This window comes from Equus caballus, chromosome 4, assembly GCF_041296265.1.
Source record: "Equus caballus isolate H_3958 breed thoroughbred chromosome 4, TB-T2T, whole genome shotgun sequence".
Taxonomy (NCBI): Eukaryota; Metazoa; Chordata; class Mammalia; order Perissodactyla; family Equidae; genus Equus; species Equus caballus.
In genome coordinates, this window is record NC_091687.1 from 53835579 (window position 1) to 53979757 (window position 144179).

At 36.4% G+C, this 144179-nt stretch overlaps 1 protein-coding gene across 1 annotated transcript; it reads left to right on the forward strand.

Moving 5' to 3' along the window:
• The first annotated feature begins 57149 nt into the window (after positions 1-57149).
• Positions 57150-104408, forward strand: AHR (aryl hydrocarbon receptor). Its single transcript, XM_023639324.2, has 11 exons — positions 57150-57285; positions 68842-69029; positions 84140-84243; positions 88508-88597; positions 90741-90864; positions 91557-91687; positions 93131-93333; positions 94363-94472; positions 95131-95272; positions 98585-99818; positions 101809-104408. The coding sequence occupies exons 1-11, from the start codon at positions 57221-57223 to the stop codon at positions 101944-101946; spliced, it is 2529 nt and encodes an 842-aa protein (XP_023495092.1). The 5' UTR covers positions 57150-57220; the 3' UTR covers positions 101947-104408.
• The last annotated feature ends 39771 nt before the right edge of the window (positions 104409-144179 follow it).

Consider the following 144179-nt stretch of genomic DNA (forward strand, 5'->3'; position numbering starts at 1 on the left):
GAATGCCTTGTAGAAGAGAACTAAGGCACAGATACTCAATGTCTATTTAATGTATCACTAACATTTTCTAGTGATGCATTTATTTTAAACAAATTTTCCTCTAACTGTAATCATAAGGTTTGCAAAATGGAAAAGATTTCAACAAAAAGTTACAAACAGCTTAATGTATACTAGATACTGTGCAAAGTGCTGGAAAGACAAAGATTAAAAAAATAATTATATAGATCTGGCTCCCAAGAATTATGCAGTATAATAGAAGAAAAATTACACACACACATGAACAAATAGTTAACATATCGTATTGCAAATGTAATATTATAAATATGAACAAAGCCAGAGGTCCCGCATAAGAATTGCTTTTGACAGGCAGTTGAATCAGGAAAGGCTCAGCAGAGTAGGTGATATTCGAAGTAAGTATTGAGAATAAATAGGAGTCAACTACATAGGAAGAGAATGAAGACATTCCAGGCCTAGCGAGGTCCATGTGCCAAGTCCCAGAGGTGTGGAGCAATAATAGGAGTTGGGAGCTATAAGGAGCTCTGGATTGCCTAAGCACAAAGGGGTGTGAGATGAGGCCTTAAAGGACTTTGAATCCTATGAAAAGGAGCTTGGATTTTATTCTGTAAGAATAGGAAACATGATAGATTTTAAGGTGGGAAGGGATGATATGATCAGGTTTGCATTTTCACTGTTTATTATAGGAATCACTGTTTATTACAAGTAATACTTAACATTCACTTAATAAATTTAAATTTATAACCTCATTCGATCATGATACCCCTTCAAAGAGCAGAAGGGCTCTAATGTTATATAACTTTAAGCATAAAAACTTATTAGGCATCTCATACTTCTTAGACAGGGCTCATGTAAGAATAGCTGGTAGCTTCTCTCTTGTCTTATGGAAACGTAAAGAGAAAATGTGTCCATCTTAAAAGAGGAAACTTCCTTTCTTTACAAATTTTCCCAAAGAATCAAAGCCAAATGAAAAAAATATTAGTCCTGGAATGCTTTCAATTTTCTTGTCCTACCAGGCCTTCTGAGTGGATGGGAGATCCCGCCCTCTGTAAGCACAGAGTGTGCTTTCTGTGCTGTTAACTTATGTCCTATATATGTCTTCCTATCCATAAAGGCAGCCTTCATTCCCTATTTCCAGATAAGAATTTAACTCAAAGCACATATTAAAGGACAAAATTTAGATTATATATGTAATGGAAGCATATATCCATGACTGGTTTTCTTTTATGAATATTTGACTCTGTTGATATTTTTATGTTGTTTGATAAAGATGATTGCCAGGGAAAGATCAACACACTGTGGCTACAAGAGTGAAGATGTGCGGGAACCACTCATGGTGGTCAACCTACCTCCCTCTTCTTGTCTCATGTCCTTTTCTTAATGACCCAGAGAAGCTGGCAGAATGACTGTGGGTTCTAGCCCTGGCTGAAGTTAACACAGATTTCACAGGCCATGGCTATTACTGCAAAAGCGCATTGGTCCAATGGTGTGGATTTTATGGAGAAAAATACAGCTTCTGTTTGCATCTTGTGTTCTTTGTAGAAAATGCTCTGTATGAGGAAAGCAGCGGAACAAAAGCAGTTGATAGATAAATAGAATAACAACGTGGCATCTCAGTGTCTCATGGATATGACCTTCACAGATAAAATTTAAATCTCTTTTGTGTAACTGACATTTAGTCTGTTAGACATTTTTAATAAGAGTACAGAAGTTACTCTCCTGTGGCTTTTGCTGGTACTTTTTATAGCCATAGTGTGGTAGGAAGTAGGCCCCAAGTTCCCTTGGCAACAAGTAGAGTAGAAGCGATACACAGAAATCTGAATCATCAGTGAATCATCTGAGGATTTCTGTTTCCAATCCTTGGAAATAACTTACTGATTGTTTTTCATCTGTGCAATGTTTTCTGACTCCAAGTGAACACACAGAGAGCATAAGAGTTTACTTTGGTCAATCATTTAAGAAACATTCTGAATGCTCCAAGTGAACCTTAATATTGATATCCAAAAGGCACTGTGTTTTCTTTATTAAGACAACACTCACATTTGAGGGGAACAGATCCAGATCGGCACATCAAAGCAAAGAACTGGGAAGTTCTCCTTCTAAGGAACTTGATGTCCCCAGCAAGATGTTTCAGGACATTACCACATTTAAACTAAAATTTTCTTAGCCTCAGGGAAAGCTCATCTGTATACAGTTTAATGTTAGTCACAGAGAAAATTTTCAGATAACTAAAAAGAGAACTGATATGGCTCACACCTGAAACACACACATATACTGCCCCCACCACCTCATCTGAGACTTCTGGACATCAGTTACTCAGTTTCTCCTACTATTTTTTTCCACTAATACATCTCTTGTATAATCCCTTTATCTCCATTCTTCTTGCTGCTACCTTCTTTTAAGATTCACCACTCTGTCTTCTTGACTCAAATTATCCTTTGCTCCATTGTTGGTGCAGAGAGAAAAATAACCTCCCCTAAAAATGCTTTTTCTTTTGTCAGCATCCCAGTCAAAACTCATTAATGGTTCAATGGTTTCTTGAGGACCATGACTTACTTATTGTGTTTGCAGCACACATCATGGTGACCGACCCATAGAATATGTTCAATAAATGCTTATTGGATGGTTTATAATAATTGTGATATTTTTGCTTATCTGCCTCCCGCACTAGACCTAAATCTACTTGTGAGCAGAAGTCTAATCTCATAAATCTTTGTAGCCCTAGCTCCTAACATGGTTTCTGGTATATTGTACATGTTCAACAAATACTTATTGAAACAGTGAATGAAATGCAAATTCTGGACTTGCACATGTTTATTGTAGTCTCCCCTACCTAGACGACCTCATTTCCTACCGCTTCCTTCCTTCCTGTGAGGGGAGCCTCTGTACCAGTCAAGCTTCATGTAATCACACCGTTTCCCTCAGATGAATTACCACCACCATTTCCACCATCCACTTAAGAACTGTCCTCCTTCAAGGCTTAGCTTAAGTCTCATTCTATTCACAAAAGGGGAGACTTCCTCATTCCTGCAGCCGTCACAGATCTTCACGTTCTTCAAACTCATAGTGTCTACAGCCTTTATTCAAATTTTGTCCCTAACACATTCTTCTATTTTTTCCCTTCTTTTTTGACTCCTGGGTGATGTCACCTATTTCCTAATCCTTGACATTTCCCACGTGTTGATGACACCAAGTTCCTTCATCTCTAGCCCTAAGGTCTCCTCAGAGCATCAAAACTAGATGTTTTGATGTTTTATAAGCTCCTCAGGCTCAAAAATGTTCAAACGTTAGTTAATATTGCTAAATTTTGTAGGTATGTTAACTGCATTTTTTTTTATAATGAGTCCTTTTGCCTTTAGAGATATATGTTAAAATACTTATGGATGAATGACATGCAGTCTCAAATTTGTTTTAAAATAATATTTAGGGGGACAAAAGGAAGGAGTTATGCTGTTCTATGCACTATGGGTTTGAAATTTTTCACAATATAAACTTTTTAAAACTTTAATTCATCATTTTCCCCTATTATCACCTACAACCACTTCAAACCTGCTCCTACTTCACTCAAGTGCATCATTCTCCCAACCCACCCCCATCACAACCTTCTGGGACATTCTCTAGCAGGGAGCAGAGATTGACATGTGAAACTGAGACAGTTTAGCTTTCTGAGATCTGTGCCCAAGTAGAAGATCCTGATGTCAAGCCAAGTAATTACAAAATGTTTTTGAAAGCAAAAGGAGAGACGAGCTATATTCTGAAAGAAAAATGGGAGAATTAAGAGTTACCCCTCCACCCCACCACGTCCTCAGTTTTGTGATTTTCTAAAAACGTGACAAGAGAAACATCCAAAATCCATGGTCATGTGTGTTTTGCTTGAACTATCTGTTTCTTTTCCTCTTATCCACTTAGAAACTGTCTATTTCAGCTTCATTTGAGGCTCTGCTCAACTATTCCTTTCATTTTGCAGCACTGCCTGGACCTTCTCTGTCTCTCATAGAATTAAATGCTTCCTCATCAATATTCATGCAGGACATTATACCTACTTCCTTTTTTACTACATCTCTGTGGAGTATAGTTATTAGTTTGTGTGTGTTCTTCTGGCATTGTGCTACTGTGGAGAGAGAATTAACTTACACCGTCTTCCCCAAACTCTAAGCTCTGAGTTCGGGAACTGTCTTCCTCTCCTTGATTCCCCAGTTAGCACAATGACTTGAAAAGAGTAGATGTTCAATGAATGTCTGCAACTGAATCAGATAGAACCTAATTTCTTTGCATACGCTGCTCCTGTTTTCTGCTAACATCCATGTATTGAAAGTCTTCTTTCCTAATCTCCCCCACCCAAAAGTGCTTCCTCCTCCTCTGAATTCACAGAGCTTTTTTTTTTTCCTCTCACAGAGCATATCATGACCCGCTTTGGTTTTGGTGTCCTATCTCCTTTGTGGTCCAAGATTTGTGAGAACAATGACCATAGCTTTTCCTCCCATTACTCTCTGCGGAGCTGTTCAGTATTTGGTTCCCGACCACACTTGAAAAATTTGTTGAATTGAATATTTGAATGTAAAAGACTTGGGAAGAATCTTGATTTCCTGCTTTAGATCAGCAATACCGAATATTTGATGTCCATTATTTCCTTAAATAATTTCATGAGCTTCATTATTTATAGAGGGAATAAACAGGTCTGTAAACAGGCAGCCACAATGCATGGAGAAAGTACTCACAAAATTTTTTAAGGTTTCCAGAATTATGCAGCACATGTTACCCATTTAATCAGTGAATGCTCACAAAAACACAACAATGGAGGATTTGTATCTCCATTTTAAAGCTAAGGAAACAAGCTACAGGAAACTGAACCTACTGTTTGTAGCAGGTTCAGGAACAGAACTAAGATTTTTATCCTAAGACTGCTGAATCCAATTCCAATGTCCTTCACACCTACACCACAGGTGCCACGTGTAAATAACAGACTTAGCTCATCTAAGACTTCTCATCTGTTACAGATATTTTGGAGAAGCATTAGAGCAGACAGAGTTAGAAGAAAACCTCTGCTGACAGATTGTGCTCAGATCCTGGCTCTGCCAAGCTGCATGACCCTGGACCAGTCAACAATCGCTTTGGAGAGGAGAAACAATTACTTTGTAAACTGAAGCAGCGCACTTAATGAAGGAAGCAGAGAAGCTGCTGTGGAGGCTTTTTGCTATCTAATGTGCTCACGCGGTGCCCCAGTTTCTGCATCAGTAAATTAAGATGATAATAACCCCTAGGGTTGTGCAGAAGATTAGATGAGTTAATATACAGAAAGCATTTAAACAGTGCCTGGCGCATCGTAAGCGCAATGTATAATGGTTTGTTTTCATCACTACTTTGATCATTTATTTTAAAATAAAATGTGCAATACATTTTGTATAGTAAGAAAGGCAGAAATAGTGAATTTTGGGATCAATTTTTGAGACTAGTTCTGAGATATTCATGGCCTTAGCATCTAAAATCTCTTTTACATTCTCCACAAGCTTTCTGAACATACTTAGTTTGTAAAATCAGATTGGACATTTTACAGGAATAGCTTTTCTCATGGAATTTCAGTACTTTCAGTTCCATTCTAGCTGGAGTCTAAAATACTGTTGCATGCGGATTTTAAAATTATGTGAAAACAACATGATCCAAACTTATTTTTTATTCATTTTCAGGAAAAGTATTGTTGGTTCACGTGTGGAATAAAAGCAAAGCTAATAGTTATTTGATATCACTGGAGTATGAATCAATCACCCCCAAAACAGGGCAACATACAGTGAGCTATTCCGATGGCTGGTTGTGAAAAAAAAAAACCTAGCAAAGCTGTAAAAATGATATATTATTTATTTAATCAGTGAGTCTATAAATCTCAGTTGAGTACTCCCCTATGCCAGGCAATATTCTAGAAAAAGGACACACAGCTCATGTCCTCCCCATGGAGCTTACCTACAGGTGTAAGGAGACAGAAAATAAACAATAAAACAAACAAAATTTTTACAGATTTTATGGTGAGAGTTATGGAAGAAATGTACAGGATGATATGACCTACTAGATACGTGGAAAGGTGGAGGAATGATATTAGATAGGATCATTTGGGAAGGTTTAAGTAGAAACCTGAAAGACCAGAAGAAGACACAGAATTTGATGACACTATATTATGAAAAACAGAATACAGAAACATTAAGCATAGAGAGGTAAATTACCAAAGTCCTTTTTTTTCTTTGCTCATCTTACATATATTTTTTGTTCCTATCGGTAAAGTTGATTTGATTCAAATGTCATTAAAATAGCTTGGACAAAGGTCAAACATTATCCAAGATTCATGTCTCTTTCTTTCTTTTCAGTATAAAAGTAATACTCATTACAAAAAAATTTGGAAAATACAAATTTTAAATGAAATAAAATTTACTCACAATCCAAAAACTTAAATGTAAATGTTCCTAATATGTTGGTCAAGGCCTAAAGCAGATTTTGTTTTTAAAGTTCTGTTTGTGGTTATCTAACCTTTATGAAATGAGGTTAAACAAAGTAGGTAGCCAACCCAGCTTAGAAAAAAGAGAAGCAGAAGCAGAGGTCATGCCAATATTCAGAGTTTACACAGTAATAAGCATGTTTTGGATTAAAAGTTACAATTGATTAGAAGCAAACGTTGTAGTAGTTACAACAATACAGCCAGAGAAATGTTTGATTTCAAATATTGCCAAATCTTATCTCCCTAATCAATTGTGCCCACAAGAGATACAGTCCTATTCCACTTTGAAAGTAATAACCTTGAGGGAGAGTGACTATCAAGAAATTAGCCTTGTTCTGATGGACAGAAGCTGGGGTGGATGGTGACAGTGGTGGCAATGGAGTTGGTGGTAATGCTTCTGGCCCTGGCCCCAGCTGAGCCCCAGTGGATGACAAGGCTACAGCAGTGAATACCTTGCTCATTCTCATCATTTGAGATTCAGCTTTTTCGTTAACTGTCAGCATCGTAATTTCCTCCTCTTCCTGATCCTTCTCCTCCCTCTCCAACTCTCAGACTGAGGAGCTTACAGGTTACAACCTGCCTTTTGAGGCAATACTGAACTCACAGACCTCAGCACCACCTTCTGTTGGACGGAGTGAGGCTCATGCTTCAGGGGTTCAGAGCGCACACATCTTCTTCACTTCAATCCTAAGAATAAGAAAAGACATGGAAAATAAAGGCCCAGTAGCAGCCAAGTCTTTGAACAAGAGCAGCCCATCCATATCTACTCCAAGAAGAGTATACTGATTTAAAGAATCTCCCCCTGGGAGCTGAAGATGGGAAATTAGAGGGAGAGGCAATTGGGCTATTGTTAATTGTTCTCTTATTTTTCACTTTACACAATAAAGAGACTTTTGCTTTTGCCGTGCTTAGGGTCAAAGAACCAAATTAGGCTGAGGCATTGACATAGCAAAAATTAAAGTATACTATTTTGTCTCAGGAGTCCCTTGGCAATTGTTTCTTCCCTTTCAAGTATAGGTAGATAGTAAGCAGGTAAGTAGACACACAGAGATATTTATACATATGTATGTATATATGCTTGTGTGTGCATTCATTATCGTAATTACAATTCTGTATCTTGTCTTTTTCACTAAACGTAAGCATCATCCCATGTAAATGAATTCACCTTCAAAAATATCTTCTTGAATGAATAATAGTGTGTCATACAGATGTATTATAGTTTATTTAACCAGCAGTCTCTATTGCTGGACTTTTAGTTTGCCTCTGATAAATGATGCTGTAATGAACATCCTAGGATATTTTCATCTTTTTCCAGTTGCTATTTTTTTAGGATAAATCCCCAGACATATATCCACTAAGATCAATCATTTGAATATTTATCAAGGTTCTTGGCCCACATTGTTAAATTGCTCTCCCAATAGCAATGTTTAAGAAGACTCTTCTGACTAAACCCAGAAGTATTACCTATCTTTTAAAAAGTCTTTACTGGCATTCATTTTAATAAAATTTAAGGTCTGAGTCAGAGTCACTTATTTTTCCTTATTTCTATCTTTTTAGGGAGTGGAGAGGTCAAAGTAGGCTTCCTGGTAGAGCTAAAATATGCTCCCAATGATCTGCCAGTTAGAAAAGGAGAAAGAGCATGTAGTTCTAAAAATGTGCACAAGATTGGTCTATGTGTTTATTTTCAGGAAGATTATTTTCTTAGGGCCATTTCAGTGACCTTGGGTTCATACTGCTTTTGAATCCTGTATGGTCAACACTGGCTATTTTTGAGCAGAGAAATTCCTAGAACTTATTTAGGCACTAAAATACTTAAAATGAACCATGGATTAATATTATGCATTTAAGCTTCAAAGAAGAACATTTGGATAAAGTTTGCCTTGGGCGATATCACAGAAATAGCATGGTTTAAATATTTTGATTTGCAGTATAAATTATGCTTATTTCATTTAACTATTTCTAAATGAAATAACTTATCCTTTGAAATATTTTGATAGTATTTCATTTTACTAAAACATAGAATAGATTAAAACTGCTTGATTCTGTGGGATTTAATTGAATTGGTAAAACAAGCTCATTCTTTCCCATAGTTGTCAAACCACACAGCTGTTTTATTTCTAATAACATTTTATCTTTTTCATGTTTGTCATTTCCTTTGTGGCAATTGTAAAATACATTAATCAGGTTTTCCCCACAATGTTTATTTACCTCACTATCTACCTACCTATAATTTATCCAGTTTTTTAAACTTTTTTTCACAACTATAGGTACTGATACTTTTTTTTCTTCTCCTTTTTTTTGGTGAGGAAGACCCATATATTTTTATATATTCTTCTTATTTAAAATTTAAATATTATATACAAGGCCAATGTACCTTTGACAATAACCCTAAATTCTAGTCCCCCTCTACACAGCCAACCATTGCCATTAGATATCAGGTTAATTTGGGTACTTTAGATTGTTTTCTATGCATTTGTAAAAATCAATAATTACAGAGAAAACATATAGTGTTGTTTTCATCTTTCTCTTTTATAGAAATTATATCATAATATAACTATCATGATACCAAAAACCTGATGTTTTCCTTATCAATGCCTCTTTCCTTTAAACTGTTGCATTATATTCTATACCACAGATTATGAGTCCTTGTATACATAGACATTGAGTTCACTTCTTTGCTGTGGGAAATTTTTTATTAAGAACACATTCTTGATCCCATTATCAAAAAGAAATTATACTATAATTTAGTGTAATACTTTTATAGTATTCTATTTATGCTTAGATTATAACCAACTGAAATTTGTCTCGATGAATATGAGATATGAACAAACTATATCTTTTTAAATAAGTAAATGATTCTCCTAAGAACTTGTATTAAAAAATGTATGTAGGAGCTGGCCCCATGACTGAGTGGTTAAGTTCACGTGCTCTGCTTTGGTGGCCCAAGGGTCGTCGGTTTGGATCCTGGGCATGGACCTACACACCACTCATCAGGCCATGCTGTGGTGGCATCCCACATACAAGAACTAGAATGACCTACAATTAGGGTACACAACCCTGCACTGGGGCTTTGGGGAGAAAAAAAAAGGAGGAAGATTGGCAACAGATGATAGCTCAGGGCCAATCTTCCTAAAAGAAAAGTAGATATTAAAAAAAAAGTACACTTTACCCCTTTGTTTAAAATGCCACTTTTATCATATTAAATAAGTATATATGCTTTCATCTATTTTTACACTCCTATTCCATTGATCTAGTTTCGATTCCTGTCTAACTTCTACACTATTTTTACTACTATGAATCTATAATATGTTTGATATGTAGTAGGCAAGGCTATTCTTTCTTGGTTTTCTTTTATAGATTTATCTTCGTTATTTTTACAGATTCTCTCTTCTTTATGGATTTTAGGACAGGCTTTAAATTTCCATAAAACATTGTTTTATTTTTTTATTAGTATTATACTAAATTTCATGTACAGATTATTTTGGAGAGAACAGACATCTTTAAAATACTGAACCTTCTCATTGATGAACAAAGTATTTTTTTCCTATTATTTAGGTTTTCTTTTAGGCCCTCCAGTGAAGTCTTGTTAGGATTAATCCTAAGTATTTGATGTGATTATTTCTGTTACAAATAGACCTCTTGTTCTATTTTTATTTTCCAATTAGCTTCCTGATGAGACTAAAAGGTATAGATTATTATCTGGTGAGCTTATATTTGGCCATCTTGATTAAATTCCCTTACTGGTTTTAAAATTTGTTCCATTGTGGTTTTCAGATAAATCCTTTTGTTATCTGAAAACTGTAACAGTTTTGTAACTTCCTTTCTAATATTTGAGCTGTTTCCCTTGTTTTATGACTATGGCTGGGAACTTAAGGCAAAGGTTGGACAATTGTCTTCTTGTCGATGTGGACCTGCTTCTAATATCTCATCATTAAGGACAATGCCTTGGTAAATTCTTTTATAAAGTCAAGGAAATTATTTTATATTTTTTTATTTTACAAAAAACTTTTTAAAAATTGTTATAAACATTTGGAACTCTTTTAGAATACTTTTTCAAAGTCAAGTGAGATGATCAAATACTTTTTCCTTCTTTAATATATGAATATAGTGCATTCCACTGAAAGATGTCTAATGTTGCGCCATTTTTACATTCCCAAGATAAATCCTTACTTGGTCACACTGTATTATTTTTACAGTAAATTACTGGATTCAGTGTGTTACCATTTATTACTTTGTATCCATAATCAGTCTGTTTAAGACAGACATTTCCTGTTTCAAGGGTTTGTTAATCCTTACTCAGAATATCATCTGGACTTGGAGTCTTTGGTGAGGGCTGGAGGGCAAGTCATTATTTCATTACCATTTCAAAGTCTGTTACTAGTTTTTGTGTTTTTTAGATTTTCCAGGTCTTCTTTTGCCAATTTTAGTAATTTTTTAATCTTCTGCAGATATAGCCTTATTTTTTAATCTGTGCCTTATTTTTTCTAAATCATAATTTTCAGAGGTTGACCCATTTCATGCTCTTTCACTGAATTAGTTTTTATTTTTTGAATCATCAATTCATCAACTATTTCAATTTGCTTTATTCATTAATTATAACAATTTGTCTTAATTCCTTTTTTGGATTTATTTTTGTTCTCCTATTACATGGTTGGATTGATTGCTTACTTTTATTTTAAATCTTTCTAGTTTTCTAACAGATACATTTAAGATGACAAATTTTCCTTTGAGTAGAGCTTTCATTACACAGCACAGGTTTTGATATATAATCTTCTTATTTTGAATCAATTCTAAACGTACTTTTTCAGTCTTTGCTAATGTTACAACTTTCATTTTCTTAAATTATATAACAAGCCACAGATTAGTTACCCTTTTATTCCCTGGATACTCAGGGGAGAGAGAATATTTATTCCCTGGAAATAGAAAACCTTGTAGACTAGAACAATCACACGAGATGACTACAGATTAAATAGTGCTTGATATTTCATTCCTATGAATGTGGATCCTTAACCTGCTATCTAAAGTGAGCATTATACATTTAATGGTCTCTATTGTTCCAAAAAGACTTGACACTCCTTTGAGAAAGAGAAGTACAAAAGTCACTCAAGATCAGAATTGAATTCAAATGTGTGCCACTAAGCAGGCTCACGTCGTTATTATTTTTATGTCTAGGCTTAATAAAAAAGCTGTTTCTAATTATTCTCAAAGTCCAGTACCATTTCACAGTCCAGTATCATTTCAGTGATTTTTTTTCTTTTAGGATTAACGTTTCCTTCCCGTAGTCCTGGTCAAATACACAGCCCTAAATTGGTAAAGACGTCTGTTGGACTGATAGGAACTATTTCTGAGTGCCTGGGAAAGGAAAAATTGGTTAGATGGTGTGAAATTCAACCGTGGGACTCATATCTCTGGGAGGTTATGCTGTTTCTAACAAAAATATTTGTGCACACTCATATCCTCTCTTATACCACCTTAACACAGAATTCTGCTAATGTATAAGGTAAGTGTTTCACACAAAACCCAATTTTGCAGACAGTTTATTTTTTGATGTTTCGATTATTACCTTTCAGCCCCCAGGGTTTTAGAGAGCTAAAACTCTATTTTTGCAGTGCACAGACTTTCTGTTTCTCTTACTTTTCATACACATTTTTGAAGATGATTAGCTATGAATCTAATCTTGTTAGCACCATGACCTTTTCACCACTGAGTTTTAAGAACTACCTGTTAGACCACTGAATAATGCCATTATTAGGAAGTAGAAAGCTTGGGATATATGAAGTTATCAGGCAGAACAGTATTTGTTCCCTATTGATATATATCTAACAAAACATTACATAAAATTCTTTCTGCCTGCTTTAAAAGACTTCGATTAATTCTCCTTTTCATTCTAAGATAAATAATATTTACACGTCAATTAAAATTTAACTAAATTTTGCAAGCTGCAGGGAGTTCAAAAGTTTGTGAAAGTCCAGAAACTTTCATATTTTATTTGAATTAGATACTCACTTTTTTAACCTTAGCTATAAAGCCACATTGGTCTGGTTATTTCCCACTTAGAACTCACTAATCATTGTACATCATTAAAAAATTTATAAAGTAAATGCAACACAGGCATTGTTGATGTGACACTGTCCCTAAATGAAGAAAGAGAATATTTTTGCAAGTAATTCACCATGCCTGTAAAGAATTTTTGGGGTCCTGAGTGACCCCAAAATAAGTAGATTGCGACTATATTTACTGATTTTAACGAGACAATTGCTCAACTCTCTACTTAACCCTTTCCTGTATGGTTTTGGGCTATCTTGTAAGAATTATGCACAAGTATCTGGTTTCATTTGTAACCTTTAATGGTCATTAAAAACAAAAACAAAACAAAAGACAAATTTACTCTTCATTGTAAGAGTAAATTTTGGATGAGAGGTAATAGCTATCAGCTGGCAAATAATAAAGCTCTAACAATGAAATCCAAAGAGATCTGTAAGAATTGTTATTAAAAATTGTATACTTATATCTATTTTTATTCTTTGCTCACTTAAACTTTAGTCAAGACGATGACTGAAGATCAAAATCCAGGGGCCGGCTGAGTGGCATAGTGGTTAAGTTCACATGCTCCGCTTTGGTGGCCCGACATGGGGTTTGTGGGTTCAGATCCCAGGCGTGGACCTACACACCACTCGTCCAGCCCTGCTGTGGCGGCATCCCAGGTACAAAATAGAGGAAAATAGGCACAGACGTTAGCTTGGAGACAATCTCCCTCACCAAAAAAAGCCAACAACAAAACATTCCAAGTACAGTTTCTGGTCTCACTTGGTCCAAGTCAGAGAATATGATCTTCTCTATCTTCGGGGGAATTTTCAGTGTGAAAGCAAATTATCTTAGGCACAATCACCTCCTCTTATCATGGTTAAATTAACCTTGTTTTGAGGAGAAAGGTTGCTGTGGTATCTCAGGAAACTTGTAAGTGTGGATTAAAAAGTCTCAACTTCCTTATTTTAACACTTCCTCATATTTTTCTATTGTCAACTTACCAATAGAGTTTTTCTTTTCAAAAAAACAACTTTATAATTAAAATAAAATCTTGGCCTATCTACTCTTCCCCCCAATTTGATAGTTTCATAGTATATTTTAAAAACCCACCACAAAAAATAAAATGTGAAAAAGCCTATATTCCTTCCCCTGACGTAATGAAATTGGGTTTACATAGGTGAAGCAGTTCAATTATTTTGGTTAAAAAATGTTTAGGTCTCTCCATGAAGGTAGTGCTGTGTCAGTTGAGAACGTGGTACTGTGGATGATGGCTTTCATCTATATGCGTAGATGTCGCAGGAAAGACTAACATGGTCATAACAGTCCTTTCTGAGCGCTTTATGCATGTAGAATGTCCTTTGATTGTTGTTGTGGCTGTTGTTCATGGGGCCTGTAGCTACTTGTAACCCAGTCCTGTAAATGCTCAGTGGCCTCAGTCTTTTCTCTTTTCCTGTGGACGTCCGCCAGCTGGTATGTAGCTTGCAGTGGTTTCTCAGCTATCTACATTTCTCTTACAAGCTCACCCCAGAGCATCAAAAAAAACTGTATCTTTTTTCTACCTACATACTTATGGCTATTCCTCTTTGGGTCACTAAACAACCATCTGGATATCCTGTTGGTATGCATTTAGTGCATATAGCCACTCCATCAAAAGTGGTGAAATCTTGAGCATCCTTTCAATGACAAATCTGTCTTATTTATAGCAAGCAAATCAAGGGATAGACCATCAGTTAATGACAAGCCATTCACATACTCTGGTAACATTAAAATCATTTGGTTAACATTTATGTTCTATGCTCTTATTGGATTTAAGGTACTATCTGTGGGAAATTCTCTGAGTTATCAAACTCGCTTAGAATTGCTAGAATCCAGGCAAATTTATGCTGTATTTTTCTTCCCTCATTTTTTTTTTCTTATTTTAGTTTTTGAGTATATTGTAAATAATTTGTCTTCCATTTTATTTTTCTTTTAAAGATTTGCCCTGAGATAACATCTGTTGCCAATCTTTTTTTTTTTTGCTTCTTCCCAAAGCCCGCCAGTATATAGTTGTATATTCTAGTTGTAGATCCTTCTAGTTCTGCTGTGTGGGACACTGCCCCAGCATGGCTTGATAAGCAGTGCTAGGTCTGCACCCTGGATCTTAACTAGCGAAACCCTGGGCTGCCAAAGCTGAGCACACAAACTTAACCACTCGGCCATGGGGTTGGCCCCCTGATTGTGTTCCATTTAAAGGGTTTACATCTATGTTTTTAGAAACACACCACCACCAGTCATAAAAGAGGAGCTAATATTAATTCCACGTACTAACTGCTTCACATGCGCTATTTCCTGGCAACTCTGTGAGGAATAAATACTATTATTAAGACTCCTCTTTTGCAAATAGGCATGGAGAGGTTACTTGAACTACCCAAGGTAGTATGAGTACTAAACAGTGAAACCACGCTTAGTCTAACTCCAAACTAACTCCAGAGCCTTGCTCTCTCTTTGTCTCTTTCTCTCTTTCTTTCTCTGTCTCTAATCAACTTACTATGTGCCAGCAACTCTTCTAATGCTCCATATGTATTAATTCACTTAATATTCATAATAACCTTTAACGCACAAATATGTGTTCTGTGTAGATAAGAAAACAGGCATAGAGAGGTGAACTTGCTCGTGTTAGCACAAGTGGTAGGTAGACAAACTGGGAACCCAAGTAGTTTAGTTCCAGAATCTGTGCTCTTAACCACTATGTTATATTCTCTTTCATCTGTAAAAGTTGCTCATAGTAAAAATATGCCATTTCTAGTAATAAAAAATCTATCTAGATGAAGATATACTTGCAGAAATAGAATGTTATTTTTGTTCAAATGTATCTTTATTTTCCACCTCTACTGCCAGTCTTTTTAATTGGCAATTTCCCAGAAGTGGCAAAACCTGCGAACATTTGTATTGCATGAATTCCACATATGTTTCAGGTTCATTCTTGTTAATCATCATTAATGTTTTTCTAGTCCTCACATTTACGTTTGGCTTGTTTATTCCAAACAGCAATCAAATAAAAAGAGAAGAGCTATTTGGAGACTAAGAAAGGAGTTAAGATAGATGGCAACTTCAATTTGGAGAAGATAAAGAAACCTCAGTTAGAAACATAAAGATGAGTTAAAACACCCAGGGCCCATCCACACCCAGGGTCGGATTCACAGTATGAGGGGCTAATTGATAGCAAACATGCCATTGATGGCAACAGAGTAATTCCAAACATAGTCTGCATAATACTATGATTAATAATGCTTCATAATACTGGGATCAATAATGAACTTGTTGTTGTTATTATGCACTGGAGAGAAACATCATAGTTTCACCCAGTGTGACTATTTGATTTATGCTTGTCATCTCCTCCATTCTATAAGTTCCATATTATCAGATACTAGGGCTGTTTTAAATCACTAGTATACCCAGTGTCAGTATGTGCTCAGTGTGGAGCACAGAAAAGGATCTCAATAAATATTGAAGGAGTGAATGAATGAATGCAGATATAACAGTGGCTGAAGTTCAAGTGCACGTAGCCTGAATTCAATCCCTTGTATGCCAAATATGAAGCATATGGCACCAGTTTAAGACAATCTCACCAGATTATGAGCCAATGCTGCTACTGTAACTCCTACCTTGGTGGAATGGCTGAGTCATGACTAGCAAGACAACTGTGACCAGAGCTTGTAGAGTCTGGGGACATTTGTCCCTCTTAACTCCTTGATTCAAAATAAAATAATCACTCCCCATCAGCACCTTTGACCCAGTGGATCTCTCCTTCCCCCTTGACTCGATTTCTTTACTTGGCTTCCAGGACACCACACTCTCCCGGGTTCTCTTATTGCATTAGCCAATGTTTATAGACTCATTTGATGGTTTGTCCTCTTCTTTTCAACTTCTTGTATTTCCATTTTTTAAATAGTGTCTGTCTTCAGAAGAGCAGGCTTTTAAAATTTTGATAAAGTCCAGTTTACCAATCATTTTCTTTTATGGAGTATGCTTTTGGTGTTTCATCTAAGAAATCTTTGCCTAATGCAAAATGACACAGACTTTGTCCAATGTTGTCTTCAAGACATTTTATAGTTTTCAATTTAGCATTTAGGTCTATGATATATTTTGAGTTAACTTTTGTGTGGGGGGTAAAATGAGAATTAAAGTTCATTTTTTTGCATGTGGATATCCATTTATTCCAAGACTATTTTTTGAAAAGATTATCCTTTCTCCACTACATTGCCTTTGAATCTTTTGCAAAAATCAGTTTTCTCAGAGAATGAAAAGATAAGCTACCACCTGAAAGAAACTGTTTTGGAAATCACATATTTGACAAGGAACTTGCACTGGAATAAAAAAGGAACTCTCAAAATACCACAAAAAGACAACAACTCAACTAAAACAAGGTAAAAAAATTAAAAAACTATCAGACCCTTCAGCAAAGAGGACATTCAGAAAACAAACACATGAAAAGATGTTCAACATCATTAGCCATTGGGGAAATGCAAATCAAAAGCACGATGAGTTATCACTACACACTGTTAACAGGGCTAAATTAAAAATTACTAACAATATTGCATGCTGGTGAGGATGTGCAACAGCCCATACACTGCAGATGAGAACACATTAAAATAAGAGCATTGAGACTATGATAAAATTTCCATGGCTTAATTTCTTATGACAATGAAAATATATTATTTTTCAAAACAACTTCAACTTTATAGTATGTACTTGTTCCATTTGCAGTATTGTTAAAGAAGTACTCTAAAATGGAAAGATATAGCACGTATCAAGATCCATATAAAAAACTAAGGCCGTATTTTGGATGTGATGTAAAATATAATAATGTGAGGAGAGAGATTTAGAAAAAATGAGATCGATGATTTTTTCCTTGCGCCTTACTTACTGGAATTATTTGAGGATAAATAGTTCTTTAGAACCAGCAGGACAAACAAGATTCTCCTCACTGCCAAATCAGTGAATTTCTCAAGTTCAAAAGGACTCTTCAGCTACTGCCTAGAGCCATTTCCTCATTTTTGATGACAGCAATAGTGGTTCATTTTCTCTTTTACAGTGTTATGCCCTTTAGCTAATTCTGAATAAAACTGCTACACTTGTTTGGTGAGAATTTTTCCAACATTCCATGCTGAACATATCCACTGTTTATAACCAGACCACAGAAGTTCAGAGCCTAAAGACAGCTTTCAAAACACAAATGCAAAATAAATAAAATGAAAATATAACGATGTGAGATTTTCACATTAATTTGCCAGTGATCTGTCTTGAGTTGTTTATAAATCTGATCTTACCTTTCCAGTGCCAGCTCAGGCTGTGTAATGAGACATTTAGGGGTAAGATTTGAACAATTTATTCAGCTTCACAGGCCAAAGGTCAACTCATGGTTTAAAACTTTCACTTAACACTTTACAGAATTAAGTGATGCTTTCCACAGGTCAAAACATCTACTGCTATGCTGTTCACTTCCTGGAAAACATTGCCTAATATATGGAAAAAAAACATACAAAACACAAAATAGTCATGACAAATGTTCAACACTGTCACATCAGTAGTCAACAATCACCATTTCTCCTGGCTGTCTTTGGTACTATTCCTGTTCAGCAAAATACTTCCCAAACATAAAGCTCTGCTACTTAAAATTCAGGCATAAAAATCTTTTCCTGGGACTGATTTATATCTAAAATTTCTACCAATGTCTATGTGTCAGCACCCAACCATGACTTCAGTTTATTGTCAACACACAGATAGACAAAGCTCATGCATAGACCATATTTATTGAATTATTTCCTATCATAGTCTCATTGAAATGCAAAATGCTTAGTGCTTAGAAAAACATATAAATCAATTATCCTAATCTGGAGCTTGCAGGCAGAATGTCAAATGAAATTTGAAGGTCTTATTTTATCTGCATATGAAATTCATAGCTGAGAAATATGAGTTTATTAAGGACATTTTTGGTTTGTTAATTGTACAAACTGCACGCTCAAGACAAAAATTTTCATATTAGTTATAAAAAACTTTATACTTTATACTTTAGCTCATTTATAGTAATTCCTAATTCCCATCTTAGAGTGTGAGGTAGGAAAGAAGATGTGGGAAAAGAGAAGAGTAGTTCATATTTAAATAGTTTGAATGTGAGGTGCTTGTGAGACTTCCAACTGGAGATGCCCAGGAAGCACTTGAATGTGTGGACGTGGTGGTACAAGGGAAAAACCTGGGCTAAAGATGCAGATTTGTGTCAAACGCACATTGGTACTAGAAGAAGCTATGTGAGTGAGAAGGAAAAACTCACTACGTGGAAGAGTAAAGATAGATGAGGAAAGAAACATTGAGTACACCAACATTTATGGGATAGGTAGAAGAGAACTCCACGAACGGAAGGGAAAATAAAGGACAAAAGCAGAGCATGGTGTCAAAGAAGCCAAGGGAGGAGAGAGTTCAAGAAGGAAAGATTTGCCCACAGGACCATCAGATGATGCCAAGACATCAGGTAAGATAAGCCTCCCAAAGTCTCCATTTACTTTAGAAATTAACAGATCACAGGTGACGTGGACTGGTAGATTTCAACAGCATGTTGGGACTAGGCAAGGAGCAACCAGAGGCAGTCTTTCCAGTTACCCTGACTTTGTAGAAAAACAAAGAAATGGCATAATTGCAAGGGGCAAAATGCAGGGTGGAGGATGATTTTTTTTTTTTCGTAAAAGAACAGAGAACCCTAAGCTTATTTCCTTAGAGAGAGTCAAAGGTAAGGGAACAATGATATTCCACGTTCCTACCTCAGGATCAAACAATAATACCTTCTGTCCAGGGAAACAACTCAGGTTTCCCTTGATGAAGCTTCTATAAATAATTCAGGAGGAGTCAGACTAACGGAAGGCGTAAAAGACCAATCCACAATCTCTTCCTAAGAAACTGGTGTGGCCTTATAGGAAAAGGAAAATTTTGGTAGAAGCCTAATTTGGAAAGGCAAAGGTAGGCTAAGGTCCAGCTCAGAAGTATTCCACTTAGGTCCTCTCTGCCAGTGTAGAACAATGCAGAACAGCATCCATGTGCAAGGGCCCTGGAAAGCCCAAGAATAAGCAGAAATCTACAAAGTAAAATTTATCAACCGCAGAGCTTCTCCTGATACTTTCTTCCCCAATTTTCACTGCCATGACCACCAATGACAAAACTCTCATCTATTCTTACATTTCTTTTTATTTTGAGACAGTTTTCAATTGGACTTATGCTCAAGATACCATCCTCCCAAAGTTCTAAAAAGACATTTAAAATTAGCTTTAAAGTATATACACGTTTAAAACAAATATTCATGACTCAGGTAATTTGTGTACCTGTAATATGCCACATGTTTGATAATATTCATGTTGTAAATAAAAATAACTCACAAAAATAATTTTGCCTTGGAACAGTTTTAATATAAACATAATGTTTAAAGGCCTGTATAGCATTTTATCTTATTATATGTCCTCAGTTTCTTGAATTACTGATAGATATCTTCTAAATTAGTTATTTCTCCAGATGCCCAGCTACATTTTTAAATGCCCAAATTTATAGCATGTTTCCTTAGAGTAATTGTAGTCCAATAACCATAACCCAACAGAAATAGTAGTCAGTAAGATAATATATGTAACATATCTACCGCATAAATACTTGTTTTGGCTTTTGTTTTTAAAAGCAAAAAGAGTTTTGTTTTCCGCCTCAGAAGTGGCACATATTCAGAATCATTTTCTATAGTTAAAAGGCTTTGCAAGAAATGTTCTTTCTTAAAAGACTATCATTCAGGTGTTTTCACACTGGCAAAGATACAGTGGGTTAGGATGTGCTGATCTATTTTGCTCATGAGCACGGTTTTAAAACTGGAGGCCCCAGTAAATGGAAGGCTTAACTCTCTTAACAGAAGTTGACTTTCCCCAGTGAGCTAACCCTCATCACAAAGATACTGTGTTTCTGCTGGTAGATCAATTTCACAGATTTTTCTGCACTTGGAATGACCTGGAGCTGTAAATATAACCATGAAGATGATATGTTTACAGCACAATAAAGACATTTACTCTAGTGTTTTCTCATGATGGTGGGAATGTTTATTCAGTGCACCTTAGTGGGGCAACTTATCTCTGATGATTTGGATAGGATTTTTTTTTAATTTTTAAAAAAATTATCATAAAATATGCATAACATAAAATTTGCCATTTCAACCACTTTAAAAATGGTAGAAATTGTACACTTAAAGTGCGCAATTCATTGGCATTAAATACATTCATATTATTGTACAAGCATCATCATTATGCATCTCTAGAACTTTTTCATCTTCCCAAGATGAAACTTGGTACCCATTAAACAAAAACTCCCCTTCTTCTCTCCTCCCAGCCTTCTACTCTGTTTCTATGAATTTAACTACTCTAGGTACCTCATATAAGTGGAATTAGACAATATTTGTCCTTTTGTGATTGGCTTATTTCATTTAGCATAATGTCCTCAAGGTTCATCCATGTTGTAGTATGTGCAGGATTTCCTTCCTTTTTAAGGCTGAATAATATTCTCTATATATGTATGCTAGGGATAAGAATTCTGAATGTGTACTTTGTAACCTAACCAAATGGACACATTGTCTAAAAACATTATTAAAAACTGAAAATTGAATTGTTGAATTATGTGAAACAATTTGAAGGTATGGAGTCCTAAAATACAGACTACTTTCGTTTCTGACAAATAAATTTGTTCTTTCTCTACCACGGGCCAATTATCATTGGTAAAGATAGAATGATAGAGTTTAAATTGTATATGATCATTCAGATAATTTTAATCTTTTAAAATGCTATAATAGTTTTGAAAAAAGAAAGAGAGGTGATGGTTGCACAACATTGTGAATGCACTAAGTGCCACCAAATGGTACAATTTTAAACGTTAAATTATATGTTAATTTTACCTCAATGAAGAAAAATGCTATAATGATGGAAATTTTCTTTGACTTTGTGCTGGGATTGTATTTTACTACAAACACACATATGTTGGTAAGCAATGTTGATACGTTTGTATTACAGTTAAAAGGATTAATTTAATATTACAGTTAATTTTTATTCATAAAAGGAAAGAGGCAGGAAATAAACTCTGTAGAAATGCCTTTGCACATATGATTCTCTCTGCTCGGAATATTTCCCGATGTCTGCCCATCTGCAGAGTCCAACTCACTGGCCATTTTCTTATAGAAGCCTTCCCCGCTGCCTAAAAATAAAATTTTCCCCATTTGTGTACCTCTATGTAGTCTTAGTTTCTGCCTAGCTCCCCCTGCTAAACTGAAAGTTCCTTGAGGACTGGAACTTTCATGCTTTTTTCCTCTTTGTATTTATCAATAATATAGTACGTGCCCAGTCAATGCTGGTTCTGTTGAAACTCATTGATTTGAATTCATTAAAACTGATTTTCAGTGGGCTTTGCAAGCTGTTGTTTCATTGTAATTTTTTTCTCAAATATGACATCCATTTGGAAGAAAGAAAGTAGACACAGAAACTTAAAATTGGACCTGGCTACTTCATGAGGTCATATAACACTGGAGTGGTTGGACAGATATTTCTTTATTTGTCCATTATCTTTCTTTAAGAAACATGCATTTCTTTTTGTTGTTGTTGTTGCTGTTTTTGGTTTTTTTTTTTTTTTTTTTTTTGCTTTTCTGCTAAAATTTTATTCTAAAATAGAAAAGGTGAAACAAAAAAAATGCAAATTAAAACATTCAGCCACCGTTTTTGTTTATGAGTGAGTCAAGTTTTAATATTGTGTTTTCTTTTGGTTTGGTTTTTATTTTACTTATTTATTTATTTATTTTTTAATTTTTATTTTTTTCGGATGTACATCATATTTCAAATTCTGGATACATTACATCATGTTCACCACCCGAACACTAATTATAGTGCATCCCCTCACATGTGAGCCTAATCACCTCTTTTGCCCTCCCCCCTCCCCCCTTCCCCAATGGTAACCACCAGTCCAATCTCCAATGCTATGTGTTTTGGGTTTTTTTTGTCGTTTTTATCTTCTACTTATGAGTGAGATCATATGGTGTTTGACTTTCTCCCTCTGACTTATTTCACTCAGCATAATACCCTCAAGGTCCATCCATGTTGTCACAAATGGCTGGATTTCGTCATTTCTTATGGCTGAGTAGTAGTCCATCTTGTATAAATACCACATCAAAACTACAATGAGGTATCACCTCACTCCGGTCAGAATGGCTATAATTAACAAGACAGGAAACAACAAATGTTGGAGAGGGTGTGGAGAGAAGGGAACCCTTGTACACTGCTGGTGGCAGTGCAAACTGGTGCAGCCACTATGGAAAGCAGTTTGGAGTATCCTCAGAAAATTAAGGATAGATCTACCATATGATCCAGCTATTCAATTGCTGAGTATTTATCCAAAGAACTTGAAAACACAAAGGCATAAAGATACTTGCACCCCTATGTTCATTGTGGCATTATACACAATAACCAAGACTTGGAAGCAACCTAGGCGCCCATCAAGGGACGAATGGATAAAGAAACATGCATTTCTTATGGTTTTACTTTGAAATTAGTTGCTAGCCATTTGCTTTTGTTTCTTTTTGTTGTAAAAACAAAAATATTTTCTTGACTTCTCTCATATGTCTCCTTGGTCTACTCATCATGACCAAAGAAGTTCAACTTTCTAACAAATACCTATGGTATACAAAGCATTGTGCAATGTCCTGACAGCTGACGGCTGCTAGATATAGTCAATATAGATCAATTTTATACACGTAAACTCCTTTAAGGACAATGGTAAAACAAGTATCCAATGCAAAATTATGGGCAACAGAATAAATCACTCATAATACAACTATTTATAAAATAGTTTCTTCCATGCTATATATCAAATTATTTCCCATGAATCAAAACATCAGGCAGAATGAATCAATATGTGGTGCCAAAATTAAGCCTTGAGAAGTAGCTGAGTTTAAATATCTGTGGATAAAGAGACATCCTAGATAGATAGGATAAGACAAAAGAGGTAAGTATCATGGGAGATAAGGAAAGAGAGAGACTCTTATTTGGAAAATGGGCAAAGATAACCTGGGTCTCCAGGAAAAGATTAGAAATCTCTGAAAAAGTAAATAATGACAAGATGTACATAATGGAGTTGCAAATTTACTCACATCCTCACTCAGACTGGAAAAGAAAATGTAACTTCTTTATTTCTCTGCAATAATCAGATCATCTACATGATATGCACCTACAAGGGAGGAAAAAAAAGAAAAATTTAAAATTTGGTCCCATCGAAAACCAAATCCACTATAATATTAATCTCTGGTAAAATGAGCTGTATCTTCTTCACCCTTTTCCAAAATAGTTTTTGCCAATTTAAAGTGTGCCACTTTTTTGACATTGTACAGGCTGTGGGAAGGGATTGCCTCTGGAGCCTCTCTGGCCTCTGTTGTGAAGTGGCTGGCCTGGTCTGCTGCCGGAGCCAAGTGGCAATGGAAGGACTCCTGGAGCATCTGAGTAGTGTTCAGGCATCTGCTGTGGAAGCATGAGCTGGTGGAAGGGGGTCTGGACACCCTGGACTTGATTAGAGCACAGTCATCTTCCTGCTGACTCAGCCCCATCATAAGCTCCACAGGCACTTGACTACACAGCTACTGAGCCTTGCTTTCTGAGCTCCCTGAAGCAGCCCCCAGCCTAACTTTCAGCTGACTTCCACACATCCCCCTCGGGTCACACAGGCACTTGTAGGTCCTATCTGTGACACACAGGAAGCAGATGGAGGAGGAAACCAAACTCAGGTCTTCTCTCTGCCTAATCAGTCTCCACCACCAATTTAATCTGCTATGTCGGGCCAGATTGACATGAGAGCCTTTGAGGGCACCTCATCTCATGTCACACATCTTTCCCCATTGGGCCTGCAGCCTGGAAAGGGGAGATCTGGAATAAGTGTGTCTCTGTCTTCCTCTACCTGCCCCTCCCTTTCTCTTTTCAGCAACCCTTGAGACCAAAGGGTAAGATTTTCCTTCTTCCTCTTTCTTTCTGACTAGAAACTTTTTTCAAAAAACTGTATGATCAGTCTTGCTAGGCCAGCTTCTAGAAGTTTTAAAGGGAGAAATAAAGGAATTTAGAAAATCCTCGCAAAGTCCGGCTTTCAAGACTATTGTCTGTCTGCATATTGCCTTTGAGAATGTCTTCTTCTTTGCCTTTCTACTGCGACTCTCTGAATCTCCCCCAAATTCCCCAATTTGTCTAAGGAAATGACCATTCACAAGGAAATGCAAAAACATAAGCTCATTACATTTCTCAAAGTAGTATATCTATTATATTTAGTCTCATATGACGCTAGTCTTTCTCTAACAGGTTATACTTCTGTGCTCTGTGAAACTCTCCTTAAGAGAAAATTGAAGTTTGTTTGATTTCCAAACTTCTAATGCCCTGTTTTTTTTAAAGACTTTATATTTTTAGAGCAGTTTCAGGTTTACAAAAAAATTGCAAAGAGGTACAGAGATTTCCCGTATAACCCTGACCCCACACATGCATAGCTTCCCCCTTTATCAACATCACCCACCAGAAGGTTACAGTTTTTACCAAGGATAAACCTACGTTGACATATCATAATCACCCAAAGTCCAAAGTTTATCTCAGGGTTTACTTTTGGGGTTGTACATTCTATGGGTTTGGACAGAAGTATAATGACATAAACCGTCACTATAATATCAGAATATTTCCACTGTCCTAAAAAGGTCTTTGTTTTCATTATTTTTTCCATGTTTCTATATTTTTCTTTCTGGGTAAATAATGATACATTCCACGGTTTTCTGACGGTCTTAAAAACAGTGTTTACTTTTACTTAAGTTGTTCATATTAATTTCTACATCTTAAACATAAAACCTAATTGAGTTTGTGGAAGTTTCAAACCAAATGTACTAGATTTAAATGTCCCTTTAAGATGCATTGTGTTTATTTTCTTTATGGCACTTCAGTTCACAATAGTGATTTTAATCCAAATATTTGCCTTTCAAGGTACTTGTTCCACCATTTGCAATTGATATCCTACCTCTTCGCAGAACACTGCTTCCTGTTGTCTGCAGACTTAAGGAGGATGCCTTTCATTTTCCTGATGGTGTTTGATTATATTTACCTATTGAGTTTTTGAGTGTGAGACTAGCTCCGTGAAGATTTATAGCAATGAATGTTTCATTTTTTCTGAACTCCTTTTAGGAGACTTGGTGGTTCTACTCTAGTTGTTTTTAAACTCTTGAACTATAGATACATTTTTGGCAAAGGAAAAAATTTAAATTTGAGGTTATACCCTGCAAGCTTCAGAGTAAGTGAACCAAAACTTCAACTGTGTGATTTAATCATTTAAAAAGTGGTAGCCACTGTTTTGACTACAAGTGCAAGTCATATCAGTGGGAAAGGATGTTTGAACTAGAAGGTGTAGACATAATCTCACTTTAATTTCTGTGCATCTTCCTTGACTGTTTTATCAGATTACCATGTATAGCAACTTGCCATTCTGTGGTTACTCACTTCTAAGGTTGTAAATGTCGAGAAATGCCAGACTATCACCTTGGACTCCAGAGTGTGATTGTTTTGTGTGTATGTGGTTTCATACCGAAGTGAGTCATTCTGCCAAAAACCTTGAGAATTTCAGTCTAGTCTAGACATTTCAATCTTAATGACTGATACACCAGCCTTTGCATAAGAATTATGTATCGTTAGGAAGAGGATGTAGGTATAAAATGGTTCTGTGCAAATACAAATATTATATACTTAAACCCACAAAATCTTGACTAGTCATTTCCTCTGCTAAACCTTTCCATTCCCGCCATTTTTTGTTACTATATCAGCAATTGCTCATCAGTAAACCTCATATCTTTATAAGAATCTCTGCCTGTCCTATTTGTGTTTCCAGTATATACTGTGATACCTGCCTTAGCAGCTTCAGTAAAAATCTATTGAATGAATACTGACTTCCAGGGACTACAGGAAAGTCATCTTATTTGTGCCTCAATACTTTTAGCCTGCTCTTCTTTTCCTCAATCTTTTCCCTAAGTGTTTCTTACAGCTTTTAGGAATTTGTCACTGATTCTCACAATGTTATCCTATTTTATCAACCAGCAGATATGATGATAGCTATTAATGAACATATAAATGTTACTGTTATCAGATTTTTTGTTTTGTAAGAAGATCAAGCTTAGTTGCAAGATATTATTTAACCTTGAGGGAGTCTCTTTGGGAATATCAGTCAGTTTAGCATGAATAAATCTGCTGGAGATGGTCATAGCAATTAAAATAGAAGTTGGGAAAATTTGATATTAATTTTACCCCATGCTACTGCTTCAAGCTACAATCTTTAGAAGATTTAAAAAGCTTGGAATCAACAGGTAAATGCATCATGAGTTCAATACCCCTCTCATGAAATATTTTGATGAACATGATATAGAAGGAGGTAAACCAAAGGCATAACCTGCTGAAAATTGCGTATGTTTTTTCTCTTTACTGAGAAAAGGGCTAATTCTTCATGGGATAAGAACAGAAAATTCTTTTAGAAACACAAGAGTAGAATCCTTTAGAAGGGTAAATATAGACTGAGAAGCTGCTATTTGCCTAGGGGAGGAGTACGAAAGTACCTTTTGGGTTTTGAGAATTGAAAAGAAAAACCTGCCCACTGCTTTGTTTATGACAAAATCAGGGCTGCTATTCAGCTGATATGCCCATATCAGTTGTTAGATTATAAATATTTCTGTACTGATTGGTATATAGCTGCTTCCTGCTTTGATTGTCTTGTTCCTTTTCCTGGAAGCAGTAATCTCGTCGCAATCAAGCCACCTACTGGTGGAGGCCCAGGGGCTTCCAGGATCCTTCTCCAGTGCTAGGGCTAGCTTCAGTTCTGATTCATCTGGGTGCATATAGTATCACCTCAGATGGGACATTTTGAGTTCAGGCCTGCCAAGCATGACGAGGTAGAATCCCCTTCATGGCAAACTCGAATAGGTGTTCAGGCCAGCACTCAAGATAACAGGCAGAACAGAGGACCCAGCCCTGACCACCACACCAAGGTCCAAGTCTGAGGTACAGCTTCAGCCCTCACAACTCTAGTGCTCCACAAGGGTATTCTCCTGCTGCCCAGTTACTCAGACATAACTGCCATCATGTTTTGGAGCTGTCCCCAGAAGGCAGCGCCTGTGTCCATGGCATTGGTCTACCACATACAAATCCCCACAGCTTCAGATCTAGACTTCACACCCGTGAACAACAGGGAGTGGAAAGATCTCCAACCTAAATGGTGGAGGTGACTTTGGGAAACATTCCACCACACATAATGTTGGAGAGCAACGTGCCCCACCCAAGAACAAGTAATGCTGATAACTTGGCCCACAACTTGCCAAGGCCAGCCTTTACTCACCCAACAGAGCATCTCTTTAGCAGACAGGCATGGAGACAGGAACAAGCCAGTCTGGACTGCCCTATCTCACACACAAAAGCACCAGCAAGCTGTGGACAATTAAGGCACATTTTTCCTTCTCGAACCGTAGTTTTAAAAAATACTGAAAAATAAACAAACATGCTCTCATTTGGGAGAAAATATTTTGCCCTCTTCTCTTTTCTTAACATTTATCAACTTTCCTCTTGACTTAGAGTCTCAAGAAACTGTTGCCTTTTTTTTTTTTTGGTCCAGTTTTTCACTATAACTTATGTCTTATAATCTATGTCTTCCTGATTCTTGGCTCCGTATCCTTAACCAACCATAGTACACAGAACAAGAGCCTCCAAAGGATGTCCTTTTTCTAGTTCTTGGAACCTATGAACATATTATGTTACATGGCAGATGGGAATTAAGGTTGCAGATGGAATTAAGGTCTGTTCTCAGCTGACTTCAAAGTAGATTACTTTGGATCACTTAGGTAGGCCCAGTCTAATTCCAGTCCTTAGCAGAGAACCTTTCCTGGCTGTGGTCAGAAAGAGAGATGTGGTGATGAAGAAGATCCAGAAAGACACAATTTATAAAGGATTTGACTCACCGTTGCTGGTTTTAATGATGGAGGAAGGGGGCAGAAACCAAAGAATGTGAGCATCCTCTAGAAGCTGGAAAAGGCAAGGAAATAAGTCCTCCCCTAAACCCTCCAGAAAGGAATGCAGCCCTGCTGACACCTTGATTTTTAGCCCAGGAAACTTGTGTTGGACTTCCAACCTGGAGAACAATAAGAAATTTGCGTTGTCTAAGCCATTAAGGTTGTGGCAATTGGCTACAGCAGCAATAGAAAACGAGTACACCGACACTTCCCCAAAGAACAAAACTAAACAAAAGGAGTTTATGATACTTAATGACACAGCTCTCTGGGGCCACCTTCTCTAGAGTCAAGAAAGGAGAAAATTCTCCCCCTCAATTCCCTTTCAGTTTGAGAAACTTTTGCTTGTTCGTTGGTCTCAGTCTGGGTTTTCGCTTACAAAGTTTTCTGAAGTGACTGAGAAAACTGTCAGGGTGAGGCACGCTTCAGCACACGACAAACAAATATGACTCTATAAGTCATAGGGTGAAAGCCAAACTTCTCGAAAGAAAGAGAAATTTACACTTTCTGCCCCAGTTCCCATTCTTAACATGTGGCAGTTTGAATTTGCCCCATGGCTAGTGAAACTCATCTGAGGCCTTCCTGAGAAGGCCGGGTGAGCTGTCTCTGCGGGGGAGTCTGAACCTGACGGATATCTGAGCATGGCTATGTTTAGAAGCAACAGTATAAATTATACATTTTTCTCTCCCATTATTTCTGAGCCTTCTTGTTCAACATTACAGTCCAGGCTCAGGTATAGAGAATCAGGAAAAGGCCTGTCTGGCCATCTTGACAGAGAGGCAAAAGAATACCATTCAAAATTATTAATCAGCTAGTGACAGACACTAGCTGAGAACAGCTGTGACCAGTAAAGTATAATTTCACTGTCAAAGAGGCCAAGGTGAGAGAAGATGAAGGATCTCTCTCTTTTTTTTTTTCAGGAAAGATTCGCCCTGAGCTAACATCTGTTGTCAATCTTCCTCTTTTTTTTTTTCCTCCCCCAAGCGCAGTACATAGTTGTATATTCTAGTTTTAGGTCCTTCCAATTCTTCCATGTGAGCTGCTGCCACAGCATGGCTACTTACAGATGAGTGGCATAGTTTCATGCCCAGGAACTGAACCTGGGCCACTAAGGCAGAGAGCACTGAACTTTAACTGCTAGGCCATCAGGGCTGGCTCAAGGATCTCTTTTTTAGTACATACAAATGCACCCTTAGGAGGGGAGGGCTAATTATGAGTAGGGTATCCGGGTGGGGGTGCTAATTTCTTTCATTCAGCCAATGGAGATTTAAGTAATTCTAATTCAGGTATTTAAGGAAAATCTATATTTGGTGGTTCACAATCTAGTCAGCTATGGATATTGGTTATAGTGTGGGAGACACAATGGGGTTATTATGTGTAGTGCAATGTACATTCTTATTACAAACTCTTGAATGGAACTAAGTGGTATTTGAGATGTACTGACAGAGATAGAGGGCATCAAATGGATGTGGACTCTCAAATATCACTTCTTTGAAGGAACCAGTAAGCTGGATGAAATTGAAATTAAAGAAATCAAACAAACAGGCTAATTTCATATCCTGACCTGGTATAGGGAGAGTTTTGGAAAATTGTCAGGAAGAAAAAATTAGGAATGCAGTCTCACTAAAGCTTGTTGAATGAGTTGACTACTTGAAATTATCAGGTAGATTCTATGAATATAAAGTGATCTTTAAGTCCCCTACCTTGCAGAGTAAATTTTTGGAAAGATTAAATGTTTCTTTTAGAGACTGGAGGTGAGTATTATGACATGTGGCCTGAATCTAGGCCTGACAGCATCCCTATATACCCAAAGCTGGACTTGCCTCCTGACAGAGAAACTATGTCTAAAGTCATCCCCCTGCCTTCCAATCCCACTGCCTCTATACTGGTCACAGCTCTCCTAGTCCCCCTCCCAGAACAAGTAGTAAGAGCTATACCCTGGGTTCCATTCTCTTATTCCTCTCACCAGCCTACCTCCAGCTGTCAGGCTCTTCTCTTAAAACACAGATCTGACCCTGTCTTTCCCCAACTCAAAATCCTGCAATTAGCTCCTGATCCATAAGTAATAACACTTAACCTCCTATGGTTGAGATTTAAACTTCTCTAATAAGTGGTTCTACCTTGCTTTCTAGTATTGTCTCCTGCAATAATGCCCCCAACCCCCAACTTCACACCCACTATACCTACTCTAACTACAAGTGTCCAAACATTTCCTGCATCCTGCTGCTACCATATAGGGTGGTGGAAAGGGCTTGATATTTTGAATGAAAAGACTCAGGTTTCAGTCCCTCATTCACTAACTTCAACTTAGCCTAGGTCACTTTCCCTCTCTTTTCCTTGATTTCATCATCTGTAAAATAGGAAACTAAGATGTATGTATACCTACCTTACAGGGTAGCTGTCAAGGTCAAATGAGGATGATAGTGAAAGCACATTTTAAGTTGTAAATTAGCCTTTGGATGATATTTATTACAAATGTGATCATTTCCCTCCCACATTAGATATTTATGTAGATATATAGATATTATATAGATGCAATATATTAGATATTATTAGGTAGCTACCCTGACTCCACTCTGTCTCCAAAATCTCACAATAATAGGCCTTCAACAATGTTTGCTGAATTGAATTGAAACCTTCCATATTTTAGCCTCCAACATTTACAATACGCACCATTAAAAGTTTGTACAATATAGGATATGGAAGGCAGTAGAATTCTCACACTCTTCCAAGTAAATCTGAAAGTCAGAAGCCTACAGATGAGAAAATCTATTTCAATAATATACATTCCGATTTCAAAATGTAATTAGGTCAAAGAAATTAACATTGTGATGGTAAGTTTCATTATTACTATTCTTCTGATATTGTGGCTGATAATAATACTATTTACAAGAATCCTAGGAGCTACGTGATAGATAAAATATATGAAAAGTCAATGACTGCTTTGTAGAAACTTTCATACTTTTTAGCGTTGATTAGATACTATAATACATGAAGTTTTCAAGATGCAGTTTTTAAAGCAAAGTGGGCAAAATGAAGGAAAATGGAAAGAGAAAGAGAAAACAAAGAGTGAAGTTTCCTCTCTTCATTCTTAATTACATCATTGCATTTTATCTTATGGACTCCCTACCTTTCTTTACAGGTGATGGTGTCTGAGAAGGAAAAGAATCAGAGAACATAAATTTTGAAAGCTAGAAGTTTTCTTATAAATCATCAACTCTAAGCTCCTTTTGTAAAAGAAACTAAGACATAAAGATGATACAGGAGTGGCTCAGTGGTTTAAAACCTGATAATGGCAAATTAACTTTTTGCTAAAGGATTTGACAGTTACCTTCAAATATATCTTCCTTCTAGAAAAGCTGACACTGCTGCTTCTGTTTCTGATAATGGTATCTTTATTTCCTCGGGAGTCTCTCCAGTGTGACAGGAAGTGCTTTTCCTAAAGCTATGAATAATAGCCTCTATGCTTTGTCAGGCGCTGCAACTACAATGCGTGGAACAATACCCTAGTGCCCCCGCGGAGTTAATGAGCCTCCCAAGGCTACTAATTTACTATGAGGGAGTAGCTTAGAATTCAGGAAGATTAGATTCTTCTTTATTATATCAGTGCCTTTTTATTTTGTTAGCCTAATGCCCCTAACATTTCCCGCCATTATACTTCTTTCCTTCCTTTTATGCCCAAAGTCCATAAATGACTAGTGCATGCTTACCACCTCCCTTTACTTTACCTCTCACCTCTTAATTTGCTTTTTGGCTGCTTTCCATAAACCGGTATTCTGTGTATCAGGAACTTTCCTTCTAGACAAATTCAAGTGCCTTTTCTTCATCTTCTCCTTGATTTCTTTGTAATATTAAACAAGTTTGACTGTTGCCCTTCTTGAAATTCTTTTAATATTTGAATTTTACAATACTAAACAGCAAATTTCCTGACCACCTCTCTGAGTACACTTCATCCTCTTGTCCCTTTTCTGTGGGCATTCCTAAGACTCACTGGTTTTGTCACTCTTCTCTCTTGACAAATTTCTCTATGTTGATGTCCTTAATGACCATGTCCGTGTTGATGATCCCCAAATCTTGGGCTCCAGTCTTGATATCTAATGAGCATTCTTATCTTGTAATTCCAGCTATTCTCTTAGATCTCTTGCCATATTCTGACTTAACATATCTAAGACCAAACTCATCATTCCACTGACTAAACTGTGCCCCTTTTCAATACATCATTTTTTAAAAATAAAGCTACAAATTTCTGAGTTTTTACACTTCAAACATAGTCATTTTTGCTCCTGCTTTAAAAGTATATTTGAAAAATTATGAAATTGTTTTGATTTTTTTTTTTTTTGCTTGTGGGGGCAGCTCCCCTACTGACTTTCTTCATGCTCATAGGTCATTCCTTTACTTGGCAAGGAAGATTGGCCCTGAGCTAACATCTGTTGCCAATCTTTCTCTTTTTTTTTTCTTCTCCCCAAAGCTCCAGGACATAGGTGTGTATTCTGGTTGCAAGTCATTCTGGTTCCTCCATGTGGGATGCCGCCAGAGTATGGCTTGATGAGTGGTGCATAGATCCATGCCTGGGATCCAAACTAGCAAACCCTAGGCCACTAAAGCAGAGCGTGTGAATTTAACCACTCGGCCATGGGGTTGGCCCCCAGTTTTGATTATTTATTCTGTGTTCTCTTAGTGAATGCATTCACTTTTATGCCTGCTTTCATCACTTGAATCCATCCACCCATCCATCCATCCATCCATCCACCATCATCCCCTCCTTAATCTTATTCCAGACAAACCTACTGATAAATGGTCTGTGCAAGAAAACCTCAGTGCCAGTTTTCACTTGATTAAGCATATTAACTGTTCTTGAGTATATTAAGTAGTTCCACTTGATGGAACTGCTAGTCCTCACCTGCCTTTAGCCTGACTTCATTCTAAATTAAACACCATCCTCCCAGCTTCTCTGTTACAAAAGAGTGGTGTCACTACAGCTGAAACCAGCCTATCCTTTGTTTGTTCTTATTTGGGTTGGGAGCAACTCCCCCAGGAACAAAGAGGGTGGAGAACAACATCTCCTTGCAATGACAGTTTATCTAACGAGGTCGTGATGCCAAGGTTATCCTCACTCATAACAACTATTAATTCATAATCTCCAGTTGTCATTTCTAGGTTTTGCCTAAGAGTCACACTTCCTTTGACACAGCACAGCTTCCAACAACATAGCACTTGGCTGCTCTACCGAGAGAGGCTAGCTTCTGTGCCAAATACACGTCTCATTCTATGGACTTTATAGCTGCCATCTTTTTTAAAAGCCAAGTGTGGGCAATCATCTCAGGGAACAGGCATCTGTATTGTAACCCTTGAAGAATGTTAGTAATCTATTATTTTTCTCTATAATTTTTAAGTCCTGTTGTTTCATAAGTTTACTGATTCTTCAACTTAGGCATCCAATCATTTGACAAATATTGTGGAGCAACTACTGCTGGATGCCAGGTACTTTGGTTCTGAGAATAAAATGTTAAATATGATAGAGACAGAGTCTGCCTTCATAGACTGGGGAAGACAGATACTAAACAAGCAAATACAAAGAAGTTTGAGGAGTGTTAAGATAAGGGAAGTACAGAGTTCTGTGGAAGCACATGGTATTAATATTACCATCTCAGTTCCACTACCTGTTGGCAGTGAGACCATAATAACATTGCTTAACTTCTCAAAGGCTCATTTCCTCATATGTAAAATTGTGGCCAATAATAATACTTGCTTCATAGATTTGTTATGAGGATTAAATTTTTTAAAAGAACATAGTACAGTATTTGGCACATGGTAAGCACTCAATAAACATTAACTGCAATAATAAAATAACATTAATTTTATGTTACAACACCATTTGACTGTGTTCATTTTCATTTCTACAACTTAAAATCCCTCTTTTTCTTAATTCTCAGCAGCTGTATTTTTCACTTCTGACTCAGTGCTATAAAGCTCCTAAACGTTTGTCCCTTTATTAAATTCCTCAGGCATTCTTTTATTCAACAAATATTTATTGGGTGCCCACTCTAAACCAGACCATGTGTCAGACACTGATAATAAAGTACTGAGCACAACAAATAGGATCCTTGCCCTGAGGGAGCTCCCAGTCTCCTCAGAGAGATGGGCATTAACTGAATCATCCCATGAAGAAGTACGATGACCAACCATCTCTGCATGTGCATAAATACATTTAGAGTTAAAACGATAATGGTCTAACAGTCTTTCCTCAGAGCAAAGGCAAAGGAGATTCAAGCTAAGAATCTGAAACAAACTAGTCCCAATATCACGGAAATGTTCTGATTCCTTCTAGAGCCCCAGCTCCTAAAACAAGCAGAGTAAAGATTAACCTTAAAACCCAGAATATTGTGTTGCCAATAACTTTGTACTTCCTTGCTCTGTGAAGTAGCTGACAAAAATACTATTTATTACAATTTTGAAAAGGGCTATATTATACAAATAATGGCAGTTTGAATATGGTCATATTCTTTAGAATGTTACTTTTGCGAATCACTCTGTGTTAGCATTGAAAATGCACTGTTATAGTTCAGTCTAACAACGCAATCTGTAGCACACACGTTCATTTGTTTTGCCAGCGAAGAAGAGTAGGCACGTGAAGGAATACACTGATGCATTATTTAATTTGTTTCCCGGCCCTAGTGCAAAGTGCTTAAGGAGGTGGACACTGGAATCTATCTTAGTTGTGAGATGTGGGCTGGGTACTTCAATTCTCGGTGCCCAGTTTCTTCATTAGTAAAATGCGGTTAATAACAGTATCTTCCTCAAATAGTTAGAATAGAATTGGCACATACTGAGAACCTGGTAATACTAGTGATTAAATGTTAGCTGCAGGCTCTGCCTAAGCTTAAACAAAGAAAAATGAACTATTTGAGGCAATTTCGGGGAAGATTTTGGGTGACCAGCCTTCCTGGTTTGCCAGAGTCTATTTCACCGGACATAGGACTTTCAGTGCTAATGGGACAGTCCCAGGCGAACAAAGACAGTTGGTTACACAAAGTCTAAATTCACGTGTGACACCGTTGATCTGACGTAGGCATGATAATACTGTGTTCCGCTAGCTAATTGCATGGGCCAATGATGAAAGTGATGTTGCGTCAAGGATCGCGATAAATCTAATTTGAGGGACCTGAGGGTCTTGAATTTTAGTTCTTGAATTTTAATTGGTTAAGAGTGCTTTCCTGTTTGCCACATCCCACAAGCAGGAAGCCAGGGAATAATGAATGGTTCCTCAGACACACCTATACTATTTACAAGGGCCATCTGCCTTTTAAGTCTTAAGCACGTTGCCTACTAATTCTACTACTTCCTAAAATAGGCAAAAAGGTCAGAATTTAGTACCTCTGCTCTAACAGGTGCTTAGATAAGCTAGCTTTAAGAGAGGAGGGTTGAAGGTGAGAGAAGGACCACTGGTACGGTCCTTAGATGTGTGCCAAGGGCAGTAGCAACACAGTAGGTACAGAATGAGGAACAAGGCTAAAATAAATGCCTACCTTCTGGCCTTCTTGCTTACTTTTTCTCCTTATTCTTCTTTCTTATTCTTCCCATGGAAGGTCTACACATTATCTGAATGTCCTGCTTGTAAACCTTGAACCGCTTAATATGGTGTCTAGCAAACGTTGGGTTCTCAACAAAAAAATTGTTGAATTGAACATTTGTTAAGGCTGAAGAGATTTATTTTTTTTATATTTTATTTTTTCTCCCTTCAAATCAATACTATTGCAAATTTACAGATGTGTTTAAAGAGCATTGGAAAGTTCCAGAGTTAGTTGTCACACAGATGAATTTTCAGGTTGGCATTTGTTCAATCTCACATCACTTAGGCACCTTTACAAATCTAGCTTTGGAAACTGACATTGCCAGTTTCCTGAGCTCATGCTTCACTATGGACACAGCTATTGCCAAGTGTTATAATGTTGATATGGAAAAGGCAGCTACTGTATTTAGCAACTGTTCCAGTAAATCATTCTCCAGCTGTCTGGGAGTCACAATCCATAGTCTTAAATAGATATATCTGTCATCAGTTTTATTAGCTTCAGGATATATGTGTCATCTGTTGGTTTTGGGTGTAGTAACTGGTGTGGGCAAATGTTTTTCTCAAGGTGTATATTTTTTAAAGACATACAATTACCGATTCATTTTTGTTCCACAAATTCAGAATTCACAATTTTTTATTCTAACTATATAATCCATCACAGTTTTATATTTTCATTTTTGATCCCAGAGTTCAACCAAGACTATTGGAAATGAACAGAGGTCTCTTGGCCCTATGTCATTCCCTCATTGCCTCTGAGCATGTGCTTTATGGAAAGCTGCTGTGGTAGATGGGGAAGCTTGAACTGTTGCGGAAACTGTAACAGAGAGTCTATTTCCATCAAATTGAGAGAACAAATGATTGCCTGACTGATTAGTGTTTATACAATCAACTTAATGGATTTGAGGCTGCTTCCACTTGAAGTACAGATACGCTAACTTGAAATTATTACAGAAAACAAAGAGGAGAAGGGAATGCTATATTAGGAGACCCTACACAAGGAAATGCATAAGAAAAGACAAAAACCTTACTTCTGAGCCTCCTACATCAAAAAGGAAAAAGAGAAACACGATTTACTTCACATTCATTGTTCGAACAATTACTCTCAGATTGGCACACCCTAAGGAAGGTTAAAGACAGGTAGCCAGGACCCGGGTGGGCCTCTGAGCCCTGAGTCAACCAGAGCAGCGCTGCCTTCACCTGTTTTCCATGTTGAGATAAGGCACAGGCTTTAGACTGACCACAGTCTGTATGACTGTTTTTGTATTAATTTGATAAATGACTCATGCAATTTGAGGAATCATGTAATTCAAAAGGAGAGAGAAATCTTCTTTTCTTCCTAGTTTGGAGTTCTGGGAATAATTTTTAAGCTATGGAATAAAAAAAAATATCAGTTTTTCAGAAAAATACAGAGGCATCTGCAGTAACATGTTTATTTCTAAAACTGTTCCTCAGTAAAAGTTCATGGTGTAACATTAAAATGTGGTCCTGTAAAACAATTCCAAGTGGGGTTGGAGTGATATGATATAGGTACGGAGTTTCCAGTGAGCAAACAATAGCGGAGATTAATTATAATAAAGTTTTATTTTTATTTTTATTAGTTTATTTCTTAATTAACTTTATTTTCTTAATGTATTTATTTTTGAAAAGATAATGTGTGGATTAAACTGGTTAATTACCAAAGCATTCTGGCCCAAGGAGATGAGCAGAATCCAATCAGTCAATAAGAATACCCTCACTCCATCAATAGGACCTACTTACAAGTGTAACTCTAAGGACATTTTAACCTTTCTTTCCATTTATTCTAAAAAGAGGTAAAGAGATTGAGCCTATAAACATGGAAAACATTTTTTTTTAATTAGAAAGAAAGAAAGAAACATACCAAGTTTCAGAAAAGTTTTCTACCACTGTATCTACATAAACCATTATGTCTAAATAGGATTTTCCCATAAACTTGAGAATTAGAAAACATCATTCTCTGGGTATTCTATGGGATTGCCATTTTAATGGTGACGAGAAACATGCATTTGAAAAATGATATGGATACAATATACTTTGCCTGACGTCTACTCTCCATATTTGACTAGTGTACTTGGAGGAAATGCATGACATGTTTGACCATAAAGTTGTCAACACTGCAAGAGGCTTTTCCTTGCCCGGTTTAAGTTGCCAGATATTTGGTTTGAACTTGGTTACATGGATAAATAAGGGTCTCCATCCAAACCCTGAGCAATTATTGTTCTTGATTTCCTTCCATATCACCAGCAAAGATCCTAGGTTCTTAAACAGTCACCACAGATACAATCTAAGTTTCTACGTATTCCAGTATGGATTTTTTCCCTTACGTTCTCCTTCCAAGTCTCAAAATACTTTTTATTCTTTGTTATTTCCTCACTTCTTAAATCAGGTGTTCTTGGGATGAGCTTATGGTGTTCATAAACCCCTAACACCACATAGAAGACATTCTATATATATGCATATTCTCCTTGGAAAAGGGTGCAGAGTTTTCATAATTTTTACAAAGATTATGTGCTCCTAAACTATGAAAAACTGCTCCATTAAAAGTTGCTTTCCTATTAATATTCTTTCTGAGCAATATTCTCTATTTTCTGCTCTCTCTATTGAAGCTCTACAACTGTCAGAGCTTCATTTCCTATTTATATTTGTGTGATATCCTGATTCATAGCCAATAGCTACAATGCCCAAACTCACTCTTAAGCTGTAGACCTGTATTTTCAAATGCTACTGGACTGACCCCTTAAACCCATCTCTCTCATTCCAAAATATTGATTGAAGAACAACTCACTATATTTGACACAGTGGGAAGACAAGACAGCTTCAGAGATATTTTATTTGACTATCATTTACTGAGCATGTAATATATACCAGGAATTAATAGGTGCTAAAGATATTACCTATTTTATCTCATTTAATTCTCACAACGAATCTGTGAGGTTTCCAAGTGAGGAAACAGAGCCCCACAGAGATTATATAACCTACTTAAAATTATGTAATCGGGACGACTGAATTTGAACTAGCATTTGTGTCTCTAGCGTCTAAGTTTTTGACTATTGTGTTATACTGTCTTTCATAGTATAATAGCAGTTCAGAGCTGAGAGCAAGTCATTGCAATACTTATAAATTATGATAAGCACAGCATCGTCTCCTACTTCAAAATGTTCTATGATTTCCTGTGGCCTAGAGGATTGAGTCCATACTCTTTAGCCCAGTGTGTAATTTGGCCTCAACCTGCCTCTCAGTCTTTAGTGGCCAGCATATTCCGCATCTCCATTCTAGCGTCTAGTCACAGCTGATGCTTTCCTCCTACATCATGCTCTTCTCTTACGCTTCTCTGACTTATATAGGTCATCCTGTAGGCTGGACAATCACTTGCCCTTCCCTCTTGTCTTCTTAGAAGAGTTTTATTTATTTTCTTTTCAAGACATATTTAAATGAATGTGACCTTCCAAGTAACTCCCTAAAGCAAAATTAGTTGTTCCCTGTTCTCCTATAACACTTACGCCTCTACTATAGAGTGTGAAGTAATCATGTTTACTGATCTTTCTCCATTCTTCAATAAGCCCCTTGAGGAGAGGAGCTCTGCTAGTTCTTCTAGCACCAGTGATGCTACTGCAATGCCTAGACTATGTGGCAGGTACTCAATAAATGTTTGTGTAATGAGCAGTATTCAAACTTTATCTGCCTTTGAGGTTGAGCTTTATACAGAGAGGAAACCTCAACAGAACACATCTTTGATGTGGCCATTCCCTATACTCATATACAATTTAAATAATATTATGTAAATGCTCCACAAAATATAGGTATCTTTTAAATTTTTTATTTTCTAGAAGTTTGCCTTTAACTCTTTGACAAGCTGACACAAATCTGAAAGGAAAATTTATTGTTATAAGGGGATATGAGTACGGTGATATTTCCTAACTTGCTTACTTGGTATAAGAATTGTTTTGTGCAAGCAATGAGATTTCAGAAAATGTCAAAAAACAAGAGAAGACTTGGAAGTGGTAAGAGAAAGCCCATGAAAGTCTGTTTAAAAAGAAGATGACAATGATTAATACTGACAGGAGGGTGCCAACACAATTAAACGGGAGAAAGAATAGTCTTTTCAACACCTCACTATCAGATGCGAGAGAATGAAGTTGGACCCTTTCCTCACATAATGTATAAAAATTAACAAAAAGTGGACGAATACCTAAATATAATAACTAAAACTATAAAACTCCTAGAAGAAAACATAGGGGCAAATCTGTATGACTTCAGATTTGGCAATGGTTTCTTAGATATGACACCAAAAACACAAGCAGCTTAAAAAAAAAATAGACTAATTGAACTTCATCAAAATTAAAAACTTTGTGCATCAAAGGACACTATCAAGAAAGTGCAAAAACACCCACAGAATCAAAGAGAATATTTGCAAATCATATATCTGATAAGAGTCTAGTAGTCAGAATATTTACAGAACTCCTAAAACATGACAATAAAATAATCTAAGTTTTAAAAATGGGCATAGGATTTGAATGGACTTCTCTCCCAAGAAGAGATAGAAATGACCAATAAACATATGAAAAGATGCTCAACATCGTTAGTCATTAGGGAAATGAAAATCAAAACCACAATGAAATATCACTTCATATATACTAAGATGGCTATAATAAAAAAGAATAACAGTAACAAGACTTGGCAGGGATGTAAAGAAGTTGGAACCCTCAGACATTGCTGGTGGGAATGTAAAATGGTGCAGCCACTTGGAAAACAAGTTTGGCAGTTCCTCAAAATGTTAAACATAGAATTACCATATGACCCAGAAATTTTACTCCTAGACATATATCCAAGAGAAATGAAAACGTATGTTCACACAAAAACTTGTACATGAATGCTGATAATAGCATTATTCAAAATAGCAAAAAAGTGGAAACAACCCTATCGTCAATGAACTGGTGAATGGATAGACAAAATGTGAGATATCGACACAATGATATGTCTTTCAGCCATAAAGAGGAGTGAAATATTAATACATGCTACAACATGGATGAACCTTGAAAACATTGTGCTAAATGAAAAAAGCTAATCTAAAAGGCCATATATTGTATGATTCCTTTTATATCAAATGTCCAGAATAGACAAATCTCTAGAGGCAGACGAGTGATTTTTTTTAAGAGCTGACAGAAGAATAAATGGAGAGTGACTGCTAATAAATATGAGATTTCTTTTTAGGGCGATGAAAATGTTCCGGAATTAGATAGTATTAATGGTTTCATAACCTTGTGAATACACTAAAAACCACTTAATTATACACTTTAAAATAGTGAATTTTATGGTATGTGAATTTTATTTCAGTTTTTTTAAAAAGCACCTGTTTCATAGGGTTGTTGTAAGACTAAATGAAAGAAAGTATGTAAAATGCACAGGGCCTATATTCAACAAACACTAATTTTCATTTTTAAAAAAGGATTAAATGGAGAAGATAGATTTTATTCATTTATGAGAATTTAAAGTAATTGCAGTTTACATAAGCTATATGGAAAGCAAATGCAAGTGTGTTAAAATTTTTTTATCAAAATACATTTTGCAGAGCTAATGAATCAAAAGGAAGACAATGGGCCACTTGATGCACATTTTCCTGACTAGTGCAGTTGTGCTAATGTGAGTGGACCAAGACATTTTTGCTCCGTATAAGTATCACCACAATGACGGACAGGTCATTGGCCTAGGAATGGACATAGCACCCTGTCTAACAGTTGAGTAAACCAATTACTGTATTACCATTATGACTAGTATTTTGGATGCTACAGCAGATATTTAAAAAATACAATGCAATTGCAATAATCATATCAGAGTTTTGTAGCATCATCAATGGAGCCATTATCTGTAGCAAAAAATGTTTAAAGTTATTAGAGCTAAGTTATGCCAGCCTATAATCTTTTCAAGGGTGCAATAAGCAGTGTGAGCATTTAATTTTAAACAGAAGTACAGCACATTATAAAACTCACCTAATGTCATAAGAAGTGTATGCAACTAGTTGTTTACGGTTCTGCATTCCTGAAAGATGTGCAGACTGCACTGAAAGTTTAATGTGTCCTTCACAAAGGAGAATGCAATATTAATTTTGTTTTGATGACAAGATGACTCCATACAAAAATAGGTAAGTATCTCAGCTAAGTATAACAGTTTTAGGAAATCCTGTTCCCAAGGTTATGGGACCTTTAAGGAACTTATCTTTCTCAAGAATGTCATTTCAAAGAACATTCTATAAACGCATCAAAGTTTAATGATGAAGAAACACAATAAATGTTCAATTTATTGGGGAGTACTTTGGAAGTGAATGGCAAAGATTAAAATTCAGCGAAGAATACAATCATAAAATGGTTCACAAAGTTTTAGATGAATGAAAAATGTAAAAAATAAAAGCACAATTTCCTGAAACAATTGATTTCTTCTGAGTTCCAGGTTTACCTTTGGTTGTCCTATGACAGGCAGTTCACAACACTGGGGGGAAAAAGAGAGGAAGAAGGAAAAGGAGAGAGGAAAAGAAGAGAGAGAGTGAGAGAGAAAATGAAAGAAAATAAAAAGAGGAAAAATAGAATAAGAAAATGAAAGAAAAATCATAGAAAGAAAAACGAAAAGAAATAAACTGAGGCTTTGTCTAAAAAAACTATAAAACAGTTCATCACAGTGCGACTATTCTTTTCCAACCTAATGGCTTATGTCTATTTTGGCAGATTTCTAGGATATAATAAAACCGGGAAGAAATGACTCTAAGTTCACCAAGATTGAATTCATCATGTCATATAGATGTGTCTTAGACTAAACATACAGTACATAACTTCTTTATTTTCTAAATTACTTACTTTTTTAAAAATCAACAAAAACCAATTAAGTTTCATAACACACAAAAGTATACTAGACATTTGAAGAAGTGTTTTGTTGTTGGAACTCAAAATCCCTAAAATGTAAGAGATAAGCTTTAGAGGGCTCTGTTAGTTCCCCACCCAGATTCCCTTTCCCAGCTGCTGTACCCAACTGTATCTAACCTCCGGATGCTCTGAATTTTGGCTGACAAGGCTCACTGCTTCCCCCTTCTCCTTAAAATTTCTCTCTGTGCCACGGAAGCCACTGCAACCCAGCATCTGGAAGGTTATCCTCCCTTCCCTCCTCCCTAACACCAGGCCAGCCTTCTTGCCTCAAGGTGGCACCAACTCTGTGACAGTTCCTGCTCGAGTCGCCTGTAGGACCAGGCTGAAGCTAGGCTCCCGGGCGCAACCACAGTCCTGCTTAGCTCCTTCCCCTACTCTCTGCTACTTCTCACATCCCCTTGTCCTGAGAGCACTTCCTCTGTAAAAGTTCTTAGGAATGTGACGGAAGAGAGAGGGAAAAGAATTTTTCCTTTGCAAACATTTTAGGAATAGTAATCGTTTATGAAATATTATTTTAAAAATATATTCCCAGCATGTTTTTTGGTTTGAGGCAATTTTGTTAGATTTTAAGATATGAACTAGAGTCATATGAAATCTGAATCAGAATGAAATATACTAGCAGACAAATTTAAGTAAACAATTTTTCATGTATCTTTAAACTTTTCACATCCCAAGCAAGACTTTCTTTCATTGCCTTCAGACTTTGCCCCAGCTTTCCTCCGACTCCGTCAAGCTTTGTTTGCTGGGGTAATGCCTACTCTTCAGAGGTGAGCTTGTCACTTCAGAACCCCTGAGGTTAGATTATGCATCCTTTGTCCTTTTTTTGTACTGTCGGGGTACTTTGTACTTACTGTAATTCTCAAACTCATCACATTCCATGGCAATTTTCTTTTCTTTTCTCTTCTTTTTTTGAGAAAGATTAGCCCTGAGCTAACTACTGCCAATCCTCCTCTTTTTGCTGAGGAAGACTGGCCCTGAGCTAACATCCATGGCCATCTTCCTCTGCTTTGTACGTGCAACGCCTACCACAGCATGGCTATTTGCCAAGCGGTGCCATGTCAGCACCCCAGATCCAAACCCACGAACCCTGGGCCTCCGAGAAGCGGAACATGCAAACTTAACCGCTGTGCCACCAGGCCAGCCCCTCCGCGGCAATTTTCTGATCACTCCCCTCTCGCCGCATACCCAGTACATTTTCTGAAAGCAAAGTAAGGACCATGTCTTACTCTTTAGGCTATCCCCATTCCTCAGTAGACTGCAGGTACTCAAATATTTGTTGAATGAATGCATCCTTTATGCCTGTCAAATGAATATTATACTGTACAACTAATGAAATGATCTGGCTTCAGCATATAAACTAAATTACATAGATCATCTTGAATGAGAAGTAATATCCAAACTTGTTATTGACATCTGAAAAAAAGAGACACCGTAGCTGAGAAAACTTGCGAGTGACTAAACCAACAATTAAACATAACGTGAATGTAGTTTTTAGGATGTTTAACTTCAACAATAAAATGTTCAGGCTTTGTTGTGTGAAGTATATAAATTCAACTCAAACACATATTGATTAAGCACTTATTTTACCAGCACATTCTTCAATTACAAGGGAAATATGGCTTTTAACGAAAAAAATCATAAAAGTAATACAAGATAAAATAAAAGTTCATGTGAAGAACATATGGCAGAAGCAAGTGCTTTATGAGATTGCTGGATTCAGTTTGAGTAAGTGGAGAGTAGTTTTTCCACCTAAACACGATGAGGAAGAGAGAAGCCTGAATTTGACATATTCAGGAAATCATAAGAAAACTGGTCTGATTGAAGTGGAGAGCATGTTCTAGGAAATGGGGAAGATAAAATTAGATAAGAAGGAACAGTTAGATTATTTGATGGGGTGTTTTAGGCTCGCTATTTAAAAGTGATTTGATGGACAAGGAGAAACTACAGATTCTTGAGAAGAGAAGTACCATGTGTATTTGGAAGAAAGTGTATTCAGAACAAAGCTTGTGGTCATATTTAGGATGGGATGGGGAAATCTGACGTAAATCTGAAAATCAGGAACAATTTCATTAAGGTTAGAACTGACCAATAAAGGCATGATAGATGAAAATCAGGGTTATTTGATGGAATTTTATATATATGGCAGTAAATAAATAAGCTTATCCACAAAGCACTAGAAAATTTGATATAGTTTATTCTATCCAATATTTAAAATTATATAAGAAAGTAACAGGTATTCAGTGTAATTCTCATATTTTCTGAATTTTACTGAGGAGAACTGGAGAGCGTTTATTATAGATGTCTCAGTGAATTTAAGTCCTGAAGGACCAAAACTAGGAAAAAATACATATACACGTATATTTTTGGGATATACATATATCCCAAGAAAGTCTCAAGGAAAAAAGCCAATGGAGTGAGTCCTTTTAGGAGAGGCAGAAGAAAAGACTCATTACAGGTCTAAAGGGCACAGAGGAAGACACAAACAGAAATGGAGACAAGAGTGAGAAGCCAGGCTGAAACCAGAGAAAAGGAAGCAAAGTCAGGAAATAGTAATGGATCTGAAGAGCCTTGGTGTCCTAATGGTGGCTGGGCATGTGGGCTCGTTTAAAGGTGAAAAGTCTCTTGGCTTCACAGATGCAACAACAAATATTTCTAAAAGAAAGATGATAAAAAGGATTATTTTATTCCTCTAGAAAGTATGAGGTCAGGGAACACAGAGCAAATTTTCCAAATCTGCTCAAAATCTTGACAGACATAGAGTTATGCCTGCCAATCCATTTCCACTTATAGAATTAGCCACAGTGCATCTAATTATTACTATCATAAAAAATGTAACAATAGGAAAATATAAAATTGAAGTGAAAACTATTCATTTCAGTTATAACAAAGGCATCATTCAAACTCATGGACATTCTTTAGAACTAGAGATTTATAATATCTAGATACTTATTGAATATGCAATTGCTTCTTCTGTGTTATTTGCCCAACAGAACCAAACTAAAATGTGTTTAGAACAACATTATCTGAGTAAAATTAACGATAGGAAAATTCCTTGAGGCAATTTTGACAGCTGCTTGTCATATCATGAATACCCATCTTTCAAAAAACAGGAAACAACATTAAATATACTTAACTAGTATGATTTGGTCTTCTCAACAATGTGAAGTATGAGTGAAATTTGCCTATGTGTGTATCAACTGGGGTTCAGAACAGGAAACAGAATAAGCTCCAGGTACTATCATTAATACAGGGAATTAAAAGCTTACAAAATAATTAGAAAGGCTAGAGATAGAAGCTCTAGGCTGGGCATCCAGGAATGTTTCCAGAACACTGTAGAACTGACCTATTAAGGGAATTATTTCTGCTTCAGTCAGAAAGGTGAGGAATCCGTAAGTCACTATGGAATTTGCTGAGTTAAAAACATACTACTGTAGCCACAAGTAAGGGATCAGGGAACCCTCACTGCTGCCCCTGCAACAGCCTCTCAAAACCCACGAAACTAGAACTGGGATGCTAGAACCTACCACACAAAAATCGTGTCTTCACAATCCCGGCTATTAGCAGAAAACAAGGCAAGCAGCAGGAAGATGACCTCCACTTGACTTCTGCCTTCCAAATCTCAGCAAAAGCGTCTAATTGGCTGCACCTAATTTGCATCGGCAACTTTAATTGCACCAAAATCTGGGAAATGCAGTTTTTAGCTTTCAGCCTCTGAGGTACAGAATTGCACACTATAAAGTGGGGAATGGTTGCCAATTGGCCATATCCACCATACTCTGATTCAAAGACTTTAGAATTTCTTATCCAAGGTCACAGAGCCAGCGAGTGCTAGAGCAACAAACTTGAATTCAAAGATTTTGGCCACTTGCCCAGTGCTCTTTCCACTACATCAGTCTACAGCACTGATTACTCTCTGAAGACATTTGCCAAAGGAGACATATTTTCAAATCTTGTGCTAATTATATTTTTCACTGAAGCATTAATTCAGGCATCTGTGAATATTGTTACCTTTTAGTCTTATGTCAAATCTAGTTCTTCTTCCAAACTCAGACTTAATCTTATTTTACAGTACTTACAGTTAAACCAACACTGCAAGGGTTTAATACCTTTGAGTATTTTTCTCAGCAGGCTTGCTGCTTAATCCATTTAATGTCAGAACAACACAAACCTTCTTATTAAAATGGGGGAAAGGACATTATTAGAGACTAATGGCTTTCTTTCTGCTGGGTAAAACCTGCCAATATGACAATATTTGTACCTTATCCTTTTTTTAATTTGTGTTTTCTACTAACCATTCAAGAAAAATATTTAAAAAGGAAAGATTTGGGATGTAAAATCCTCTCGCATGTTAATCATACATAAAAGAAAAATAGAAGATGAACGTTCTCTTAGAAAAATCTCTGTAAATTTGTACTTCAACACTAAAATTAAAAACATGGATATGCAAGTGATATATCTGGATAAATTAAAAAATTTTAATGCATCAGTAATATCTCATTAATATCAATTAAATCATAGCTTTCATCCCAAATTCTTTTTAAAGCAATTTTAGGAAAATATTTTTATATGTACATTTAATGATTTAAGTACGCAAATTCTTTATCTATACATTAAAAGAATATAAATTATTAGATACATGTCTACTTAGACTTCTCAACAATACTATGTAAAAATTAAAAGAAGGGGTTAAATTCATGTTATTGCATACAAAATTCACTTCTTGCCAAAGTTAACATTTAACTCTGAGCTGTTCAAGAATACCCAAAAGAGTCAAAGTTTGCATTTTAGATCTTTCATACACCTTCCAAATACAATGAAAGCACTCTAGCAGAATTCAGACTGCTGTTTTTACTAATATAGGTGTATGCTGACATTTTTTTGGTGGTGGCGGTGGTGGTGATTTGCTTCAAAGAATCACAAAAAGTTGGCATAAATCTGAGCACTCACAAAATCTTAGTTTAATAAGTATGGGAAAAGTAAAATATCTAATAAATATTTGAAAACCCTGGTTTCTGAAGAGTTTAGATAAAGATTGTTTTCATTATAATATAATCTGGTTGGTATTCCTTTAAATACTGATGTACTCCAAAATAATTATTTGATTTCCATGCTTTTTTTTCAGACACACATTTGCTTTATGCGATTCTTTCTTTACAGACTCAGACAACCAAAACAGATTCAACCCAAAGCAGGGACTGAAAGAATGTAAGAGATTTGTCCAAAAACTGGGAATCAATTGAATCCTTCTAACCCATTTCCATCAGGACTCCTTGCCTCTGTAAAGGCAGACGGGAAGTCGATCTGTCTTCAGGCAGGAAAACAACTCAACTGAAGTTTAACATTTTACAAGAGAAATTCTTCCACCCTGCCTTAGGAGGGAAGGGTGGAGAACCTGCCATTACACAGGACACTCCACCCTCAGCGACATCCCCTTGATTAATTATGTAACCAGATCTGTTTCGTCCTTATCAATTTACCAATCAGGTAATCGCAGCTTTTCCTGACGCTTGAGGAGAGTCCTAAGGCACTTACTTAGTACACTTGTTTTGCACAGCATTAATGTGACAAGATTTAACTTGGGGTGCAAGTTAATATTTTTCCCAAAAGATTTTTAAAAAGCTATTGTTTTAGCATGAAAGCCTTACAGATATAAATCCTGACTACTGATGCTTCATAAAGTCTTACATAAGTCAGGGAGTATATGAAAAAAGTGGATAAAGAGGAAACTTCAAATTTATAGTATAAGAACAAGTCAAACTATTAGCATTTTAATCTGTATAACCGAGTGGTGAATACAGCAAAAATGAATAATTTGTGGTTAGCACAAACCAGCTGAATTCTTGAAATGCACAGCTATTCTTCAGCCCACAATGCACAGAAATTCTTCAGCCCACAAATGCTGCAAAATAGGCATTTGGACCTCTAAGTTTGTTCTCAAACTGGAGAAGCGCAGAAATTTCATTTGAATCTTCTTTCACTTACTTCCATCTGTTTCCTGGAATATCAAGGCTTAGAGCAAGTTCTAAAGCTTTATCTTACATAAGAGCTGGGTGATTAATATATCAATCGTGGCCTCACCTGTCACTGAAATAGTTATCAGGCTTCAAGTAATTATTTTGTCTCTAAATTCTAAACTTGAGGGTAAATGGTTATTTGCTTTTGCTCTTATTCTTTTCCCTTTTTATCATGAAAATTGTCAACATATGGAAAAGCTGCAAGCATTTTACAACAAATACCTGCATACCTTTCATAAGTGTGTGTGTATGTACATATATTGTTTTTCTTATTTATTTATTTATTTTTGCTAGACTATTCTTAAGTAAGTTGCAGACACCAGGATATTTCATGCTTAAATGTTGCAGGATGCACTTCTTGAGAATAAGGATCCTCTACATAACCACAACATAACTATTACTTTTAAAAATCCTGACGCCATGCCACCACCAATATCAACTAAATCAAAATCTGGAAGAGGATGCCAGGCATCAGTTTTTAAAAACTCCCAGGTGATTCAATGTACAACAAAGTTGACAACCACTGTTTACAGATGGATTAAATTCAAGCTAAACATTTTCAAGAAAGAAAAAATTGTCTTTGTTTCTTAATATGCATAGGAATGTGCTAGTCTTTTGGTTTAGCAGATCTAAATTATAGATTTCAGGTCAGAGCATTACAATAATTTATATTTCCTTAAGTTTTTCTTATCATGTTAAATACTTTTAAAATATTTCTTTAATATAAATGTATTTGATCTTCATTTCAGTTTCTTCTGTATTATAATTTGAAATGCATAAAATACGTAGTTATATAAATTCCAAATATATTTATCTCTTAAGCTAAATGACTTTAAACAAAAAATACTTATACATATGTTATTTCATAAAATGTTTATTAAATCAGATACGAATCCTAGCATATGAAACATAAAGCTTCTTCATAATCTTTCCCACAAATTTCACATTTATAAGTATAAAATTTCCAGCAAGCAAAAATCAAAATCTAAACCTAATACATGTTAATATTTTGACAGATAACATTCTTGCATTTGTTAAAAATCTTGATGTTTCTTACAACAAAGCATTATCCCTAAGTAAATAAAAATAATTTTTACTCATAACAAATTATTCCTTCATTTTATTGTAGTTTCCTTGTCAGTATTCAGACTAGCATTAGCCTAAAGGGTATTTCCAGAATTCTTCAACACCTATTAATTACCTTTATTTTTGTCTTCTGACTCTTAAACTGTTGTAGAATATCCAAGCAAGGAAAGAAGGCATTAAGCGTTTAGAAACAGCCCTTAGATATTTATGTCCGTTCTTTAGTGTCAGAGTCAAAGCAAGCGATGCATAAACTGATTATTTTTAAGAAATGAATCAAACCAGTTCAAAGTGAGATAAATTACATATTTTGACTGAAATAGAAGTCACAAGACCTGAATTCTAGGCTATAATGAGCAGGCCTCTTTCTCTCCCTGGGCCTCAGGTGTCGCCTCTGTTAATGAAGGGTAGCTATGCTAAAGATTCCCAGACTTTCCCAGTTCTTGGTATTATTAGTGTCTCGGTAATTTTTTCATGTAGTCGCAGGCTAAAAGAAACACCTAACAATTCCATTTATTAAGTAGTTAGGTCCAAACGTATCATGTATGTCTGTCCTTACAACTTAGTAGCTATCTAAAAAAAATAATTCACATACATTTTTAAAAAAATTATATCATTCTTAATGGGATGTGTATGTCTGTCGGGCACTTTACACCTTCTCAAACCTCACTTCCTTTCCCACACTCATTTTACCATGGTCCTTGTGTTTTATAATAGCAACTTACAAAAACCCAGCCTCAGGAAGATAAGATGCCATCAAAAGGAACAAGTATAATTTAATGTGGAAGTTCTTAACTACCTGGAGCTAGTGGTTTGCATGGTGTCCAAATGATGTCACTGTGTTGACCTTGAAAATGTAACTATCCCATGTTGGTGCCCCTTTGAGTTTGTTGGGGTGCCCTTGGGGTGCCTCAGTACACAGTTTGTGAAGCATGGGCTGTGATCTAAGATATTTGATATAACTATAATGTGTGATCTAAGTTGTAGAAGCAGAGTATGACTGAAATAGATCATTCTGAAGGCCTACAGTAAGGAGCTGCAGGATTGAAGAGGAGGCAAAAATTGTGATAAATGTTCTGTCTGCATGGAATGCACCTCCTTCCCTACTTTACTGACAAAATGCCTACCTATGCCGCAGAATTCAGATGGAGCTTCTTCAGGGCAACCTCTCCTAACCAAGTCAAATTCACCTACCACACATTCTCAGAGTACACATTTCATAGTACTGATTACAGCTGCAATTAGACATCTAGTTGTACAGCTACTTGATTAATTCTTGTCTCTCTCACTAGAATGTAAATCCTAAGAGGCTAGGAATATGTCTGATATCACAACTGTATCTCACAGTGTCTGGTATATTATAGGAGTTAAAACCTCACAGAATAAAATGAATGAAGGCATGTACTGTAACAGAATAGGGTACCACTCAGTTTAGTTATTTTCCTTTATTCTAAAACAGCTATTATTTATAATAGCATTCCTTAAACGTACTTCTTTGTCTCATAATATTTAGCAAGAAAAAGGAACCCATAGACATATAGTTGCATCAGAAAGTCATCTCACCTCAACTAAATAAAAGGATAATGGTGCTTTGGATAAGGCAGTCAAATACTCATAAACATTTATAGGGAAATTAATTGTTATAAGAAAAAATCATGTTATTACATAAAAATTGCTCAGAGAAATTTTAAAAATTTTAGTGATGGCCACAAACCACACTTTGAGAACCATGTTCTACAGTGGTGCTATTAGAACAGAAAGTGATAGTTTCTAGGAAGCAGCACCTCATTCTTTTTTCTTCTTTTTTTGGTAATGGCATTATACTAGAAAGACTGATTTTATTGACATACTAAGCAAAAATTTCAAGGGAAGTGCATGGTGTCACTATTAAAATAAAACGAATTCTGAAAATCTTATTGATATTCTATTCTAATCTTGGTACACCAAGATCAATTACTAAACTAATTCTAATATAGTATAGCATGATAAGATTTCTGGATTATGAAAACAGTCCTAAAGTAAAAAACAAAATAAGGGTACGGAAGTAGGACAAAATAAGATAGAGAATGATTGTACCAAATAACCAAAAACCTTAAAAAGGTGGACATTTTTTTAAAACACTAAATTAAGATTGATTCATGCAATTCAGTACATTTAGTATATCCCTTTTCTGAAAAGGAACTTTAAGCTACAGAATCAATAAATTATGTTTTGACATGCATTTTTCATCCTTAAAGTTCCTATGCTAGGAGGAAATTATTTCTTTAGACTTTATACATTTTAGATAGAATGGCTATGAATAAGAATACAGAGATGAAGAAATCAAGGAGAAAGTATGACAGAGACTACGGTTAACTCTGTGCCCCTGGAATTGCTAATTCATGAACAGCGAACTCCCCGCCATGCACCGTCTTCTTTGGGAGCTTGCTCCATCCTTTGCCTTAAACTGAAAACTGGCTCTCCCTGAGGCTGTTATCTCCCATACGGTACCTAATTATTTTTTCTCATCATACATCCAAGATATAGGGTTAATGTCCACCTAGTTCCCTGTTGCCACATCCTGCATCACTTTTACTTTATAGTCTTATAAAATTACAATAAAACAAAAACCATCAACCACAAAACACATCTGCTCCTTCGTCAGTCTTGCTACCCTCCTCATCACATCTTCATCTTTCTGATCCAAAAGTACCCCAGCCCACTCCATCTCACCCACCATCATCTCTTCCTCCAGCTTCTGTAGAGCAATACTCCTCAAACTTCACGTACATTTGAATCACCTGGGAGATCATGTTAAATTCAGATTCTGACTCAGTAAGGATACCAGAGGTTCTGCATTTCCTATCACTTCCATGAGAAGCTGTGGACCACTTTGAAGAGGAAAGCACTACAGGAGTTCTTTCTGCTATTATCTAATCTAATAATCCTAATTCCCCCTTTCTTCTTTGGCACTCATTCCCTCCTGCCTTTACTATTTTTAATTAGTATCTATTGTTCCTTTACTATTCTTTGTCTTTCTCACGCGGTCTCAAGCTCTCCCTCGTCTCTCAACTGCTTAAGTATCCTTCATTAAAAACCAAACCAAACCAAACCCTAATTTAACCCTTTACTCCCCCTAGCTACCATTCTAGGTCTCTCCCTTTCACAGCCAAACTTTTAAAGAAAGAACTGTCTGTGCTTGCTGATGTCATTTCTTCATCTCCAATTCAATGCTGCACCCACTTCAATCTGACTTGCAGGGCCACCAGCCCACCAACATAGCGTTCACTAGAGTCACCGATGACCTCGTGTTGAGAAGCCAAAAAAGACGTTTTCAGTTCTCATCTCATTTGAACCTCTCAACAACATTCACTACTGTGAACCACTCCCAACACTCTTCCTCTTTGGCCTCCATAACACGATAGTTCCTTTACTTTCCTGTGATCATTCTAGCAACTCTTTTCATTCAGTTTTATGGGACCATCATCTTCTATCCAGCAATTAGATATTACATATTGAAGTTCTTTGGGGCCCACTCCTTCTTTTCTAGTATATATTCGCACCCTACAACCTCCACATTCTCATCACCTAAATGCAAATGACTTCTGAATTTATATCTCCAGTTTATACATCCTCTTTGAGTTACAAGTATATTCATGGCCTACTTGACATCTTCTCTTAGCTATCTCAAATGTGCTTCAACCATTAGAGATCCAAAGCTAACTTAATATTTTCCCACCAGTACATGCCATTATCACATAGCCAGATACATAGTTCAGAACACTATTATTGTGTTTTTGACACATCCTCTTCCCTCACTGTCATAAATCTACTCCATCTTCCAAGATGCCCCAAATATCTATGGAATCTATCAATTTTCTCCATCTCCACCATCACCTCCATCCTAGTGTCAATAATTGTCATCTCTTGGCTGGGCTACTGCAAATGGTTTCCTAGAGTATTACTTCCACCCATTCCACCCTGCTCCTCCTTCTTTAATCTGTTCTACATCCTGCAGATACAGTGATATTTTTGAAACACACATTTGATCATTTGTACCTTTCTCCCCCGCTCATATTGAACTTGTTTTAGTCCCTCATACCTGCCAGGGTCCTTCCCACTAAAGGGACATTGCTTGTACCCTTTCATTGGCTTGGAGTGCTCTTCCCCTGCTTTCTCCCAAGTAACCCTACTTTATCCTTCAGACCTCAGCTCAATCACCATCTATCTTTGCCTCAATGACAAGGTCAAGTTTATCTACTACCAGATTATACTGAGTCATGTACTTCTCCATTATAGTATTCCCTGAAAGCACACGACATTTCTGGGTTTGTTCTTTTACTATTTTTGGTGAGGAAGACTGGCCCTGAGCTAACATCCGTTGCCAAGCTTCCTCTTTTTGCTTGAGGAAGATTGTCCCTTAGCTAACATCTGTACCAATCTCCCTCTGTTTTATATGTGGGACACCACCACATCATGGCTTGACAAGTGGTGTATAGGTCTGTGCCCCGGATCTAAACCCGTGAACCCTGAGCCACTGAAGCAGAGTGAGCAAACTTAACCACTATGCCACCAGGAATGCCTGGACATTTCTGTTTTTGTTCACCATTGTCCCCTCAGTCCTAGAACAATTCCTGTTACATAGGGGTTACCCTCAAATCTCTCGATTGAATTAATGTGTGGAGGGGATAATATCAGTTTAGGAATCCCACATGGTATGGCATCTGAGCTAGGCACTCTCTCTCTGCTATTATTGAAGAATAAAGTGGAGGGAGATGAATTAGGGATATTGCAGAGAACAAAATTTAATAGTATTTCTTGGCTCCCGCCTGGGGAAGTAGTGGTTAAGATCCTGTGCTCTGCTTTGGCGGCCAGGGCTCACTGGTTCAGATCACAGGCGTGGACTTAACACCACTGACCAAGCCACACTGTGGCAGCATCCCACATAAAATAAAGGAAGACTGGCACAGATGTTAGCTGAAGGCCAGTCTTTCACACCTCATCTCTCCCCTCCGCCCCCCATTTAATAGTTTTTGCTGGAATAGTTAGAAAATTTGGAATATTTAGAATTTGGAATATTTCCATTCTGGAAAATTTAGAATTTGGAATTAGAAATTAGAAATTAAAATTACAAATATTTCTAATTTGGAATATTTAGAATATTTGGAAAATTTAATAGCATTTGCTGGAATATTTAGACATAAGTATCAGACAAGTTGAACATGATTCATAGGTTGATGTGGAGAATGGTAGAGCCAATGACAAAGGTTCAGCTAAAGAAAATGATGAGTTTAATTTATTGATGCGCCGAAGTGGAGGTAACAAATTTACCAGGTGGAAACAGCTTGAAGTCATTTTAAAACGTTGGAATGGGTATGGTGTGAGATGTCATCCAGATATCTTAATCTGGACGCCCTTCTGCTCCTGAAAAGCAGACATTCTCCTCTGTGTTCACTATCTTGGTTAACAGCACAGAATTCTTGTCAGAAATCTTGAAGCCGTTTGAGATTGCTCTCTCTTCCCCTATTTTCTTATCCTTTTCTATCATCATCTGAATCTTCTCTCTTCTCTCCATCCCCACTGCCACTTCCCGGGGCTTTCGCCCGGACTATTTCACCAACTGCTGAACTACTCTCTGTGCATCCACTACTGCTCTCCTGTAATCGTTTGCCCTTTCCTCCTAGAGTGACTTTTCCAAGAAACCAGAACGTCATTTTTCCCGCTAAGTATCTTTAAAAGGTTTCCAATGCCTACAGAATAAAATCCAAACTCTTTATCAAGGCTCTATGATTTGATCATAGAATTCCAGAACTTCACTTCTATCTCCTCTGTCCAACCATACCAAACTACTTATCCCCAAATGCCACGTGCTTCCCTTCTTCCTTGCTTCTTTCCTTTCAACCTTATTGAAATAACAAAGTTATTCTGGCTAAGGAAGAGATATATTGTTTAGGATGGAGACAAGAAAAAAAAGCGCCAAGGAAACTCCTAGCCTTCTAACTCAGATGTGGCCTCCTGAAGCCTTCCCCTCTAGGAAAATTGAGAGTCCCACTGGTTATCCGCCAGCTCACTGCAATCCTTAGCCAAAGGTTAGCTGAGTCACTGACTCTCACATAGGTGAAGTTAAGCTCACTATCCGGCATGTCTATCCTTGAGATAATCTAGCTACAAAACGTTTGGCCACAAGACGTAACCTGTTGTCACACCTCTTTCCGGGCTGCAAACGTGGCCACGGAACGCTACTCCACGACCTCAAGAAGATGGCTACTGGGAGGTGTCGTTACGTCTTACGTAACCACGTGCACGGAGGGTGGGGCCCTCACGGGAGACGGAGTGGAAGGGCGGGGCCAATCGGGAGGGGCGGGGCCACGAGGGGCTGGGCGGGGCCGGAGAGGGGTCGGGGGCGCTGCTGCTATTCAGCCGGTGCGCGCGGCGGCGGGAGGCAACGCCGTGCGGGTGCACTCGACGCTCCATCCCCGGAGCGTGCCCAGGACCACTGGCGCAGACCAGGGGCAGCTGCGTAGCAGAGCGGAAGCTGGTGGCACCGGGAGTGGCGGCCGGAGTCCGAGCACCGCGGGCGGGAAGCACCCAGGATCGGGGAAGCCCCAGGAGCAGCGCGGCGGCGCCTCCCTTACCCGAGGGGCCGCGGCGACGGTCACGGGGCGCGGCGGCACCGCGCGCGACCCAGGCCGGCATTCCAAACAGGCTCCTCCTCCGCCCGGGCCGCCTCACCTGTGGGCAGCGCCGCGCCGCCTCCGCCGGTGTAGAGGGCACCTGCGCCGCCTCGCGCCCCGGTATCCGCCCCTCGCCCTCCGGCGCCAGGCCCGGGCGGCTCACCTGGGCGCGCGGGGTTGCGGGAGCCAAGGCGCGCGGGGCGCGGCGTCTTCGCCACCGCCCGGGGAGGACGCAGGTGGAGCGGCGGGAGCGGCTTCGTGGAACTCGGCGCCGGCCGCCGCCGTCCGAGTCGCCGCCGGGTCCCGGGGACTGGGCCGTCCGCACCCGCGCCCGGGGAGGAGCCGCCGCCGGTCGGGCACCATGAACAGCAGCAGCGCCAACATCACCTACGCCAGTCGCAAGCGGCGGAAGCCAGTGCAGAAAACGTGAGTGGCGGGAGCGCGTCCTCGGCGAGGGGTGGGCGCGCGGGTGCCGGGGGCGGCCGCCCTCCGACCCCAAATCCCCGCGGGCTGGGGATTAGGTCCGTTCCGGACACAGCCCGTGGAATCGAGATTTGGAGGCCGGTTGAGAGACCCAGGCCTTGGCTTTTCCCTTTTTGAATTATTGCATTTTAAAAATTGTCCCGCCTGTCCCCAGCGCACACGCACCCTCTGACACCCCCACCCATTTGCTGCTCTCTTCTCTCTGCTGTGGTCCTAATTTGTTGACAGCTCTGGTCGGCTATGTGGGGCTGGTGGATTACTTAACCTAAGTCCGGCTTGAAATCCCTTTCCACTTTTAATATCCTCATCGGTTAGGTTAGAGGACGGTCATAATTCTCGTTCCCGGTAGGGCGAGATGTTTTAAAGAGCTGAACACGTGCTGTGTGCAGAAAGGGGCTGGGTGCCTCTGAAGGTATTTTTTGGGCCAGTGCACCTGGTTTTCCGTTGGGCTCTTATTTACTTATTTGGCAATAATTTTGTAGCGCTCAATGTGACCATATTGGTAAAATGTAGAGAGATGGTATCAGGTGTGAGTGAGTATAATGGACAGGATACAGTGGGGGATTTGTGTTTTCAGCCACCTTTGTAGGGAGCTTTCGTTTCATTTTTGGGGTAGTGTTAGGGTGTGTAAAATACAAGATTTGGAACTGGAATTATTGAAACAGACGTTTCCTTCTAAGCATCTTTCTCTAATTTGCTTTTCCCCTGCTGCAAAGTTTTGTCAATTCTAATAGAACGATGACAAACTTAGATTTTTTGTTTGTTTTGGTGAGCTATTTGTGTGAGATGGCAAATAACTGTAAAATAATTTTTTTTTCAGAAAAAAATCCGTGCTAGACAGGTTCACTTTTGTTGAGTTGGCTGTATTCATGTGTTTATTCCTATTACTTTACTTCCCATTTTTCAGATTTTCCTAAACAATTTTAAGAACATGTTAAAGGTTTGGTCAGAGCAAGTCAGAAGTATGCATTTTGCTTAAAACTTAGGTCACTAATCCAAACCAGAAAAATAACAGTTTAAGATTTCTATTTAAAATCAGTAACTTGGTTTAAAAGTTTCATTATTCCGGAGCTTTCATTTCCTTTTAGAATTTCAGTGATCACAGTTCTTCAGAACTAGGCTTGGCATTAACAGAGGATATTCATCTATAAATAGACTGATTAAAATTTGGAAGTCTTAGCCTGCAGTGTGGCTGACATTAGGAATACTGCCGAGTCAGCAATTTTCTGTCTTGGCTGTTCTGTGACATTGGTTTACAATACATGCATTTTGTAGAGTGGTTTCTTATATAAAAATGTATTTGCCTAATTTGACTTTAACCTTGATGGTTATTTAACATTGAGAGGCATTACAAATGCCTGTTCTATGTAATTACTAAAACAATAGCATAATACATAATAGAGGTATCATGGGTTTTATGTGTGTGGTCAGAAAACTTGAAGATCTCCCTGATGGATTTTTAAGTTAGTGGGTTTCAGTCAGTGTTGCAAAAGGACCTTAGGTGACTTTTTTAAGAAAAATCAAAAACCTTAATTTTTTATTCATTATAAAGTTTATTTTTGGCTCCTAGTTAACCTTTTATTAAAGATCTTCCCTTTAAACGTATTACATTTTCTTTTTAGGTAACATGTACCTTTTATTATTTCATCTTAACATCTTAATATACTTCCTAAGACTTTAACATATTGTATTTAATAATCTCTTGTACTACAATATAACTAAAACATTTCCCACATTTACCCTCATTTTGTTTTTTTTAGTTAGTATAGACGTTTATCAGATCTTTATTGAGCACCATGCATTACTTCTAATCATATAAATGCATTAAAATGTCACTACATTGCTCCATAAGAAACGCTTAGTGCTGGCATTTACAGAATCATGTGGAATTGTTTATCAATTGTTTTTACCCAAATGAAAAATAGTTAACTTTATAAACAGTTAATCAAAGTTCATTTTAGGAATGTGACCATTAAACTCAATATTAAGTTGAATATGAACTTTTTAGCTAAATTACAGCTTGGAGCTAATGGGGTCTAAAATATGCCAACGTTGTCAGAAAAATACATCTTGTTTAGGCTAAAAATGCTATTGAGATCTATTTAACTTTGACCCCTTAGATGATAGCCATTTTATTTCCTGAAAGAGAAAATATATTGTAGCATAATTATGTGACTGTTAGTAAGATGGCCATTTGAATATACAATTCCATAAAATTTTGGAATCAAGAAGATGACAATTTTAACCTGAAGTTCTTCCAATCGTCAGTTGAATTATATTAAACAAGATAAACTCCCCCTAGTGGCAAGTCTGACATTGAAAATTATCGTATTAGTAGGAAATACATTCTAAATGTGTTAGATTTTATCCCACTAAAGTATCTTGTACCTAGTAGATACTCAGTAAATGTTTCCTTTTTCTTTTTGGAGTAATGAAAGTTAGGAAATTTAAGGATCTGAAGCAACCTTGCATCCGGTACATGTTCTTAAAGAAATTTTCAAAGATACCCTTAGGAATAGATTCTGCTATAATTTTCCTTAAAATGTTGTTCTGTACTTAATAACCTTGATCAAAAATAAAAACAAAACAAAATAAATTTTGTGTGTGTGTGTGAGGAACATTCGTCCTGAGCTAACATATATTGCCAATCCTCCTCTTTTTTCTTCTTGAGGAAAATTAGCCCTGAGCTAACATCTGTGCCAGTCTTCCTCTGCTTTGTATGTAGAATGCCTCCACAGCATGGCTGATGAGTGGAGCAGATCTGCACCTGGCATCCGAACCCCGGCCCGCTGAAACTGAGCACTCAGAACTTTTAACCACTTGGCCACGGGGCTGGCCCCCAAAATACTTTTTACTTAAGTCCTGGTTTTATTTTACTTTCTTTGGAGATGAAAGCATTTTTGTTCATTTGTTTAGTTATCTTGTCTCTTGAAGATAGGTATAGCAGTACTTCAATTTACCGTATTTCTGGAATGTTAGTACTGAATGTTGGCAAATAGTAGGTTTTGAGTAAATGACATTTACACTTGAAAAATTACGTCAGCAATAGTGGTGATCAAGCCAGCAGCCATCATGAAGTGTCAGAACTGGAAATAACTTCCCAACCTTAGCTGATCCTTTTTACTTTGTTAACATACTCATAACATTAATATAATATAAAAGCGTTGTCTTCTTTTCTGTATTTTCTAAATTGTTGTTCATTCTATTTAAACCTCATGAATCTCATTTTATTCTACTACGTAGAATAATGTTTCACTGAAAATGTTTCACTGAAAATGTTTCATATAAATATACTGTGATATTTTCTAAATAGCTTCTAAAATACGCTAAGTTTTTTCAGTTAGATAATTATTTCTCCACCATCATTTTTCTTCAAATAGCTTTACTTAAATAGTTTATACCTAGTGACTATCTTAGAGGCTCTTACGAATTGGAACTATGAAATAAGTCAAAGTGTTTAGTTATGGGTAACATTTATAAAAAATAAATGGCAGGGGCTGGCCCCGTGGCCGAGTGGTTAAGTTCGCGCGCTCCGCTGCAGGCGGCCCAGTGTTTCGTTGGTTCCAATCCTGGGCGCGGACATGGCAACGCTCATCAGACCACGCTGAGGCAGCGTCCCATATGCCACAACTGGAAGAACCCACAGCGAAGAATACACAACTATGTACCGGGGGGCTTTGGGGAGAAAAAGGAAAAAATAAAATCTTTAAAAAAATAAAAAATAAAAAAAAAAAAATAAATGGCAGCAGTAGGTCTAAACTAAAAGGTGAAGTCTACTTCCCTTGCTTTTGCAGACCTGAGCAAGTGATTGACCAGTAAAGCAGGACAGTCAGCACTTACACTGACACTCTCACAGCTAAAATTAGCAGTGCAAAAGCATTTTATAAATTATGAGGACTGCTAATGATAGAAATGAAACAGAGACACAAATTCTAGTCTTTAAATAATTTTTGTCTGTGATTATCACAGACAGTCAATTCTCCTGTGAAACAGTAAGAGGCAGTATATGATTATGTTCTCAATTACGGGTATGGCTGAAATATGCTACTCCACTGGCAAATAAACTTACATCCCACATGCTTATTGATGGATATAATTAAGCAATTACTTGGAAATAAGTACCATGCAAATCTTTAACAATGGTAACTTTCTACTTCCACACTGCTTTTACAATTTACTTTTTTGCATAGTGGTTTAATATAAAAGAACTACTGTTTATTAGTACTCACTGTGCTACAAGCATGCACAGTACCCTACATACATCATCATTTTATTTCATTTTTATAATCGTGGTATGAAAAGGTATTGTTTCAGTTTTCTAGATAGGGACCTGAGGTTCAGATTCACTTGTCAGGTAGTAGATGAAAAAGCTGAGTTTGAATATCGGGTTGCAGGTCTTTGGCTCCAAAGCTTATGTTCTTAACCAGCTCCACGGTACTGCTCAGGTGATGAAGTTCAGTGATGCATATGGCACACCCATATTCTAGGCAGTTCTTTCCTGTCCACTGTTTCTTCTCAAATGGTTAGTGTTCTGAAATAAATTATTTACCATTTCCCATGCATGATTTGTGCTTGCCTATCTGCATACTTGCATTGGCGCCCTTTCCTCCGAGAGTCTTTTCCTCCCTCTGATTGATTTGCTACATATGTCGCCTCCTTTAAAACATTGTTTTCAATGGCTGTGTAGTCCTCTATTCTGTTAATGTTCCACAATTTATTTCGCTATTTTTCTTTTGGGGAAAATTCTGTTATTTCCAGCCTTTTAATATGTTAACTAGTATTTCAGAGAATACCCTTGAGATATATGAATTTCTATGCAAGTTATTAGTTATTTCTGTAGGAAAAATTCTGTAAGTAGAATTTTGGGGTCCAAAGGTAACTTTTAAGGTTGAGTCAAATATTATGCTCTGGAGCATAGTGTCACATTACTCTACAAAAAATTTACATTCCTATTGGTAGCCTGTAGGAGTGCCTATGTCTTTGCATTTTTGCTTTAAAAATATTGTCAGTTTCATAGGCAAGAAAGATGGGGTAGATAATTGAACTTACATGTTGGGATTGTGTGTGGGTGTGCGTGTGTATGTGTGTGTTGTATTAGTAACAGTGTGTGTGCACGCAGACTTTTCTGCTCGAGGTGTCCTTTACATTTTGATTTGCTTTGTCATATATCTTTCAGTTTGCTCTTTTCCCCTTTTTTGATTGAAATATTGTTTTGAAAAGTATTCCTATTAAATACACATGCACATGAAAAAAGTCAATAATATATGTATAATGCTGTCTTAAGTTCAGTGTATTAGGCGTTATCTGTTGGCGTGTTATTTTGATAGCTAAGGTTATTAGCACTATTTCATCTCTCCTTCACCTTTCTTTATCCTCCCAATATAATTTTATCACAATTTTGGATTAAATCCGTTTTCGGTGTTGCATCTATAACTGTAAATATTGTTTACTGCTAAGCAAAGTAATACACTACTGATAACATTTCCTTCTGTGATGTCATTGGTTTCTTTTCTACCAATTTTTCATCTTCATATTATTTATATCTGAGTTTAGCTGTCTCTTAAATTTATTGGAGACAGACTTTGTGTTTCTGTCTCTTTGTTTTCCTTGTTTTTCATGATTTTCGGGAAGAGAAGGGTAGTTGCAAAAAACTACGTACTCTGCCATCATGAGACCAGAAGCGCCTTACCTGTCTTTTAAGACCTGATTTAGATGCCACATCGCCCTGAAATCTTGCCCCATTTCTCTACCTGTCCATGAGCTCTGACTTTCATGACTTTTATGGCACATACGTTATTGAACAAAACATTATGTTTGATTTTGCCTTTTTATAGAATGTATCTCCTCCTAAGTAAGAAAGATAAGCTCTTTAAAGATAGATTTATGTTTTATTTGTCTCTGTAGCAACCAGAGCTTCAAAGTCTGTGCACATAGTAGGTATGTGAGAATTATCTACTAATTTAACAGTTAAGTACCACTTAAAATTTTAATGTTTTCATGATTTTGATATACTAGATATATTTTATGTGAGTTTCAAGGGAAATACTAAAAAAAAAGGTGTACGTTCATAGAAGAAAAGGAAAAAAACGAACATTCTTAATGATTTTTTTTAGGATTTTGGAAGTAACAGTGCTTTCTAGGACATATTTCATGTTCCAGGTTTTCACTGTTAAAGTCTTGTGCTAGAGACTATGTGCTTTTTATACCTTAATAGCTTCTCCTTAGGAGTAGCAAAAAGAAGGGAAAAACCCATCACAGCTGTAGAGTGGCAGCAGGAGAGTGGTCGCCGGAGAATTCTAACTCATTAAAAGTGACTTTTAGCCAAAATTCTCAGAAGTTTTTGTAGATGTTTTTTGCCTCATATAAGGAAATAAAATATCCAGCTGGATTCAGCCTAACAATGATATTTGACTTTGTGTCACAGATCACTTCTCCATTATTACATTAAGCATGTAATTTATGACTGTAAGCATTCAACATTTGTATTCAGAGATAAATAAGTACACACTGAAGCTGCCGTGGGAGGGAAATGAAGAATGAGTGGGTTTAAGAGTTGGGCTTAATTGGGTGTAGTTGGTATGATAGATTTACTGAGGAATACTTCAATTTCCTAGTTGTTGGATTGAGAGTAGTACCATAGTAGATGCAGAGAAGGGAGTGCCCAAATTCTGGAAAATATGAATGAGAGGACATCCAGGTACAGAGCCTGGAAATAAAGATAAACAAGTAGACTGAAGCTGTGGGAGTAGATTAAATCGCTGAGAGGAAAAAGCTGATACAGCAAACGCAGTACTGTGATAGGTAATCTCTGTTAGAAAATGTCACTTTAATCTCATAGGGTTACTGAAACTGTATGTATCTTTGCATGTCATTTGAGGTTTTATGATAAATGTCATATAAAAATATAAACATTTACAATTACAGTAATTTATGATTAAACTAGGTGGTTAAATTTTCCACTTTGTTTCAAACACTGGGCACAAGTGGTGAGCCTAACAGACATTTTAGATTGGGATATTAAAAAGCCTTTAAGATAGCATTCAGACTGGCATTGGACACGCTGTTGGGCCTGTCACCACCAGTACTCACAGCATGCCGGGCTCCTAAAACACAAATATGGCCTGCAGTCAGCTAGAGTCTTGATTTCACAACAATTTTGATTTACAGGTTGGGACAAGATTTTTGAGGTTTAGGTTTAAAAAACTAATAAATTGTTCCTTTGCTTGATGAACAGCTATGGTGTCTCATTTCGGCCGATGTTTGAACACCAGATCTCCAAAATCCAATCTTACAGGGATGTTTGTTTATATTTCAAGTGTAGCCTTCTATTTAAAGCAATTTTTGTCAGTATATTTTGTCATAAACTTAAAGTTAATACAAAAGTAAAAGTATTAGCATAACCCAAGTCAAGTGTGATTGATGTAGGGTTACTCTCTATTTTTTAATTATTCTGTGTATCTTCAATATGTGTGGCTAAGTAGGAAACATTTTCACAAAATATTCTAAATATTTCTCACAAAATCAGTGAAAAAGTGTGTTAAATCTATTACTTTAACAACAGTGGATTTGAAACACCAAGTCCAGTGGGGACTTCTCCGCCCTGACCTTACTTAATTCTCTGTGCATTTGACTTTATTTTGTGGTCTCCAAAATATTCTACCCTGGTTCTTGTCTGTCTTATCATTCCTCCCCTCGCCTCTTCCTCAACCTTGTATCTAAATGTTGGTATCATTGAGGTCTGTCCTCAAGTCTCTTTTTCTCTTAGTTTGGTGTACCTTCCTCTAGGAAATGTCATTGTTATCCTAAGCTACAAACTCCAGTTATTTGCGCCCTCTTCTCACTCAATGTTTTCGTCTCCCTTACTTCCTATACCTAGTCAGTCAGCAAGTCAGTTCAGTTCAGTGAACATTTGAGTCTGGCTATGTACCGGACTTTGCAATAGGCACAAATGCAATGTTTAAGTATCTCAAGCCAGGCCTTACTTACTATTCTTACATCGTTTCCGTTGGTCAGCTCCAGTCATTTCTTTTCTGAATACTCCTAAGCAGTAGACGTTAATCGAGAGTCCACTCTGTGTCAAGTACTATGCTGAGCACTGGGGATACAAAAATACTTGTTTACGTAGTAATAAGAGCAACAGACAAATATAAGCTTATAGGTTACATAACACTTGACTTAGGAAATTTGATCTCATGCTAAATATTCCATAGTGTGCGCAATAATACATTAGAGCTGTGGACAAGTGTCCATTGTGTAAAGAAACAGTCTCTTCTAGTGCAGGGTTGAATACTGCTGAAAGCCAGCACAAGATAGGCAGCAACACCACGTGGAAGAATACCTTTAAGCTCCTTTCTCATACTGTTACTGTTACTTCTCTCTGTGTCATGTCAGCTTGTATTGCTTCAGTGTTTGTGTTCCTCTCTTCTCCCCAGTGTTTTGTAATCATTACTGGAGAGCTACCAAGAGTGCAAGACTGGATTTCATTTTCAATTTATGGGAAATGCTATCTGCACAGAATATTCCTTAATGGAATGGTTGTATAAGACATTTACATTAAATGCGTAAGATACAGATGTATATGGAGAGGTATCCTTTGTGAGTAGGCCAGGGAGGACTTTAAACAGTGTTCTAGGGGCCGGCCCCGTGGCCGAGTGGTTAAGTTCACGCTCTTCGCTTCGGTGGCCCAGGGTTTCGCCTGTTCAAGTCCTGGGCGCGGACGTGGCACTGCTCAGCAAGCTATGTTGAGGCGGCATCCCACATGCCACAACTGGAAGGACCCACAACTAAAAATACACAACTATGTATCGGGGGCCTTTGGGAGAAAGAGGAAAAATAAACTCTTTAAAAAAAAAAACTGATCTAATTAAGCAGGACTTTGTAGCTGGTGAGACAGAACAAGAGATTCTGGGGAGTAACGTGTGAAAGCACCACAGTACTTATTGGTAACTAAGTAATCTGTTCACTCTGGAGTATAATGGACAAGGAAGGCTTTAGCTGGAGGAAATGAGGCCAGAGGAGTAGTTAGGGGCTGTAGAAAGATCAAGAAGGATTTTGTTTGCTAGGCTAGACAAAGTGGACTGTGTGGAGCTACTGAAAGGTTTGAATCAGAGGAATGACATGGATTTATATTTTAGAAAGAACTGCTGGCATCATTGATGTCTGCCCTGTGTTCCATCCTCTCCATCACCAGAGTCAGCTTAGTAAAACACAACACTGGTCATGTAAACCCGAGCTAGAAGCTTAAGATGACTCTTAGATACGAAAGTCCGACTTTACACTGTTTCTGGGAGGAAACTTGCTGTTTCCTCCGGCTTGAACATTTTTTCATCAGACACCCACATGGCTCACTCCTGCATCGTATTCATGTCTCTGCTGAAACATCACATCAGAGAGACCTCTGCAGGCTATCAAAACCAGCAGCCTCGTCACTCCTTAGTTTCTTATCTTGCTTTATTTTTCTTCTTAACACTTACCAGCCTGAAAAGGTATCTGTTTGTTTATTTATTGATTGCTTTCTTTCTTTATGTATCCTCCCGCTGGAATATAAGCTTCCTAAGAACAGGAGCCTTTAGTGTGTTTTCTTCAGTGCTAAGTGTTCTGTGCTTGGCACCTGGCCGGTGCTCAAGATTTGTTAAGACAGTGTGGCCCCAACCAGCTTCCCCCTTCTCCTGTCTCTTGCCACATGTGCCTCACGCTTCACACAGGGGACTTCCCACAGTTCCCCATTCCTTCGTCATGCCTCCTCCTGAAATCCTGTTCATCTTTCAGGACCCATCTCAGATATCACCTTTTGTCTAAAAATCTTTTTTCAAGCAGTTGCTCGCTGTACTTAGCTCTCATAACCCTTTTTGAATATTTAGGAGGAGTGTTTTCTTGGACTGCCCAGGACATGATAGGGGCAAATAACTATTTGTGTTAACAAGTGGTTAATCAGTGGAGAATTATTCAATGAGGGAGCCTTGCATTATAGGTAAAAGGTGAAATTCAGTTGATTAATTGTAGAAATGTAGTCATTAGGAGTAACTTGAATTTGATTGTAAATGGAATATGATTAGGGGAAGATAGCTGGAGGAACAGTCACCAATGTCTGTTACGTGTGCAGGTATGCCAACAGTCTGGAGAAAGTGTCTACTGACTTATTTTGTATATATGCTACTTTACCAATTTATTACCCCTACTTTTTGCAGAAATAACGTGAACTGTAATAAAAAAAATAGAAATAGACAACTTCTGAAGAAATGACTTGGTAGGGACAGCGTAAAAATCATGCTAAAATTTCATATTTGCTTTTTATCATCTTTTTGCATAAAGTATTACCTTTCCACATATAACGTTGGAAACGTAAATTATCTAGAAATGTTTTGCTAGAGTCAAATTAATATCACCGTGCTCAAGCCAATTTCTGCTTGTTAAGATACTGTAATTTACAGTGTCAAAAATGTCTTTGTCTTCTCAATAAAACTGGGGAAAAAAATGTCTTCATCATAAGAATACTCCAGATAATTCTTTATTTTTATGGCAAAAGAAAAGTTGCAGAGGCATGATCTAAAAATTACTTCGTTTTTTTTTAATATCTTTATTTATATTTCAGCATGGGTGTCTGAAGAGCTGTAATTTTACTTTAAATAATAAGTTCTGCTCTGAAATCCTGGCTACTGCCTTTATGCGAAGTCCAGTTGCTCACTTCTGAACTCAAGTTCTGTTCCTAACCATAAATATCTTTTCTCCCAGATGAAAGTCATGCTAAATGTTGGAGTTTCACTGAATTTTCTGAAACAAACAACTGTGAAAGCTAATAGTCAAGTAGAATTACTGACTAGTCATAAAAGCAAAATTTGCCAGGAATCACTAGTTAACCTCTAGTCAGTCAACAAGTGTAAAGAACTAAAGTCAAATTTTTTCTTCTTTAATATTGGAGGACCTCACTGGCTGGTGGGAGGATCATCTGGAGGTGCCAGAAGGGCTTTGAGAAGTCGTCACTGACAGGTTGAAAGTTAAATATAGGAAGCTGGGGATGATGGAGATAAGCTTTTTATTTAGAGTCGCTCTTATTTATCTGTAACATAAATGATTCCAAGATGCTTCTTGTGTGAAGACAGCAAAGGAAGCATAATTGTCACATAATTTATTGCAGATTTCGTTTTTTTCTTCCCCTAACAATGGCTGTGTTTGAGGGGGAAAAAAAGAGTCCTGGTAGACTTTTAATTGGGAGTCACTACACCACAAATGGATGAAGTAAATGAAGTATGAAGTCTATACGACGTGCACTGCATTTTCCCATGATGACTTCCTAAGCTTTTAATAAAACATTTTAAAGAATTTTATGCATTCCCTTGTTTTTCTTAAGATATAAACCAAGCATTTTGAAGGGATTTATGTAAACTTCAAGTAGATTTTAGATGTTTGTTTTATTAGAGAAATATTTGAGATGTTGTAATGCAATAGAAATTTTTGCTTTATATATTTTAAAGTATTTCCTGGTGTTTTTTTGTTTTTCAGCGTCAAGCCAGTCCCAGCTGAAGGAATCAAGTCCAATCCTTCTAAGCGGCATAGAGACCGACTTAACACGGAGTTGGACCGTTTGGCCAGCCTTCTGCCTTTTCCACAAGATGTTATTAATAAGCTGGACAAACTTTCAGTTCTTAGGCTCAGTGTCAGTTACCTAAGAGCCAAGAGCTTCTTTGATGGTAAGACAGAAGGGTTTAATTTTTCCGTAATCGCCTACAAAATACTTAGGTTGAATATGGCTGTTTCTGCTTCTGTGTTGAAAACTGCAAAAATCAGCCATATGTGAAAAAGTTTTTTTTATTGCTGTGTGGTAAAACTTAAGTGGCAAAGCCAAAGTTTTAATATTTCCAAAAATCAGTTTTCCACAGTCATTCATCAAACAGCTGCTGCCGCTTTAATGGTATGTGGTGTCATTCTTTGAAAGTCTTCTGTTTGGAAGTTATGCTCAGAGTAAGTATGTCAGTTTCCAGTTCCATTTCTTCAAATTCAGTTTTTTAAAGTCTCTCTTTTTATGGAAAGAATAAACCACATTAACTGCTATGATATTTTTTACTGGGTTTCCATCAATATGTTTTTATAGATGTCATTTCATTTATCCTTCAAAATTATATATACTTCTACAGCTTTATATTAACTGTATATTTACTCCAGGAAAATGTAATTAAAAATCTTTTTTGCACTGGAAAGAGCATTTCATTAGAATTTCAGTAAAATTGGATTTCAGTCTCCATTGTACCACTGACAAACTATTTGACTTTAACCAAACCAGTGAACGTCTCTGTAGTACCTCATTCACTCAGCTGTAAAGTCAGGCATTTGAGCTAGGTGATCTTTGTTACCTTTTAATCATACTGTATTTCATAGTCATAAAGTACTTTAAATGGAAGTTTTTATTTGAAAATAATGTTTCGTTGTGTCTTCTCATGTAAAATAATTCCTCAGTGTCTCTTGTTTATCTGTTTATATGTCAGAAATAGATTTTTTCAGGAAATGATCAGTCTTTTAAATATATCATGTTATTTTACAAACACTAGTAAAGGATTAATAATAAAATCTCAGTGGCCTGTATCAGTGCTAATGTGCCTACAAATCACATAGAGATCTTGTTAAGAAGAAAGGGGTTTAGGTATGGCGAGATTTTGCATTTCTGACAAGCTCTCAGGTGCTGCTGATACTGCTATCCTAGACGCATTGACAGATACTTGAGTTTGTAATTTGTGTTTAGAGTATTGCGAAACAGTTTTTTCCCTTTAGGTTTATATTTAGATGGTTTGACGTGTTTAGTCTGAGCATCTTTTTATTTATTTGTTTGTTTGATTGCTCTATGTTCTTTATTTTGGATAAAAGCTGTATTGTTTAACAATTGTGATCTGAGTAATATCCACTGATTTGAGGATAATAATTTCAGGGAAGATTTTTGTTTAAAGGTTCATAGTAGACACTTAAATTTTCTCTGCTCTATATAAAAAGTCTTTGAATTTTCACTTTTCATCTATTCTAGACCCATCATCATCAAGATGAGTTATGTGATGATATTCGGTGGTGTGTCTGTATCAGCTGTATAGTCAATTTGTGAGAGAGCTGGAGCTAGACCCGAAATTTCCAGATTCCCTATATTGTTTTTCCTGACCATATGTCAATTACTTCTCTTTTCTAGGAACCATTTATATCTAACAAAACCCTGTGGACTTTTCTCTAGATGTGTGGTTCTCAAATGTAGTCCCCAGACAGGCAGCATTAGGGATCACCTGGGGACTTGTTAGAAATGCCGGATCATGGAGCGCACCATAGACTGACGGAATTATCAACTCTGGTGGTGGGGCTGGATGCATGTTGACGTTTGCGAGCCCCTGTTGTAGATTGTAACCTTGAGGCCGCTCCCATCTTCATGGAATGCTGTCCTGATCCTCAGCATTTATTCACATGCTGTGCTTACTGCTTGATGCCATGATAGTGGGGGTTCCATGACATGTAAGATGTGGTCTCTGGCCTTAGAGAATTTGCAGTCTAGAAGCCAAGGAGGCATTCCTTGACTCTGGTAAAGATGTATTGACGGAGTCATTTTGCCTTTTCATTTCCTGCTCATTTATAATGGACAATCAAGCTAGATAGATGTGTTAAAAAGAGAAAAAATGTATAGGTTACTCCTGTTTAGAGGTAGTGGAGCCGAACTGAAGCTGCTTAGAGAGTAGCCAGTGTGTCACTTAAGTACTAATTACTACTTTCTAGGCAGTGTGTGCGTATGTCTGTACATATGTGTGCATATATGCACACACATTAATATATGTATATTTAGTGTATACATTTATATATGTGTGTGTGTTTCATGATTAGACGTGTGTGTCCTGTTCAATTCCTCAGATACAGGAAATTCCAAAGTCTGCCTGATAAAGAATGTCGTAGTTTAGTGGGGCTCATCATGCAGTTCTCACTAGTTAGCAAGTATTTTCTTAGCTCTTCATTAAAGAGTTCGTCTGTTTTTTATTCTGGTTCAGTGTATTTGACAGTAGGATCTGATTACCCTATTTGTGTCATTCCTTCATCAATTATGCTATCTTTAGTTTTAGGTCCTTTGGATTACTGATTTTAAAGTTCAGTGTACGTCGGAATAACCTAGAAAGCTTGTTAAAATGCACATTCTAGGACATGCCCCTTTTATGCTGATTCTGTGTAGGTTCTGTGTAGAACCTGGGAATCTATATTTTCATTAAGCATCCAAGGTGAGTCTGAGGCAGTGATTTAACCTGGCCTTGATTATGCCCTGATTACTTTTGAAAAAAAAGTTTTCTTTGCCTTCAGAAAGACAAATCCAAATGTACAAAATTGTAGGGCGACTGTAAATGTGTTTGCTTGGGTTTCAGTGGAGTGCGCACCCTAAGCAGTTTCTTAAGTTGTTCAGTACAGGAGCAGGGATGGAAGGTGAGGGAAATAATCAGTAAAAAAGCTCCCAAAGTCTTCTCCAGACCACCAGGGGTCTAGGAGACAAAGTAATATTTTGAGAGGACACAGAGAATAACATTTTCAAGATAATCCTTATGATCTGAACAAATAGCAAATGCCAACAAGGAGACATGGAGCATGCCCACAGTGAGTAGGATTTTGTGTGCAGTTCAAACCACTCTCACACTGTTAGGGAAACAGTATAGCGAGGTGAAGGGAAGCTCTGAGTGAATAACAGGATGCAAACAGGGGGTGTGTGAATTCCTGCGGAAAGAACAATATAAACGAGTAATCATACAATCTTGTTAGAAAGGAAACTCAAGTTTTACTGTAACAATAGATATTTTTCCAAGAAAATACATCTATTTATTGCAAGTTTAAATAATCCAATTTGGATGGATGTTCCTAAACTTTGGAGCCATGACTATATGCTATGACTGTCTGAAAAGCAACACTCAAGTGCAGTATTAATATTTACCCATTTCTAATTAATCAAAACATTCTAAAATATAACTTTGAAATACTTCAGCGAGACTTAGTAATTTTTCAGTTATGGTAAAGTTAGAAGCAGTTTCTTTGACACTATTAAATTGAAATTATAATAAATTTTGTAATTCAAGATTGTGCTTTATTCTAAACACAGCAGGTGCTAAATTCACAAAGAAAAAGAGGGAGAAAAAAGGTTTCTGTCCTCTGATAGCTCAAGGTCTGGTGTCTCAAACTGACAAATACAGTATGCACAATCCTTTAAAAATGTGCATATTAAATATTTATAATGGAACATTTAGGGGACATTTTCAAGAGAAGTAAAAAGATTAGAAGATTTGTTAGTTATTAATTTTGGTTTCAACTAAAGAAATAATCGAAGGAATCTAATTCTAGTGTTTAATCCTTGAAAACTGTTGAATTGTAGAATATTCTAGACAATAAAACTCAGAGAATTGTTTTTCATTTTGTACTCTGTTTATGCTACAGACGAAGTAATGATTATAAAAATTTTCATTTTCATAATCTTTTTTTTTGCTGAGGAAGATTTTCCCTGAGTTAACACCTATTGCCAACCTTCCTCTTTTTGCTTGAGGAAGATTCGCCCTGAACTAACATCTGTGCCAGTCTTCCTCTGTGTTTTTGTATGTGGGTCACCAACACAGCATAGCCACCAACAAGTGGTGTAGTTCTGTGCCCAGTATTCGAACCTGGGCCGCTGATGCAGAGCACACCAAACTTAACCACTAGGCCACAGGGCAGGCCCCCATAATCCTTTATTTTTTTCGCTGCACTTAAACATACCATATCTTATCTGTTTCTCTCACTAGAATGGAAACTCCTTGAGAATAGTGTGTTTAATGCTGTACCTTAAACACTTAGAATAAATAATGCCTGCCCCATAGTAGACATTCAGTAAATATTTACTAACTTAATTTCACTAACTTATATCTGAAAAACAATGTAAAATTCATGTTGAAATTCTAGATTATGTGTTTTGAAATATGTTACTAGGGTTTGGTTTAAGGTTTTAATATTTTGGTATTTCTTTCTGTTAATAGCCAGTTACAATTATTGGTTCTTTCAATTATTTTATTCTCTATCTGTAAATATACAGATGCAAGAAATATTTGTTTTGTGGAATTTTAGCATTAAGAAATTTTTCACATGGTCTCTAATTGGCTGACTCATTCAGTGAAACGTGTAGAAGTATTTAAGGATTCAAATGTCAAACCTGTATCATCCTTTTTGAACCAATTGCTATTGACAGTACCCTTTCTCGGTGCTTTCGGTATTGCCCTTTGTGTTCCTCAGCCATACTCTTTGCTCTTTCCCTTGGCTTTACATTTATTATCCTGTTCCTGGGCCACTGGTCGTCTTCTTCTTTGCGGGATGTTCCTTTTGTGCTTCTCAGCAGTCTGGCGATCTTGGTACATTTTTTTGTCAGTGTAGATGGGATGCACAAATAGGACTCTGGGTTAAAAAAAATCACTCCCTTTGTGAATTTGATAGATTAAAAATTTCAAAATAAGATGATACTTTATTTTACATTTCTGCATAATGAACACATTTAGACATATTTTGTGACTAATAACAATGTACTAGTAATAATAGATTATTGAAGATAGTAGAGACTGTTTAAGTGCAGTTTCCACCGTAACATTGCTCTTCTGTGTTACCTTCTCTTCCCGGCTTGCTTTTGTTTTGTGAAGACTTCTCTAATCTGTATCTTTGAAGTATTTCTGTAGAGTCTTTTCTGTTTTTAGAAAATAACAAAAATACAGAATTGCTATTTTCTAATATTGGCAATTAAACGTGGTGTAAAGGGCAGTTTTTGCCTTTCAGGATAGATTAAAAGAAACTAGAAGGGAGCCTGAGGACAGCTAAATGCTCAGGTGGAGCTGTGGCCTGACAAGGCCATGTGCACGTCGTCCCTGAGATACAGACCGAATGCCTAAAGGCTTTAACATTTCATTCAAACTTTTTCACCAAATCCCAGAATGTAAGATTAAACTGTCCTCTTATAATTTAAAAAAGGAGTAGAATGTTAACCACTAAATGAGTATTAAACTCAAATAGCACATTACCTCTGAGATGGAAAATATTTAATAAGTTTAAGTAACTTAATGACTAGGATCAATAATAGTTTCTTAAGGGAGACTAGGATTTGAGTGGTTACCACTCAGACTTTGAAATTGGTTGGTGTTAAGGGAAAAGATTGTTTCCTCTTATATTGTGTGAGTTGATGCCAGGATCAAACAGTGGACAGTGGACTTGTTGACCAATCTGAGTCAGTATGGTAATGTTTTATTCTTAGTAAGAGCAATTTCAGCATATTAAAAAACGAATTAGATTTCGTTATCAGTTTTTAAAATGCTCATCATCATGTAAGTATTATGTTTAAATTATTCTACTTTTTGACAGCAATCCCCAAAATTAAAAATTCGAGAAGGACTAATTCATGTAGTCTGTGGAGATATAAATCTCTAATGAGGTATAAAAGGTCAAAAAGTTTTCTTTCTATGAGACGATAGTAGGGGTCAGTGGCATGTAGTATGTGTTAATTCAATAAAATGTTCATAGTACATATTGCAGCATTAAAATATAATCATTAACTGAAATCTTTTACATCCTCTTATATCTGAATCATTCTTTTTTTTTTATTCTTTATAATGTTTTTATAATTGAGATGTATAAATTTAATTTGTGGAAAGGAAAACTTAGAAACAAGAAAAAGATGATTTTGTCTAGGTTACGTTACGCCTGACAGAAGTGAGTTTGGAGATCTGAATTTCTAATTCCAAAGTCCTGCATTTGCAGCTGTCATAGGTTATTTCTGGTTATTTTAAAAACTAGGTGATAGAGGAGAAAATCTGAGTCTTGTCATTATACATGCTTAAAATAATCACCATTTTATAAAGCATGTAGTAGTATTTACATATTGGAATATTTTAAATTCACGAAGCCTGAAAACACTATGAGAGGAGAGGATAACAGTTAACTTACATTATGTGGTGATCTAATATTTATTATACATCGTTGTTTACCATGGATATTTGTTGACTTTATTTTAAATTAAAAATTGTGTGTGCTCTTTTCTTAGTCTTCCTTGTGTAGATACTTTTAACAGTTCATTTCCAGTTCATTAGGTTTTCGAAAGAGAGCTATTGTGTTTATTCATCTTCAGCTTGTGTTTCTCTGAATTTCAATCCTGTTTTTGTATCTGTGTAACAAAAACATTATCTTGAAAGACAAATATATACGCCAAAAATGAGCTTGAACAAGCAGTAAAAATGAATTAAATAAAAAGCTCTCTAAGGGTTGTTTTATAAAGTGTAATGGGTTTGTATATATATGTGCTTTTTTCATTCATGGAATTTGTATATTAATTACATCTGCTTTGCTATAATTTTTAAATTATGCCAAGTAATTTTTAAAATTTTTGCTATCACAGGATTGCAGCAAATGTGATTTCTTTATTCTAGAAATATCCAAAGTAGGTTTGTTTGCCTGAAAGATCAGCATGTTTGAAATCACCAAATACGTAGTGTTGAGTTTCATTTACCCGTGGTGTTATCCATCTTGGACTGTAATTTAGCTGTGTATTTTTTTCCCAGAATTCTCATTCTAAGACATGAAACTCTAAACATTCATGATACTTTCCATAACTAAAACTATAAAATTTAGTGATTCTTTTCAATTTTAATTTATGGTCTTTATGTAATCAAATCCATACAAATTGAAACATGGATGAATAAAAAGGATAGTAGAATATTCTTACTGAGTCAGGTTGAAGTGATACTCAAATCTTGGCTCTTACTATTTAATAATATGATCTCTTTGGATCAGAAATTTAATCTCTCTTGTCCTCAGATAGTCTAACTTAGAGTATAAGATCCATTAGATTCTGTGAATAAATCTAATACTCTGTGATATTTTACATAGGACACATTCATCTCTGAGTGTTTTTGTTTGCTTTGACAAGTATTGTAAAAGAGTGACAAATACATATCAGAGGTTCAAACTGAACCTAAACTCATTACATCCTTTGTTATGTGATTTGCTTCTTTCCTGTTTTCTTTTCTTTTTTATCTTGTTCAAAGATTGGCACCCGGGCTAACAACTGTTGCCAATCTTTTTGTCCCCCCTACTTTTTCTCCCCAAATCTCCCCAGTACATGGTTGTATATTTTAGTTGTGGGTCCTTCTAGTTCTGGTATCTGGGACGCTGCCTCAGCCTGGCCTAATGAGCGGTGCCATGTCCACACCCAGGATTCGAACCAGTGAAACCCTGGACTGCCGAAGCAGAGCATGCGAACTTAACCACTGAGCCACAGGGCTGGCCCCATTTTCTTTTAAATTTACTGCATTAATGGATTTTCTCTTTGATCATTACCTAGTGTTATATGACTCTGGGATCTTTAATTTCTTGGCCATGAATAGGTCCAGTTGGTCATAAGTTTATGCCTTTATATTTCTTTTTCTAAGGAAGATTACCACTGGCTTAATAGAATCATGCGCCACATAATATTTCAGTCAAAGATGGACCGCATATATATACAACGGTGGCCCCGTAAGATTAGTACCATATAGCCTAGGGATGTAGCAGGCTGTACCATCTAGGTTTGTGTAAGTACACTCTATGATGTTCGAACAACAATGAAATTACCAAACAATGCATTTCTCAGAACATCTCCCCACTGTTAAGCGACACGTGACTACACTAAAGCCAGCTAACTTTTAGCAGTTTATTTTTTTTTTCCCAAATACAGATTTTAAATGTATGTAGTTGAATTATTTGATTTTTTTGTGAGGCTTTGTGATCTGGTTAATGGAAATATACAACATCTTCTTCTTATAGTGTTTTAGAAACTATATTAAGATATAAAATTAATCACTTTAAGGTCTGTAATGAAACATAATTACATTACTGCTAGTCATTTTTATTTAGTGATCATATTTATGTGTTATTTTAAATCTCGTTCTTACGGCCTTTTGACTTTTTGATCAACCATTTTTAATCAGTAGCTCAAATTCATTTATTTGTTCATAGCTGGAGATGTAGATTTTGGAGTCATTATAATGTAGTTGGAATAATATTTTAAACCGTGAAAGTGAGTAAACTACTCCGTGGGAGAGCATGTGGAAGAAGAGAGAAAATACCAAAGATGAGGTGTTTTAAGGATGGGTGGAGGTGGAGGAAAGCCAGCCTGTATGTGTGTGGAATATGAACCTGTGCCTCCGTAATAATAAGTTGGCTTAAAGGTGCCTTCTTTTGTGGTTTCAAGTTGTTAAATTAGAGGATCAAAGAGAAAATTGCATGTGAAAGTGTAAACTAAACTGAAATTACAGTCCATACAGAAAAATACTAAGATGAGGTAATTTCTGGTCCTTGGTTGTCTAGCATAAAGCCATTCAGGTGTCAGCAGCGGGAGGCTGAGAAGGGAGACAAGCAATCACATGGGATCAACTTCATGAACCTAAAATTGCCTGTATTGAATTCTTCTTTCTTCAGCCTTAAATTTGCCCACATGATGTGGGGGTACCTTTTAAGGTCAGTTTTACAGAATATTCTGTGTCAACTGGATTCTTGATAAGGTCTAGTTTCAAGTTTCTCGTCCTTGTGTTATGGAAGCAGCATTCCCTCTCTTGATCTTAGTGTGGGAGGGAGAGCGTGTCATGTAATGAAAGCCCCAGCAGGCAGGAGACATGGAGGCAGTTCAGTTAACTAATCTTGTGGCTTTAAATAAGACCTTTAACCTCGCTGTTCCACAGTCTTCATCTTCTCAGCATGGATGATACGAAGGCTTGTCTGCCTGGTGTTTTAAATCTGTAGTGGATTTATCCTAAAAATAAGATTTGTGAAGTAAATTTTATAATTAGAATTATATAGATTGTCATTGTTTCTTGCAGAATACTGATATTTTGTTTTAATGGAGAACTTTGTTGTTTTTGAATATGCGTAGGTCTCTTTAGGGACCTGGTCTTAATATCATTTGAGAATCCCTTTGTAGAATTAATTTTGTATTTCAATTTAGAGATGGAAATTTGCTAATAAACTCTTTTTAGCCTTTTGGTGTAGTATGTAATAATTTATTTCCCCATATTGTTTTCTTTTTCAGAAGTGGCACACTCAAATCTAGACACATGGTTCAGGGGAAAGTGACGTAGCTTGCTTTGGTGAGGATATAAACTGGACAGTGTGCTACTTGCTGTATTTGTATATAGAGAGAATTTTTCTTTATTGTCCTGTGTTTCAGTCTTAGATCATATGCCTCTGTTTTCATTTTTATAAAATTGGGATTAGAGTTATTTCCTGAAGACATTCCTTTTAATAAGTGCACTCTTTAAGCAGAGAAATGGTAGTTTTAGAAAATATGAGGGAATGAGATCCAGAACATTTGTAAGTTATTTCCTAAATCCTGATTCCGTAAGTCACTAGTTCTGAAAATGTGGCACCGGTCCTCAGCATCACTTGGGAACTTGTTAGCAATGCAAACTGTGGGGCCCCCTCCTGGACCTGCTGAATCAGAAATTTTAGATGGTGGGGTCCAGCACTGTTTTGAATAGCCTTCCAGGTGATTTTAATGTCTATGAAAGTTTAAGAATCACTGCTCTAATTGATTGAATTCTACTGCTTAGAATGCAGGTTGAGTTCCCCTCTTGTATATGTGGAAAGCTAAATGCAGCTCATTCCACTGCAAAGGTAAATTAACTGCTCTCGTTGGTTCCATTCATTCAGAAGAGATCTAACATAATAGTTACAGTAGAATTGCGTATAACTAAATGTAAAACTGGAAAGATGTTAAGTGACATCTTTGGAAGTCAGTTTCCACAAAGTTGACAGTAGGAATAGGTCTAACTTTTAAATACTTTTTCAGCTTTAGAATGATGTTTTTTAGATTTGCTAAAAAGACAGTAACCCCTAGTTATACAAAGTACATTCGTTCATAAAGATATAAACTAACACTTGCATTTTAAAAAAATGAATTTACTTTTAGTCTGCCTTGGTAATTAGACTTTTCTAGGCAAAAAATAATAATCTGTCAATATCCTCTGAGGGAACTGAACTGTGTAGGCCTCATCTTTGTCTCTTAGAAACTTAGAATATAACATAGTTTTCTTAATTTCTGTTTCTTCCGTCTTTCCCTCAAAAGAACACTTCATTTACAAAAAGAAAACCTTGTACTGAAGTGAAATATCTACCTTTTACCCTGAAGTATGTAGAAGAAACTCTCTTTAGGTACAATTACTATCTTATTTGGAAATTTTTTGTAAATACTCATGCATACCAGACTAAACCAAACTGGAGATATTTTCATTATATTTAAGAAATGCTGCATTACTTAACCCTTTCTAGTTTATAAAAGTTTATGGAGTTGGTTGAATTTTATAAGTGATAGCTTTTCTCTCTTATGCTTATATCAATGTGGGAATGGAATTTAACTTTTCCTGCCAGAAGTAACAAAAAGGATAATAAATATTATTATAAAATAAATTGAATTAATATCAACAATTAGAGATTTAAAAGATTTATGCTTTTCCCTGGCAAGACATTTATCATGCCATCTTTTTATTTAAGTACAAACTATAGTAACAAAACACAAAATATAGTTTACCGCATGCCAGTATTTCTTGCTCATGAATTTCTCCCTTGAACAATTCAGAGCGTGTTTTTTGGAGAGGAAATATCTGGCTTGTGGGGAGGTGGAAGTCTGAGCTTAGGTGTATTAGGAAGGAAGTCGCCCTATTAGGAAACATGGATATGGTTAAATGCATGTGGTAATAAGACTTGAATCAGTAGGTAATGTGACAATTTGATAATGCTGTGATAGGTTTGTACTCTAAATTCCATCATCAATTAGATTAAATTATTCCTTGTATAATTGCTTCAGTGATCTCTCAGTGAGGAAATAGTTGAAATATTTTGATGGTTTATTTTAATATTCCACTGACAGCTCAAAGTCACTTGCTTAGACTTTGGAAGGTGTGGTGATCCTGCAGATGGGGAAGATTTTAACAAATGTCTGTTCAGTACAGCAAAATGCTTCCCAAGTAGCAGAATTGGCTCGTGACTTATTTTCAGATGTCACATTTTGTTTCTATGAACTGCTATGTCTTTAATTCCAGTAGTGTAATGTTCAAAGTGTCCTGTATATCTGATTATGCATATAATTTTCATAAGAATTTACAATTTTGAAGTCTTTCCAAATCTAGGTTGTATAGTTGTCATAGCAGTGCTGTTAGATACTCACTAATGCTCCCTGTTGAGAGATGAGAAAATGCTTAATCATCCCTGGTGTGCACTTTTACTGTCAGCTTTCTGTAATGGGTTGGAGGTGTGTGAACTCAGCATAGAGCCCATTGTCTGTCTTGTTGACTGTCAGTTATAGATGCGAAGCGTTATGCAGATACTCTGCATGTTATTTTAGCCCTCACTAGAATTTGTGTCCAGAGGTATCATGGTCCTCATTTAAAGATGAGGAAACTGAAGGTCACAGGTGGTTAGCCTAGGGGGAGCTCTCTGGTAGGTGGTTGGTAGTTGCTCACACACTTAGGGTCAGGCTGCCAGGGTTTTTATCACACAAAGCTGCATACCTTGGGCTACCTACCACACAAAGCTCTGTGACCTTGGGAAAGTTTGTTAACCTCCGTAAGTCTTAGTTTCCTAATATATTGAAAGGACAATCATGGCAGTCTCCTAGGACTGTTAAGAAGATTAAATAAGATATAATACATGGAAGCTGCTTGCCATACAGTGTGTGCTCAGTACGTATCACATGTTATTGCTAAGGAAATTAAGACCACTCAGATGGTAGGAAGTAGCACTGATGACAGTACCCTACGTTATCTTCTTACTCTTCTATTGCTTTCTAATCAAGGCAAGAAATGTATATGTGAAAGTGAGTAGTAGTAATTAACATCTTCTAGCAATTTTACAAAGGGAGAGGGGGTCTGTGTGAGATCAAGAAATAGAGGACAAACTTGGTGGAAGGGCAAAAATTACATAGTTTGGATCAAGAGGCCAGGACATAAAATAAGTTTTCTAAAAAGGCACATTAGTATTCTTTTTAGATGAGAATGGGAAAGGAGTGCATCCTTCCTAGACTCATCTTTGCACAATATTCACATAAGTCTTTTGCTGATTGTTAACCTTAAACATGAGAGCAACAGAAATATGTTTACTTTTGGTAGAATTCTCCGGTGATCCTTCCCGAAAACGCATTGTTACTTTACTACTTGAGCAGGAGTTGTGTTGTTAAATATGTCCTTCCCACATTTAGAATTCTAAGTGTTGTTGTTTAGAAAGCGTTTGTTCTTTTTATTTTTGCTCCCTTTCAAGTTCCTGTAATATTTTAATTAAATCCCATTCTGGTACTTAATATTTTTGACATTCTTTTCCAGTTCTTCATTTCCACAGCTTATATTCCCAACTTAAAGGCAGAGTCTGTCTAATGTCTAATTACATTGGCTCATATCCCCAGTACAAGACCAGAAAAAATTGTGAGTTACTCTGAGATGAATGGTCTCTTTCATTTCTTATTCAGCTTCTCAGGGGTCCAGTAACTCTAGTTGGAACTGACATCAATCCCATTGATGAAAAATTAATTTTAAAAGATTCCTAATAAGATAATGTAGACATTTTAAATTTGACACTTAATATTTATACACTTTTAGGATTACTTTACTTTCATAATCTTAAGGGCTTTGATTTTGTTGTTTTCTTTTTAAAAGCAAATCTTATTGATATTTGGTATAACTCTTAAATTGTGCCTTATACTGGAGCTTAGGAAAAGTAGCAAAGTGTAGTTAACCCTGACATTGTGAGGTTTTAATGCATTCAGACAAGCTTGGCCATTAGAAAGCAAGCAGCACCAACGAAATGTACAGAATAGAAAGGGAGAAAAGCTCTTTCTCTCTTCTACCTTTCAACAAGAAAAGATTAAGCATTTCCTTTGGTCTTGATTAACTGTTAGGTCAATTAATTTACCTCAGATTATTTTATGGCCTAGGGAAATCTGTTCTCTGGCCTTTTGAAATTATTCTATTCAGAGGCTGAGTTTTGAGCCTCTTCTTTCAAAGAGGCATGTTTAAGTTCTGCAAAGGCAAGAACTTGGCAGTAAGATTCCAGTGTGACACATGCACTGACGATTTACCAGAAAATATACTTCTAACATGAAAATGTTGTATATGTGACGCTTTGCTCAAACCGAGAGAAAATCTGGATTTTAGTAAATCTCCAGTTTTTCACTGAGCCGGATGATCTTTCTCACACAAAAATCGAATGAAATAAATCTTAAAAGGAATCTCAAAGTCACTTTCATTTAATGGTTTCTTTTAAATATCAGGGGTTAAAAAGAGATCAGAAAAATGGAAGATAGTGTAATTCTATCTCAAAGGTTATACTTTGTAACAAGGCAGACCATGAGCTCTGGGAAAGAGTGCTACTAATTAAAGCTACCATTTAGTGAACTACTCCTGAGCTGCTGTATGCCAGGAACTTCACATATGTTCTCAGGATTCTTCTCAACAACCCTGCAGGATGGCTTTTTGTTGGTTGGTGGTTTTTTCAGTTACCACTTCATGTGTTAGGAGACAAGCTCAAAGAGCTCACACGTTTACTAAATGGCAGAGCTGAGATTTGAACTCAGTGCTGTGAGATGCCAGTAATCACGTGCTTTTAAGTGAGATAATCTTTGAGAGTGCTTGGAAAAATTCTAAGTAAGTAAATGGTAGCTATTATTATTTCTTTTCAGCTATGTTGCCTCTCAGACTACAGATATACACCCACACCCCCACACACACGTGATGAGGGAGGGAGATAGGAAGGCAGGGGAGGAGAAGAGAGAGAGCATTACAGCATGCTGCCTCCATCCAGTAGGAAGCATCCCACCGTGCAGCCGGACTTTCCTTCGTATATGTAATCCACAAGCAGTTAGAAGGTAATAATGAAAGAGAAGTCACTTTGCAAGATGTAATACCTGAGAACAAACACAAAAATGAATGTGCAAATCATTTCAGTGCACACCTTTAAAACACTGTAGCGACACAAAAAATACAGACTTGAGCAAATGGAAAAACACATGTTCTTGAACAGTGATTCAACAGCATAAAGATATTAATTCTCCATGAGTTGATTTATAAATTTTACATGAACCTAATAACAACACTAATAGTTTTTTACCCTAAAACTAGACAAAGGATTCTAAACTGAAAGGAAATACATCTCTTAGTAAGGCATACGGTTGATTCTTTCTCCTCATCACCACTAGTTCACTGATGTTTAGATAAATAATGTATAGATATTAAAATCATTTTTAGGGGCTGGCCCCATGGCTGAGTGGTTAAAGTTCTGCATGCTCCCTTTCAGTGGCCTGGGTTCTCAGGTTCAGATCCCGGTGTGGACATACTCCACTCTTCAGTCATGCTGTGGAGACAGCCTACATACAAAGTAGAGGAAGATTGGCATGGATGTTAGCTCAGAGTGAATCTTCCTCACCAAAAGAAAAAAAAAAACCCGCAACTTTTTCATAGGTTAAGTTCTGAGGAAGCTTATTCTCTTACATAAGTAGATAGGAATGGGAGGAGTGTTTATAGCAGCGCCATGCAATTCTTTGAAACTTGTAAGTTATGTGCCAAAAATCATATAGTGAATTCATCAAAAATTATTTTTAAGAATCTGCCAGCTGACTTGGGAAACCACTCATTGACAAAAGATTATCTACTTAGTCATTATAGTACCAGTAGACACCAGTATTTCAAATTGTCTGTTTGTTTGGTGTATAGAGGTTTTCCATTATAGCCCTTTGAAATTCCTTATTAAAAACTACCTACTGTATCATTGTTTCCCCTTTTTTCCATAGTTGCATTAAAATCCTCCCCAGCTGACAGAAATGGAGTCCAGGATAACTGTAGAACAAAATTCAGAGAAGGCCTGAACTTGCAAGAAGGAGAATTCTTATTACAGGTAAGTTTTAGTAAATATAATTTCATATAATAAGGGGAATTGTAAATGGGAAATTAATTAATCAGTCTTTTAATTATTTCCAGTTTATTTAGAACTTACCCAATGTTTCATGCCACTTTCATCTGAACTGCAATGGTGGTGTTAATGCTGGTACACCAAAAAATGGAATTTTATGAAGTAGATTAGTTAAAAGTCTAGTTATCAGTTTCTCTGTTGTATTTCTTTAAATAGCAAAAACTCCTAGATTATTTTAAAAGTTTTCATTTAAGACATTGGATTTATATTTACTTTTTCAGTAATATAGCTCTATTAAAGTAGTTAATTATATTTATTTAATAGTTTGAAAGTCTTAACCTGAATTTTATTTTTTTCAACGTGTTCTCGTAACTGCATTGTCCTTTAGCTGCCATGTGTGACTTATCAACATGCTGCAGATTTTCTCAGCAATTGTAAGCCCTATTTTTATGCTTTAGAACTTGGAGGGTTTGTAGTAGACTTGTCTAAAAATATTGTAAATCTTCTTTTACTCTATTTCTTTCTCTTAGAACTAATATGATGCTTGATTCTCAGTTAAAATTCTCGGGTACTTATTTTGTTGAAGAAGGATGCAATGAAGATATGTGCTGTTGCTATTATGTTATAATTTTCAATTCCACCCAGTTAACTGAGTGAAGAACTTAGTTCTTAGAACCATTTGTCAAAAAGTAGCCACAAGTTTTAGTAACTCCATTAGTCCATTCAATAAATGCTTAAGTGTAACCTAACAATTTATAACATTTTTTATTATAATTTTGTAACTGTGTTCCAATTCCTGATAGTGAAAATTAACTTTTGCTTCCATTATGTTAAACAAATTAAATATATTCAAGCATGAGTCCTTCTCCTGCCCTCGGCTGAGGATCTTTATATATTAACTGAAACATAAAGACTTCATATTCAGGTCATAGTAAAACATTCTAATAATTGCCACTTAATGTGACTAAACACACATCTTGGGATATGTAGTAAAGTAGTAAATAAATTCTTTATTTCAAGTGAAAATAGACAAATATGGAATTTTTGACACTCAGTTAACTGGTTTAAATTATGGGCCAGTGGTTTTTATTTTTCTCAGAGTATTTAGACAAATTGTAAACATAACCTATTTCAAGAACACAGAATAAGAATAATACTAATGCCAAACTAGTGTCATTTTAATTATCTGAAAATTAGAAACATTTATGTATTTAAAATAAATGCACCTGTTATGAATTATATTGGGTACCATTTGTAGATGACTCTGCAATAGGCAGCATCACATACAATATGGTTTGCTCAGGACCATGTTTTTCTGTTGTCGCTTATGAAGCAGATGACCGAAAGCATTGCAGACATGAAAAAATGGCATATTTCATTATATATAGTTGCCATAATGGCATCTTACTCTATAATTTTAGCATGTGGTTATCAACCAATTACCCCTAAGATGCAGAGGATATTTCCAGAGATAGAGCATACCACTTGGCTTGAAACTTTTGATGAGAAATCTTTTCCTTTGGTTTTAACAAAGGACACACCTGAAGAAACTGTTACAAAATATTTTATTAAAAATTTAAAAAATTTACTCTCTAGATTAGCTTAAATTTACTATTTTATAATAAAAATGACGTTTTGTATCTTTATTATTTCCTTCAAATGCTTATTTTTATATATTTAAACATGTCTGCTGCTGTTTAATGCTGTGCTTATTAAAATCGGCAGCTTCATTTTTGAGTTAATAGCAGTTGAAATTGTAAATAACAGTATCAATGGCAGTTTACTTCTTATAACAAATAGTAAGTCAGCCTCAACATGATTTCAGCTAGGTAGGGCAAATCTTTGTGACTAAGACTAAACAGTGATAATCTTTTATTAATATGTAATCACCATGTTAATTTCTCTGTTAATTTACTGAGATAATACAGTATAAGTAATAACCTTGTTCCACATGGTATGTAAGATCATTTGAGATATACATAAAATTGGTATGCATATATTCTTTGGAAAGGCTTTTTGTTTTATTTCTGACAATTAACATTTGTCTGGAAGGGTTTGATATTGTGCCTTAAATTATCTTTGTGTCTTCTGGCATAATGAGCTTATTGGAAAGCACTAAATCCGCTTCACTGTTTGAAAAAGCTTGGTACTCTACAAAGTCATATGCATGTAATCAGTGGATACTGTTCTCTAGAAAGAATGTGTTTTCAGGGTGAAACAATACAAAAATAGGAAAATACTATTACTGCCAACTAAAATTTAAGACTATTCCATTTTGGAAGTGTTAATCATTAACGTATAAGTTCCTGGCGAGTCACCCGCATTCTTCTTGCTGGGGAAATTGCCGGGTAATATGAGGTGTGATCTCTGAAATCAAGCGCCTTAGAGCCCAGTTGTGATTGGAAGAGTTGCAGTCCCGCAGCAGTTGGTGAGCAATATGCATAAAGGCAGCAGATCACGATAGTTAGGTGGGCAGCCTTCAGAGCCAGCCTGAGGCTACCTCCTGGCTCAGCTTTTTCTTACCTGTGTGACTTTGGACAAGTTACTATACAGTTCATTTCCTCAGATTCCTTGATTGTAAAACTGGAAATGGCACCTACCCCCTCAAAGGATTGTTTGGGAAATTAAAACACTTGAATACATAAAAATATGTAGAAATGTAGCCATTAAATAGTAGGTGCTATTTGTTGTTTTTGTATTGCAGTTCTCAGAAGTATAGACAAAGGATCTTGAAGGTGAAAGGGATTAGAGTGAAAAGGAAGACAGTCGCTGTATTTCATTTACCTCATCTAATAATGAGAGTGTCTGTTAGACTGTGTGAGCATCGATAGCACAGGGGCAATATCTTGTTAATTCCTGAATCCCAGTATTTAGTATGGGTCCTGTTTGGTACGTGATAGTTTACTTAAACTGTTGACTAAACTAATTGCTGTCATTTTTAGACTTCTTTATAGTTCACAAAGCACAGATGTGGAAATCTTTATTTGCTCCTTTCCACAACCTTACATTATAGTAATGGTGCTTTACACTAGTTAAGTGCCAACTCTGTGCCAGGCACTGAGTTAGATGAGACATAGTTATGATATCCACCTGATAAAGTGCCTGTTTTTCAAATGATAACACTAAAGCTTGAAGGGGTAAATAACTTAACCAAAGCTACACAGCTGGTAAGAGACTGAGATAGGAATCTAGTCCAAATCTGTCAAACTCCCAGCTGTATTGTTCTTATACTAGAAGGTACCATGTCTCCTTTTACTTGAAGAAGAGAGTCTCAGAAGGGTTTAGTCATGATCACATAGCAAAGAATAGATCAAGTACTGAGTTGAACTCAAGCAGAAAATAGTGAGGGCCTACAGAATTAAAATATGTGATAACAATACATGTTTCAAGTGATCTAAATACTTTTGTTATCTAAGAACAGAGAGAGATTAACATTGGATTTGAATAACCACTAAAAGAATAGAAGAAGAGAGTTTAACTTCCAAACTGAAAGAAGGAAAGAAAAAGAAATAAAAAATAATTGGCCCAAAGCAGGCAAAATGGAAAGAAAAAGAAGTACGGATGGAACAAATAGAAATAGGACATATAAAATGATAGCTTTAAACCTAAATATATCAGTAATTTTATTAAATTTAAATGGACTACATTTGTTATATATCGTCTGACTTGTGTATATTTGTATTATGTGTTTATTAGATGTGTTTTATGTATAGTCCATATATGTGTATTTTATCTTCTGATAACAAGTTTATAAATGTTTTATAATACTTTGAGAGTATCAGGTTTCCTGTTTTATCAGTGCTTGAACTGTCTTTGCACAAAGATTTTCTCCTATCAGATTTCTAACGATCTAATAGCATCTTTACACACTATCTTCCTCTAAAAAGCAGTGTGACAGATTATAGTAAGTGATGTTTATAAAGCTTCTGTTTAAAAAACATGTAGAATACATTTAAAACAAAATCTGAAGCATGATGAAGAAACCAATTTTCTATTAAAGTTATTGTGAATTGAGCATTAAATTCAGCAGTGAGCTTTTCCTTAGCCAAATCAAAAGGTGGAAATAGATTCCTCTCACTCCACGGGTAGGTGGGATGTCTGTGCTTATGAGGTATAATTATTTTAATCATTTTAAAGAGAAGATTTTTCAGCAGTGAAAGAAGCACCTTTAACTGAAGTCAATATTTATTAGTGACAGTATGGTTATTTAGTCCTAAGCATTACTAATTTTATAACTTTTTCCTTGTAGGCTCTGAATGGCTTTGTGCTGGTTGTCACTACAGATGCTTTGGTCTTTTATGCTTCTTCTACTATACAAGATTACCTAGGGTTTCAGCAGGTAAGTATATTTTTCTTAGCTCATTTTAAATTTTTTTAGGAAATTAAATTTCTACTTTTTATATATCTTATTCTTTAGGGATGCAATTAGTCATTTACATATGTAAAATATCAATTAAAATATATATGCTGTAGAATAAAAATTATGTATTTGCAGCTATATATTTTTATACTATTAATTTACTGGATTATAATTTCCTTAAATGTTGTGTGATGCATGGATATTGTGTTTCTTCTTTCACTTATTAAGGAACTCTTATATATAAGGAACTTTCAGGTAAGGGGCGGATGGGGTTCAGATGCGGGTAGACAAGGGAACATTTGCCATCAAATTAATTATAGATACTGAAGGGCATATGACAGCCATCAAACAAATGAGGTGATATGTAAAGGGACAAGCAAAATACTAAAGCTTATTCCTTTAATTCTGATTTATGTGGATTATGGAAGCTTTCCTGAAGGAAGTGGCAGTTAAGCTAACCTAAAGAAAGTGTAGGATTTAGATGGGTGGACTGTTGTGGAGGGAACACAGGGAGGAAAAGATCTAAGTACTGTCGGCAGTATTCTGGAAGTCCTTAAAGGATGTGAGCCAATCTGGTTTAACATTATTGAGTGGATGGTGAAGAAATGGAGGTAAGGTATTTGGTGTATTTGAGGGATAAGAACATGTGATATGACTTGAGAACAGTTTGTAAGTACATTTGGATGCCAGCTGTTCTTATGTATCCATAGTTCTTAAATTCCAGTGTGCATCGGAATCACCTGAAGAACTTGATAAAACTTCATAAAATCTTTGGGCCTCTTCCTTAGACATTCTGGTTCAGTAGGTGGGAGTGGGGCCCATGAATTTGCATTTCTAACAAGCTCACAAGTGATGCCAAGGCTGCTGATTTGAATAGCACTGTCTACACTGGTATATAGACTGAAGTTTAAACTATGTTATATACACAATGGAAGCCACTAAAGGGTGTTTTTGTTAGGGGAATGTGTGTGCTCCGATCTGTGTTTCAGATGATAACTCTGGCAGTTCTGTCGGGGATGGCAGAGAGGTGGTTTAATGCTAGAAGATTAAGTTCATAGGGAGGTTTAAGTTTAGTTCGCTAAAGTAGTAGAATTTGACTACGGTCACAAAGCCTAACTTTCAGTCTTTTTGAATTTTAAAGAAAATATACTAATATCCATTGAAAAGCCTGTTTGAAAATTAATTACATAACTGTCTTAATCATTATTTGATAGTGTGATTCATAACAACTAAGAAATCAAACAGATTGGCTATTTCTCAATCTATTTTTTTCCTCATATATGCACTTAGCCTGGATGGTCTTTAAGAAACCACTCATATCTGACGTTGGTGTGGTTTAAGGCACAATTTTTTAAAATGCCTAGTTGTGACTCATTAGTGGGTAATGAAATTGATATGGTGGATCACCATCAACCATTCTTTTTAGTTGTTTAGAATGGAATCAAATATACAATATCATCACACACAAAAAATATTTTGTGAAACTTTTTCCGGTTGTGTATATGAATGTGTATGCACACATGTGATGGATGGAAAATGTGTTTCTTAGCCTGAGTTGCAATTAAAAAAGTTAGAAAAATTCTGGTTTGAGGGCTACGAGCTCAGCACTATAGTAAATGCTGAGAGGCAAGGGGTTTGAGGAAAGATTCTGACCTGGTGAAGGCATAATCCCTTACTCTTAGGGAATTTATCAGAAGTAAAAATTTAATGTAAAGGAAATTATTAGAGAACAGTGAAGGAAATACATAATACTATGAAGCCTAGAGAAGTCAAAGACGACTGGATGTTCAGACAAGGTTTTGTGAAGTAAGATTTAAATGCTCAGTAAATGGATAAAAATAAGCAGAACTTACTGTGTTACAATTAAGGAATGGAGAGGTGACATGACCGAAGAGCACTCACATAGGGGAGTAATGGCAAATAATTTTTGGGTCTGTTACAGTGCTGGTCTCTGGCCAGCATTTCCTGTGCTGGATCACTGGAGAGCTTTGCAGTCATTTGATTGCATTCTTCACAACTAACAAGCACCCACTAATCTAGCTAGGTTTTGAAATTACTTTGGTAATCCACAGTTTTTTAAATCATTGCTTTTTAAAAATTTCCCTGTATCTTTTTTCTTTAGTCTGATGTCATACATCAGAGTGTGTATGAACTTATCCATACTGAAGACCGAGCTGAGTTTCAGCGTCAGCTACACTGGGCATTAAGCCCCTCGCAGTGTACAGACTCTGGACAAAGAATTGATGGTAAGAATGTTTAAACAGGTGGCCATGGTGATTTTTTAATATAACTCTGTGAAAAGAGACGAATGACATTTAGGGGCATAGAACTCCACAGTGAAGGCTGGGAAGAAGAGGAAGGACACGAATCTGTAGCTGTAGACCAGAGCCAGGTCACAGAGAGCCTGATGACCGAAGGAATGTTTTGACAGATGACAGCCATCAGTGAACTTCAGGCGAGAGAGTGTCGCCATACTCAGTAATATATTTTATAAAAATAACTCTTATACTGTTGTGAAAGATGGGAAAGAGTGTATAAGGTTGATACTGGAGTGTGTATAAATTGTTCTGTATTTAAAATGCACCAAATAAAAAAGCAAACTAGCATGGGCAAGTAAAAAATACGTTTGCATGCATGTAGTATTTTCAGATGTCTGTGAAAGTGTTAAAAAGAAAAAAACACATTAGAAAATATGGAAATTGTTGATAGTGATAGCTCAGTAGAAATAAAAACAAACTGAGTAGGTAAAAATTCTATGTAGTACAAGTGATATTCAGTGTTTTAGGTTCTTTTCATTAGCTCCTTTTCTGAAAACGACTGTTTTTTTGTATTCAGAACACGGGCTCCAGTTTAGAAATTAGCATAGATTTCTGCTATTTTAAACACTTAATTTTATAGCCAAATGGAAAGTAAATTTGTGTTGCTATTATTTCTGCAGAAGCTAATGGCCTCCCACAGCCAGCAGTCTATTACAACCCAGAGCAGCTTCCTCCAGAAAACTCTTCTTTTATGGAGCGGTGCTTTGTCTGCCGACTAAGGTGTCTGCTGGATAACTCATCTGGTTTTCTGGTAAGGTGCAAAATCTTAGGATACTGGCATTTACTATTAAGTTTTAGAAAATAAAAAAGAAAAGTGAAACCAATTTCCTTTGGTTATATTTGTGTTTGGTTTTAAAAATCTACTTTATCAAATAATTTGATAAAGGAAAGTAACTTTTTAAAAATCATTATCTCAGGTTTTATAATATCTTCCATAACTCAAAATCTCTATCCTTTAGGATGCAGTAATGAAGACGGAGTGAAATAACATGGAATCTTGTATTTGGCCTATTTTTAAGACTTGTTAGGTATAAGACAGAGAACTATGTAGCCTTGCTTTAGCAGCAGAAGCTTACCCTCTGGATTTAATGCCTGCTAGATGGAAAAGTGATCATGGCCTTTTCCACAAGGCTAGAATAACTGCCAAATAGAGAAATGATTGTATATTCATGATTGCAGAATCGTCTGGTTTGAGATGCTGCTACGTAGTCTGAACACCTGAGTAGTATAACCAGGGAGCAACTTAGACAGGATACTTAAGAGTGGAGATGGTCCATCCTCTCAACTGTCTGTATCCTTAAAATAGTGCACTCCATCAGGCACAGGAGAAGAGAATACAAAGCATGTTGCATATTAATTTTATAAATTATCAGGAATTTTAAAACAGATAATCAAATCTTAAATTAAACAATAGCAAACAATGATTTTTGTTGGTTTATTCCTGAAGGTAATTTTGCTGACCCAGAGTTAGGATTGTGCTTTGAGATAGTTTTGCTAGTACCAATGATCAATTAGTATGTATTTCTGTGATGGAATTTCTTTGTGTAATTGAGTCTTTTCTTCCTTGTGCTGCTATTATATTGATGTCAGATTTATCCCTTGGCGTGGTTAATACTGTTTTAAGCAACTAAATTGATCATGTTCGTATTTAAATTGTCTTTGTTTCTTGTATTCTAAAATTATTCTTTATTTTTACTTTAATAGAGTTCTGCATTCTTTTCATGATTTCATGATTCATTTTAGTGTTTTAATAAAATTGTATGTTTTCTCTGTATAAAAGGTTACCATGAGTTATGAAATACACTGTGAGCTATAAAATATGGCTCATAGTACACTTGAAAATTAATGTATACTTGATGACTTTATCACCATTCATTCATTCAGGAAATATGTATTGAGTGCCCAGTGTGCCCGGAGCTGTGCTGGGTGTGAATGATAGGGCAGTTAATTGCAGGCTCCTAAAATGATATAGGTATTCTCGTTGTGACCATTAAAAAAGCAAGGAGTGGTCCTCATACTCCTTTTCGAGATGGCTTCAGTGGACTTCCTTTGTAGAAAGGAATGGAACTAGGATTTGTCAGCCTCAGGAGCTTTTATGGAATGATCAAGAACACTGGAAATGACATAAATGAGCCTTTTAAAAAGGAACAATTTTAAAGTGTTAGTTTTAATAAACTGTTTTTGGTTTTTTAAGGCAATGAATTTCCAAGGGAGGTTAAAGTATCTTCATGGACAAAACAAGAAAGGGAAAGATGGATCAATACTTCCACCTCAGTTGGCTTTGTTTGCAATAGCTACTCCACTTCAGCCACCATCCATCCTTGAAATTCGGACCAAAAATTTCATCTTTAGAACCAAACACAAACTAGACTTTACACCTATTGGTTGTGATGCCAAGTAAGTAACACTTCTTCAGTTTAATTTCATCAAATGTGTGTTGTGTTGCAGTAAGTCTCTCTTAGCATGTAAAACATATAGTGTAGATTATAATATTGTTTATTATCATATTAGCTATTATTCCTACTCTTTTTTTTTTTTTTAAAGATTTTTTTATTTTTTCCTTTTTCTCCCCAAAGCCCCCCGGTACGTAGTTGTGTATTCTTCGTTGTGGGTTCTTCTAGTTGTGGCATGTGGGATGCTGCCTCAGCGTGGTCTGGTGAGCAGTGCCATGTCCGTGCCCAGGATTCGAACTAACGAAACACTGGGCCGCCTGCAGCGGAGCGCGCGAACGTAACCACTCGGCCACGGGGCCAGCCCCATTATTCCTACTCTTTTAATGTAGCCTTTTAAAATAAAATAATTTCATCAGACTCACAAATCATCTTATTTTGTAATGTTTCACAATACTTGCCACGATTTCTGTATCATAAAGATGATATGCTTATATTAGTAAGATTTGGTTTCCTGATGCCATTTATTGTTGGTTTGTTTTACATTTTTAAATTGTACAAACTTTGTTTGATTTTTAGCCCTAGAAGTTTAGTAACTTTCAGAAAATTATGAAGTAGACTGTGATATTAGCATTTGTATCATATCAAAACATACCATTGCTTTTCTCCTTTCTAATATGGAAATGCAGGCAGGTTTGCATTACCCGGTCCTCAAAATGGAGTACAAGCTTTCTAGATTTTTATTAAATATTTTGTTTTACCTACATAATCTACTCTATTAAATTCCTCTTTAGCCATACTAATTTACATGGTCTTCATTCAGGAGAAGAAAATAGTGTAAAACTGAAATTTGCAACCATAAGCAAAAGAGAGCAATTACATAAAAGTGGTTAATTATTTCTACCTGCTGATGTGAAATTCTGAATGTCAAGTAAAATAGCACAGAAAATAGCATTTAACCAGTGAATTTATATTGGTTACTACATTTATGAAAGATTTTCATTTCATTCTTATTTTACTTGTTTTTTTTAAACAGAGGAACCATTATTTTAGGCTATACTGAAGCAGAGCTGTGCATGAGAGGATCAGGATACCAGTTCGTTCATGCTGCTGATATGCTTTATTGCGCTGAGTACCATCTCCGGAGTAAGTTGTAGTTCCTGAAGAATGTGTCTGTAACAACAGCATATACTCTAGTACATGTTTCAGATTATTACATAATGTTCTGTGTCTAAGGAAACTATTTGGATAAACTTCTACTCAGCATCATACATTATGATTAATCTGTGTTACAAACTTTATTCATTAACGGCTCTACAGCTGCCACAGAGAAATATATAGTAGTTTAATTACTGGGAAAATGAGTGTTTTTGTCTTATGTTTTGCTCAGGAGGTTTTTAATGGCATCATGATTGACTCATAAATCTGTGTTAATCTGGATTATACTTTAAAATTGTGTAGTAAAATATTAAGCTATAGGAAATATTCCCTTTTTAAAATGAAAATGATTTTTCTTTTCTCCCCAAACTCTATACTCTTTGTACTTTCATGTGTTACTAGAATTGTCTGACTGACTTAATGTTCCCACCTTTTAAATAATAAATTGTCTGAAATAGGAAAAAATAATTCTAAAGAACTATTTCTATGCATATTAATATACTGTGTTTAAAAGTTGTCAAGATATCGATTATCTTTGGTGATGAATGAAATACATTCAGAAATATGTCAGAGGGGCTTTGTTTCAGAGATTTTCTTGAATACGTTGATTTGGGGTTTGATAATTTAATTTTTTATTTTATTTTAGTGATTAAGACTGGAGAGAGTGGCATGACAGTGTTCAGGCTTCTTACCAAAGAAAATCGATGGGCCTGGGTCCAATCTAACGCACGCTTAGTTTATAAAAACGGAAGACCAGATTATATCATTGCAACTCAGAGACCTCTAACGTAAGCACAAAGACAGAATGTTTCATGTTTTTGTTTTTTCTTTTAATAACAGTTTGTTTTATAAATCCTCTTACGTGAAAACTTAAAAATACAATCTAAGAGAATTTACTCTGGAAATAAAACTTGAAAAGTTAAAGTAATATCTATAAGAAAGAAGAAAGCATAGGTGAAGGCCATTGAGAAGATGGGATTGACAAACTTTATCGAAGAACTAAATATGTAGAGCTACGGTGAGACAGTAATCAAGGAAGATCCGGGGTTTATCCTGGGTGTATGAAGGAGAGATGAAAAGCTAATCCCATCTGTAAAATAAAATAAAAATAGAACAGTGCTTTGTTTGGCCTGTGTTTTCTAAGCAAGCAGTGACTTTTAAGTTTCCTATATATTCTGGAAATTACTATTTTGTCAAATATTTGTGTTGCAAATGTTTTCTCTACTCTGGAGAATTGACTTTTGTGTGTGGCTTGATATAAGGATCAACATTAATCTTTTTTCCCTTATGTGTATATGCAGTTGACCAGTAACATTTATGGAAAAGGCCTTTTCCCCACTGCACTGCATGTTGGTCGGGGAATTGATCTGTGGTTCTGTTTTTGGACTCACGTATGTTCCATGGGTCTAGTTGTCTATTTTTACACCAACAGCACATTGTCTTAATTACTCTATCTTTATAATAAGTCTTAAGATCTGAGTGTATGCCTCCCATTTTATTTGTTTAAGATTTTTGTTGTTGTTCTCCTTCAAGATGGTCTTGGCTCTTCTTTGTTGTTGTTACATGCTGTCAAGTCTGCTCTGACTCCTGGAAACGCCATGAAAGAGTGATGTCCACAATGTGCCGTCCTCAATAGTCCTACTCAGCCTCAGTCAGCTTCTGTAGACTCATGCCTATGGCCTTTTCTTCCTGTCAGTTAGCCTGCTTCACTGTCCAGCTTTCACACCCATACATAGTAATTGGGAATACCAGGGTGTGGATAATCTTGGCCTTAGTCTCTGATGGCACTTCCTTACACTTGATGATCTTTCTTAATTCTTCCATTGCTGCCCTTCCAAGTCTCAGTGTTCTCTTGATTTCTTGGCTGCAGTCTCCATTTAAATTGATGCCTGAACCAAAGTAAACAAAATCTTTGAGAATTTCAATGTCTTTGTTGTCTTTACCCTTTATATTTCCATATACATTTTAGAAACCAGTTGTCAATTCCCACTAGAAAATTGTTGGGATTTTGAATGGGATTACATTTTGGGAGAATTAACATCTTTATAATATTGAATCTTTCAATCCGTGAACATGGTGATTGTATATATACACTTACGTGCATATACATATGGGTACATGGGTATGTATATATCTATGTCTTTATCTCAATAATGGGTTGTAGTTTTCTTACCTGAGTCTTGTACAGCTTTTATTAATTTTATTCTTAGATATTTGATGTTTTGTGATGCTGTTTTAAATGGTGTATATATTTTGTAATTTCTAACTGTTCATTGCTATTATATAGAAATAGTTGATTTTTTAATATTAACTTGTATCCAATGACCTTACAAGATTCACTTATTAATTCTAATAAGGTGACTGTATTCTTCAAGATTTTTTACTACATACCGTGTTGATTGCAAATAATTTTTTAAATTTTAATCTTTACACATTTTAGAGGGTTTTGTTTTATTTTCCCCTATTGCTCTGGCTAGGCCCTCAGTACAATGAAATAGAAATAATGATATCACATTTCATCTTTGTCTTATTCCCACCTTAAGGGGAATGGCTTTAATATTTTACCATTAAGTATGATGTTTGTAGTAGTGTTTTGTTTTTTGTTATTTTCATAAATACTGGGGTTTTTTTTAAGATTTAAAAGGTTCCCTTCTCTCTGGTTTACTAAATGTTTGATCATAAATGGGTATTGAATTTTATCAAATACTTCCTCTGCATACATTGACATCATGATGATTTTTCTCCTTTATCGTCTTATTTTCTTTTTACTGTATAAGATCTGTAGTGATGTTCTTTTAAGAAACATTTCCTGATGTTAGAAATCTGTGCCCTCTCTCTTCATATTGCTAGAAGGCCATTAATGTGATTAGTTTTCTCACAGATCCAACTTTTGGTTTGTTGATTTTTCCTGTTGTACATTTGTTTTCCATTTCATTTATGTCTGCTCATTATTTTCTTCCTTCTACTCTGTTTGGGTATAATTTGATATTTTCTCAACTTTTTCTTTTTTTAACATATCAAAATCTAAAAAAATATATTTTTAAGCTACTAATTTCCCTTTCAGAACAACTTTAACTACAACCTTCATGTTTTAATATGTTTTATTTTTATCATTCACGTGAAAATATTTGCTAATTTTGATTTTTTAATTCATGAATTATTTAGAAACATAGTGTTACTGTACTTTTTGATGTTAGGGATTTTTCTAGTTGTCTTTTTGTTACTGACTTTTAGCTTAATTCCACTGAAGTTAGAGAACGTTCTGAATAATTTTAGTCCTTTGAAATTTATGGTAGCTTATTTATGATCTAACATATGGTCAGTGTTGGTAAAATATCCCGTGTGCTTTTGTCAAGAATGTATGTTCTCCGTATGCTGTGCTTTATATATCAGTGGTCTAGTTTATCTATTGTGTTGTTTGCAGTTTTGTACATTTATTCTTGTTTTTTTATTTGCTTGTTCTATTCGTTACTAAGAGAGGTGGTTTTATCTTCTTATTACTAAGAAGGCAAGGCATCTTTTTATATTGTTCTAGGACATGTTTCTTCTGTGAACTGCCAGTTCATGTTGTTTGCCTATTTTTCTATTGAGTCGTTTGCCTCTCTCTTCAATTCATTGAACTTCTTTATCTATTATGGATATTAAGTTATATATATATGAAATTATAAATATATGTATTAGAAATATTTTCTCCATGTCTTGATTTATGAATTCTTTTCACAATACAAAAATGTTTAATTTTTATATTGTCAATTATGCCAATCTTTTCCTTTATAGCTTCTGGGTTTTATGTTTTTTTGAGACACGCCTCTCCCACTCAGATTCCTAAATTCTCTTACAGTTCGTTTCTGTTATTTAGGTCTTTATTCCAGAAAGAATTTATTTTTCTGCAGGACATCAGGGATGTAAACTGAGCATGGAATGACTGTACAAAATTTTTGGACAGATTCTAAATCATTTACATTTGTTTGTCTGAAAAAAAGTTTTATAGCACCAGTCATCAGAAAAATTTGTCAAAATAGTGTATTTCTTTAATATTTAAAAATTTTTGATAAAACTCTTTTTAATGTATGCAAACTTTTTCTTATACACAATTTTAGAGATGAGGAAGGAGCAGAGCATTTACGAAAACGAAGTTTGAAGTTGCCTTTTATGTTTGCCACTGGAGAAGCTGTGTTGTATGAGCTAGCCAGCCCTTTTCCTCCCGTGATGGATCCCTTACCACTAAGAAGTAAAAATGGTGCTAGTGGAAGAGATTCTGCAACCAAATCAACTCTAAATCAGGATTCTCTCAATCCCAGTTCCATCCTGGGTGCCATGATGCAACAAGATGAGTCTGTTTATCTTTATCCTGCTGCAAGTAGTGTACCTTTCGAAAGAAATTTTTTTAATGAATCTATGAATGAATGCAATAATTGGCAAAACAATATTGCACCAATGGGAAATGATAATATCCTGAAACGTGAGCAAATTGGTCAGGCTCAGGAAATGAACCCGACACTCTCTGGAGGTCATGCAGAGCTCTTTCAAGATAATAAAAATAGTGACTTGTACAGCATTATGAAACACCTAGGCATTGATTTTGAAGATATCAGACACATGCAGCAGAATGAGGAATTTTTCAGAACTGACTTTTCTGGAGAGGAGGACTTGAGAGACATTGACATAACAGATGAAATCCTGACATACGTCCAAGATTCTTTAAATAAGTCTACCTTAGTGTGTCCAGGTTACCAACAGCAACAATCCATGGCTCTGAACTCAAGCTGTATGGTACAGGAGCAGCTACAGTTAGAACAGCAGCAGCAGCTACAGCACCATCAAAAGCACACAGCAGTGGAGCAGCAGCAGCAACTGTGTCAGAAAATAAAGCACATGCAAGTTAATGGCATGTTTGCAAATTGGAACTCTAACCAATCTGTGCCTTTCAGTTGTCCTCAGCAAGACCTACAACAGTATAATGTCTTTTCAGACTTAACCGGGAGCAATCAAGAGTTTGCCTACAAACCTGAGATTGATGCTATGCCTTATACACAGAACTTTATTCCCTGTCCTCAGTCTGTATTACCACAACATTCCGAGGGTACGCAGTTAGACTTTCCCATGGGGAATTTTGAATCATCCCCATACCCTACTACTTCTTCTAATTTAGAAGATTTTGTTCCATGTTTACAAGTTCCTGAAAACCAAAAGCATGGACTAAATCCACAGTCAGCTGTAGTAACTCCTCAGACATGTTATGCCGGGGCCGTGTCCATGTACTCAGATGTGGTGCACGTGCCTCAGGTCCAGTACGGTCCAGCACTGCCAGGCCCACAGGCATTTTTAAACAAGGTAAGGGTTCCATCAACTTGAATAAACCCTGTCAGTCTGTCTTCTTACATTGTAAATAGACATGAGTTACAAATTTTTTATGCTAGTGAGTGATTTTATTATCTGCAGTGTACCTGTTAGAGAGCATTTCTAATTGTCTGTGACTCCTGCCTTTTTTTTAATATATAAAGCCAGTATTTTTCCAGGCTGTTATTAATTCAAGTATATCATGAAAGCAACATGAATATGTCCTTCAGTTACCAGGTGAAATTAGTGAAGTGTATTGTTTAGCATAGAGACTTTGGTTTATGGTTGATTCTTTAAAATGTTATGGCCTTTTAAAAATTCGGACTTCAGAAATATATTTGAATTTTTACAAATAATTTCTTCAAAGCTCAGTTGTTTTGTGTGTAGTTTGTCCTTGATGTCCAGAATTCAGTCCTCGGCTGGTCACTGTCCTCTGGCAGTCCTTCCATGTTATCTCCCAGATCCTCATTTTATCTTTTAAGGTGGAAGTTTTTTTCTGTCATTGTTTTTTTTCTTCTTCTTCTCCCCAGAGCACCCCCAGCACATAGTTGTATATCTTAATTGTAGGCCCTTCTAGTTGTATTACGTGGGACGCCACCTCAGCATGGCCTGATGAGTGGTGCTAGGTCCGCGCCCAGCATCCGAACCAGTGAAACCCTGGGCCATTGAAGCAAAGCGTGCAGACTTAACCACTCGGCCACGGAGTCGGCCCCTTTTCTGGCATTCTGAAAAAAAGATACCTCAGCTGGCTTTCCATCATAGGACTCAAGTTTGATATTGTATTTTTATTGTTTAAACATGTCATCAGAACCCTTCTAGCAGCAAGCATATTTTAACAAAATCTAGCAAAAAGAATCACTTAAAAAAATTAACAGTGATGATATTTGCTGTCTATGACCACTCATGAATATATCATGTTTCATTTATGCTTTTCCATTAGAAGATATTTAGTTCATTTTAAAGTATATTTTAATTTTGAAGAAAATCCTGGCTATAATTCATTGTTATCTGTTTACTGTGTATTAGAGGATAGTAATTTAAAAATCTTACTTGAGTCTTTATCCTTAATTGTTTTTGTCTGGCTTTTTTCATATCATTCGGTTTGTCTGATTGTATATGAGCTTTTTAATAGAAAATGGCAGAGAAGAGTTTTCTTATCCTCATTCTTGACATCCTTCAATTATGTTAAAATTTAATATTCATTTACAGTCTGTCTTACAACATTGCATGAAGTAAGCATGGGTAGGTAACCTAACATATATACTCTTGAGGAAAGGAAATTGTAGAGAAGTTAATTAAGTAAAGTTACATTTTGAACGGGGCTTGCATTAGCACATGAGTTCTTTACAGTGTTTTTTCCCCTGCCTACTTTGTATTATTTCTTTATGAATAATAAGATAAGGTAATAATTAGAATTACACTCTAATTCTGTAGACCTGTGTATTCCCTCAGGGTAGGCAGTCCACATGTGCCTCCCGAGCACTTGAAATGTAGCTAGTCCCAATTCAGATGTGCTGTAAGTGTAAAATACACACCAGTTTTGAAGGCTTAATTTGAAAAAAAGCGAAATTTTTTTTATTGATTTCATGTTGAAATGATAAATTTTGGCTATATCAGGTTAAGTAAAATATATTATTAAAATTAATTTAACTTGTACTTTTTAATGTGGCTACTAGAAAAAGTAAAATTACATGTGTGGCTCACGTTACATTTCTATTGAACAGCACTGCTCTAGACAATATATTTAAAGAGAATTGCTGGCATGCATTGTGTTATGATTGATGAGAGTAATTTATTTAAAACCTGCTATTCTCTGGGCAAATAATATTACCTTCCATTTAAAGACTTGACAAAGTTGCCATTCATTGTGGAATTTGAAGTTAAAAACATGCCAGATGAGATTTTTTAAATGTTTTATTATTTAATGGCTTAAGATATTTGAAAGATTCATTCTAATAAATTGCATTCCTATTTTTGTTTTCAGTTTCAGAATGGAGGAGTTTTAAATGAAACCTATCCAGCTGAATTGAATAACACTCAGACTGCCACACATCTTCAGCCCCTTCATCATCCGTCAGAAGCCACACCTTTCCCCGATTTGACATCTGGTGGATTCCTGTAATTCTAAGCCCAATTTTCACCTTGTTTTTTGTATTAAATTAGTTTGCAAAAGATTACAGAGTAATAAAACTGTCGATGTTGGACATCAGCAAGTTCACATGGAGGCATTGATGAATGTGTTCACTGTTATTCCAAACCAAATTTTAATGTTTTTTGAAAAGGAGTTAAAAACATAATGTCAAAATTACGTATACTACAGTTGTTAAAATAGAAAGTGTGCTGCCACAGAGGAGTGGGATACCGTCTGCATTTGACGTTCTTCTGAGCACCGCAAAATATACAGAGCTGATTCAGGGAAGTTTTATGACTCTTCTAAATAAGAAAACTCAATACAGTTTTCTCTATGGGAGTTTCTGTCATAATAAAAATGAAATACTTTGAGTTGTTAATTTCTGAATTCTTAGTCCTCCAAATACAAAGTTACGAAACTAAACTATCTCCTTATATTTTCAGCTTCTGCTTTTATCTCAGATGTTAAAATAAGTAGTTTGGTGCTTTTGTAAAAAGGTAATCTCAATACTTTCCTCTTCCATTGTTAATGTAAGTGCCTCACAGTTTTTCCTACCTATAACACTGTAGGATGTATATTTTATATGAAATATACTTTTCCTTTTTTAAATTAATAACATTCTGCACACAAATATTATTTGTATTTCTTAAATTCAGTCATTTTTATTAATCCAAGCATGTTTTAACTGCACTCACCCACTTTCTTCAGGTAAAGGACAAATAATGATTGAAAAGGTAATTATTTATTACATCTAGTTGCTTCTAGACTTTAAGTGTTTCCATGTGCCTTATTTTGAAAAACTTTGAAAGTATAAAATGTCTTTCCAAATTATTTCTTAATTATTATATAAATATTAAGACAACAGCACTAAAATTTCAACAGTGTTTTTGGAAGAGAGAGACCACTATTTCCCTTTCCTGAAGTCTCCATCATGATAGTTGAATGTTACAGTGTGAAAACTCTGCCATGAAAGGCAGCTTACCAACTTGCAATGAAGAGAAGCAGCTTTGTTTCTGGTCTTTAAACAAAGCACCGATTTCAGTGTCGATAAATTCTTTAAAAACTGTTTTAGATCTATTATCTTTTAAGATATAGTATGTTGACTTTATAAATTTCACTTAGTAGAGTGGAAACTGTTTTTCTCATATTTGAGGAGTGTTAAGATTGAATATAGCAGTGTTTGGTGGAAAGTATTGTTATGAGTGAAATGAATGGTGCATTGTATAGTTTATAATGAACAAAATTATTTGTAAAATATTTTCAATTTTTTGTTTAAAAATAGTCCATACCTTATATATGCACGTAAATAATTTGTTTGGGTTTTACATACTTTTATCAGTCTTTCTAAGAAGTCAAATAATGAGTCCAACTGCTTTTAAGTGATACTAAGAAAAAGAGAACCATGCATTCTCTTAATTTCAAACATTAGGTTGTTTTCATAATAGAATGACCTTTATTATCAGTAAGGCAAATTAATCACTGTCCTCAGGTGATTTAAAAGGAAAGTGCCACCGGCTGTCATTCTTTCATTCAAATATGAGGTCTGAGGGCACAGACACGTTTTGCATGCATTATATAAAAACTTGATGGGATCCCAAACTGAGATGTAGTATTAAAATACATTTGTCATTTCTTTTCTTTTTTTTAGTAAATTAATGTATATAAAAGTGACTTCAGACAAAATATGTCAGTTCTCTGCATTTTTAGTCAAAATATTAAATCTGTAGAATCAATTTAAGTATTGGAGAAAACAAATTTGTCTAAAACATTTCATAATTTGTTTCCAGCATGAGGTGTCACTAGATATTTAGACCAGTATCTAGATTAATATACCATTTTTACATTTAAACCTTTCATTAAAAGTCTTCATATAAACCATTTTTTTAAGTCTTTCCCACAGGTTATTGGATGAATTGTTTAGTGTAAAAATAGGCTTTTTAAATTGTGAATATGATGACAATCAATTATACACTTATTATAAAATTAAAAATTTTTAAGCAATATTGTATATTTTTATCTATATAAAAGAAGTAAATTTATCTAAGAATAATAAAATCACATTAAACCAAATACACCTTTGTCTGTATTGCTAAGTGCCAAACAAAGACAGCTTTGCGTACTGCTGTATTGAGAGATTGATTCTTAGATGATGTGCACTTCTAAAGCTATGGCTGTGTCTGTTTTGAACTTTCCCTGTACCAGGTGATTCTTACAGTATCTGAAGATCTACCAGTATTCTGATGTATTATGAAGCTCTCCATCATTACTATGCACAAACCCAATGTTTTTTTAGTATTACTAAATTTTTGGTAAATGTTTTCATGGCTTTTCGCTTTCTTTCAAAATGTTACATATGCCATGCGTACATTTTTGTTTAAAATATGACTCATCCTTATTATCAAACAAAATTGTATACAATAATATATGGTAATAAAATAATCACCAAGTATGAATAATATGTTTTAATGTAAATTCTTCTTTATGGTCCTGTAAAGGAAATTAGTATTTGTGGTATAGTATTTTAGCTATTTTACTTTAAGGCAATGTGTAATATTTAAGGACATGTTAAGTCAGTAATTCAGAAACTTCTTATAAAGTTCTTCCTCTGGATATTTTGGCCGTTACTTGAATATAAAAAACACTTCCAATAGCTTCATAGATAAAATGCTTCTGAAATGGACTGTTAAACCTTGTGTTTTCAGTGTTGTAATGATGTTAGTATCTCAGATTAAAATCAAAATTCCATTTCCATAGATAACATTTTAAGAATATTTATGAGGAATTTTGAAAACAACCATTAGTTATAGTTTGTGCTTAGATTAGAAAAATTATTGCCCAAACCTATGCTCTCTCTCTAACAAGTATGACATGTTAAGCCTTTGGCGTTAAATTCATCACTGCTAGACACTCACCAAGAATTGTGCAATTAAAATTGTTGAAGAAGGATTCCTGAGAAAAACAAAGTTTCATTCTAGTAACAAGTATTTTCACATTAATTTTATGTTTATCCTTACAATCATTAGATATTTTTCTCAACCCAATAGAAACATAGCAAGTTAGCATCATACTTAGTTCTGAACATTTTGGAAAGACCGTCTTGCGTCTAAAATGCACATAAAATATGTAATTTTAACTATTTGATCTGAAAACAAGTAAAAATCCAGATAATTGTATTTCTGATCTCTGCTTTCACTCAGTCAAATGGCTTCTGTCACCATGAATGACTTCAGCTTGCCCTCTTTTCACCAAGCCTGCCCAACACTGACCCAGGGATGTTAGCTACTCACAGGACTAGGTAATACCTCTCTTATTCTTCTCCCAGTGTGTACACAGGACCTTGCTTCCAGTTTTACTAAGAAAATTGAGACCATCAAAAACCCAGAACACATCCTAAGTGCATCGTACTTCAACAGTACCACTATCGTTGGTCTCAGGCTCACCTCGAATGTGAGGAGGTGAGTTTCCCCGAACTCCAAGAATAACATCCTTCCTTTCCAGTTCTGCACTTGGCTTCTCCGTCCCCCTTCTCCAGAGTCTTTTCTCTCGTCCTCCATAGGCTTCACTGTGTGGAGGTTTCTCTCCATCCTGTAAAAAACTTACTTGATCCTGCATCCCTTTTCTTGTTAAATTACTTCCTTTCTCTAAAACAATTTTTGATTTCCTGAAATCTGGCTTTGTTTTCCACTCTTCTGTTATACTGCTTTGTGGAAGTTCTCTTTACTCCCTTCTTAACCATAGGCTGATTCTCTGTGGCCCTACAACCAAATTGATTGCACCCTCAGTGAACTTTTTACTGCCCATAGCTTGCATGATATTAGTTGTCCTGCACCCTTCACTTTCCATTTTTAGCTTTTTTCTTCTCCTCCCACCTGTCCACAGGCTTAGTTCTCACCATTTGTGGTTCTTTCTCTACATACTGTCCCCTTGGAAGGTCATCCCTTTACAACTACTACACCTTTAAGATGAATCCCCTCAAAACCTTTTATCTCGCCTCTAAAGAGAGGTGAGTTAAAAAGACACCTTATCTCTGACATTTGTACAGCATCCTTTCCTTTTGGGAGCAGCATAGAAAAGCTAAGCACACAGTCTCTCGAGTCAGACTCCTGGCTTCAACACATAGAAGATGAATCATTGGGAAGGTTTCGTACTCTAAGCCTGAGTTTCCTTTTCTACAAAATAAGGATAATGGTAATACCTGCCTTACTGGGTCGTTGGAGGATTCAATAAATAATCTATGTACAAACACTTAGTTCCCAATGGCCAAAAGTTGAACAATTTGAGTAACAAAATAAATAATGATAGCATTGAATCACAAACGAAATAGGAAAATAAATATGCATGGGCCCATCCTGATGTAAATAAATAATTGAATAAATAAATGAGGGAGAAGGGGCAAATACTTGTAGATACTACACCCTCCAACAGATGGAGGTTAATACTCCTCCCCTTCAGTGTGGGCTGCGCTCGGTGACTTGCTTCCAAAGAATAGAGTACGGAGAGGGAAAACATAATTTCATGTTGTGGAAATCTGGCAAGCACTACTTTAACTGAGTGCTCAAGGTTAACGTCACCAATAATAATCACGATAGTATGTCCTCCTGATAGGATGCTATGACAAGCACACCTCAGCTCTAGTATCCTGACAAACACGTAACCCCAGTCTAACATGAGAAAATATCAGACAAACCCAAATTAAGGGGCATTTCACAAAATTCCTGCAAGTACTCTTTTAAAGCGTCAAGGTCATGAAAAACAGACCAAGACATTGTTACAGATCAGAAGAGGCTAAGGAGACATGGGATTCTGGGTTGCATCCTGCCATAGAAAAAGGGCATTAGTGGAAAAACTGCAGAAATCCAAATAAAGTTTAGTTTAATAATATTGTACCAATGTTACTTTCCTAGTTTTGACCAATGGACCATGGTTACATAAGACATTAATGTTACAGGAACATGAAGGGAATAAATGAACTCTATATCTTTACAACTTTTATGTAAATCTACAACTATTCCAAAAGTTTATTTACAATCATTTTTATATTAAAAAATACGTAATTTGTTGATTGCCACATAGCAAGTACTCAATAAATGTCTGCCATTACTATTTCTCTGTGATATCTAAACAATCTCTTTTCAGTCAGAGGCAAATCTGTACATTGACACCAACCCTCCTCATTCTGTTTCTGTTGATTTGATGAATAGCTTGGTTTTTAGTCACCAGTTCAATGTTCCTTTCCACTTTGTTCTCCTGACATCATTCTTTTCAAAGCCCTTCTAGCCTTGTTTCCATAGCTCCTATACATTAACTATAATAACCTATTTTTCCATTCCAGTTAAGTACAGCTAACCCTCAGACTGAGCATTTGTAATTGCCTGACTTCTGTCAACTTGAAATTTCCTCTTCTAATCACAGCCTCTTCTTTCCACTTTCCCAATCCTTTCTCCTTTGTTCAGCTAGCTCTTCACCTTTGTTAGGATCTCCAGAACCTTGGTGCATGTTGTTCTTTTTCAGGCCACTAGCCTGGACCTCAGTATTAGGATTTCAGCAATATTTTTGCTTTTATTCTGGAGTTGCTCAGTTCCTTATTGGTAACTGCCACTCTAAGCCATAGCCTTGCCAAAACTTTCTTTTCTTAATAAGCAGTCTTGCTAGAAAAAGTGGCAAAACTGAAATAATTAACCTCACCTCAAACTTTTACCATGTTTATGGCAGAGACTGACAATTACCTACACCAATATCATTTTCCTTTCCTTTTTATTAAGAGAACCCTAACTTTTCTCTGGTCACGCTGAGGATAAAAAGACTGTGTTTTCCAGCCGCCTTTGTGGATAGGCGTGGCTAATGTATGTTCTGGCCAAATATATGAGAGCAAAACTTGTGTGTGGTACTTCCAGGAAGGCTGCTTAAAGAGACCTAATGTATCTGGGAGGAGCCTTTTTTTTTGCCTTTCTGCTTTTCCTCACATGCCAGCACATGTGGATGTGGTGGATAGAGCTCCAGCAGCTATCTTGAACCATGAAGACAGAGGCCATAAACTAGGATGATGAAGCAAAAATAGGATGGCCCAGGGTCCCTCATGACTTGGAGCCACCAAACTAACCCTTATCTGCCTACCTCTAGATTTCTTTTATGTAAGAGGTCAGTGGACTTCTGTTCTCGTTAACCCATCTTTCTCATCTCCACCCACCACCACCCCTGGAGTATCCTCATCTCACTCTGCAATGACATTATCTCCAACTTGACTGAAACTGTCTAACATCATCTTCAGTTTTCTACTTTTTGACTTTTATGGTTTTTTCTCTCAGTTATCCTCTCAGATTTTTCTTAGTTCTGTCTTTTTCCTGCATCTTCAGTCATTGAATGCAATGGTTTCTTCAGCATACAAGCACAATCCATTCTCCTCTAAGGAAAATAAATCAAACTACCACTTCAGATTTTTTCTTCTTTTTCCTTTCTTTTTCTTTTGTTGTTATACATCTGAATAGAGCAGTTGGCTAACACTTGCTCTCTTTACTTCCTTACTGACCTCTTATTTTTTAAACCTTCACAGTCTGCATTTAACTATTACCAATTTTATGTGGACAAACATTCTATTAAGTCAAGAAATCTACCTTCCTTGATACTTTCTTACCCTGGTTTCTGTAACATTGTACTCTCCTAATTATTTTCCTGATTTCCAATTATTCTTGGTCCCTCACCTTCTGTAACACTAAAGATGGACTTTTTTAAAGGTTCTGTGTCCTCTTTCCTTCCCTCTCTGTACCTGTCTCTCCTAATAGTCTCACCTAATCATATTATTGTGTGTAACTCAGTATGCAGCCTAATCTCTCATCTGAGTTCCCTGCCCAGATTTTCAATGGTATATTTTATACAACACGTAGTATAGTACATTTGTTAAAATAAAAAGTACTAGCACTTAAATTGTCCTTCAACAAAACTGAGTGGATAATTTTCCCTCCTGAATCTAGTGATTTTCCTATCAATTTTGTTAACGCCCCATCCCCATGCTTCCAGCAGCCCAAACCCCAATGCCCACATCTGTCCCTCTCTGTCACCCCAGTAGTCAGTGCCACGGGACAGTGGAATCATTTGCTTCCACACTTACAATCCGAGACACTTTAGGCTGAAGTTATATTTAGGAACTCAGCTAGAATGATCTACCAACTCACAGCAAGAAAAGGCAGACTAAGGGAGAAAAAGACTTCTTAGTGGAGACAGGAGAGGCGCTTGTAGGAATGACCTGGTTATAGGGATTGAGATTTAGAACTGAGACTGAAATCTGTGTTTCAGAATTAGGTTACAAATTCTGACTAAATATTCTCAAGGGTATTAATTTCCATGGTCTTTGAAGGTACTTCCCTTCCTTCTTAGCGAATCAGCTGACATGTGGAATATCCAGACTAGCTATCTTTGAATATTGAGTGAGTCACCGCACTTCAAGAAGAGTGGAAAAGTTCACCTTCTTGTCAAGAACTGTGAAGGGTTTGAGATTTTACCCTACAGTCAAGCTAACCAGTTAGCAGTCGCAGTTTCATGGATACTGGCAAAAAGACATAAGACTCCTGGGTCAGAGGCAAAGGGTGGTTTATTCCCTACAACAATCAGCAGTAGCCAGAGTGTCAGCATCTGCACTGGTTCCCCACAAGGCAAGGCAAACATCTTCACATACAGGCGTAGGAAAGGAACCCTGAACTTACGGAACCCAAATCTTTTATAATGGGCGGTGTACATGCTTGACATTTTGCTCTGAAGGGAGAGACTGTGTCTTCTAAGGCTGTTCACTATACAAACATCCTTGAAACGATTGTTCAGGACCAAAGCAGTCAGTGCGCCTTCTTGCAAAATGTGCAAAAACCCAAGAGAGCCATGGAGAATTGTCTCCAGCACTTATGACTGGTTCTGCTTGCTCTTTCAAATAAAATTTTCATCCTTCCTTTCTTGACTGCCACCCTGTTCTTGGCTGAAGAGACAACAATTATTTGAGAGTGATGATAGCATGGCAAACCTGAAAAAGTCTCTATCCCCAGATTACATTATTCTGACTCTCCAGGGAAATAGCTCTCAAACTCTGACTCTAACACTCTGGTGCAAGCCCTTGTAAAAGTCAATATGCCCTGATGTTTAAGAGTTCCCGGAGTACAGTGGGTTTGAAGTCTGGTTCTATTCCCTTGCTAGATGTGGGATCTGGGGAGCTTATTTAACCTTTCTGTGCCTTAATTCCCTCCTCTGTACAAAGAATATAATGACTCTACCTTGTAAGATCTTTATGAGAGCCAAATGAGATTATGTGTACAAAGTACTCAGCACAGTGAAGTGGCACACAATAATGTGTTAAAGAATTGTTAGCTCTTATTATTTTTGGAGTCCGTATTAGTGTGAAGGTCAAGCTGGTACAATGAAGAGACCAAAAACTGTATTTTTTCAGAAATAGACATTTGTCTAAAGTAAATGGGCTCTGCTCCACAAAGCCACCCAGGCTGGCGGGGCAACTCTTCCGTCTTCAATATGCTTCTGACCCTGCCTTTTCCAACTAGGAGGAAGGAAAGGAAAGAACATGTCCAGGACAAGGATCTTTGAGTGAATAAGTCAGAAGTTGCACACATCATTTCTGCTTAACATTCTATACCCATGAACTTAATCTCATGGTCACAGTTGGCTGCAACCATCTGTGCAGTCGTAATTCTATTTCCATGGAAATAGAAGAAACAGGTTTTAGTGGATAACTTAAAGGGCCTAATAAAAAATAAATAGCACCTTCCTTTTCCATTTGAATTTTGAAGCTATTGAGAAATAAGAAAAAAAGTATAAACAGAAAAAAACACATCATCACTTTAGAAACCATAACTTAGCACAAGAGTCAAATGAGAGTTGCTCAGTCCTCTCCCCAGTCTCCAATCTAGACGTGAGAACAGAATATTCTGGGATATTTTGAGTGGGCAGTCAGCCTACTTTTCCATGTAACTGCCTCTTAGAGCTCAAGATAGAGAAAAAAGGAAAAAGAGACCAAATTCCTCATGGCCAAGACAATTAATAGATTTGCTTTGCATATTTGAGGAATGTGGACAGATGCTGTCACCCACCTGGCCTTTCTACCCTGGGGAGAATTAAGGAAAAAAGCAAGAGGCTAGGAGTGCTCATCTTTCCTCATGGAAACCTGAGCAAAAGGAAAAAGATTTTTCTGTCCAAAACGTGACCACCACTATCATCATCATCATCAACATTATTGTTATTACAAAGCAACCCAATTTGCTGAAAACTTCTGTTAACAACCATTTCCATTGTCCATTATTTTGTTCAATGGCATCTATGAGATGCAGAACTAAGTCAGATTTAGACTTAGAAAACAATTTGTCTCTCTGGCAAAGTATTTTAATTTATTTCATTCGCCTCTTTGCACCGCCAGGAAGCACAGAATCCAGTTTTGTACTTCGATGCAACAGCATCCCTCTGCCTTTATTTCAAGCAGTTATTTGTGCTTCTGCCTTAGTACTATTCCTATCTCATTTGTTACTTCCCTCCTGATTTCATCACCTTTTTTTTTCAAGTTTTCACACAAGTTGCCACAAATTCTTTTAAGGTAGGATATAAATTATCCTTATAAAGACACAGTCACTAATTGCAATGAGGTGGAGAAAATATTGAAGAGAAATATGCTGTGAGTGATTTCAAATAAAATGTTGGCCAATTAAACTTAGGAGCATTTACAGGAGATAGAGTGGCTCAGTATAGAAGCAACACCTTAAGATAAAGAAATGATGCCTATGAACAATGGTTTCAATCCTGTCTGCCTTTCCAGAAGCAATGACATTTTTCCATGATCATTCTCTTTGACATTACTAACTTAAAATTATTTGCAATGTCCATGAAATTCTTTGCTTTTTGGCCCCTTTAATATTCCCAATCATAGTTGTCTTACATCCTCTACTATCTCATCCTTCATATTGTTTGTTCTCCTCGCTGGACCAGAGTAAACCAAAGGAGCCCAGAGTGGAAACACTTGTGAGAGTTCATGTGGGGATACATGTGAAACACCTCCTTAACACTCCTATAAATAAGTGGGTGAGACTGTGGGAAGGTCGTCAGTCCTTTCTTTTGTAGGTGAGGTCACGTTGAAACTTGAGTCATTACTGCCAATTCTCATAGGCTGATAGGAAAACTCAAGCTACACACTTAGAGATGAGGAAATTGAGGCCAAAGAGGCAAAGTGGTCTGTTCAGGTCACACAGGCAGTAGTGGAGACAGAATCTAGGCTCTGCACCTCTGAATTAAGAGTGCTTTCAGAGTACATCCTCTAACAGCCACCGTACAGGTGCTTTGCTGTGTTGCTTAATCTAGGTTATCTCATTGACTCACTATATCCCCATGAGGTAAATATATCTATCCCAATTTTACACATGATGAAACTATATTTTAAGAAGAAATCAAAATGATGGTTGTGCTAAACAGAATAATGGCCTCCCAAAGATGTTCGTATTCTAATCCCCAGATTAGATAGTAAAAGTGTCTTCACAAGTGTTGTTAAGGTAAGGAGCTTGACATGGGAAGCTTATCCTTGATTATGTCAGCAGGCCCAATGTAATCATGAGAGTCCTTATAAGAGGAAGGCAGGAGGGTCAGAGTCAGAGAAGGGGATGTGATAACAGAAGAAAAGATCACAGAGAAAGAAAGAGAAAGAGAAATTGAAATTGACTTGAGGATGCTGTGCTGCTAGCCTTGAAGATGGAGGGCCACAGGCCAAGGAATCCAGCCTCTAGAAGCTAGAAAAGACAAGGAAACCCATTCTCCCCTAGTGCCTTCAGAAGGAATGCAGCCCTGCTGACCTTGATTTTAGGACTTCTGACCTCCAGGAAGATAATCAATCTGTGTTGTTTTAAGCAACTAAGTTTGTGATAATTTGTTACAGAAGCAACAGGAAACTAATATAGTGGTTATAGATTTTAAGAAGGCAAAGGAGGCTTTTGGGAAGAAAACAACTACTCTTCTATTATAACCATTTCTAAAGAAGAATAAAAGAGCTGTTCTCTGTACCTCTCCCTGGCCATTCTGTGAGGGAGGACCAGGAAGTTCTGGTAGTATTCCCCAACCTTCCTCTCCACCCTCAGATACATCTGGGTGTGCAAAAACCCTGCACTTTATGAGGATGATAGTGGTGCCTGATGGGCTCCAGCCTTGCCTTGGCATTGCAAAGAAATGTGGAAGAGCACAGCCAACTCACAGTTTCATTACAGCTTTGCCTTTTCCAGATGTTTATCTCATGCAGAAGCCAGGAAATACATTGCTTACAGCCCCACATGTGTTTTTGAAGAGGGATCCTGATAAATGTGTCTGGTCTTTGAAAATAACCTTAAAAATTGGCCTTATTCCTAGGAGAAAAATGGCTTTACTGCAGTAAGTTAGACGTTACACAAACAATGTCAGTTCTACATCTTCAAGTGTTTGTTCTGTGCTTAAAATTAACAAAGCTATTTTGAGGATGCTTTTTACAGCTCTGCATCTAAGGTGCTTGTGTATGAAAGAAAATAACGTTTTTACCTTTACCATGATGTCATCACCTCGTAGCATCTAAGAAAAGACCATTAAAAGAGAATAAGTGACCCAAAACTGTCAGAAAAGCTCTTCTTTTCTGAATACAGTACAGTATACATTTGTGCAGTGCTTTATTTGCACAGCAATTTCACATCCATTACTGAAATTGATTCTGACTAGTGCACTATAAGGTGAGTTTTTATGGAAAAGGAAGAATCCAAGAAGATTGTTCAACACCACATGGGTAGTAACTTGTGACATCAAAGATTGTACTCAAGTCATCTGACTTCCAACTTCAAATTTTTTTAGTATTTCAGGATGATCTTCAGTAGGATACAAGAGTTGAATCATTGGTTTAACTACACGCATCAAGCAGTTACAATTTCCCTTGAATTTCAGATGCTAAGCTGTGGGTTAATCCTCAGATAGTAAGGTGGAATTTCTACTGTGGAATCTATTGAAGAATTAGTATTCCTACAGTAGAGAAAATTGAGGCCAGAATGAAAGATAATTAATGCTTGTTCTACCTAAAGTGCCCCTCATTTGTCCAGTAAGCTAATAAACTAGATTTAAAAATGATTTGGTCATTTGATGGACCAATCTTTCAGGAGGCTTCTCTCCTTGATTTAAGTAGATGTGAAATTAAATGTCTCCCACTGAACATTGATATCACCTAAGATATTCAAGATGGCTCTTTGCTCTCGATAGAATTTCATCTTTCCTGGAAAATTAATGTGTGCCTGTACAAAAGCTATTTACAAAATTTATTCTTACATTTGTGTATGTATCAAAGAAAAGTCCTTAATGGCAAATTAGACATTTAAAAAGTTATGAAAATATTTCAGTTTAAAACAAAAGTATGAGCACGCTTAGATAATAGACTCCCATGATTTCTTGAATTCACAAACTATAGCACTTCAACAATCACTTAAAAATTAAGTTACCAGATTCTACAGTATAGAAAGGAATTTTGACTTCCGAATATCTTCCATGTTCTAGACATTCAATATAGAAATTTTCACTAGCCTTTTGGAGTTTTGAGGAAGCCATACTTCCATTTTATTTTTGGTTGGAGTAAATATACCAGAAGCCTATGCAAGAGCTTTGAGTTAATGTCTACTGTTTTGTTTCCTAGAACGTTCTTCATGATGACATTTTAAAAGTTACTTTAATCTTAGTAGCACATTGAGTCAATGTCTTCAGAAACTACAAAATGTTTTTCAATTTTCTTATAGAATATTAGTCACACAAGATATTAACATGTGGATTTGATGATTAAATAAGTTCGGGAAACACTAGGCAAAGAAAGTTGATCAGACTTTTTTACTACAGGTCTCTAATATGCTACTGTGCATTGTACTTTTCTAAGAGATGGAACTGGTATTGGCAATATTTTCCAAACTTATTTGACACTGGAACCATTTTCAGAGCTCATCACATGACATTAGCATTCCAAGGAAAATATTTTGAGAAAATCTGAACTATTGTAAAAGATCCCAGGTTCTTCTCTTATATTGTTGGTATGGCTCAGAGTCCTTGCTTATAGATACGATTTGGAATACCTATGATGTGCCTATTCACACTGAATTTATCTGCCATTTCTCTGCCTAAGCACACAGATTCCCCAAACTAGCTTTTCATTATTAGAAGAGTTTAATGTTATTTCCACACCTGAAGGACTCACTGTATGGCTTCTTCTCTATATCACATGTAAACATATTCTAAATTTTTCTTTTGATCAGGCTTGACCATCAAAAAAACTCTTTGTAGTTTAGCCGTACTATTTTGACCATCTGAAGAAAGTGTTTCACTGAGTTTTATTTTGGTGTTTTTGATCTTACTTTTTGTTGAGAGGTACTAGAAAAAGCAGTCATGAGATATATTATGGCATTTACTGTAGAGATTGTATTTAAGTCCCTTAGAAAAGATCCATATGTTTTTCTTAGTGTTAAGAACTAGGAAATCATGTTTTCTCCTCATCAAACTGTAATTGAGTCTCTTTTTATTTTGGACACCATTTATTTTACTTTAAAGCTTAAACCCAAATAAGGGCACAACTAGAGCAATGATTTATGTCCTTACAGCCTGCAAATTTGTGTTGTGCATATTTTCACCTTTCTCTAACTTCCATTACCCTCCTACTCCAATTTTTATTTTCTCTGCTTTTATTTTGCAGTTATTTTTCTCTTCGTGCTGTACTCTTTTATATGTTGTTATTTTAATCAAATTCATTTTTCCTTTTTGGAATGATTTGAAAAAATAGCAAAACAAAGAATGTAAAAAAAAAGAAGGAAGAAAAATAATTCTGGTCCCAACTCTGATTACTAGAAGCTGTGTTGCCAGATATAACTGATGCTGAGAGCATTTAACATTCATAGTTCCATTTGGAGTACACATCAACAAGTTCATGGTAGCTGATTTTTTTTCTGATTTTATAATAGCGCCAATGTACACATTAGAGGATGTAGATTCTTCAATCCTCTTTAGTTGCTTCAGTTAAAAATCCATGAGTGCTTAAAGGTTTGACATAAGCTGTCAAGATAGTTATGAATGGGGAGGTTGATCAAGATGGCAACATAGGAGGCTCCTGAATTCCCCTCCTCCCATGTACACACCTAATCTATGGCTACACAGAGCAATTACCTCCAAAAGAAATCCAGAAACTAGCCAGTAACTCTTACACATCAGGCAAATGAGAAAACACCCACATCAAACTGGGTAGGAAAGACTGAGATACTCTCACTATAAACTTTACCCCCGGCACAGTACCATGCAATTGGGAGGGAACTCCTAACTCCCAACATCTCCCTGAGGAGCAAAAGGTTTTGCTTTGCTCCAATATTTAGTACCTCAACTTTTAAGACTCCCAACTAAGGGATAGGCCCCCAAAACATTGAGCTCTGAAAGCCAACAAGGCTTGCGTCCATGAGACCCACAAGACTACAGCAAACAAAGGAGCCGTTAACAGGGATGCAAGCACTTGTCATAGGGCTACCCTCCCAGGGCTCAGTGCAGAGGGAGCATGCAAAATCTCCCATCTCCCAGTCTATCCCTGAAAGGGGTCCATCTATATACTTTGAAAGCTGCTACTGAGGGTCAGGCTTCTAATTTAGCACACACATAGGGGCTGGCTGCAATCCTTCTTGCAGACTGGGGAAAACAACAGACACCTCTCCCACTGACTCCCTAGAGCCTGCTCTAAGTCACCAGTATCTTCCTGGAAGGAGCTTGTACACAGGTCTATGTCCCAGGTTTTGCAGCTGCTTTCCATGGGGCAAGTCCCCAGTATACCTAGCTCTGATAGCCAATGGAGCTTCCATTCACAAGTCCCACAGTACTGTAGAAATCCAAAAAGAAGTTCTTAATGGACACAGGAGCACCACCCTGCAGCTGAACACCCAAGCCTACTACAGAGGAAGCAGGGGGAAATGTCCACCTCCCAGTTTCTCCCGGAAAGGGACTTAACTACATATATTGCTAGCTGCTGCCTGAGGGTCCAGCTTCCATTTAGTCTGCCTTTAGTTGCTGAATATGATCCTCCCCTTTGAAATATTGACAGGTCTTGGAACCCTCAGCTACTGGGAGTCACTAAGAACAAAGAAGTTATCTTGGACAATCACAAAGGCTTGAGAGAAAACAAGGAACTCAGGTTGGGCTGATTGATGAGGTTCATCTCCCACACAAGACTACTTTGTTAAGACTGGGAAAGGTGGCTGTTTTATCTAATGCGCAAAAACCAATACAGAGTATCAAGGAAAATGAAGAAACAGAAATATGTTGCAAACAAAAAAACAAAGTAAATCTCCAGAAACAGATCTTAATGAAATGGATATACATAATTTACCTGATAGAGATTTCAAAATAATGTTCATAAAGATACTCACCAAGGTCAAGAGAGCAATGCATGAACAAAGTGAGAATTTCAACAAAGAAATAGAAAATATTAAAAAGCATCAAACAGAAATCATAAAGCTGAAGAACACAATAACTGAACTGAAAAATTCAATAGAGGAGTTCAACAACAGACTAGAACAAATGGAAGAAAGGATCAGCAAATTCAAAGACGAGGCAGTGCAAGTCATCCAATCAGAGAAGCAAAAAAAAAAACAATGAAAAAGAGTAGAGATAGCTTAAGGGACTTATAAGACCCAATAAAATAGACCAATGTTTGCATTATCAGGATCCAAGAAGGAGAAAAGGGAGAGAAAAAGAGACAGAAAAGAGCAGAAAGCTTATTCAAAAAAATAATGACTGAAAACTTCTCTAACTTGGGGAAAGAAACAGATGGCCAGAACCAAGAAGTCCATAGGGTTCCAAATAAGAGGAATCCAAAGAGACCCATACATTGTAATTAAACATCAAAAGTTAAAGACAAGGAAAGAATCTTAAAAGCAGCAAGAGAAAAGCAACTTTTACATACAAGGGAACCTTCATAAACAATTAGCAGCTTTTTCAACAGAAACCTTGCAGGCCAGAAGGGAGTGGTATAATATATTCCAAATGCTGAAAGAAAAAAAAAAATGCCACCAAGAATACTCTACACTGTGAAGTTGTTCTTCAGAATTGAAGGAGAAATAAAAAGTTTTTCAAACAAACAAAAGCTGAAGAAGTTCATCACCACTAGACCAGCCTTAAAAGAATGTTAAAGGGGTTTCTTCATGCTGAAACAAAAGGATGCTAATTAAGAGGAAAGCTTATGATACTATAAAACTTGCTGGTCAAAGTAAATATACAGTTAAATTCAGAATACTCTGATGTTGTAAAGGTGGTAGGTAAATCACTTATAACTCTAGAACAAAGATTAAGAAACAAAAGTATTAAAAACAATTATAACTACAATGATTTGTTATTGGATACACGTGGTAAAAATATGTAAATTGTGACATCAAGACATAACATGTAGGGAAGGAGAGTTAAAACGTAGAGTTTTGTATGCATTTGAAGTTAAGCTGTTATCAATAGGTTAAAATAGACTGCTATAAATAAAGGATGTTTTACTTAAGCCTGATGATAACCACAAAGCAAAAACTTATAGTGGATACACAAAAGATAAAGAGAAAGGAATCTAAGAATACCACTACAGGAAATCATAAAATCACAAAGAAAGAAAGCAAGAGAGGAAGAAAGGAACAAAAGATTTACAAAACAACCAGAAAACAATCAACAAAATGGCAATAGTAAGTCCTGACTTGTCAATAATTACTTTAAATATAAATGAACTAAATTCTCCAATCAAAAGACACAAAGTGGCTGAATGTATACAAAAATAAGACCAAACTATGTGTCTTTAAGCTTTAGCTTTAAGGATACACATAGGCTGAAACTGAAGAGATGGAAAAAGATATCCCACGCAAATGGAAGCCAAAATGAAGGAAAGGTAGCTATACTTGTTTCAGACGAAAAGGACTACAGTTAAAGACTGTAACACTAGACAAACAAGGTCATTATATAATGATAAAGGGGTCAATTCATCTGGAGGATATAACATTAGTAAATATTTATGTACTAAACACAGGAGTACCTAAATATATACAACAAATTTTAACAGATCTGAAGGGAGAAATAAGTAGCAATACAACAATAGTAGGAGACTTCAGTATGCCACTTTGACAATGGATTGATCATCCAGACAGAAAATGAACAAAAAAACAAACTCATACTACATGTTAGAACAGATGGACCTAACAGATATTTACAGAGCCTTCCTTCCAAAAGCAGCAGAATATACACTCTTCTCAAGCACGCAAAAATTATTTCCCAGGATAGACTCTATGTGAGGCCACAAAACAATTCTTAATAAATTTAAAGAGATTGAATAATAACAAGCATTTTTTCTGACCACAGTGGTAAGAAACTAGAAATCAATTACAAGAATAAAATTGAAAAATTCACAAATATGTGAAAATTAAGCAACAGACTCCTGAACAAACAATGGATCAAAGATGAAATCAAAATGCAATTTAAAAGATATTTTGAGACAAATAAAAATGGAAACACAACATCCAAACTCATGCAATGCAGCAAAAGCAGTTCTAAAAGGAATGTTCATAGTGATAAACATCTACATTAAGAAACAAGAAAGACCACAAAGAACAACCTATCTTTACACCTCAAGGAACTAGAGAAAAAAGAACAAACTAAGCCCAAAAGTAAGAGAAGGAAGGAAATAACAAAGATTAGATTGGAAATAAGTGAAGTTGAAACTAAAAAGATAATAGAAAAGGTCAATGAAACTCAGAGCTGGGTTTTTCTTGAAAAGATAAACAAAACAGACAAAGCTTTAGCCAGATTCACTAAGAAAAACAGGGAGAGGACTCAAATAAATAAAATTAGAAATGAAAGAGGAGACATTACAATTGATACCACAGAAATACAAAGGATCATAAGAGACTACCATGAACAATTATGAACCAACAAATTGACAAGCTAGAAAAAAAACAAAAATTCCTAGAAACATACAACCTTCCAAGACTTAAATGTGACGAAATAGAAAATCTGAACAGATCAATTACCAATAAGGAGATTGAATCAGCAATTAAAAAGCTCCCAACAAACAAAAGTCCAGGACTAGACAGCTTCACTGGTGAACTCCACCAAACATTTAAAGAAGAATTAATATCAATTCTCAAATTCTTCCAAAAAGTGAAAAAGAGGGAACACTTCCAAAGCCATTTTATGAGGTCAGTATTACCCTGATACCAAAACTGGACAAGGACACCACAGGAAAAGAAAATTACAGGCCAATATCCTTGATGAACATACATGCAAAGATCTTCAACAAAATATTAGCAAAACAAATTCAACAACACATTAAAAGGGTCATACACCATGATCAAGTGGGATTTATTCCAGCGATGTAGAGATGGTTCGACATCTGTAAATCAATCAGTGTGATACACCACATTAACAAAATGAAGGATAAAAATCATATGATCATCTCAATAGATACAGAAAAATCATTTTACTAAATTCAACATCCTTTCATGATAAAATCTCTCAACAACCAGGATAGAGGAAATGTACCTCAACATAATAAAGGTCATATATGACAAGCACACAGCTAACATCATACTCAATGATGAAAAGTTGAAACTTTTCCTCTGAGACTAGGAAAAAGACAAGAATGCCAGTTTTCACTCCGTTTATTAAGCATAGGGCTAGAAGTTCTTAGCCAAAGAAATCAGGTAAGAAAAATAAATAAAAACCATCCAAAACAGAAAGGAAGAAGTAAAATTGTCTCCATTTGCAGATGACATGATATTATGTACAGAAAACCCTAAAGACTCCGCCAAAAATTGTTAGAACTAATAAACAAATTCAGTAAAGTTGCAGGATACAAAATCAATATACAAAAATCCACTACATTTCTATATACTAACAATGAATTCTCAGAAAGAAAAATTAAGAAAAGAATCCCATTTATAATAGTATCAAAAAGAATAAAATACTTAGGAATAAATTTAACCAAGGAGGTTAAAAATCTATAGACTGAAAACTATAAGACATTGATGAAAGTCATTGAAGACAATGCTAACAAATGAAAAGGTATACATTCCCACCAACAGTGTACAAGGATTCCTTTTTCTACACATCCTTGCCAGCATCTATTATCTCCTGTCTCTTTTATAATAACCATCCAAACAGGTGTGAGGTGCTATCTCATTGTGCTTTTTGTATGTGTATCTGGAATCCAAAAAAAAAAAAAAAAAATTTTCAAACTCATAAGAACAAGAGAGTAGAAAAGTAGTTGCCAATGGCTGGAGGGTAGGAGAAATAGGGAGAGGTTGGTAAAAGGTACAAACTTTCTTCTATAAGGTAAATGAGATCTGAGGATCTAATGTATAAAATGTCAACTATAATTGATAATACTGTATTGTGTAATTGAAATTTGCTAGGAGAGTAGAACTTAAATATTCTCACAAAAAAGGGGGGGGTAAATATGTGAAGTGATGGATGTATTAATTAATTCGATGAAGGGAATCCTTTCACAATGTATACATATATCAAATCCTAACATTATATGCTTTAAATATCTTACAATTTTATTTGTAAATTATACCTCAATAAATCTGAAAAAGAAAGATTGTTATGAATGGTAGAAGCTGACTTTAAGAGGCAAGCATAGAGTTTCCCCACCAGCTTAAAAGGAATGACCTTTTGGTCTTGATGTGGAGCAGGGTTTCTCATTCATGGCAGTATTGACATTTGGGGACAGATAATTCTTCCTTGTGGAGAGAGCTGTCCTGTATATTGTAGGATGCTTAGCAACATCCTGGCATCTACCCAACAGATGCCAGTGACAGCCCCACCTCCAGATGTGATAACCAAAAATTTCTCTAAATATTGCCAAATGCCCCTTGGGTTGGGAGGGTGGGTGTTGCCCGTGTTTAAAAACCAGTAATAGAAGGAGCATTTCCAAAAAGACATAATTTTGTGTGTTGGAGATAGTTCAGGAAATGCAATTAAATGGTGGTTTTCTGATAGGTTCTATCGAAGTCCTGTATCTTTCTCTTTTCCAACTGCTCCCATGAAATTAGTAAACAGTTCTTTGCTCTGTGGAGCCTAGGTAGAATAGATCACTGGCGGGGAAGATCAATTAGAAGGGAGTCAATTATTCATACAGAGACCAAGAAGAGAGGCCTTTGACACAAGATAAACTAAGCACAATGAGTGAGGATTGATAATATGTTGATTAGAAAACATTAGTAGGATTGGTGATATTATATAATTAAAAATTGTTCAGGGCTGTCCCGGTGGCGTAGTGGTTAAGTTTGCATGCTCTGCTTCAGTGGTCCAGGGTTCACAGTTTCAGATCCCGGGTGCAGACCTAGCGCCACTCAACAAGCCATGCCGTGGTGGCATCCCACACAAAGCAGAGGAAGATTGGCACAGATGTTAGCCCAGTGACAATTTTCCTCAAGCAATAAGAGGAGGATTGACAACAGATGTTACCTCAGGGCAAATCCTTCCTCATGCACACAAAAAAATTGTTCATCTTTATCATTTGTTTCAGCTTACAGAAGTAATATGTGTCCAATGTAAGAAGCCAAACATTAATCGTGTTTGCAAAGTAGGACCTGCTATTGCAAAAAATTCAGAGTACAAGAATGCATAAAACAAAAAGTGAAATTACTATCCCCCCAAACCACTCTCCAGAGGTAGCCATTTTTAATGGCCTGCTGTATTGATGTATACCCTTCATATTCTATTCATATGCAATCATTTCCAAGTAGTGTGTGTGTGTGTGCATGCAGCTTTTTCACTTAACATGTTGTTGGCTGCATGATTGTACATATAATTCAATTTTTCCTTTCTAGGAATTTGGGTAGTGATTACTGTTTGTTTATGCCACAAATTATCTAATCTATCTCCTATTAATGGGAATTTAAGTTACTCACAATTTTTTTACTATTTTACAAACAATGCAGAAATAGCCATCTTTGTGTACTTTTGGAGATATTTCTAACTGATAAATTCTTAGCATTGGAACATCAGCATCAAAAGATATATGCACCTAAAATATTGAAAGATAACTGCCCAGTTGCTCTCTGAAAAGATTGTAGCAATGCAAATTCTACTACAGTGTTTAAAAATGCACCAAATATTAATAATTATTTTATATTTTTTACCATCATGATAGAAGATAGACTGGGGTGTGTTCGTTTGTTTTAACACATGGTGCACTTTTAAAGAAAGAAAGAGTCTCAGAGAGGTTGAGTTATTTGCCTGAGTTCATAGGGATATAAGTGGCAGAGCTGAATAGCAATCCTGGGCTATTTCATGCCCAAATTCATGCTTTCTTCCTTCTCCAGTGATTCCCAAGCCAGGTATCTGAGACACCCATAGAGATTTTAAAAAATACAGATTTGCTCCCTTATAGATGGATCTGTATTTTTTAAGTTCCCCAGTTGACTCAGATGATCAGCTGTATCTCTGATTACATATGGTAGAATATTCTCAATTTAAGATTCTAAGCAGGGCAGACTGGCCCACTGGGAACCGAAACTCCATTTGTCTTTTCTGTGTGTGCCCTTCACTGTTTCTTATTCATGGAGTGGCATGAGGAGGTGGCCACTGTGCTTCATTAGCAAAGAATGAAAGAAAAATAAGTTTTCTCCTTCTAGAAGAGTAGAAGGGCTAGTCTTTTCTACTTCTAAGGTCCAACCTCTTCCTAATAGGACAGTGCGAGTGGACTAACCTAACTGCAGAGATCTCCACTGGCCCGGGAAGGAAGCTGAATGTATATGGGGCTTTGAGGCCAGCCAAACATGTGTGTGTAGAGCTGGACATGAGGAACAGTGCCAGGTCTGCAGGAGCCACCAGCCTGGATGCCATCCCAGGCCTCCCACCTCACCGTCTATCAGAGAAGCACAGCACAAGCCATCTGAGTTCTTGAGCGACCTGGGGAGAGGAAGTACTGCTGGGCTTCTTGCTTATCTAGTGGTTGGCAGCTTGACCCAGTTCTAATCTGATTTGGGAAATGAAGAATTGTGACATTATTTCCGTCTCTTGATCACAGAGCAGTTTAAACTGGCTACCTATACAATAATAAACTATTTTTATTTTTTCTATGCCTGGTTTGTAGTAAAAGTAAATTTCACTCTTCTACTTTAATTATTCCATCTTTTCCAGGGGAGAAATAACTTTGAGGGTCCCTCCAGTACTTCACAGGAACAGAGGTGTGGTGGTGTCTGTGACTGGGCTTGCAATTGTGATCTTGCAGTCTGTTGAATTGTGCAACAAAAAAGCGAAAGTAGCATCTCCCCAAATCACTCTCCAGAGGCAGCTCTTGAAAGAAGCTGAACTGCAGATTACTTTCCACCTTTGTGAGTTGTGTTAAAGGTCCCCCCACATCCAGTCTTTCTATTTTCAAATGGTATTGAACAGAAGAATGCAGCTGGACAACCTCTGCTTGGGGACTCAAGGAAGGTGACCAGCAGCAAGGAGGCATAGCAGGGGCCCACCTTGGCACTCTGGTTAGAACCTGCTTGTACAGACAGGGATGGTGCTTGGTAACAGGTTAATTTACACACAATGAGATGGTCAGGCAACCAGGGAGGAAAAGAATGCCAGGACAAAGAGAGGCCCAAGTGCCAACCAGGAGAAACACCCCTTCAGTAGGCTCAGTTTCAAGGTTGGTGGAATATTTTGCATAAGAATTCAGTGACTATTAATTAACATGAGTCTGTGCATCTATGGTATTTGCTGGCCAGAGACTCTCTTTTTCTTAAGTTTACACTCACCAAGACAACTCAGACAGTTATAAATTATGTTTACACTGGAGGAAAAAATATTTACTGCAATGTTAGAAGTAGAAAAGAACCTAGAAATCCTCTTATCCTCACTCTCTTTTTACAAATGAGAATACTGAAGCCCAAAAGGTAAACCAACTAGTCATAAACAAATGCCCACAAATTTGCTAAGAGTAAAATCCATTTTATTCACAGTCTCAAAAATTAGCACTTTATTATCATGGAATGAAGTTCATCTAGCAATGTTTCCTGATCTTTAACAAGTATTGAAATACACCTCCCACCCCCCAAATGCAGATTCTGATTCAGTAGGTCCTGGCTAGGCCTTAGTTTCTGCATTTCTGACAAGTTCCCAGGTGGTTCCCAAGCTGCTGGCCTATGCTTTTGAATATCAAGTGTTTACTGGCAATGCCCTGGCCTGGTGTGTGTGGACCTAAGCCTCCAGCAGAAAGGTATGTAAGACTTTCCACAGAGAATTAATTCTTCCCTAGGGTGATAAGGAGTTCCCATCAGACAATTCTTTTGCTGTGCCTTAGGAGCTTGGAATTTCTCGTGAATGCTTCTTTCAGAAAAGAAGTAAAACTAAGAGGATGGATAATTTAAGAGTCTTCTATTCGTGTAAATGCACAAATTGTATTCTTGAGTGTCCTTGGCAGAGGAACCTTCTCATAATTAAGAAAGTTCACATCTGTGTCTCCCACTCAGTCTGAGCATGCTTTGCTTCCTCTTAAGTAATAATCAACATTGCAAAATTGCAACTAGGCAACTAGCAAAACGTTCCCAGGAAATACAACTGCTAGTGCTCATAACAAGTTCCCTTACCAAACCCACATCTTTCCCTCCTGCATGCACTCTTTCATGGCTTTCTCAACCTCAACACTATTGACATTTGGGGACCAGTCATTCTTTGTTGTAGGGAGCTGTCCAATGCATTGTAGGAAGGTTAGCAGCATCTCTGGGCTCTAGCCATGTCTTAGTTCAGGCTGCTGTAACAGAATACCATAGATTGGGTGGCTTAAACACCACACATTTATTTATCACAGTTCTGGAGGCTGAAAGACCATGACCAGGGTGCCAGCATGATTTGGTTCTTGGTAAAGGCCCTCTTCCTGGCTGGAGATGGCTGCCTTCTCGTTGTGTCCTCACATAGTGGAGAGAAAGAGCTAGCTGTCTTCCTCTTCTTGTAAGGACACTAGTCTCATCATAGTGGTTCATGAACTAATTACCTACCAAAGGCCCCACCTCCAACTACCATCACATTAGGTGTGTGAATGAATTACATATATGAACGTATGAATTTTGGGAAGACTCAAACATTCAGTCCATAACAACCCACTAGATGCCAGTAGCACCCCATTACCAGTTATGACAACCATAAATGTCTGCAAATATTGCTAAATGTCCCCTAAGAGGCAAAATCACCCCCAGTTGGAAACTATTGCTTTAAAAAATAATAATACTATGTTGGAAAGGACAATGAGCTTAAAACATAGAATTATATAATTTTAGATCTGAAAGAGATCTTAGAGCTCTTCCACATTTTGGGTGTCACACACTGAGTTTTGGCTAGAAAAACCCTATTATTATAGGGCACAATTCTGTGTTCAAATGGCAAATTCAACATATTTTCAATGTTCCATATTTCAATAGCACAAACTTCAGTCAGCAAAATCTCAGATTCCATGTCTACATTGAGTCTTTGCTGATGTGGTGGGGAGCGGGAAGAAGTGAATACTTTTCTTCATTGTCATCAGTGCAAGCTTAGAAAAGGTGAGCCCAGAGCTGTACAAAGGCTCCAACAGGTCCACATGTCAGGGAACATCCAGTTGGGCTCTGAAACGTCTTCAGGCTGATGTAAAATGCAAATGTACTAACATCACTTCAAGATAACTTTCCTACCCCCTCCTCACGGCTTCTTTGCCTTAGCCGTCTAGTTGGCTAGCTAAATTCTGGAGCAGCTTGTGTCTACATTCAATGACAGTGGGTCAGCTTAGAATATACTCCACATGATTTTGAAAGGGGCTTTCTCACTGCAGTGTTAGTGAAAAATGATTTATTAATACTCTATTGACAAAAGAGAGAGAGTGAGCAATTAATCAGGTATTTGCCTTTTGGCAAATGCTGAACAAAAATGATCTACTGAAGTGACCACTTGTTATTAGATTTGTTATCTCACTGTTAAGAGAACTCTGAAGGAAAACACAGATATTAAGTACTTAAAAAACTCATTTCATGTTCATAGATTCTCTAAAGTTATTAAAACGTTATGGCCCAGAAGTATGTCAGCATCAACACGAGTTATTTATAGTAGCTAATGTGAACAGCTTGAGGCCCTGGCACAGGGTTAAAGTGAAGGAGACCTTTTTTCCCCCTCTCCTCTACTGAAAGAAAGGAAAAGCGTTCTCTCTCAGCTCTAAGCTGGGGAATGGCATCCATTGCCTTCCAATAAACGGGGTCTGCTGCCCTGCGGCTGCCACCACCACTTCCATTCACACTAGACTAATGGTTCTTGGACACCTACCATGTCCCAGCTACAAATCCAGGCACCCCCACATAATTTATCTTACTTGACTTTTACAACATCTCAGTATATTTGGGCACTAATGGGGAATAGAAGGAGAAACATTAAGGCTAATAATGCCAAGCTTATTTTAGAGTTCTCTGTGCTCAAAAAATAAAAAGTACTTTCATTTTTTTAATTTTCTAATTTTTATTTTATTCATCTTTTATTTATCACTTACTTCCTTGCTTGATTTCTTTATGCCATAGATGTGCTCCCAAAATTTGGAAGCAAATTACAATTTTCTAAGTTGACTCACTTTTGAAGTGTTTTAGTGTGGCTCAATATTTAAGACGCATGAAGTAAATCTGCCTTTCATAAACAAAACATCCTTTGGTAAAATGACTAGCCAACCTTTATCTGATTTTTAATTCTAAATTTTTACTTAGGAGTTTCCTCAAAGATGGGCATACATAATGTTTTCTCTAGTCATCAATGAAATCTAAGCCAACAACAGATTAGATTTTTACAGTGATGTACTAAACTTAGATACTTGGTTCAGGAATCAAATGTTAACGCCAATCTTCATGCCAATCTAATGGAAGGTACAGCTGTATGTCTTGAATGTTTGTATTAAGTTCCTATTGCTACTATAACAAATTGCCATAAATTTAATGGCTTAAAACAACCAGATTTATTATCTTACAGCTCTGGAGGTCAGAGACCCAAAATCAACCTCACTGGGCTAAAGTCAAGGCGTTGGTAGGGTTGATTCCTTCTGGAGGAGGATAGGAGGAGAATCTATTTCTTTGCCCTTGTCAGCTTCTGCATTCCTTGGCTCATGACTCCGTCTTTACATCACTCCAGCCTCTTCTGTTCACTACTACTCTTCTGACCTCCTGTCTGCCTCTCATAAGTACTCTTGTGATTGCATTGGGCCCACGCTGATAATCCAGGCTAATCTCCCCATCTCAAGATCCTTCACTTAATCACATCTGTAAAGTCTCTTCTATTATGTAAATTAACATACTCATAGGTTCTGGAGATTTTGGCATCTTTGGGGGGCCATTATTCATCCCACTTGTAATGCTGAAACAAACCTCAAACAAGTAAAGAATTGGTAGAGAGTCAACTAATTACATAAACCAGTTTAAGTAAATAAGAAATAGATGTGGAAAAAATTCATTGAGTGATGAATTTTAACCCAATGTCCTAATACAAATCTGGGACTTTCCATTGTTACATGAAACCCAGGAGCAAGACTTCCTGAAAACATTATTGAGATGCCCTATAGTTGTAACTCGTTCCACGGAAATGAAACGAAAGCTAAAAAATTATCCAGAAAACCTAGACCTTTGCTCTATTTATCAAAGACACAAATGAGTAATAATACCATAGAACATTGGCTTTGGGTTATTTTCTGGACAGACTGATTAGCTTAATTTGACCCATTATTTTTACCCAGACCCCATTTATAACAAGTGCTACACATTCATGAAAAACCGGTTTGGAATTCAAGTATGATGTGGATATATTCTCTATAAGTACTCTGCTCTGACCACTCTGAGTTCACTTGGACATTTTTCTGGCTAAGCAAAATGCACTTTAAAGAATACAGTTCTGTTACCTTCCAACAGATGTAAAAATAATTATAAACTATGTAGAGCATTGGCTGTATTAGTTCTTTTAACAAATATTTAAATAGTTCCTATAAAGATAGGCATTATATACTTTGTGGAAGACATAAAGATGGATTTTTGTCCTTGAGTCTAAACAACACTTGTGGGGTTTTATCTCCTCCTCTCGACTCTGAGCAGGTTTGGGTCTGCTTCCATCAACAGTGTTCAGCAGAAGTGATGCAAAGTGACTGTCTAAGGCTAGATCAGAAGAGACCAGAAAGCTGGAAAGGCCATGAACGTCAGGTAGAACATTCACTCTCAGAGCCTGGAGCTGCCACATAAGGTGAGGCTGTGAAGATGTGAGGGAGCCCAGGGCACGTGGAGAGCCAGTGCGTAAGGTACACCAGTGACAATCCCAGCTGCATCTAGCCTTCACGTCATTCCAGTCCAGGCACCAGTTGTATGAATGAAGAAGTCTCCAGATGATTCCCACCCACTGCCGTTCAAGTCACCTGCAGCTGTCTAAGCCTTCTCAGGACCCCTACACTACATTATGGAGCAAAGACAAGCCATCTCTGTCCAAACCCCTGACCCCTAGAATCTGAGAGTATAATGAAATGATGATGTTTTATGCTGGGAAGTTTTGGGCTGCTTTGTTACACAGCAATAGATAACCCAAAAAATCTTCAAGATTGACTAAAAATTAATTTAACAGGGTGGTAGATGAAACTTTTTATGTTAACCTGGAATTGTGACTGAAGCCACAGAACTGGAAAAGTGAGGTGTTAAATGTATAACAATTATAATGAGAGTTGCTAAAAATAGAGTCAGACCAAGCAGTAGTGGCCATTCTACAGTCGCCCCAATCCCCAGTGTATTTAAGCACAGGAGATGTAGGGTGGGAAGGAGATGGAGAAGAATTGTGATGGATGCTTTTGGTTTCTAACAAACAGCTTTCCCCTCCCCTTACTATTTGTCCTCCCCAATGAATCCAAGCCAGCTGAAAGCTGCTTCTGAGAAAATTGCTCCTAGATCTTGGTAATGCCTACCAAAGAGGAGGACATAAGATGGAACAACTTCAGTTGTCTTAACCCCATCATCTGTGTTCCGGGGGGGGGAAGGAGGAGGTGGAGAGAAGAGAGGGGGAAGGATTATGCCACATCCTGAGATGACAGCAAGCCCAGAAGATAAGAATCAGGACACTGACTTTGTAAAGCACCATTTATCACTAAGAAGTGTTTGCCTCACCTCCACAGTTCCTCAACCCAGGGTGACCTTTTAAAAAATACTGATGCCAAGTCCCTCCCCACACTGACTGAATCAGAGTCTCTGGGGATGAGGCCAAAAAGTATTTTTTAAAAGCTTCCCAGGTGATTCTAATGTGCCAGCAGGTTTGATAATAATTGCAAGGAAAAGCAGCTCAGGGAAGCTGTCCAAGGACTAGACTCAGTGGTATGGACTGAAAATACTTGAGAAGGTCAAGTTCAGCCTTATGATAGCATCCTGGGGCTTGCTTGCTAGTCCTACAAACTTGACCTCTGGGCCTCAGATTCCTGTCTTTAAAATGGTGCAAGCAATACCACCCACCCTCTGTGACTGCAGTGAGGTATATTGAGATAGTCCATATAAACCGTGAACTCTTCCTGGTAATGTTTAAATGCTCAAAAATGAGTGGCTATTGATATAGAGTTATCTTGGAAATTTACATTGAAATACTGCCATGTAGTAAAGTCCTTTCGGGTTTTTCAAGCACTTTATAAATATTTTATTTCAGGTATATTTTATCCAAACAACTATTCCAGATTGACCTGCTGTTTATCAGATTTTTCTCTATGTCAGAAAAAGTTGTACTTTGCCTGAGCAACAAGTCTGTCTTCATTTTTCTTTTATTTTAATTTGGATGCTATGAATGTTGCAGTCAATTTCTTTTCTTGGTTTGGCCATTAGAAAACTAATGTGACCCAAATCACAGAACTAAATAAAACTGGATTTATTATTCTCTATGCCTCTTTTCCCTTTCATCTTTAAAATCTCAGCTTTGATTTCTATATTTTTATATAACATCTATGTACATTTTACATACTTTTACAAAAACATCCATGTTTTTGAAAGGTGACTCGAGTACTGTGTGGAATGGGACCAACATAAGTTAATTACATTAGAAGCACTTTTCTATGATGAGATCCAGACTAACAGGTAATTGGTTAATTGAAAAATGCAGTTAAATGCAGAAAGTCATGAAAATATGATGTATATACACCTTAAAACTTTTAACTTAAAAAATATAAATGTGAATCTTTTAATTGATCTTTTGATATAGAGCTAAGCCCTTGTCTTTAGAAATAGATCTACTGACAGAGCTTGTCACTGTCTTTCTTGTATCTATCATAATTGTAATTAACCACTAGAACTATTTTTTTTAATGGAACGAGAACTCAGAGACATTCATAAACAGGGTGCAGAATTTCTCTAGAACATTAATATTTCTCTCCCTAATCTCTAACAACTTTCTTGCCCACACCTAATTTAAGAGCTTTTTTACAACTTCCTTTCTCAAAATATTTTAAAACTTTTAACTGAATTTTCATAGGCACAGTAAATTTCTTCTTTGTTGCTCTTATCTCGTTTGTAATATTCATAAATTATGGGTATGGAACAAATGAAAATGAATCTCAGTCAAGACACCACTCAACTAGTGGAAACAAAAGGGCGTGAGACTACTGTTAAGTGGCCTATTAGCTGTGAATGGTCCGTGTTCTAGAGCTTTGGTCTGTATGTTTTAGACACAGTGGAGAGCTTTGCATAAATTGCTGACATAGAAAAATAGCTAAATGAATAGGCCAATAGAAAATATATAGCTAAACTTAGCAACGAGAACATTCAGAGTTATGCAAATACACACACACGTGGAGGAACATGAGTGTGTTATCATGGGTTAGTGTGCATGTAGCTGTGCATGTGTGTATGGATGTGCATGTGTTTTCCCACTGAAGATTATTTTCCTTCTCTCATTCTTACGGCGTTGCTCTCATTCTTGCAAGGACGTGGCAGTATCTTTCATTTGGTTGCCATTTCCAGAATTGATACAACTTTAGTTTTTAAATTGGTGCCATATAGTTCAAAGGGTGTTTCCTAAGCAGATATTTGCTGTTCTTTAATATTTCTGGGAATATTTTAGACTTTTTCCCCAAAGTGAAAAGAAAATATATATATATATATATATATATATATATATATATATATATATATAAAAAAACAGGGCATGTTTGGTAGAGCACATTCTTCCTCTTCATGACTCTTTTTAAATTTCTTAATCATTGTGCCTCAAATTTCACTTAGGGAGTTAATTTCATAAAATAATGGATTTCCTTAAACTGGCTGGTAGATTTAACATTGAGCAATGAAAACTACTAAATATTAAGGGAACAAAGTTTTACCCCTTTTGCAGCCAAATATTACGTGCAGCAACATGCCACCTGAGACTTTTATGACTCTCACGGAAAAGGACATTCACAGGAGTCCGGGAGGTACAGTCCTGGTGAGGGGTGTGAAATTCTTTGAGGTGTACCCACAATGAAAATTGTACTCAAAATGAAAAGCATTTAAGGCAAAAGATTTTTTCTGATAGCCATTAAATCACCCAGGTACCTCCGTAGAAATGTACAATGTTTTAGGTTTATTCAAAATATCGTGGAATTTGGACCAAGAATAAGCACCTGTAAGACCTTGAAACACAAAGTTTAAAAAGCTAATTTAAAAGAAAGTTACCCAAAGTTAGCAAACAATGAAGCACTCTTACTCTCTCTCTACTGAATGTTAAGGCACATATACTCTCGAGATCTCTATATGCATCCACCACTATCTTAATGATTTTCTTGACAAACTGAAAAGGAAATTTGTAGAAATATAATTTACACAACCATAGTAAGTTGCATCACAAAGTTCAACTGGATGAGCGCCAGTCTCTCAGCTCCACCAATGTGGTCACATAGATTACTACGGGGTCCTGAGACCTGTGGGCAGCCTGTCTAACAGACTGTGCCGTGCTATTATTAATCACACAACTCTTAGGTCAGAAGTTTTATGATACATTCTAAGATTTATTCCAAAGCATTTTCATCCAGTGCAGCTTCAGTATGTTAATATTCTGTGAGTGGTATATTCCCATTAATAATGTCTCTCTATTAATCATTTAGCATATATATACCCAAATACTTTAAACATGGGGAGAAATGTGAAGTGTTTAGGCAAATTACATACCAAATAGTCAGGCAAGCATCTTTATATTTTTTTTCCCCAGAGAACAAAGGATTAATATGACTATGTTAAATGGCCAATGTTAAGTATTCATATTAAGGCAGAGTTGATCATTATTCACAGGAAGAATGTTATCCAGGTGAATAATTAACATTGTTTGGATCAGAGCCTAATGAATCAGTCATAGACTGAAGTGTTACGGTGACCTGATCTTAGATCTTAGAATTTTAAAGCACGAAAACACTGAAGAGCATTTCTTTCCTCCCAAGAAATGCAGCCAAGGTCCAATGGGATACAGGAAGTTAACACCAGAACTTAGGTATAAGTTTACTTTTTATATGAATAGGGAACAAGTTACACTTTACTAATATTTGGTCCACTGTTTGGCACTGATGGAACTGTTCTTAGTGCATGTCTGACGTCAAAGGTCATGGACCGCAGGTGAGTGTCCCAAGGCCTGGGAGGGTGACCCACAATCCAGCAGCCTTGTTAGTCATTCACTGCCTTTTAGAATTCAGGGACTTCTTGCAGTTTACCTACGAAAATCTTTTGTTACAATATTCTTCTAGTCATCAGAATAATTTATCTTAATTTTACTAATAGACTTTATTGCTCTTGTTTATATTCTAATAATTTTGTCTACATTTTCCCTTAGTTCCTTAATAAATAAATCTGAATGTCAAATTAAGACAGTTCAAAAAAGGAGTCTCTAATTTCTCATCTATTTCACTGAAATGTTCCAGAATATCTTTACAACTTGAAATTTAAAATGGTGTATTTGAGCTGTATCAACTTTTCAAGTGAACTTTATGTTCTGTTTGAGTTTGGGGTTCTCTTCTGTGTCTTTAAAAATGTTCTTAGGGGCCAGCCCAGTGGCGCAGCGGTTAAGTGCACACATTCTGCTTTGGCGGCCCAGGCTTCACCAGTTCGGATCCCGGGTGTGGACATGGCACCGCTTGGCACGCCATGCTGTGGTAGGCGTCCCACATATAAAGTAGAGGAAGATGGGCACGGATGTTAGCTCAGGGCCAGTCTTCCTCAGCAAAAAGAGGAGGATTGGCAGCAGATGTTATGTTAGCTCAGGGTGGATCTTCCTCAAAAATAAAAAAAAAGGTTCTTAAAATACTCCTCACTGGAAAAAAGTTGTAACTATGTGTGTGATGCTCATTAACTAGACTTATTGTGGTGATCATTTCACAATATATACATATATTGAAACATTATGTTGTACATCTGAAACTAACATAATCTCAAAAAGAGGAAAAAAAATCTATTATTATGCCATTTTCCAAGGCCTGAACAATATTGCAATAGGCAGACCATCTCATTATATTTAGATTTTTTAAAGGAAATCTGATTTGGCATGTGTGTTTAAAATACTCCATTTTGGGGGACAAACTTGAAAAGAAGATATAAATGTGTAACTGTTGCAAAAATATGTAAATAGTCCACAACTTCAGGCTGTCCTGGAGATCGCTCTTTCTCTGCTGACATTTAGAGAATGAGCTGTTCATGGACATATTCTGCATATTTATTAATGTATTTAAGACAATGCTGTCCGTACCTGTCATTACAGCTATACTATCAAAAGACTAATCATGAATGTGTCAGTCTTTCAAAGGCAAAGTGCAATTGTCCAGAGCTTCTTTGCCGAGTAAGGTTACAGACAGGTGGTTTCTAGTTGGCGAGAAAAGTTTAAAATCACTCATAGTGTTGTCCATTTTTAGAGCCGCACGCAGCATCACCTATTGACTGGTGTTTGTAGCATCCAGGGCAGAATCTCAAGTAATGGACTCATGTTTGATGCTGAATTTATTTATCCCATTTACTACTTCATTTTGTTCATGTTTTGCAATTATTTAGACTAATTCTTGAAAATTTTTTTGATAAATAACTTACAATTGTTGTTTGAATCTTGACTTTTTCCCAGGAACCTCTGTAAAAATAGATCCAAATTGGCAATTTAATGATTCTATGATTTCCATTAAATTTCCATGATTTGAAGAACACCATATTTTATCATGTCCTCTGAAGGGCAAACCCTTTTCAGTTATAAATGTAGTAACTGCAATGACACTTTTTATCACTGCAAAACAATACCAATTGTTCAGTCTCTTCTATTATTCGAGATGTTAGCCTGATGCATTCTTATTTGATTTACACGTAACTTAAGCAAACATAATATTCTTTATTATCTGTCCTACAAAGACTTTGTGAGATCCTTTGGTCTACAGAAAGCACATAGATCTGTCTGCTTATTAAACTGCTTTAAACCATAGACTCATAATATCTTCAGAGAAGGTAAAAAAAAATTTTCCTTACAGTAGATGCATCTGAAAGAAAACTGAGTAGATTGAAATGTTTAATATAAATGTTCTTACAAAAATTCAATTTTAATTAAAGTTTCCACCCAGTGAGCCCCTTATGACTCTAAGTCTATCCTACTTTTCATAAAAAAGTAAAGTCTAATAGAACTCCAGAGATCAGATAAATCCTAAAAATCCCTTAGGCAGAGCCAAACTAAAGAAAAATTTTGCAGAAAGTGATTTTTTTTCTCCTGGTCTTCCTCCAAAACATCCAGCCCTCCTTCTTTTATATCCCCAAAGGTGTACTTAATCCAAATCCCACACATACTTAATTTCAATTTTGTGGTGCAACTGCTCATAAAAATTTGGCCCTGTAGAAGTCAAGGCCTCTTCCTTCTTCTGCCAAAGAAAGTTCGCATTGTGAACTTTATATTATTTGCAAAGGAATAGCTCCCTTTTCCACAGACCTTCTGCATCTTTAGTGAATTAACCAGCTGTGTGGTTCTAATCACATTTCTCTCTGCTGCCATAGCAAACAACCAGGGTTTGGAGATTTAACTGATTTAAATAAAAGGAAACTAAGATGAATAGTTATACAGTGTGATTTCAAATGTGTATTTTCCCTTGGATCATTTATTAACCTCTTATCAGAAAATGGACCAAAGACCAAAGTGCTTATTTCACTGAGAAGAAATTTGATGATTCAGTGAGTTGCTCCCTACAGAATCAATAGAAAGCAGATGTCTTATTTTTCCTGCCTGGCAGTCAGTGCTGTATGTAAGTCCTCTATGGAAGGTCACGTATAGCATGTCTGCATCTAAACATAGATTTGTGTTATTGGAAGCCATGTGTAAAGGATTTGATTTTAACACTGGGTAAGGAGGATGCATTTCGTTTATCATAACTTGGAGCCAAAATACACTTGCCCCAATCTGTGCAGGGCCATCATGTTGGTCTAGCCCAAGTTTCTTTAGCAAACGGCAACTTAAACTATCCTTATGCTCCCATTGAGTATCTTGGTCAAATAAATTACTTCCCAATCAAAGAAAATAGCAGACCAAGATAAGAACGTTCTATAAAATAGGCTGTTTTAATCATATAGTTGGCAAAGCATGCCCTACTTGCCGTCTACATTAAGGCCTTATCTTTGTCGCTGTAAGCAATCAATTTGGGAAACTGCCACATAAAGCACAGAGATTAAAGTGGTATTTTATTATCTTTTATTTTTTCTTATTAAAAATTAATCCATGTCAATTATAGAAAAATAAGATTATAGGTAAGCAAATCCAAGAAAATAAAAACCAATTTGTAATCCCACCACTAGGAAATAATCTTTATTAACTAGCATTCTGATACACATATTTCTAGACATCATAAGCTCATGCCCATTCTAACAAGGCCTTTGCATTGCTGTTTCTTCTGCTTAGAATATTCTTCCTCAAATCTATATGTGCCTACCCCATTTGGGTTTCATCTGACCAGTCCAGACAAAGTAGCCCCTTGCTGGCCTACACTCTCTGTCACATCACCCTATTTTGTCTCCTGTATAGGCCTTAGCAGTGCCTGAAATTCATTCATTTGTGGTTATAGTATGTTTCTCACCACTTCTATGTCAACTCTTATCTCCAGAGCCTATAACCAGTGTCAGGCACGTTTTTGTTCTTCAGGAAGTATTTGTTGGTCTGTTAATTGGAACTGATGACACCATGAACATTTTTCCATGTCAGAAGATATTTTCCCAGAACATTGTGTGGTGGATATATTCAATGGCTTCATGTGTGTAGGTATGTGCATGTCACAAGTTATTTTTATCAATCATTCTAAAATTGCAGGACAGTTTGATGTTTTCCAATTTTTCACAATGCTAATCATGCAGTGACAAACATCTGAAAAGCTATATTTGTGTGCACATCCAGGATCATTTCCTTGTCATTTAAAAATCCTTGCTGGTGCTATTTTTAACATGAGAAGTGAGTTGAAATCATAAATATTTCATGGACATGCTTGTATCAAGCTAGCATTGAGGAAAAGCAATCAGCCATAAGTCTCAATATTGCTTCTTAGGGCATTCATCATGACATGCCTTTAACCGAGCATCCTCCCACTGTCAACTGGACCTCTTCTTGGTTTTATACATCTTTTCTTATTAGCTAAAAAACTGAAGCTGTATTGAACTGTCTCCAAATGAGCTGCTTTAAATTGTAAATATTATCCAGTGTATTTAAATCCAGTAATGTTCTAAATATAGATCTCATTATTTTTGTTTACATGTAAAAATCATACAAAGAGAAATAAATCTTAGGCCAGAAACCAATTTGGTTTGGCCATGGTATTTGGAAATTATTGCTAATATCTAAACTTTTATAAGAATTGCAGAAACACTAATAACACTGAAAATTATGTGGGTTTGATGAGAAAATTGTCTACTTCCTGACAGACGTGAGCAGAAACAGAATAGGATAAATGAAGTGAGCTCTTCTTGTGTATCCAGAGTGTTGCTCAGTCATTCATTGACTTGGTCAAAAAAAATAAGCATTAAAAAATAAGCTGAGCACTGATTTGGTGTAAAAGATTGTGCATGGAGGATACCAAGAAGCACCGCAGTTGCATCCTGAACCCAAATACACTGTCAACTCCTAAAAATGAATACCAGGCCAGAAAAAAAAGTTTCAAGGCAAGAATATTGAGTGATGTCAAGGAAGCACACAAAGAATTTACATGTCTTGGAAGAGAGCAAGCACAGAGAGTTACAGAGCACTGCCCTGGCAGAGGTGCAACTACAAACTGAGCTGGATGTGGAAATTAGCATTGCAGTCGACGGGACAAGTAGAGGACAAAGGAGTTTCTTGACCAAAGTGGGAAATATGGGAAGAAGTACATGTTCAGGTGATGGGCAGTAGACCACCAGGAGTGGGTAAACACCGAGAGAGGGCTGGGGGCGTTGGGTGCAGGCAGATCTCAGAGGACCTTCACTACTAATATCAGCAAGTTCACTGGAAAGCTTATTCATTGAGGAGAATCAAAGGGTTACAGTAATAGTGTTTGTCCTATGGTTTAATGTCTTTAGGTAGAAGACAAAATTTCTATAAAAGTTAAACTTCATCTATTCTTCTCCAGATAGATGGTGGACAATAAAAACCTGAACAGACCCAATTGCCTTCAGAAGTAGTCCAATGTATAACTTGTCATTTAAGACCTTCCATTATGGATTCCAAACAGCCTTTCAGTCTTTGTCCCTTCAAGTGTGGCATGTTTCAACCAATCCAGGCGACTTGTTGGCAATTGCTCCTTTCACCTTCTTGCCTTGTTTTCTCAGTCTGAAAAGAGTAGATCTTCCCATGTATTTAAATTGAATTCAGCCAGGCTTTAGCCAAATGCTACCCTTCCTGTTAAGTGTTTCTTCTATCCTCTGCTGGATCGATTCACTCCTTTCTCTGTGCTAGTAATTAACACATCCTGCCCTAAATGATAGTTATTCCTAATCCTCATGTTAGTCCTCTGTTGAACTCTTAACATCCTGAAGGCAGGATGCACTTCCTTTATTTATTTCTATATATGACCTTCTTTTTAAAAATTAAGTCAAATATTTCAATAATTTCCCCTCTTTTAAACTTGACACATCATTATTATAAAATGTCAAAAATATAAAGTCAAAGATTATTCACTCTTCTACCAACTAAAGACATCTATTTACATTGTTGGGTATTTACTTTCAGCCTTTTTCCATATATATTTTTTATTGTGATCTTGCCAAATATGACTTTTGTGTATTTAAAGCATAATAATAATAGCTAATACTTGTTAAGTATTTACTATGAGCCAAGTACTACTTTAAGCTCATTCTATATTAATTAAATGTCTTCACAAGAACCATATGAGGTAGTTAGCATTTTTATCCCCCTTTAGAGATGAAGAACATGGCCCAGAGAGGTTATAGTACTTGCCCAAGGACACAGCTAATAAGTGGGGATTTGAAAAATGGCAGACTTGCCCCAGATAATGCTGTTTTCTAAGACTCAAATATCTGTTTAGTGAGGCAAAGTGCTCCAGCATGTTGAAGTACCATAATTTACTTAGCCATTTTCCTGACATTGACATTTAAGTTACTTTTATTTTTGTAATTTAAAATGGCACTGCAATTATCCTTTTGGTGCCCCAGACTTCTTTTTAATATAAAGTAATAATCCAAGTGAATTATTGGGTCAAAAGACAGGATTATTTGGAGGTCTGTGATGCATATTACCAAACTGTTTTTCATAAGAGTTTTAAAAATCATGGGTACTGGAGCAGTCACTAAACAGTACTTTCATGACAACATATCACTAATGCTGAAATCTTCTTTTTAACTTTTACTGGGTAATTTCATGGGTAAACACATCATCATTATATACATTTGTACCTCTTCCATTGCCAGTAGAGATAAATACTTTTATGAAAATTACCCTTTTATATCTCCTCTTTTGTGAAGTCCATTCCAATTCTTTGACCATTAATTTATTGGACATCTTAGTATTTTTCTTATCAGCTTGAATAAACAGCTGTATAACAGAAGTCATATAATATCTCTGTTGGAATTACTATAGATTATCTGCGTTTGATAGTTTGGCTATTTCACTTATTTTTAGAAATATAAAAGTGTAAATTTTTATCTTTTGCTTTTTCAGCTGTAATTTCTTCCACCTTTTAAAATCTATGAAGCCCTGGCCTCTTTAGAGTTAGCAAGTATTTGTTTCTATTTTCTTTTAGTTAAAAAAAATTAGCTATAGCTGGTTTTTTAGTAATTAATTCTTATTCTATGCCTAATCAATTTATTAATTTGGTAGTATGGTTGAAAAAATGATCAAAATTTAAGAAAAATATGTTTTCTCTAAATATTTAGCCAGTTAACACCAGGAGCTCTGTCTTAGTCATGGATGTGCATTGTGGGTGGCTCAACACAGATGTTTACAAAATCGGAGCATAACATAAAAGCTTGTTACACTTGACCTAAGACTTTGGTTTTGTGCCCTTGGCTGTGACTTGAAGTAATAAACTAAAATCACAAACGCCAAGAGTTGTTGGTGCTGGTGTGATATTCTATTGAATATCACAGTTTGGCTTTGCCATTTCTTCTAAGGAGAAATGGAAGATTTCTTTTCTTTCAAGAGATGAAATAAAATATCTGAAGAAATATTTTGATGTTTTTGTGATAAAAAAATGTGGTGTAATGGGCAGCGGTTTTATCATTCTTTGAGATTCCTTTTCATTATCTTATGCTGTAGCAAGTAAGTGTTTAGAATACAACACGGTTCAGTCATGGTGGCTTCAACATTCATGCAAAACAAGGACAAACTTTCACAAAATAAAAGCCATATGACTAACAATGAAAGATAAAATGTATTCATAATATTTATGCTAAAGCTTAACAATACTCTATTTGGAATACAGAAGAATTTTAAAATCAGCTAATGTGTCTAGTTTAAATGTTGTGAGCATTTTGAACATTTGTGGAAATATATGCAATATTTATTGGTGTGGTGTATTTATGTTAGGTGTGACTATGAACAAATAAGACGATATTTAAATACTTTGAGAAATGATAGCATCTGTTTATAGTGATTACTTTGAAGGTGCAATGCTTCTTTGCATATATAAGTTCTAAAATCTTTGTTAAAAATTATCACATTATTTTATAAAAATATCATATATACATAAGAAATTTCTGATCATTAATTTTAGCCCTTAAGCTTTCCTACCAGTTTTCTCTAAATATTCTACCCAATTCTTTTATTGTAAAAAGTCACGTAACACAAAATATTTTCCTCACTATGGATTAATAATTCTGGGTGAACAAATGAAGGAAACACCTCACTCCTCATCAAAAATAAAACAAAACAAAAACTAAAACAATGTAACTCTGAAGTTGAAATGATAAATAAACTTCTAAGAACAGAGGAGAGAATAGATTTATTATGATTCTCTAAATCAGAATTTTAAATCAGCTACCCAGACAGAGCTGGTTAGTTTTCATAATGGAGGAGATAGTGTAAATAATTATGGAAACTTGCACATGAAACACATTCTCGAATGCACACCAATAACACCTTCATAAATACATAAGGCTACATACTTAGAAGTACAACAGATGAAAGATCAATTTAAGTGTGAAATTTGCTGAATGACTTCCAATATGAAGTCTTTGTCAAAGGAAGTTCTCCTCAATGGCAGAAAAATTACAGCAGTTAATTCCTTGGCAGAACTTTTCATTTGGAACATAGACACCAAAATGCGTTCTTGTAGTACACGTGACAGAGGATGGCTCATCCTCTCAAAGTGCCCTTGCTTCCCTTATTTGTAATCAGAGTTTGGTTTCTAAGGAAATTTGTGATTTACAATGACACAAATTCCTTCTCCATCTTGTTTCCTCTAAAGCCTTGCCCTGACTTCAGAGTTGAATGTCATCGCTCTGATGGCTAATGGAACATGTGCTTGCATACTGTTTTAAAAATTCCTGTTTTAATAAGTTGAATATCACTAACTGTGACCCACATAATCACAGATCTTTGAGGTCCTCTCTGGACCTCATATATGATGATTGTATATGGTTTTTAGGGAACACGATCTCAGTGTTTCAAGTAAGTAACTAGTAAGTGGGCCCTCAGAAACACCACTCATAAACACTGGATCTCTTGTTTGTGCATGAAATAGGATGTTAAATTAGACCTTCTCTGTTGTCAAAATTCAGCAGAGAGCCCTAAAAAACCAGTAGGTGCTAAGAAATCCAAGATCCTAAATGAAGGGTCAAGACTGTCTATGCAGCAGGTGCCAAATTGTGCAACTGATAATCCATATCCAGATAACATAGAACAAATCCTTGCATGAAGAAGAAGGTAGTAATTAATAACTTTGAAGCAAGTAGTAAATGTGTTATGTATTTCTCCCGTGGGGTAGGGGAAACGGATTCTTTCCATTCATTTCAAATCAAGTGAAGGGAAAATTGAAAGAATCACTTCTAGAACTTGTCATCCCTTGGAGTGTGGGACTAGTGGCCAGTCTAAAAATAGTCCAGAGAAGTAAACTGGCAGCATTTTGAGGAGGCAAAGTGAAGAGAAGAAGGGCTGCCCTTCAACCAATGGTGAATAAATAATACACATTTTCCATGGGCTAGATAGGCAGCTGACTGCAAGCTCTCTTGAAAAGGAGGAGAGCTCCTGGCAGTGAGCACAACAAACATCCACTACTGAAACTGAGGGAGTGTGTACACTGAGGGGGCTCCAGGCAAAGACAGTGGAAGGTCTGGGAGGTGAGTGTGTTACAGGCTCCAAGGAACTCTCGAAAGTCTCCAACAAGAGAGAGTCAGCTCTTCCCATCTGCCATGACTAGAGGGTACCAGTGCCCTATTAACTGGACCAATTAAATAAGACTTCCCTTTGCTTTCCTCTTTTCCCTGACCTCCTTTGACCACCAGAAAATGCAGCTTGAAAGGAGGGAGGAGGTGTTTCAAGGGAGAGAAGCAGCCAACCACTCCCCTTTTCCCCACTACACAATTCCCAGCCCATGGGACATTTGGATGAAGGTGGTCAAAAGATACGTATTTTCAGTTAGAAAATATATAAGTACTGAGGATGTAATATACAACATGATGACAATAGTTAAGACCTCTGTATGGTATATTTGCAAACTCCTCAGAGAACAGATCCTAAAAGTTCTCATCACAAGGATAAAAACTTTTTCTTTTTTTTTGTATTTATACAACGTGATGGATGTTAACGAAACTTACTATGGTAATTATTTCACAATAAATATAAGTCAAGTCATTATGCTATATACGTTAAACTTATATAGTGCTGTATATCAATTATATCTCAATAAAACTGAAAGGAAAAACAGACTTTCCTGGGGAAAAAAGAGCAGGCCCAGATGGCTTCACTGGTGAATTCCACTAAACATTTAAGGAAGAAGTAAACTCCTCTAGAAAATAGAAGAGGAGGGTTCTCGCCTCAGATAATTTTATGAGGCCAGCGTTACCTTTATTCCAAAACCAAAGACATTATAAAGAAAGATAACTTCGAACATTACTCAGAACATATCTACTACAATTGCTAAAACTGAAAATTCTCATTGCTGAGAGGAATACAAAATGATAAAGCAACTTTGGAAAATATCTTGGCAGTTTCTTATATAAAGTTAAGCATACAGTTATTGTACGGCCCACCAATTCCACCCCCAGGTATTAAACCAAGAGAATTGAAAATATATTTCTGCACAATGACCTATATGTGAATGTTCATAGCAGCTTTATTTCATAATAGTCAAAAACTGGAAACAACTCGAATCTTCATCAACTAGTAAATGGATAAACAAGTCAAGGTACATCATGCAATGGCATACTACTCAGCAATGAAAAGTACTGATATGTGCAAAAACTTGGATGAATATAAAAGCATCATGCTAGAGAAAAAAGCCCAACAAAAAATATATATATACTCTACAGTTTCATTTATTTGACATTCTAGAAAAGGCAAAACTATTGGGACAGAAATCAGATCAGTAGTTAACAGAGACTGGAAGAGGGGAGAGACTGCAAAGGGGCAAGAGAAAACTTTTTGTTATAGTGGAAATGTTCTATAACTTGATAATGGTGGTTCTTACAATAAATTTGTTAAGATTCATCAAACTGTACATTTCAGCATAGTGAAATTTGTTGTATGTATATTACACCTCAATAACCCTGAAATGAAAATAACCCTGAATGAAAATAAATGTATATGAAAATACTAAAATT

Excerpts from the sequence above, each read along its gene's own strand:
- AHR (XM_023639324.2), top strand. The coding sequence starts at position 57,221 with ATGAACAGCAGCAGCGCCAACATCACCTACGCCAGTCGCAAGCGGCGG. Across the intron at positions 91,688-93,130 it reads ATAACTCATCTGGTTTTCTG|GCAATGAATTTCCAAGGGAG; the intron begins GTAAGGTGCAAA and ends TGGTTTTTTAAG. Across the intron at positions 93,334-94,362 it reads CCTATTGGTTGTGATGCCAA|AGGAACCATTATTTTAGGCT; the intron begins GTAAGTAACACT and ends TTTTTTAAACAG.